The 144,179-nt window shown below is 43.5% G+C and overlaps 2 protein-coding genes across 9 annotated transcripts in view; both read left to right on the plus strand.

Moving 5' to 3' along the window:
• Positions 1-8,760: 8,760 nt before the first annotated feature.
• Positions 8,761-78,907, plus strand: CLMN (calmin). 6 transcript variants are annotated; one of them, XM_083501644.1, is made up of 13 exons: positions 8,761-9,916; positions 54,540-54,601; positions 55,536-55,631; positions 56,906-56,989; positions 62,115-62,207; positions 68,328-68,518; positions 69,942-70,135; positions 70,350-70,432; positions 71,135-72,403; positions 74,519-74,706; positions 76,395-76,455; positions 77,432-77,496; positions 78,704-78,907. In XM_083501644.1, exons 1-13 carry the CDS (start codon positions 9,835-9,837, stop codon positions 78,864-78,866), a joined length of 2,631 nt encoding a protein of 876 aa, XP_083357770.1. In that variant the 5' UTR covers positions 8,761-9,834; the 3' UTR covers positions 78,867-78,907. The 6 variants fall into 6 exon arrangements, 5 of the variants coding, with proteins under 5 accessions (XP_083357770.1, XP_083357772.1, XP_083357773.1 ...); XM_083501646.1 differs by lacking the exon at positions 8,761-9,916 and adding an exon at positions 44,668-44,821; XM_083501647.1 differs by lacking the exon at positions 8,761-9,916 and adding an exon at positions 44,677-44,839.
• An 18,864-nt stretch (positions 78,908-97,771) lies between these two features.
• The window catches only part of DICER1 (dicer 1, ribonuclease III), a 54,622-nt gene continuing 8,214 nt past the window's right edge, over positions 97,772-144,179 (plus strand). The window contains exons 1-26 of one of the 3 annotated variants that reach the window (XM_083500802.1): positions 97,772-98,127; positions 107,610-107,676; positions 108,875-108,970; positions 111,216-111,408; positions 113,137-113,299; positions 113,827-113,957; positions 115,281-115,415; positions 116,671-116,831; positions 117,122-117,290; positions 119,130-119,602; positions 121,572-121,704; positions 122,678-122,920; positions 123,930-124,084; positions 125,384-125,516; positions 126,257-126,332; positions 127,537-127,676; positions 128,761-128,940; positions 130,092-130,305; positions 131,123-131,276; positions 131,714-131,896; positions 132,640-132,745; positions 133,953-134,128; positions 135,287-136,067; positions 137,321-137,476; positions 142,280-143,162; positions 143,291-143,559. In XM_083500802.1, the coding sequence (XP_083356928.1) occupies positions 111,265-111,408; positions 113,137-113,299; positions 113,827-113,957; positions 115,281-115,415; positions 116,671-116,831; positions 117,122-117,290; positions 119,130-119,602; positions 121,572-121,704; positions 122,678-122,920; positions 123,930-124,084; positions 125,384-125,516; positions 126,257-126,332; positions 127,537-127,676; positions 128,761-128,940; positions 130,092-130,305; positions 131,123-131,276; positions 131,714-131,896; positions 132,640-132,745; positions 133,953-134,128; positions 135,287-136,067; positions 137,321-137,476; positions 142,280-143,162; positions 143,291-143,559 (5,358 nt within the window). In that variant the 5' untranslated portion in view covers positions 97,772-98,127; positions 107,610-107,676; positions 108,875-108,970; positions 111,216-111,264. Of the gene's footprint in view, positions 98,128-107,609; positions 107,677-108,874; positions 108,971-111,215; positions 111,409-113,136; positions 113,300-113,826; positions 113,958-115,280; positions 115,416-116,670; positions 116,832-117,121; positions 117,291-119,129; positions 119,603-121,571; positions 121,705-122,677; positions 122,921-123,929; positions 124,085-125,383; positions 125,517-126,256; positions 126,333-127,536; positions 127,677-128,760; positions 128,941-130,091; positions 130,306-131,122; positions 131,277-131,713; positions 131,897-132,639; positions 132,746-133,952; positions 134,129-135,286; positions 136,068-137,320; positions 137,477-142,279; positions 143,163-143,290; positions 143,560-144,179 lie in introns of those variants that run through there. The other 2 variants (XR_014525512.1, XM_083500803.1) reach the window with 2 other exon arrangements.

Below are 144,179 nucleotides of genomic sequence, written 5' to 3' on the forward strand. Positions count from 1 at the left end.
ACTTTGAGATCTTGTATAGAATGTCCTGGGAGACTGAAGTGTTCTCCTACTGGTTTCTCTGTTTTGTGATTCTTGATGTCAGATTTATGTCCGTTTATTCTTTGGCGTAAGGTTTGGCCTGTTTGTCCAATATAGAGAGCTGAAGGACACTGTTGGCATTTGATGGCATACACAATGTTAGACGATGAGCAATTAAATAGTCCCGAGATGGTATGTTTGCAGAAGGGATTCCAGCACATACTAGGAAATTCAGGTTTGTGCAACTAAAGTGGATTAAAATGAGGGATGGTGGGCCGGCCCATGGCTGAAAAAAGTTGCTGATCCCTGTCTCATGCTCTACTGACTGAGGCAAATTATTCATTTATTTATTTTTATTCCTCCAATTTGTACCCGCCCTCCATCGTGGTTTCCAACAAAGATGCAATCATACATAAGTACTACTAAATAGTAAAATTAGCAATAATGCAATAGCACGGCAACATTAAAATAAGGGAGTTTTTATCCTAAATGCCTGGGTGAATATGGTTTGTTTTACCTGCACAGAGAAACCCACCAGAATCTCTGTTGTATGAACATCCGACGGATGGGCATCCTGGTGGGGAGAGAGAGAACAAAGAAGCTGGCTAGAGGGAAAGCGCTGTGGAGAGAGGGATGGTTTTCATTCTTCCTTTTATTAATTAGATTTCTTAATTAATTAAATTACCTTCATCACAAGGTAAGTCATAGCAATGCAAAAACACAGTATTATTTAAAACAATTTACAACTAAAAGAATAGGGTGAGTCTAGGGATGGATGAATTCCTCGATTTAGTTTCTCTCAATTTTCTAGTCTTCAGTTCTCCACATTTCTGCATCAGATGGAGATCTTTTTTTAAAAAAAGCCCTTCTGCAAATTCACCATTATTTTAGTGCAAATTTCTCCTGATATGCACATTAATCTATGTTAGCCACACTTCCCCTTAATATGCGTATTATTTGGTTGGAGAGAGGTGCATCACCAAATCTGTAGAAGAGCTGATTTTTAAACTAAGCCATGCTTAGTTTTTCATATTGTTTCTGAAAGTGTGAATCTGGTAGGTTCACAATGAAATTCTCACTGAAGTTATCCACACTTCCTCTCATAGCAAAAACAAAAGTGGCAAACTTAATCCGTTCCGGAAGTCCGTTTGACTTCCGGAATGTTTGAAAACCAAGGCACCGCTTCTGATTGGTGCAGGCGCCCCGGAAACAATAGCCGACAACCGCATCAGACGTTTGGCTTCCGAAAATCATTCGAAAACCAGAACACTTACTTCCGGGTTTTCAGTGTTTGAAAACCAAGGCATTTGAGAACCAAGGTACCACTGTACGTTATAAAGAGGAGCCACTCCTGACACTTACAGCCACTTAAGGAACTGGAATAAGCCACAGCTCCTTTTCTGTAATCGTTCAGTCAAAACTGTGCTATTCAAACTTGCATAACTCAGTGATTACTTTGTTCCAGGCCTCATCTCAGCTTAGGGCATTGTCACACATGTCTTGAAAATCACTTTAATTATCACTGGTTGATAAAAGACGTTAAGCTTCAAATGCAATTGTATTGCATCCCCTGCCACATAATCCTAAATCCTGCTGGGGCACAGAAAGTAATGGATTTTAAAATCCATTATTATCATTATTATCGATTCAGGAATTGATTTTACATGAGCCTCAAGGCAATTTACAAAAATACCATAAAAAGTGCTAAAAATATTGGGTTTTTAAAAAAATACATGCTTTAAAAGCTATGCAAAATCAACAGCAAATGCAGAGAAACAAATGCAGAGAAACAAATACAGCCTGTCGAAACAGAAATGTGCTTAATTGTTTCTGGAAAGTACAGATAGCAGGCAACTTTTGTATCAAGGGATGAGGAGTACAGTGGTGCCTCGCAAGACAAAATTAATTCGTTCCGCAAGTTTTTTTATCTAGCGAATTTTTTGTCTTGCCAAGCACGGTGTCGGAAAAGTTTTGGAAAAGCTTCAAAAATCACCAAAAACCTCAAAAAAGGCTACCACACCGCGTTCTATGAGTTGTTCCTCGAAGTCAAGTCGCAACTGTATTAATGGTGTTAAGAAAAAGGAAACAAACTTGCAAGACGTTTTCGTCTTGCGAAGCAAGCCCATAGGGAAATTCATTTTGCGAAACAGCTCAAAAACCGCAAAACCCTTTCGTCTAGCGAGTTTTTTGTCTTGCGAGGCATTCGTCTTGCGGGGCACCACTGTACGTTAGTGGAGACAACCCTTTATTATTGCATTTATATCCCATCTGTGTCCTCACAAGAAGTTTCACCACAAGGCCACATACAAAATCAACCACACAACATGTAAGATAAGTAACTTGAAATCTACAATTACACCCTTTTAAAATCAGCAGTAAAAACATCACTGAAAACATAGCAGTTAATACATATGTAATAAAGAGCAGGTTGAAATACTGGCAGTCTTTTTAAAAGTCACCAATGAAGAAGCCGTAGGGACTTCATGTGGGTTCATATTCTATAAATAAAAATCCCACTACTGAAAAGGTCCTGTGCTGAAACAGTTCTCTACTCCAGAAAAGGGGACAAAAAGTTGAGGGTTCTAGAGAAATGACAAGCAAGCTGCTGCCACTGCCCTCCATCTTTTGCCACCTGAGGTAACCGCTGTTTAATGGTAGGGCCGGCACTGACTGATGGAGGAAAAGTGTGAAAGATGTAGTGGCTGAATCCTGACTTGTTTATTAGATCTTGTAGTAGTCACTACAGCACCATTGGGGGGTGAGAACTGACAATCCAGTTCACAGGATAGTTGTGAGAACAAAGTGTAACCAACTGTATGTGAGATGCTTGTTGGTCAGAAGAGAGAGATTTGGAATAAATATCAACGTATGTGAATGAGAAGTACTTGGGTGTATAGGCTTGTGGACTTAGACTTCTTGCCAATCCTAAATATGGTACGTTGAAGTATGATCCATCAATTTCAATAGAATCTGTTACACCTTTAGCATGCTTAGCATTGTGGCCAAAATTATCTAAATACTTTAATACACAGAAGAATCTAGTCTGTGAAAGTGCATGCCACAATAATTAGCACAATCCTATAAATGTATGTGCACTTCTTTACCCCTTTGAAGCCTGAGAAGTATATTCTTAGGACGCACTCTCATTTTGCAATTGTTTGTTGCTTTAATGCTGTATTTAAAATTGTTGTAACCTGCCCTGGGACCTTGGGGTGGTGGCCACGTAATGAATAATAAAATCCATTTTGCTAAGTAGGGTTTGTTCCCAGATAAGTGGATGTATATCTATGGCTGATTAAGGCGCAAGAGGACTGTGTTGCTTTTGCTGTGAATGTGTCTGTTCTTCTGGAATGTTTTCCATTTCTGTGGGAGATTCCCACCAAATGCCTTCTTGAATGGATCTATGATTTCCCTCCTCTTTTGGATGATACCCAAACCAGTGAAACGAATCAAGTATGGATGAGTACACAGAGTATAAATTAATTAAATGACATTTTAATTTTGAATAAGGGGAAGAGATGTAGCTCACTAGTAGAGCATCTATTTTGCATGCAAAAGGTCCCAAGTTTAATCTCAAGGTAGGGCTCTGAACGTCCCTTGACTGCCACTGTGAAGAGCCACTACCAGTGAGTGAAGGATGAAGTTAATGGACTATGCAGAAGAAGATAAATTAACAGGAAGGATTCGAAACTGGCGGATCCAGAAATTCACGGAAGACTGGAGTAAATTTACGGACTATTTGAAAAGTATTTGTGAAGACCAGACGTTTGTAGGTTTGCAAGAAGTTTTGTGAGGAGTATTATTGGAATTATTGCAAAAATGTTTAAGGGGAAGGATGATTTGTTAAAAGATTTAAAGGCAATATAAAGTTAAGAAATGCATAAAAAGTGGTTAAAACGGTGGATCATCAGAGGTGCTGATGGAAGTCAAAAAATATTGTATATGTGATAAGTTTTGTGGTACATTTTATAATTTATATGTTAAAATCAATAAAAATATTATATATATATATATATATATATATATATATATATGCAGGTTTTGGTGTCTTCGGGTGTCTTCCCGTGTAAGAGTTGGGGTGTCTAGGCGACGTTTCGACGAGGTCTCACTCGTCATCTTCAGGCTGGTGCTTTCGGCTTCTTGTTACTGGAACAGAGCAGGATCTCAGTGTTTGAGTTCCTATAAATACTGTTGAGGGGGTGTGGTGTATAGCCTCCAACGTTCTGGGCAGAGAGGAAGTTCCCAGGTTAGTGTGCCTTTTCTTCTTTTGTTCCTTAATTACTTGAGGGATATCTTGAGTGATTTCTTGAGTGATATTCTGAGTACCACTTAGGTGGGTCATTAAGTGTGGATTAGTTGCTAAAGCTTTCGTGTCTTGACCTCTTGAGCTTGTGAAGAGTTTTTCTGAGAAGATGGCTGTACTGCACTTAGTTGTGCTCTGGCTTGGCTTCGTGTATAGGGGCGAGCTGTGGTTTTGTGCCCTGTGCCAGCCAGATCTGTGTAGGGATTGCAGGGGGGTGCAGCATCCGGAGGTGCCACTATGGTTTGGCTACTGGATGGTGTCTGTAATTTATCTGTGGAGAGGGTCTGGGTTTGGGTCTGGTGTGGTTGATTGGTGATGGCGTTCTGTGTGCCTCTGGTTCTGGTGTCGGTTTTTGTGGGGAGGGCTAATTTCCAGATGTCTGGCAGGCGGGACGTGTCGTCACGCTTGTTCATGTTGTGAGGGTGTTTCTCTATCTCGATGGCTTCCATGATTATTCTCTTGTGGTGATGTTCCATGTTAAAGAGCAATTTGGAATCTGCAAAATTAATTTCGTGTCCTGTTTCTTTCATGTGTTGGAAAAGAGAGGAAGTTTCTCTCTTTTCCAACACATGAAAGAAACAGGACACGAAATTAATTTTGCAGATTCCAAATTGCTCTTTAACATGGAACATCACCACAAGAGAATAATCATGGAAGCCATCGAGATAGAGAAACACCCTCACAACATGAACAAGCGTGACGACACGTCCCGCCTGCCAGACATCTGGAAATTAGCCCTCCCCACAAAAACCGACACCAGAACCAGAGGCACACAGAACGCCATCACCAATCAACCACACCAGACCCAAACCCAGACCCTCTCCACAGATAAATTACAGACACCATCCAGTAGCCAAACCATAGTGGCACCTCCGGATGCTGCACCCCCCTGCAATCCCTACACAGATCTGGCTGGCACAGGGCACAAAACCACAGCTCGCCCCTATACACGAAGCCAAGCCAGAGCACAACTAAGTGCAGTACAGCCATCTTCTCAGAAAAACTCTTCACAAGCTCAAGAGGTCAAGACACGAAAGCTTTAGCAACTAATCCACACTTAATGACCCACCTAAGTGGTACTCAGAATATCACTCAAGAAATCACTCAAGATATCCCTCAAGTAATTAAGGAACAAAAGAAGAAAAGGCACACTAACCTGGGAACTTCCTCTCTGCCCAGAACGTTGGAGGCTATACACCACACCCCCTCAACAGTATTTATAGGAACTCAAACACTGAGATCCTGCTCTGTTCCAGTAACAAGAAGCCGAAAGCACCAGCCTGAAGATGACGAGTGAGACCTCGTCGAAACGTCGCCTAGACACCCCAACTCTTACACGGGAAGACACCCGAAGACACCAAAACCTGCATTCCTGTACCCGTGAAAATCTACGAAAGCAAATATATATATATATATATATATATATATATATATATATATATATATATAACAGTGAGTGCAAACAGAACTGAGATAGAGGGTCCAATAGCCTGGCACAGGTAGTTTCCTGTGTGCCTATGCATGCAAATCAATACATGTTTTTATAGTGGAAGAGGTATATGTGAGCCAACGCACGTCACAACTGGCTGGCACCCACAACTGTTGTTTGTTTTATACTTTGCTTTATGGGTATGATGCTGATACCGGAACCTACCCCGTCCACCCTATCTGATTGTTACTACTGATATTAAAAGTTGCTAGACCAGTTATGGAAACTTTGAGTTCTGGCTAAAACATGCCAAGTTCACAGAACAGAGATCCATTTGGAATCACAACAATCTAGGGATCTATAGAATACTAACCGTGCGTCCCGAGATTGCCGAGAGAGCCCTGTATGAGGGAAAGTGCTAATATGTGACTCAGCATGTTATCTGAACCACGATAGCAGCTATAATACTTTCAGCCAAGGCACACTGACCTTTCGCCAGCCTTGCCTGGAGATGCCACTGAACTCAGGAGTATTTGCAATACAAAGCAGATGCTCTACCACCGAGCTATAGTGATCCATTCTAATCTCAGTGGGTTTTACATCCAAGTCAACATGCATGTGGAGGATCGTGTTGTACGTATCTTTATTGCACTTGCCCATGTACTGAGCACACAGGCAAGATGGAAAAGCTATAAAGTGCATAATTAAATATTTATTTCAATTACTAGTGGCCATTATTTATTTAACAGCTCAGGAATTTTTTGGGGGGACGGGGTGTATCGTCATTTCTCTATGGGATAACCTCCTCCATATTTGCTTAAAGAAGGCAGTTGCATCAGGAGAGCAGCGCTCTTTCTCCACATCATAATTAGCATTTGTATGCATTTCTGGCAGCAAAAACGAAACAGGTCATTTTGAGGATTTTTTACCATCAGCTTCTGCTTCCACCCAAAGTTCACGATGATTTTTAAAGGGGTGAAGGAAGTAGAAAAATTAGCTGGCCAGTGGGGTAAAATCAGTTTTTGGAGCCCGACAGTATAATGGCACTAAGCCATACAGTTTGTTGCACGCAAGACACATCGAGTGCCGTGTTTCTCTGAACAGGGGGAGACGGCTTATGATGTGGAACCAACTCCCAGTCACCTCTGACATGACAAAGGCAGAGAAAGGCTGAGCAAAGTAGGAACTCACTATAGGGTACAGAGCCACTGACACATTTTTAAAAAAGAAGAAATGTATTTGCATAAAATTTGCATATGCTAAAGGTAAAGGTACCCCTGACTGTTAGGTCCAGTTGTGGACAACTCTAGGGTTGCCCGCTCATCTTGCTCTATAGGCCGAGGGAGCCGGCTTTTGTCCACAGACAGCTTCTGGGTCATGTGGCCAGCATGACTAAGCTGCTTCTGGCGAAGCAGAGCAGCACATGGAAACACCATTTACCTTCCCGCCGGAGTGGTACCTATTTATCTACTTGCAAATGCTAGCTGATATGTAAAGATGCAAATATTTTAAATACAGACAGAGTCTATGACCATGTGACTTGTGTGCCTGCTGTGGAACTTCTAACCATTAGTGGGCAACCTTAAGGACCCCTTTGCTCTCCCTTTTTGGGGTCCCTGGGACTGAACAGCCCTTCAGATTGAGGGCATCTTCTAGAAGAGGTTTGTCCTCCAACAGTTCTTCAAATCAAATGCCATTCTGTAAAGTAAGATACATGCTCACCCTGCTATTGTGGCTCCAGCTGAGGCTGATCTCAGCTCACCAAGGTACCTGCTTCTGTCATCTCCCAATACCCACCACGGTGTGCACTGTCTCACACAAATACTTATGGCTATCCTTGTTCTTCCAGCCATCTAGAGGTTTAGCTCCTTCTCCTTGATGACATAGAAAAGGAGGTCCAAAACTGAAAACTTTGGATCAGATCCAGAGATCTGGCAACATTAAAAAGCAAGAGGGGGAGCAGAATGTGTCACTTGCCCTCTGTGATGTTTATGGGCACCTAGGACCATCTTCCCAAGCTGTCCCAACAGCACTACTGGTGCTAGTAGGGAAGAATTTGCAAACCGGCCAAATTGCACTTTTGAATCCTGGTCAAGAAACACCATTTCCTTGTTGCTATCCGGAAGAAAGGCATTTGGGTTGCCTGCAATAAATTAAAATAAAAAAATTCCTTCCAGTAGCACCTTAAAGACCAACTAAGTTAGTTCTTGGTATGAGCTTTCGTGTGCATGCACACTTCTTCAGATACACATGTGCATGCACACGAAAGCTCATACCAAGAACTAACTTAGTTGGTCTTTAAGGTGCTACTGGAAGGAATTTTTTTTATTTTGACTATGGCAGACCAACACGGCTACCTATCTACTACTGCAATAAATTAAAGAGAGTTGTGCACAGTGCTTTTCTAAAAAGGGAAAAAAGGTGCCGGTAGCCCGGTACTGCGTACCCGTGAGTACCCCCAGGGGAGGAAAAGCACTGGTTTTGCATTCCTTAAAATAACAAGGCCATCATCCGGAGAGACCCTCCGGTTCAGAAGCGCCCCAAACGTGCGAGTCGCCTCCCAAATTAGGACCATTCGATCCCTGCGTAAATAATTTTTCCAACCTGCTCCCACGTGAAACATGAAATCGGCTGAGCACGTGCCCTATGCTAGACCACAAAGCTATTTATCGAGTATCGCATATTGAGAAACACTCAACTGGCAAACGGATCTGGAACCCATCCAGTGCTAAATGAGATGGTTGGAGGCGAGAAACTACTGTATACAAGAACCTGAAGAAAAGAGCTCTCTCTCTCTCTCTCCTGTTGCAGCTTGTTACTGGCAGACGGTAGGACCGGAAGAAGCCCTCGTATAAATTAACCAGTCTGCCCAAATTCTTCTTCTGGGCATTTAAAAACATTTGCATTGTTTATTTTTCCTTGAGTCCTGGATGCCCCCGGAATCTACAGGTTGGAGGGTTTTGCTCCTCCTCCCGTCCCTCCTGCGCTCTCTCTCTCTCCTTTTTCTCCTCCCTCTTTTTCTGCTCGGGTGATACGGATCTCCTCCCTCCCGCCCCCCTGCGCTGCTTTCCTTTCCTCTCCGCCACACACACACGGTTTGAAATCCCCAAGCAGGAATGCAGAGCTTGGTCTCATGTCTTCATTTTGCAAACGGGGGCTGCTGCTGCTGCTGCTCTTGCTACCGGCAGAGGGGACGGTCGCGCTAACCAGAATATCTGCTTGCTTTCCCCAGAGATTTGGAGACCCCCGTCCCCTCCCTCTTCTCCTTCCTTCCTTCCTTCCTGCCTCCCTCCCACCCACCAATTGGCAATAGGAAAAAAATGATTAATCAGATGGCGATTGTTGTTTTATCCTCTTGGCCAGAAAAAAAAGAGAGCAGAGGAGGCGAGGCTGACGTTGGCCTAGAGAGAGAGGCGTGTGAATGGGTGGCCGGCGCCAGCGTTACGCGTCTTGCTCTCCAGTAAACATTAACCAGGTGGTGTTTGTGTGCGCATTTCTGCGCGGCGGCTCTTTCCTCACTGAAACCAGCGGCTGCGTCGCCTCTGTGCGAAACGTCACAACATGCAACCGAGAATCCTCAGGCTTCACCTCCGTCCTTTAAAAACTTGAACCCACCGGGAAGGGGGTGGGAAGAGTTGGGGAGAGCGCGGGGCTTTCCTTCCCGTCCAGAAGAGGCTCCGGGTCCCTCTCCAGCCAGCCCCCTCCCCATACCTTCTGCACCCCTCTCCTCCGCGTACTGCCCTTTTCCTGTGCGTAAATGTGAGGTCTGGTGTTTTTTTTCGGACCCACCCTCCCTATACCCCTCCTGTGTCTGCTCAGTGGCTTTGAACGCCACCCCCCTCCCCAAACTCTTCTGGCCAAGCAGTTCCTGCTCCCTCCCATCGCTCCCCTGCCGGTTGCGCTCTCTTCTCTCTCTCTCTCCTCCTTCTCTTCCTCGTTTTGCTCTCCCTCTCTCCCCCCCATCCTGCCTCCGCCCGAGTGCGCTTTCGGAGAAGGGGGGAGAGAGAGAGAGAGCTCACGGAGAGGGGGTACCCCCGCTTTTGCAGCCGCGGCGTTTCCATCGCCACTTCTGCCTCGCTCCTTCATGGCTGGGAACGAATGGGACTGGTTTCAGCGGGAGGAGCTGATCGGACAGATCAGCGACATCAGAGTCCAAAATCTCCAAGGTAAAAGCAAACAAATAAAATACCTAGATTTTTATATTTGTGCCCCCCACCCCCACCCCGCACCCCAATCCTGCCCCTCCGTGTTTCGAGTTTGTGTGCGGCGTGCGCGTCCGCACCCGAAGAGCGCGCTCCCCTCCGGCTTTGGCTTCCAGATGGATTCGATTTGGGGATTTTAAACTCCGGTTCCTTCCTTCTCTCCCTCCCCCCCCCCAACTCCCGCGTCTTAATTCCGCCTGTTCATATGAGCACAGCTTCCCATTCGCTGGCTGCTTTGATCCGCTGTGCCTGTGAGACCAAAGAATACAAGAAAGTGTATGGGTGTTTATCTTAATGTGTGTAAACTTAAGGATAAAATAGCTGACGCTGGGGCACGAAGAGGAATTGGTGGTGGTGGGATGCTCTGTATGCAGGACTGGGGAATCGGAGGAGGCCAAAGATGTAATTTTAGGTGACTTGTTGAAGGTATCATTCTGCTTTTGCTGCTAATTTTTTGCTTGGAAATCATAGAAAGAGAGGCTTAGGCGTAGAAGGAGAAGCGGTTATGTGCATTAGCTTTGGTCTTTAACTTTAGGAAAAGTTGAAGCAATCAGCATTGCAGAGAACCTAAAAATGGGAAATACTGTATTTACATGAATCTAATGCACCACCGAATCTGACGCGCACCTCCATTTTCAGAACCTTGAAACCAAAAAAGTATTTGCTGGCGAATGTAAATGGGGCATCAAAGCTAATGTGTAACCTAATTTTCATGACGTAATTTAGCCAAAAAAGGTGTGCATTACATTTGAGTAAATATGGAAATGTGACGGTAGATCATGGTTCACTGGGAAACCACTGGGCCAATTTCTAGGCCCCCAAGGCCTGCTGGGATTGTTGCAAAGCATGCTGGAATTGATGGGCCCTGGTCTGAGCAAGCAAGGCACTTTTTTCAGCAATAATGTACTCTCAGGAGCGCATAGCACTGATTAGCCATTCCTTAACCTCCCCATGCGCCACGGCAACTAAGTTTAAGTGTGTGCATCTGAAGCAATATACAGTATACAGTGCTGCTGCCTTCATCTCTTCTCTCCCTCCACTTATACTTTGTGAAATGCCAGTCATATTGATGGTATTTTGTATAGATGGCAGTAGATCCTGGGTGTGTATTCTTGCATTGTACATTGATAGACCATGAAGATTTTAGTAAAAAAGAAAGAAAAAACTAGACAGGGCAAGGCCTACATCTAACCTAGTCCTGATTTAATGGACTCATAAGGCTGGATACTCTGATTTCATAGACATCCTTGCACTGTCCTTTCTTTCTCCTCCACAGCTTCTAAAGCCTATCACAAATACTCACATTTTCAGCGGATTAAGGGAATAAATGTGCTAAGTATATAATTTGGAGCATGGTTAAGCAAGGGCAGTGAAAATTTCCTGGGAAATTGTAATGGACTGTTTCCTATAATCTGCCCTTGCTTCCTCCTCCACATCAGGTAGCTTAAAAAATATTAATCTTTCATTGGATAAGTGGAAAAGTCCATTAAAATCGCACCTGACAGAAGACCCACGGTATCATTTAGAGCTGTGGTTGTCAACGTAGGGCACATGCCCCACAGCGGGGCAACTTGATTTTTTTTTGGGGGGGGGAAATTCGAGAATGAGTTATTAACAGTGAATGGCGTTTTAGGTTTCTTCCACGTGAATATGAGTCCACTTTTTGAATAATAAGAATTATATGTCACCGGGGGGTGGGGGGGTGGACATCAGGATTTTAGAGATGCTTAGGTGGGGCATGGCCAAAAGAGGTGGGGAACCACTGATCTAGAGGATAGCTAGGCAGCCATTTTTCTCTGGGAGAAAATTCCTTTTATTTATTTATTATTAATGTTGCAATACATATATGCAATCTTTACATAATGATACATATGCATTATATTTGTAAATTCACATATTCACATTTCATTATGTACCAACATTTATCCATTTCTTATTTCTTGCCCTGTGTCTTCCCTCCATCCGTGCGTGACTCCCTTGTTATTATTTTATAACTTTATTATTGAGATTGTATTTTTGTATCTTAATCATTAAGCATTCAATCTTATATATCTGCTTAGCTTAGCTTAGCTTAACTTTGTGAAATCAGTCTATTCCTTTGAGGGTAATCATCAGGAGCCAAAGCCAGCAACGGTTGGGGCTAGAGGACATATTGGACAGGCCACTCCTTCTCTTTCTCTCTGCCACCCATTTCTCTGTCTCTCTCTGTCTCTCCTTCCGTCCTTCTCTCCCTCTCTGTCTTCCTCTTCATACCTGGCCAGTAGGTTGCCAAGGGAGGGACAAGTCACTCTCGCCAGCGGTCCTGATCAGTTGCAGAGGCATTTTGAAACTGGGCCAAGGGCTGCATGAAATGAGGCCTAAGGCCACAGGTTGCCAAGCTTTTGATCTAGAGCCAACATGGCAACAGGAAGGGCTGTCCATGTTGTTATTCATGGGATATCCATGTTATTCATGGGATAGCTGTGGTACCTGGTCAACCCGCCCAAGAATGTGACATCGTTAGGATGGCTTTTACTCTTGGCGATGGGTAACTTTCAGAAATGGCATCCTTTGGAGCACACTATTGATGCTGAACTTAGTACGGACACCTGATCGGCATAGCCCACAGCAGCCCCGAACACCTGAGCTCAAGCAATCCACCAGCCTCTGCTTCTAGGATTACAGGCATTTGCCACTGCATTCTTCCTCTTAGGTCACTAAGTTTAAATCATGTTTTCCTGAACATGACTGCTTGAATACAGTGGTGCCCCGCAAGACGAATGCCTCGCAAGACGGAAAACTCGCTAGACGAAAGAGTTTTCCGTTTTGGAGGTGCTTCGCAAAACGAATTTCCTATGGGCTTGCTTCGCAAGACGACAATGTCTTGCGAGTTCCTTCTGTTTTTTTTTCTCCCCCCCCTTTTCCTAAGCCGCTAAACCGCTTATCAGCTGATCCGATCAGCAGATAAGCCGCTAAAAGCCGCTAATAGCGCTAATCCGCTAATCCTTCAATGGGCTTGCTTCGCAAGACGAAAAAACCGCTAGACGAAGAGAATCACAGAACGGATTCTTTTCGTCTTGCGAGGCACCACTGTATAGATAGCTAGGAAGAGCTAGAGACTATGGAAGCCATCTTTGCAAGTACAGTGGTACCTCGGGTTACATACGCTTCAGGTTACATAAGCTTCAGGTTACAGACTCTGCTAACACAGAAATAGTGCTTCAGGTTAAGAACTTTGCTTCAGGATGAGAACAGGAATTGTGCTCCAGCGGCACAGTGGCAGCAGGAGGCCCCATTAGCTAAAGTGGTGCTTCAGGTTAAGAACAGTTTCAGGTTAAGTACGGACCTCCAGAACAAATTAAGTACTTAACCCGAGGTACCACTGTATGGACTCTTAAGTGTGTGTTTGTGTGTATATGTTCATGAATGCCCTGGTTTCTGTATTGAGAGGCTGGGTTATCTTTATATTTGAAATAATAATAATAATAATAATAGTAGTTTATTATTTATACCCCGCCCATCTGGCTGAGTTTCCCCAGCCACTCTGGGCGGCTCCCAATCAGTGTTAAAAACAGTACAGCGTTACATATTAAAAACTTCCCTGAACAGGGCTGCCTTAAGATGTCTTCTGAATGTCAGGTAATTATTTATCTCTTTGACATCTGATGGGAGGGCGTTCCACAGGGCGGGCGCCACTACCGAGAAGGCCCTCTGTCTGGTTCCCTGTAGCCTCACTTCTCGCAATGAGGGAACCGCCAGAAGGCCCTCGGCGCTGGATCTCAGTGTCCGGGCTGAACGATGGGGGTGGAGACGCTCCTTCAGGTATACAGGACCGAGGCCGTTTAGGGCTTTAAAGGTCAGCACCAACACTTTGAATCGTGCTCGGAAACGTAAAAGAGAGGGAGGCTTCCTCAGACTTGCCTAGAACATTTTCTACAACTAATGCTTTCAGTGGCCTTACACATTATGAATTCCTCCAGACAATTTATATGTTTGTCAAGGGTTTGTTTTGGGGGGAGTGTAGAGAGTCTTTTGCTCAGCATTCCAGATCTGTGGTAGAACATCAAATAAGGCTTATTCTTTCACCGTTGGGAATTCAGACATTTCTGGGTCAAGGTTGTTCTGCAGTAGTAATTCTGCAAAGGACTGGACACAGAGTCCATGCTGCTGCTGGAAGGAAATGATCCTTCCAGTATGTATATCTCTCGAGTGTTACCATTGAGCTTATGTTTCTTAAGTGCCCATGCTCGCCAGAGTTTTCTGTGTCCCTAGCCCCCAGATCTGTGCCACGCCAGCTTTGCTTGAATTTCTTTACAGTTGTAATCCTCGCGTGGGCTTAGGCCTGAGTTGACATGTTTAGGTTTGAGTTTTAAAAGCAATAATTTGCCTGCTTTCATCATGCAAGGCTGAAGGACTGTAGCACATGCTTTTCCTCCAGAAGGTCCCAACTTCAGTCGCCAGCATCTCCAGGGAGGACTGGGAAAGAGTCCTCTCTGAAAAACCTGGAGAGCTATTGCCGGTTAATGAAGAATTAGATGGGCTACTGGCCCAGAGGCAATAGGCTGCTAGTCTTCCTCTTAAGATCAGTAGGAACTACGAGGAACTGGTTGCTAAGAGAAATACACTTAAATGTGACTTCCATGATCGCTTAGAGGCATGTGTATGAAGCAGTTTGGCTTTGATGCTCCTCCTCAAAATCTCTGTTCTAGGTACCTGACACAGCCATCCCCGAAGAAGTAATTTTAGAGTATTTCTCCCAGGCACTTTCTTGACAATCTGTTATTCAAAGGCTAGTATTTGTAACAATCTTGGTTCTTCTTCTTCTTCTCTTTCTTTAAAGGTCAAATATTGTGAGGTAGACAAAGCAACTTGAGAGCCTGTGATCTTTGCAGGGTTTGGGGGCTCTTTTAGTTCACTTTGAAAGTGAAGTTTAACCTTTGATTTGGAACTTTATTTTCAGATGTTTGCTTTTATGCTGTGCATTTTTGTGTTTTAATATCGTAAACCGCCCTGTGATCCTCAGATGAAGGGCAGTATAGAAATAATTGTTGTTGTTGTTGTTGTGTCTGGCCATAATTGAATGATCTTAAGCCATGATTTTGAGAGAGTGGAACTCATTTAGAAGTGTTGAGAAGCTTTGAGCTGCTACTTGCATCAGCCAGTGGACAGGGAAGATGGGACTTAGTCTAGCAGTGTCTGGAGGGCCCTAGGTCTTACTTCCCTGGGTTGGAATTTTATTCTGGCAGTGCTGGTCTAAAGGGGAGTCCAGCAGTAGGTTTATAGTGGTAGTTTTAGGATCAACTGCAAAGGTGTATACTGTGCTAGGAAAGAAATTTCACTGGGAAAACCAGCTTTGGTTTACAGCACTCTTGTCACAATAGACCAGAACTTGACTGGTGGTGGAAAAGGGTTTCCTTGCAATGGAACCTCGCTGGAGCAAATTAAGGGAGAAATGGCACATGGATTGTTCTGTCCGCAATGCCTATAGATCGGCTAATGCAAAAGCAAAGCTGTATTGACTTTCATTAGCTTTCATTCCGTATGGATGAGATATGTCCAGCAAAGTTTATGTTTGCTCATTCTCCAGTAAGCCTGAGTTGGCAGGGGCTGTGCCAACTCAAGTAACAGTAAAAGAGGAGCTGTGGTTATACAGGGATGGGAAAACAATTTGCTTAATGTAGCCTATCCCCATCTTTTTAATCAACAGTTGATGTTAAGCTGAAGTATAGCTGTACCTTGTATTAAAATAATAGGTTTGGGATTACATGCCATTATCATTAGGAGCAGGGAGCAAATGTTCTTAATACGACAGGAAAGCATGCAGAGAAAATTGCTGCAGTTGATGGGAAGCGACGTGGTTTCTGTTTTATAACAGACTTGTTTTCTACTAATACCAACCCTAAGCACACTTGGCTGAGAAGCAAGTTACATTGCACTCAGTGGGAATCGGTTTGGATCGTGTTGCCCATGAGCAAGTGACTTGAAACTGAAATCTTACGCATACTTACCTGAGAACAAGCTCTATTAAGTACAGTGCTCGGACTTATTCCTCAGTAAACGTACATAGGATTGCACTGTTTGCGTAGGACTGAGCTGCCACCTTTTTATAGTGTTTGTTGAAAAGTGCAGTCGACTTTTGTAGTTAAAGTCACAAATGAGAATCGAGCCAACTCCAAGGGGCTATGTGTGCTTGGGCACCCACAATAATGTAATTGTGGGGGGCAGGCACCCACAAAGTCAATAAGAAAAGCTGGCAGGCAGCAGTGGCGCTGCCTCCGAGAGAGAAGCAGTTCAGCTCTGCCCTCCGCAGCCAGCCAGCGAAGCACCCTTTTCCTCTGAGTCTGAGCTCCTCCTGTGGAAAAGGGTGCCTCGCTGGCTATGGAGAGGAGGAGGAAGAGCAGCCGCTGCCACCACTGCAAGGCAGACATGAAATGTCACATGCACACGCCTGCACGTCATGCGTGTGATGTGGCATGTGCTATGTACATGCGTGTGTATGTGACATGGCATGCCTGCATTGTGGTGGAGGGCACCCACGATTCTGAGGGTGGGATGGCGCCTCTGCAGCCTTGTCTGTAAGAGAGAGAGAGAGAGTGTGTGTACACAAACATAAACACACATATACCGGTATCTCAGTATGTGCTAGGAAGGTTGTGAGGTTCAGGCTACATGTGTTTCAAGCTCATCGTTGCTCCTTTCGAGGTTTCCTGACCACTGCCGTAGAATTTAAAAGGAAACATTTTTAACAACACTTAAAAGGCGGCTTCCAACAGAATATTAAAACCACAAGAAAACATCAAACATCAAAAAATTCCCTAAATAGGACTTCCTTCAGATGTCTTCTAAAAGTCAGATAGTTGTTTATTTCTTTGACATCTGATGGGAGGGCATTCCACAGGGCAGGCACTACTACCAAGAAGGCCCTCTGCCTGGTTCCCTGTAACCTCACTTCTCGCAGTGAGGGAACCGCCAGAAGACCCTCGGAGCTGGACCTCAGTGTCTGGGCTGAACAATGGGGGTGGTGATGCTCCTTCAGTGGAATAGATCCACACTGAAATTGACAAGCTAAATCCTTTGACTTCAGTGGGTCCATCTGACTAACGCTGTAGATCACGCATTCACACATATATTAAAGAGTACATACATGGTGTTTATCATTTGTCAAATAAAATCTAGGAAAGGAGGGCTATAATGTTGAAACAAATATTATGCTTTTATGGTTGTTATAGAGAGTCCCGCCTAGCATTCATGCTGTGGTCTTCCTGGTGCCAGATGAAGATCTTTTTACTCCTCCAGGGCCATTAGAAAAGTGTTTTACTATTCTTTATACCTTTTGTGCTGCTGTTTTCTCTGTCATAGGTTTTATACTGCACGGTTAGTTTTAGATTCCTTGTGTCTGTGTTTTATGGTTTTCATTATAGTGAACTGCAGAAATGTACTTCAGTAACTAAATAAATATTTGTGTGCACCTACTCTTTTGAAAGTTTTTCCCCCAAAGGGTAATATCTAATTAAGCCATTCTCGGAGTACACCCACTGAAATTAATGGTCTTGAGTCACTTAAGTCTATTGATTTTGATGGGTCTGCTTTTGAGTTGGACTACTATTGGTTATCATCAACCACCATGTGCTAAATTTTCTCCAGTTCCCTAGCGTTAAAATTCCTTTCATGTCTTAATACTGATGGCCAATTTGCACATTAACACATACTGTATTTTCCGCCCCATAGGACGCACCACCCTATAGGACGCACCTAGTTTTTTTTGGGGGGGGAAGAAAGGAAAAAAAAAATTCCCCCCCCCCAGGCACGGGGCTGGCGCAGGGGAAGCCTGAGCTTCCCCCGACCCCAGCCCCCAGAACAGCCTGCTATCCGCAAGCCTAGGGAGCCGTGCCGGTCTCCCCAGGCTTGTGGACAGCTGTGCGAAGCCCAGGCGCGCTCTTCAGTGTGGTGTAGTGGTTAAGAGCGGTAGTCACGTAATCTGGGAAACCGGGTTCGTGTCTCCGCTCCTCCACATGCAGCTGCTGGGTGACCTTGGGCCAGTCACACTTCTTTGAAGTCTCTCAGCCCCACTCACCTCACAGAGTGTTTGTTGTGGGGGAGGAAGGGAAAGGAGAATGTTAGCCGCTTTGAGACTCCTGAAGGGGAGTGAAAGGCGGGATATCAAATCCAAACTCTTCTTCTTCTTCTTCTTCTTCAGCGCGCCCGAGGCTTCGAAATGTAGGCAGCTCTGCGCAACCGTCCAGAGCCCGGCACGGCTTGGCGCCGGGCTCCGGAGGGTTGCGCAGAGCTTCCTGAATCCTGGAGAGCGAGAGCCTCTCGCTCTCCAGGCTTCAGTGAAAGCCTGTATTCGCCCCATAGGACGCACCCACATTTCCCCTTCATTTTTGGAGGGGAAAAAGTGCGTCCTACAGGGCGAAAAATACGGTACTTTCTTTTTCTTTCTTTAGTAGTCCCCCCCCCCCCCACTGCTGTTTTCACATTCCTATTCTGTGTGCAAAGCTTTTTTGCTCCGGCTAATAAACTACCCAGCCATTCCTTCAGCTTTCTGCCCAGTTTCTTGGCTCATTCAGTAGCACTCCCTGCGACATCTCCTGTTATAGAACATCTCCTGTATGTAATTGAGAGCATACCTAAATTGTTGTAATGTAAATATTAACACTGTCTCCAAATGTGTAAAAAAATAATAATCAAGCATTGTTAACACGGCATCACTAACATTTATCTGCATTATTATTATTATTATTATTATTATTATTATTATTATTATTATTAAAAATGTTTTTTAAAAAAGAAAAATAGACAATACCTTTGCAGTATAACCTTTTATAAAGTTTTCTTCAGTTGCTATGTTGGTTGAAATCATTCCACTGTGTAAGCGGAGAACTTCCTATTTGCTTACATATTTGTTTCATATCTATAATGTTCATCTACCAGCCCCTCTCCAGGGGTAAGCATAGAAAAAGTACAAAATGCAACCAGCAAATATTAAAAGCGGTATAAACCAACTACATACAGCTGCAAACAACTACATACAAAACCTAACAGAAATTTTGCTGCATCTGTATTTGCCACCATGAAGCGGACTTTGCTCTGCTCACCACCCTTAAATGTCTTTTTCTTTTTCTTTCTTTCAAAGCTTTGTGGTGGAATGCAAAGCATTTAATCTCCCTGTGCCTGGAGGCAGCAGCAGCAACACCTAACCAGCTAGCCACGTACAGGGATCCAACACGCACAGGAATTCAAGCAGCTGCCGTGGGCCCAAATGGCTGTCCCAATGGGCTCCCAGTTCCCAATAGGATGGGTAGATGGCTTTCCAAGCCAAGCATGTACATCTGGCAAACTCCAGTGCAGAGGACCAGTTCAATGCGCAGGAGTAGACTGTCCAAGTAGCAGGAAAATGGGAACACTTGAGTGTCTATATAATACAACTGTAGAAGCAAACAGAGATACCTTTCTGCTTCCAAGCAAGCTTTTGTTTGCATTTTACTGTACAGTACATTACTTGTCCCAGGACTCATGGGACTTTATAGGTGTGTTTGAATTAAGGGTTGGCATCTGGTTCTTGACTGTATGTTTATTTAACTGTTAAAAGTATTTATAACCCACCATTCTTCTAGATACCTGGGCAGGATACAATGCAATATATAGACAAATGATATAAATAAAAGGATAAAATGCTGTATGAGAATTCTGTTGCATCATCTCCATAGCCGAGAGTTTTAGCCAACTAACTTCTACCTAGAGTAGACGCACCCCAATTAATGGATCTAATTTCAACTCCGCTTTCCAATGGGTCTACTCTGGGTTTGATTAACATTGGATGCAGCTGGTTGTCTTTTAAGGCAAATTTACTGGTGCTTTTTGTCTCTTGTTTTTTCTCCCTGTGCATCATTGGTAAAATCTGTTCAGGGACTAATTGGAGCCTGACAAAAAGATGAAAAATGCAATTCTAGAAGATAAGCAGTGATTGACTATAGCCGAGTTATTGCTTTGGGATGACAAGGACTAACTAGTCAAATATATTATATTCTCATAGGCAACAGGCTGCATCTTCTGATGTAATGGACCTGGTGCAGCAGTCATCCAGTTAAAAATCCAATCTGTTTTTCCACCCAATGTGATGTATGATCTGAATGCACCAGTGAGGTTTTTGAAGTGGCACAGAGTGTTTGCCTTGCTCTTACTCTGAAGTCCAGGGGGAATTTTTAAATTGATTTTTAGAGAGGGCAGAGCTTTACAGCTCCATTTGCTATGGTGCCAAAGGCAATTTCGGCTGCCAAAGTGTGTTCACCAGCAGAGCTGCTAATTTTTAAAATAAATAATAATAATAAAAACCCCTGTTGTGAATATGATAGTCTAACATAGGCCTAAAGTCCTTTTATGACCTTGAGTGAGAACTTCTCAAACTCAGGGAATTCTTTTTGACCAAGTTGAAAAAAATCACATCTTGCTTGTTCCCAAATAGAATGCGAGAGGTTATGTTTAGAAAGCTTACTCGAAATGTTTGGATCTAAGTTTGTGAGCGGGGTGAAAGCCACTGACAAAAAGATGCACGTTGAAATTTATGGAATTACGTGGAATTGCTTTGCATAAACACTATTCTGTTCTGAATCCTTTGGTGAAAAGGAGCATAGTTCAGTGGCAGAGCCACTGCTTTGCATTCAGAAGGTCCCAGTTTCAATCCTAGCATCTCCAAATAGAACCCGAACATTGGAAGGGACCCATAAGGATCATCTAGCCCAACCCCTGCAATTCAGGAATCTTTTGCCCAACGTGGGGCTCAAACCCATGACCCTGAGATTAAGAGTCTCATGCTCTGCCAACTGAGCTATCCCTGGCTATAAAGTAGGGCTGGGAATGTCTCCTGTCTGAATCCCTGTAAATCCACTGCTAGTCAGAGTCAAAGGGTTTACACCAAATACACCGGTAGACTTGACTGTATAAAGGAGGCTCCTATAGCCTTACATTGTTGTTACAGCCAAATAATTATTTACCTGTATGACATGCACCTTTATAATGACTAGGTCATCATGCTTCCATTCTGTAAGCTATAGAATTCATAATTTGCTTTACAGTGGTACCTCGGTTTTTTAATGTCTCTGTTGATGAAAATTTCGGTTTTCGAACGCTGATGTAAACCCGAAAATAAATGCTTCGGTTTTCAAACACGCCTCGGAAGTCGAACATGCCACACGGCTTCCGCTGAGTGCAAGACCCTGAGGCCTAGCTGTCAGCTGCTGAGTTTTCAGTTTTCAAATGTTTCAGAACTTGAACCGTCTTCTGGAACCGATTATGTTTGAAAACCAAAGTACCACTGTATATTTTCATGGCACTGTAGTTTGACTTCTTTGATAAAGGACAGATCCTCTGACCTTAGCTTCATGGATATCAGAACTCTGTTAGTTCAGACACTCCTTGTCTTGAGATGCCCAAGACATTTTGGTGTCAGAGGCAGAAAATCTGAACCTCCCCGCCCCACCCAATGATGAAAATGAAATGCACCAAATAACTGCTTAAATTTTCTGTAAAGTCCTTAAAAAACATAGGCACATTATTAATCACGATATTTGGCAATTTACAACCTGTTAATGATAACGCCGGATGTGGATCAAGCGGCTTGCTTTTTCTCTCGGGGATCGTTTGATACAGGATCTGGATGGCCACATTGATGGCATTCTAAATGACCTTTTAGGACGAGAGGTTGGCTAGCAATTAATTGACAAAGCACACACCTTATGTGGTCTCTTCACTGCTAGTCTCCCACAGGTCTCTGGTTTAGTGAGGACTTGAGAGGCATGCATAAGGAAAGGTTTCACAGGTCTGGCCCTACTATCACATAGAGTGAGGCGTTTGCCTCAGGCAGCTGCCCTCAAAGGACAGCATAATGTTAACTGTTCATTAGGGTAGTACTCTGTTGTGTTATGATTGTTAACAGGGAGGGGGGAGAGACCCCTTGTGAGATTATCTGCCTCAGACACCAGAATGGCTTGGGGGTGTGTGGGGGGGTCAGTGTTCAAAACTCCCATTGTTCTAGGTGCATTTTGTGAGGGGGGATTGCAGGCAGTTTCTGAGCTCTGGGCACAATACTGCGCCTAAGATTTTGGATTAAAACTGCAGAGTGGAAGGAAAGGAGGACCATTTTCTGCCTCCCCACTTCCAGCTGCTCTCTGAAGACTAGAGAAGAGATCCTCTTAAGAATATTAGGGTGGGTAGGTGGGCAGGGGAAGGACTAGGCCATGTGAAAAATGAACATAATATTTTAGCTGCAGTTCATTCATTTTCAGCTTTGTATTCTTGTTATTTAAAAAAGCGTGCCTAGACATTCCGTTGTTGCGCCCGTAACCTAGGTTTAAGGTGCCATTTAGCTCCTAGCTTTCATATACCTCAGCTTCTAACACTTGGGGGGGGGGCATTACATTGTGCGCTCTCTCTCTCTCTCTCTCTCTCTCTCTGTCTCCCCCATTCTTCCATCTTTCTAGGGTTGTTCTCGTGTCTCATTCAGCAAGTGTATACAGTCTGTGTACAAAGTAATTGACCTGTACAGTGGACACTCAGGTTGCGAACGTGATCCATATGGGATGCACATTCGCAACCAACAGCGTTCGCAACCTGCAGCGGCGCGTCTGCGCGCACGCAGGTTGTGATTTGGTGCTTCTGCGCATGCACGATTTAGCGCTTCTGCTCATGCGTGACTGCCAAAACCTGGAAGTAACCCGTTCCGGTACTTCCATGTTTTGGTGGTCCGTAACCCAAAGAAACACAACCTGAAGCGTCTGTAACCTGAGGTATGACTGTATATCCGTGCAGTTATTCACATGGAAAGTTCAGTGAGTATAAACGGTGCTTTTTACCTAGAAAAATAGGTGCCGATACTCGCCATGAAATTGTTAAAGTAAGTGCCACGCTTTTTAACAACAAAAAGAGGTGCCGGTACTGCATAGCTTTGAGTACCCCCTGAAAAAGAAGCACTGAATATAAAGAGGCTGTATGCCTTTGTACACAACAGTTGAGTCATCAAGTGAGCACCTTTTCACACAAACACTTGTACACGTGTAGAGACAGCTTAGTGTTCCTTGCAACATGTGAACCAGCCTGTTTTAGATCCCCTCTTCCAACTCCCCCTCTGATCTGAACTAACTTACTTGCAGAATGTTGCGTGAAATTAGGCTGAGGGAACTACAGGTTCCCTGCTCCTGCCTTGAAATTATACCGTCTCTGCAGTTTATCTGGGCTCGTTTATAGCATTTCCAGAGACATCTGTTAACTGAAGGAACCTGCCACTCCTCATCCTTGGAATAAGTGGAGGAGGGAAAACATCAGCTTTGAAACAGGCACTGGCATCTGGGGCTTCATCCATGCAAAAATGATGATATTCTGTTCGTTGTCTTCTCTTCCAAACTCGGTTTTTTACCATGGTGCTGCCTTCCTGCCGACCGAGTGAGACATTAGACGCAGACGGTGCTTAAATCTGCAGGAGCAGCTTCTGTTTCAGATGGAGCAGTTAAGCTGTCTGAGAACTCACATCGGAAAAGGTGGGGTGCTGTTGTCCTGAAGGGGTGGGCAGACATGGTCCCACGACAGTTGCTGGTTGCTCCCTCCTTCCAGCTGCCAACTTGGGACATAAGGTGCCAAGAGAAAACAACATCTGTGGCAGCAGAACGTGGCTGAGAGGCCACATTTGGAGGCTATGCATGTATCGTACTTTTCCGTGTACAGTGGTACCTCAGGTTAAGAACTTAATTTGTTCTGGAGGTCCGCTCTTAACCTGAAACTGTTCTTAACTTGAGGTACCACTTTAGCTAATGGGGCCTCCCGCTGCCGCCACATAATTTCTGTTCTCATCCTGAAGCAAAGTTCTTAACCTGAAGCAATATTTCTGGGTTAGCGGAGTCTGTAACCTGAAGCGTATGTAACCTGAAGCGTCTGTAACCCGAGGTACCACTGTACAGTGGTACCTTTGGTTGCGAACGGGATCTGTTCCGGAGGCCCGTTCGCAACATGAAAAGCCCGCAACCTGATGTGCCGTATCTGCGCAGGTGTGCTGCGCGATTTGGCGCTTGTGCGCATGTGCAAGGCACGATTTAGCACTTGTGCGCATGTGCGAATGGTGAAACCCGAAAGTAACCCTTTCCGGTACTTCCGGGTCGTCGCGGGACACAACCTGAAAAAACGTAACATGAAGCAAACGTAACATGAGGTATGACTTTTATAAGGCAAGATTTTTTTACTCTAAAATTATGTTCAAAAACGTGCCTCGTCTTATACATGGATAGTGAGTGAATGGGGTGGATGGGTGATTGGCTGCAGCTGCAAGCAGGAGCTTGTCACCAACGATTGTTGGCTGCTAGAAGGGCTGCTCTGGATTGGCTGCTGCTTCTCTAATGGGGTTGGCGATTGGTTTCGGCATCAAACACTGCTGTGGATTGGCTGCCGCGATTGGTGGCTGCTGTTCTGGGACGCATGCGATTGCCAGCGGACAGCTTTTCTCAGTCGGGTAAAATATTTTTTGCTGGGGAAGGGTCTGTTCGCAATTGGCTGTCACTGTGGCAAGCGGGTGATTGCTGGGTGCCGGTGATTGTCAGCGTTGATGCTGCGTGTGAGTTATTTTTGGCAATTAGCCCTCCCCAAAAGCTGTAAAACTCTGGGCAATCCTCTGCAAAAAAGCGGAGCCATCTCTCCCCCACCCCCATTTTCTGAATTTTGAGTCCCCCAAAATTGGGGGCGTCTTATCCATGGAGGTGTTTTATAGACAGAAAAGTACAGGTATTTTCTTCCATTTACGTTTTGCTTTTCTTCCATAGTGGGACCTGAGGTGGCATGCCTGTAATTCCAAGGCAGTCAGCCATAGATTCAGGCCTGCTTAGCTTAAGCCATTATTATTATTATTATTATTATTATTATTATTATTATTATTATTATACCCCACCCATTTGAGTGGCTACCAGTGCATATACAGTGGTGCCTCGCAAGACGAAAAGAATCCGTTCTGTGATTCTCTTCGTTTAGCGGTTTTTTCGTCTTGCGAAGCAAGCCCATTGACGGATTAGCGCTATTAGCGGCTTTTAGTGGCTTATCTGCTGATCGGATCAGCTGATAAGCGGCTTAGCGGCTTAGAAAAGGGGGGGGAACCCGCAGGAACTCGCAAGGCATTGTCGTCTTGCGAAGCAAGCCCATAGGAAATTCGTTTTGCGAAGCACCTCCAAAACGGAAAACCCTTTCGTCTAGCGGGTTTTCCGTCTTGCGAGGCATCCGTCTTGCGGGGCACCACTGTAAAAACATAATAGCAGCAGCCAAAGCAGCAGCCATCCTGGTAGACCAGTTGCTGATCAGAGATATAAAGGCTGTGGTGACCAAACTACATGTTACGCTTGAGCTCCCTACTTAATACAGCAAGTAGTGTGACCCCGAGAGTAGCCTAGAATCTTCGCCTTCATTTATTTCATTTTTAATGGTCCAGCCGAATGTCTTTCATTAATACCTTTGAGCTATTTATGCTGTCGGTGACATCTCTGGAGCATTATCACTCAGAGCAGGAATGGTAATTAAAATAAATGAATTTGACAAGATCTGCAGGGTGCAAAGCTACATCATGAAGCTCTAGAACATTTAGTAAACTTCCCAACCAAGGAATGAGATTTGCATACTTGTGATCTGTAAACTACAAGGAGGAAGCTCCCACTGCCAGCCTTACAAGGGTTGTGCTAAAAACACACGCAGCTCAATAGAATTTGAGTTTTGGAAACACTCTGAAAGGGAAATATTGACGCTGGCAGTGAGTGTAATTTGCACATTTCACCGTGAACTGTGACATATACTGTATTTTTCGTGTATAACACGGCCCGTGTACAAGACGAGCCCTGTTTTGGGGGACTCCAAATTTAGAAAATGGGGGAGATTGCCAAGAGTTGTTAAGCTTTTTGGGGGAGGGTTGCCGAAATTCGTTCACCCACCAGACCAACGCTGACAATATCCGTGTATAAGACGACCACCAATTTCTTACATAATTTTTTAATTAAAAAAACCTCGTCTTATACACGGAAAAATACGGGGTCTGTGTGTGTGTGTGTGTGTGTGTGTGTGTGTGTGTGTGTAAACTAGTTGTGAACCCGGCGCTTTAATATAATCCATGTTTGAGGTTGTCAAAATTTACAGTGAGTTAAGACCATAAGAAAATTCCTGCACACTCCCTACTTGCAATTCGCGGCAACTGGTATTCAGAGGCACACTGCCTCCCACAGTGAAGGGAGAACACTGTGGTCGATAGCCATTGTTAGCCTCATCCTTACCAGCTAAACTGACTGAACTTCTTTTAACACAGCTCCTTCTCTATTATTTAATCCCTCTTTTTCAGCTAAATTCAGTAGAGACGGGTGACTCTTAACAATGGGAATTGCAGGGGAGGGGGGTGTACTCGATCATAATTGCTGGTGTGTTTCCTAGCAAGCAGCTGAAACACATCTCCTTGCTGCAATCTGCAGTTTTAAGGCCATGCTTCTTCACTTTTAAATCAAGCATATTTCCCCCCACAAAGCAATAGCTAGAGACTGTCTGCTGAAGAAGGGCTTGGGGAGGATTTATTTCTCCAAACAGATAGGACTTACAGCTTTGCAGTCGGGAACTGTCCGTGCAGAAACAGTAATCAGTCAGACTTAAAAGGCATTTAGTATTTGGAGGTGCTTTCTGTCTCGGTCTCTTCCTAAATTGATGGTATGATTAGGGGCCCCTTTAGACTTCATTTGTATTGAGAAGTCATCATGGTTTGTACTCGTGATGCTTTCAAGGCAGTCATACACAACTGAGCTTTCAATAACATTCGCACCTGCAAAAGTTTTGGAATGGACTTAACTGATTTGCTTGCAAGAAGCGCATGTCCCTTGGCTTCCTGCTTAAACCCTGTAACTTTTTGTTTTTTTCTGGACCATCTAGAGGGGCTGGGAGCTGGGGGCACTGTTATACAGTGGTTCCATTCCTTTCTCCTGGAACATGTCCAGAAAGTGGTGGTGGGGGATGACTGTTCAGACCCTGGGCTCTCACTTGTGGGCTGCCTCAGGGTTCTGTCCTCTTCCATGCTTTTCAACATCTACATTCAGCCACTGGGAGAGATCATCAGGAGGGTTGGGCTGGGTGTTCATCAGTATGCAGATGATACCCAGATCTACCTCTCTTTCAAATCAGAACCAGTGAAGGCAGTGAAGGTCCTGTGTGAGTGCCTGGAGGCGGCTGGAGGATGGATGGCAGCTAACAGATTGAGGTTGAATCCTGACAAGACAGAAGTACTGTTTTGGGGGGACAGGAGGCGGGCAGGTATGGAGGACTTCCTGGTCCTGAATGGGGTAACTGTGCCCCTGAAGGACCAGGTGCGCAGCCTGGGAGTCATTTTGGACTCACAGCTGTCCATGGAGGCACAGGTCAATTCTGTGTCCAGGGCAGCTGTTTACCAGTTCCATCTGGTATGCTGGCTGAGACCCTTTCTGCCTGCAGACTGTCTCACCAGAGTGGTGCATGCTCTAGTTATCTCCCACTTGGACTACTGCAATGTGCTCTAAGTGGATCTACCTTTGAAGGTGACCCAGAAACTACAACTAATCCAGAATGCGGCAGCTAGACTGGTGACTGGGAGCAGCTGCCGAGACCACATAACACCGGTCTTGAAAGACCTACATTGGCTCCGAGCACAATTCAAAGTGTTGGTGCTGACCTTTAAAGCCCCAAACAGCCTCGGTCCTGTATACCTGAAGGAGCATCTCCACCCCCATCGTTCTGCCCGGACACTGAGATCCAGTGCCGAGGGCCTTCTGGCGGTTCCCTCGCTCTGAGAAGCCAAGTTACAGGGAACCAGGCAGAGGGCCTTCTCAGTAGTGGCACCCGCCCTGTGGAACACCCTCCCACCAGAAGTCAAAGAGAAAAACAACTACCAGACTTTTAGAAGACATCTGAAGACAGCCCTGTTTAGGGAAGCTTTTAATGTTTAACAGACTATTGTATTTTAATATTTTGTTGGAAGCCTCCCAGATGGGCGGGGTATTAATAATAATAATAATAATTATTATTATTATTATTATTATTATTATTATTATTATTATTATTATTAATTCCACCTTGACAGCCAGCTTTAAATAAATAAATGTTAGCTCCTAAATCCTATTAAGGAAAGAGACCCTTGTGGCAGAAATCTTTTAATACTCAAATAACTCTGCAAACTTCTTCATTTCTTCCCAGTTCTTGAAAGTAGTTTTCATTTTTATAGGTACACAAAGTTGGAAGGTTGGGAAAGTACTTTTTGTTCCAGTTTCATTTTGACAAGTTTGATACAGGTTCTAAAAGTAACTATTCTCTTGTGCCCATGCCAAGGTCAGAGAAGGTTTTTGCTCGGTAGGCTTAATTTTCTCCTGTGGCAACCATTGTGTGCTTTTTTGTGTGTGTGTTTTTTGAAATATTGCATTCTGGCCTTATTAACTTGAAACATTATGCCTTTGTCAAAAGGATCAAAAGCAGCCAGAAATCTACTAGATGCATATAATTTGGAGACAAAAAAGGGGCTCCTTTGATCTGGATTGCTACTAGGAATGGGCACATGATGTACCTGGTCTGCTGGCAAGCGCATTATTGGCATAACATTCCTTGAAATCCTGATCCTGTAGCATAGGGTCAGCCAGTATGGTTACCCTCCATAGGTTGCTAGACTCTAACTTCCATCAGCCCCAGCTAGCACGGTCAGTGGTCAGGAATGATGGGAACTGTAGTCCAAGAACATCTGAAGCACAGGGTGGTGGCTACTCCTGCTTTAGTATGCACTGTTATTTAAAAAACCTAGAAAGAATGGACAGCTGCAATGGTGTTGCAACACCTAGTTAGTTATTGTGAAGAAACTGGAGTCAGGCATACATTAGCAATAAAACAATAAAGCACCTGATGAAGAAAGAAACAAAACAGCCCAGGTTTGGTGATTCCAGCAACACCTCCCCAATGGAGCAGTTGCGAGGACGGAAGGTCCCCACCATCCCAGCACTTTCTAAGATGCTTCCTCTCCCAGGTTCTTTCCAAGCAACCCGAGGTTCCTTCGTCCAGCCCAGGGGTCCCCAAATTAAGGCTCGCGGGCCAGATAAGGCCCGAGGGACTCGTTTATCCGGCCCGCAGCAACCCCCGCTGCCTGCTGCCGCCACCCGCTCTTACCAGCTCTGCGCTGCGTGGCTCTCCACTTCTGGGTCGGAGGAGCACCGGAAATAGCTTGTGCGCATGCACAAGCGTTATTTGTGCATGTGCAAGCGTTATTTCCGGTCGGAGGAGGCCCGTGCACATGCACACAAGCTATTTTTGGCGCTCCTCTGACCTGGAAGCATGCCAGAAATAGTGTGTGTGCACGCGCTCCACTGCCCTCCGGCCCACTGAGCAGTTGGCGCTGGAGACACTGGCCCGAGGCACAGTAAGTTTACTGACCCCTGGTCTAGCCTCTCTTTGGTCTCCTCTCTTCATTTCTCTGCATGTTCTAGGAGGGGAGCTGCTCATTGCAGCAGGAGGGGGAGACTCCCTGCATTCTTCAGCAGCATGCCTAATCTCTGTCTCCTAGCCCCCTTCCTTTCCTGCCTCTGATTCTGGACTGCTCTCTGGCCCAGCCTCTTCCTGCTCACTAAACCCTGTTGCCTCTTCAGTTTCCGACACCTCCTCCTCCCAGCCTGCTCCCTCTGACCACTTTTCGTCATCCCACCACCAATCCCCTGGCTCTGAACCTTCTTCCCCTGGGGGTTCCCTTTGGGGTTCCCCATCTGGTGCCTCCCACCACTCCTCTGCACCCAGACAGTCCATGACAGTTACTGTCATTTACCCAGGCATTTCTATGGGCCGTGGTCTTGTGTGGGACTCCAGGGACGTCAAGCCATCACCATTATGGAAGGGCTGTAGCTTGGTTGTAGAGCACCTGCCTTGCATGCAAATGTCCAAAATTCAACCGCCGGGTTCTCCAGGTCCAGTCAATCTGAGCTAGATGGAACAACTGGTCTGACTCAGTATAAGGCAGCTTCCTGTGTTTCCGCCATGTGCTCTTTGTGAGTTTCCAGAGACATTATATAGCTTGGTATGGTAATTCTTGTGATAATCCATAGACGCCAAGCCAATGAGTTCTATCAGTTGTCTCTATAGGGAAGCACAAAGTGGGAATTTTCCAGAGTGGAATGTGGTAAAAGAACAACACACCTGGCGTTATCAGAGGCGGTGTGCCTCTCGCTATCAGTTGCTGGGAATCACAAGTGGGAAAGTGTTGTGGTGCTCAGGTACTGCTTATGGGCTTCCCACAGGTGTCAGGTTGGCCACTGTGGGAACAGGATGCTGGACTTAGACTTAGAGAAGAAGAAGAGGAGTTTGGATTTGATATCCCGCCTTTCACTCCCTTTAAGGAGTCTCAAAGTGGCTAACAATCTCCTTTCCCTTCCTCCCCCACAACAAACACTCTGTGAGGTGAGTGGGGCTGAGAGACTTCAAAGAAGTGTGACTGGCCCAAGGTCACCCAGCAGCTGCATGTGGAGGAGCGGAGACGCGAACCCGGTTCCCCAGATAAGGAGACTACCGCTCTTAACCACTACACCACACTGGCTCTCTTAGATGGGTCTTTGGCCTGATCCAGCACAGCTATTCCTATGCCCTTGTGCAAAAGAAAGAGGAGGGTTTTGCTGTTGCATCCATCCAAATTGATTAATGCAATTTGAGGTCACAAGCAATCCTACCCTCAAAGCAAGCTCTCACCAGAGGAGGCTTATGCATAAGAGACACTTGGAACGCATGCAGATAAAAATAATATCTCATCCATGGTAATGGATGTTCGGATCAAAAGCAAAGGCAGATAATTAAACAAATTATGTCTGAGTACAGCAGATTGCTACCTTAGATGCCTTCAGGTTTGGGAGGGAGCTGTGTTTTTTTCCTTCTTTTTCTCCCTTCCACAGAACCAAACTTTAGAATTTAGAATGGTTTTTTTAAAATGCTGTAACTCTTTCCATTTCTAGAAAGCGTTTATTTACCTTTTGTATTAGTTCTGTCCTGATGTCAATTAGGCATTGGGCATTTTGGTCTCAGAAAGCATGCTATGGATGAGCAAAACTTGAATATGTCACATTTAAAAATATTATGGAGATGATCTGGAGAGCAGAAGTGCCACCTTTTTTTTTTTTTAAAAAAGGAAACCTACATTCTGATTATTGATAACTTTGTTTTATCAACCTGAGGAATCCTAAAACTGTTTTCAGCATCTCTTACCCTGACATTTGTATATAATTATTACAGTAGGATCACATACGTTCCAGGGTGAGGTGTGGGGCGGGAAGCACATAAAGTAAAAAATCATGGAATTGTAGAGTTTGTGGGGGGCGTGAGGGTCATCTAGTCCAACCCCCTACAATGCTGGAGTCTTTCACCCAACATGGGCCTCGAACTCCTAACCCTGAGATTAAGAGTCTCATGCTATCTGAGCTCTCCCACAACTGTCTGCATAAGACCTTTCCTACTTTTCCAAAGCTAAGTGACCCTTGCCCACAGGCAAGGCAGGTGAAGAGCTTTCTGAGCTCTGGAAACGTTCGCATGACGTCGCGAGATCTTGAACGGTCCTGCGAGATCGCGCAAAGCCTGGAAAGCAAGGCGGAGAGCTTAAAACCTCTTTTCGCTGATGGTCTGCTCCTACTTCCCCCCCCCCCACACTTTAAAAAAAGAATTTGGCCAAGCATGTGAAAGATGTGAGTAAGTAAAATCTGTGTGAGATGCAATCCTACTGTATTAATTTTGCATGCATGGAGAATTTAGGTGAAACTGAAGACCTAAAGCATCGCTGGCTCTGGGTTGCACCGAAACAAGTGTAGATACAACCAGCTTTTGTAATCAATGGAGGAACGATGAAGCAGCTTCCTCCCTGCCCCCCGCCCCCCGCTTTCCCTTTTTCTGTTATACATTAATTTAGCTAACTGGTCACCAGCATAAGACCAGCTGAATGAAGTTGGCAGGCTAATCTGTCCTGTATTTATTTTGAGACTTTTTTCTGACCTGTTTCAAGAATTTAGGGCAGGCTTCAATATAACCTGACATAGATGACATTGGGGAAAGGAGGGGGGTTGAACAATTAATATTGTCCTGGAAAAAGCTGACTTGCTAACATTTTAATCAGGGCTCTGCTCCAAAACCTATGGAGAAATGTACTCCCAACACCTGTAGAATGTGAGCTGCGTAACAACAGGAATTCTGGTGTAGGCTGCTGGGGTTAAGGTCCAGGTGACTACATGCTTGCACTGATGTGCCTGCAACCTGTGCTTCAGGTTTCCAGCCTCCTCTTGTTATTCATTCATTCATTCATTCAATTTCTGTACCTCCCTTTATCCAAAGATCCAGGAGAGCTGAACATAATGGACGCAATGTAATGATAAAAAAATAATACAGAGCATCAGAGCATAGTAATACACAGCACAATAATAATTATAATAACAAACTCCCCCCAGCCCAGCACATTGAACAGGCCATAGATCATATAATGGCCTGTGTAAAGAGGAATATTATTCAGCTGGCCGCAGAAAAGGCCCGTTCTCATGTTGCTACCATCTGAACCTCTGGGGGAGGGGGGACACAGAGAAGGGCCTTGGGTGGCAAGTGCAGGGTCCGGGTTGGTTTGTATGGAGAGGAGAGGTGTTCCTTAAGGTATGGAGGGGCTTTGGCCTTGTATACAAGCTTTGGCTCTGTGTACCTGAAGGAGCGTCTCCACCCCCATCACTCAGCCTGGACACTGAGTGCCTTCTGGCGGTTCTCTCACTGCGAGAAGTGAAGTTACATTGAACCAGACAGAGGGCCTTCTCGGAGTGGCACCCACCCTATGGAACACCCTCCCATCAGATGTCAAGGAAATAAACAACTATCTGAATTTTAGAAGACATCTGAAGGCAGCCCTGTATAGGGAAGTTTTTAATGTTTGATGTCTAATTGTGTTTTAATTTGTTGGAAGCTGCCCAGAGGGGCTGGAGTAACCCAGTCAGATAGGCGGCAAGTAAATAAGTAAATAAGTAGCTACCCCCTGGCAGCACAGATGAACAGTAGATGAATTGCCATCAGTACTGTGTCTTTGTGCAGGTACAAGGATGGCGCAAGACGTTTAGAGGTTTAGCTCAGTGGCAGAGCATCTCCTCTGCATGTCCAAGATTCAATGCTCAGCCTCTCTAGGTAGTGGCTGGGAAAGGCCCCTTGCCTGGAACTCCAGAGAGCTGCTGCCAGTCAGTGCTGTAAGCAACCCTGAGCTAGCTGGACCAATCATCTGACTCAGTACAGTGGTACCTCAGGTTACGTACTTAATTCGTTCCAGAGGTCCGTACTTAACCTGAAACTGTTCTTAACCTGAAGCACCACTTTAGCTAATGGGGCCTCCTGCTGCTGCCGCGCCGCCGGAGCACGATTTCTGTTCTCATCCTGAAGCAAAGTTCTTAACCTGAAGCACTATTTCTGGGTGCGTATGTAACCTGAAGCGTATGTAACCCGAGGTACCACTGTATAAGGCATTTAGTTAGGTCTTCTGCTTACCAACATGTGCCTCATTTGTAATTAACACAACCCTGTGTCAATTGTCCATACTGAAAAAATAAATAAAGGAAGGAATCTCTTCACAACCTTTAAAAATAGCAGACCAAGGCCTGGCAGAGAGAAAATTGTCCGGCAGAGCATAATACCTTAAGGCCACGCCGTGTCCCATTGCACATCTTCGAAAAGCCCGTAGCAGTGTGCAAAATATACAAAACCATCAGCTGCGCCTTCCCCATATATTATTAAAGCCCAAATTTTGCTGTTCGTTTTTACTATACTGGAGAGCAGCGAAGCCGGCTAAAAATATCAGCTGTAGCGTCTTTTTAAAAAATGTGGCCGTCAAGGAATAATGCATGAAATGTGTGCACCGTGGTGGACTTTAAAATCTTGTGTTTCGATGTATTATTTAAGGGCATCTCTGCACGTTTTGTCTGCCATTGCTAAACCGAGAGGCAGCTGCTTTTAGCTGTGCAACTTCAAGCCTTCCCATGGAGCACAAATCGTTCCCTGGAGGTGAGACTATAATTGATGGGTAATTTCAGCCTGTCCTTGGTTTAATTTGAGGAACAGATAGGAATTACTATTTAGAGCAGCTTTCCTCCAACCTGGTGCCCTCTAGATGTTGAGGAAGCCTATTTCAAGAGTAAAATACAGGCTATTCCAAAAGAAGTGATACCTTGGAGCCGGGATTGGGAACCTTGGTCCTGGGGACCAAATGCTGCTCTTTGGAGCTCTCTGGGTGGCCCTTGAGACTTTCTACAGGCCACACACACCCTACTAGAGTACGTGCCTTAGATGAAGAAAATTCTAAGTTCATTTCCTGGCATCTCCAGTTAAAAGGTTTCAGGGAGGGCTAGAGGCGGTCAGATTCGAGAGTGCTGTGCTAGCCTTCCTCATCCCGGTGTCCTCTAGATGTTATGGGACTCCAACTTGCATCAGCCCCAGGCAGCTTGGTCAACTGGTTCGGAGATGTTGGGAGTTGCAATCCACAACAAGTTGGAGGGCATTCAAGATGACCTCAACAGATTGGGGAACTGGGTCCAAGATAACAAAACAAACTTCAATAGGGACAAATTTAAGGTTTTGCACTTAGGCAGGAAGAACTAGCTGCACTAGTATAAGATGAGGGACACCTGGCTTGCCAATAGTACATGTGGAAAGGATCTAGGGGTCTTAGTAGACCACAAGCTTAACATGACTCAACAGTGTGATGATGATGCAGCAGCAAAAAAAAAGCTAACACTATTCTAGGCTGCATCAACAGTAGTCTAGTGTCCAAATCAAGGGAAGTAATAGTACCACTGTATTATGCCTTGGTCAGACCACACCTAGAATACTGTGTCCATTTCTGGGCACCACAATTTAAGGATATTGACAAGCTGGAATATGAGACCAAGATGATCAAGGGTCTGGAAACCAAGCCTTATGAGGAATGGTTGAAGGAGTTGGGTAAAAAAGAGATATGATAGCCGTCCTCCAATATCTCAAGGGCTGTCACATGGAAGATGGAGCAAGCTTGTTTTTTCCTGCTCTGGAGGGAGATTCCGACCAAATATCAGGAAGAACTTTCTGACAGTAAGAGCTGTTGGACAGTAGAACGGGCTCCTTTGGAAGATGGTGGACTCTCCTTCCTTGGAGGTTTTTAAGCAGAGGATGGATGCCGTAGTTGAGATTCCTGTATTTTAGGGGTTGGAGCAGATGATCCTTTGGGTCCCTTCCACCTCTACAATTCTATGATTCTATCAAATATGGAAAGGCTGGACTGGGTAGAATGGGCAGCCTGATGCAGTAGTATAAGGCAGTTTCATAGATTGGTTTCTGCCAAATTCAACCATCCTCTGTATTTTCCGCAAGTCTGTATGCTAGTGTTAAACTAAGTTTAGAGCTCTGCCTCAAATTAAGCCCCAAGGGGAACGTGGGTAGATGCACAGTGATTTATTTTTATTTTGTTTTTGGTGGTATATCTGACACAGGTCCTTGCAACAGGATTTGATATTTAGCAGAGAGATTAGGGAGAGGAGCTGGGCTACAAGCAAGCAGCACACAAGCAATTTGGAGCACAAATACGACTTTGACTGTGGCTTTGGACAGAGGACAGTGTGTGTGTCTCAAAAACTGATGGCTGCTCTTATCATAGCTCTAGGTAGTAACAGAGAAGCTACTTAAAGGAGCAAACCGAAAGAGGCTGGTTATTGAGGCGGTGAGAGAGAAGAACGCTGTGTTGCTTTGGTTTCAACAAAGGTGAACTTCCTCTGACAGTGCAGTCCTTTCTTAACCACTTAGAGTGCGCACTGTTGTCTACATCTGGATACACCTTGTGGTATCCATCGGTCTGGAAGCAGACTCAAAGCTTATTTATTCCAGCTTCCTTTGCACAGAGGCAGGAACCACTGTGCTGAAATGATCCCTCTGAAACTGGCCCATAAAATTGAAAAATGTAGCATGTTAAAAATTAATAGTAGACTCTAGGGAACCGTGTGGGGGCAAAGCAGCGAGGATTTAAGGTAAGCCAAAGTTCTTTTGTAGGGCAAACTGCACTTACAGACGGTGGTTTGGATGCAGCTTTAAATTAGATGCAACTTAGTTCCCATAGGACTTAAAAACAGGTAAAGGACCCCAGGATGGTTAAGTCCAGTCAAAGGCGACTATGGGGTGTGGCGCTCTTCTCGCTTTCAGGCCAAGGGAGCTGGTATTTGTCCACAGACAGCTTTCCGGGTCATGAGGCCAGCTAAACCGCTTCTGGCACAACGGAACACCATGATGGAAACCAGAGCGCACGGAAACACCATTTACCTTCCTGCTGCAGTGGTACCAATTTATCTGCTTGCACTGGTGTGCTTTCAGACTGCTAGGTTGGCAGGAGCTGGGACAGAGCAACAGGAGCTCACCCTGTCACAGGGATTTGAACCGCCAACCTTCTGATCGGCAAGCCCAAGAGGCTCAGAGGGTTAGACCACAGCGCCATAGGACTTAAGTGCAACTAGCTAACATCCAAACCCAACTCTACGTCTTGCATATTTGGTTGTCTTGGAAGGTCATCTGTGTTTGTTCCAGTGTTAGAAATTAATATACATATAAGCTAGGTGCCAAATGGCACCTTAAGCCTAAGTTACGTTCGTCACAACAGAATGTCTATTTCTCAGGCGGTTGGACTAGATGAGCCTTGGGACTCTTCCAGCGCTATGATCTCGACTACATTGCTTGACTGTAGCTTGCTCTTAAAACAATTCATTTGTCCCAGTATGCAAGAAGGAGACACACACACAGTGGAAATGGTATTAACTACAGTAATACCTCCGCAAATGTCCGCCTTGTCTAGTGTCCACCTTGTCTAGTGTCCATTCTGGCGAATGTCCGCGGCAAACCCGGAAGTACCGCAACGGGTTACTTCCAGGTTTGCCACATGCGCAGAAGCGGAAACTGTTCTGTGTGCATGCGCAGACGCGGTGCTTTGCCCTGCGTCCTTTTTGGCTAGCCAGGGCTCCAGAACTGATCCCGGCGGCAAAACGAGGTACGACTGTATGGAATAAGGCAGCGGGATCTGCTTCAGCAGTGTGTTTCATGAAGGGAATGTGCTGGAGAAGCAGTACCAGCAGGATGGAACCCTCCACTCATCAGCTAATGAGCAGAGGGTTCAGTCCCAGTGGCTGCAGGGACCTGGTTTAATAATAATAATAATAATAATAATAATAATAATAATAATAATAATAATACAGTGGTGCCTCGCAAGATGAAATTAATTCGTTCTGCAAGTTTTTTCGTCTTGCGAATTTTTCATCTTGCGAAGCACGATCAAGTCGCAACCGCACCTCTTCAAGCGGTTTTAAGAAAAAGGAAACAAACTTGCAAGACGTTTTCGTCTTGCGAAGCAAGCCCATAGGGAAATTCATCTTGCGAAGCAACTCAAAAAACGAAAAACTCTTTCGTCTTGCGAGTTTTTCGTCTTCCGAGGCATTCGTCTTGCGAGGTACCACTGTACCCTGCCTATCTGACTGGGTTGCACAAGCCACTCTGGGTAGCTTCCATGATAACATACAAACACAACTAAACATTGAACATAAAAAACTTTCTGATACAGAGCTGCCTTCAGTTGTCTTTGAAAAGTCAGGTAATTGGTCATCTCTTTGGCATCTGGTAGGAGGGCGTTCCACAGGGCAGGTGCTACTCCCAAGAAGGCCCTCTGCCTGGTTCCCTGTAACTTCACTTCTCACATTGAGGGAACTGCCAGAAGGACCCCTGAACAGGACATCAGTGTCTGGGCTGGACAATGGGAGTGGAGACGCTGCTTCAATATAGCGCATTCCCAGATAGCTACCTAGCCACATCTCTTCCCTACCCCGGTGCAGATTGCGCCATTTCCATTTCTAGATATTCACGGGTCCAGAATTTCAGAGGTTCAGCCAAGTTGCAGTGCACAGCTATTGGGAACAGCTAGGATCATGACTCAACAAGCTACACTGGTGAGTGGGAGAACCAGGTCATCTTAACCTCTGTGGTGAATCAGGTTCAACAGCATTCATTCATATCACGAGGCTGGTATCTATCTTGCATTCTTCTTCTCCCATTCCAAATTCAATTTTCCAAATGGGTGCTCAGGACTTCCATGTGATCAAATTATGTTTGTTATGGTTGGTTGTGGGGTTCTGAATTCCAAGCTGCTGCTGCTTTTCACAGCCATTTCATAGAATATAAACACAAGTTACACCTGCAGGTCACATACTTGGATTGCTCATCCCTATACAACAATGCAGGCCTAAATAAAACATGATGGAAAGTAATTTTAGTTTGAACAATCATCAGGTTCTCTCTCTCTCTCTGTCTTTAAATTATTTTTCTCCAATCTGTTAGTTGTAATAAAAGGCATTGGCTAAGAGTATAGGTAACATAGTGCCCTCTCAATGTTCTTGAATAATAATAATAATAATAATAATAATAATAATAATAATAATAATAATAATTTATTATTTGTATCCCGCCCATCTTACTGGGTTTCCCCAGCCACTCTGGGCGGCTTCCATAGAAACCAAAAATACACTAAAATATCACACATTAAGAACTTCCCTGAACAGGGCTGCCTTAAGATGTCTTCTGAATGTCAGGTAGTTGTTTATCACTTTGACATCTGCTGGGAGGGTGTTCCACAGGGCAGGCGCCACTACCGAGAAGGCCCTCTGCCTGGTTCCCTGAGGGAACCGCCAGAAGGCCCTCGGCGCTGGACCTCAGCGTCCGGGCAGAATGATGGGGGTGGAGACGCTCCTTCAGGTATACAACTCCCACAATCCCTAGCCATTGGATGTGTGGACTAGGGAAAGGTTACCAGATTTTTTTCAATGAATCTGGGAACACTTTTCAACTTCAATAGGAATGATAGGATTTTGTAAGGGGACTGATTTGTAAACTGTTCCCAGGAAACAGGGACGTCTGGTAACCTTAGAGTAGGGTTGATGGGATTTGTAGCCCAAGAACATCTGGAGGATGCTAGACTAGCTGGACCTGGGGCCTGATCCAGCAGGGTCATCTTATGTTACTGTATGCACTGTGCCCACATGTAGGTTCTGGTTCATGGAAAGGATGCTTCCTGCAAATTCACAGGCTGTGTTCCAAACTCCCACTATTCTAAGGCACATTTTGCGACAGGGAATTTCATTAGCGCAAGCAGTTTCTGAGCTCTGGGCCCACAGTACTACACCTAAGATTTTGGGTTAAAACTGCAGAGTGGAAGGAAAGGAGGACCTTTTTCTGCCTCCCCACTTCCAGGTATTTTCTGAAGACTGGAGAAGGGACCCTCCTAAGAATATGTCAGTTTCCGACACTGTTCCTGGGTCATATGCATGGAGGCCACTTTCAAAAATGGGCTGTCCGTTTGTAGTTCTTGCTGAAAGAATGAGTCATACTGAATATTTGGCATCATCTTTCAAAAGAGCGGATACCAGTTTTTGTTTCAAAATTGGTTCCATCTGACGGGGTTACAGCTGGATGGAATCTGAATGCTAATGTAGCTCGGGTTCAAATCCTGCCCTGTTGGACCAGGCCTTTTTTCTTCTAGGCATACCACCAAAAAAATAAAAATCATCTGTGATATAAATTGGTTTGGAATATACTGGACCCAGACTTTCCTGTGAAGGCAATTTCATCCTTAACAACTTGATTTTCTCTGGCTGTAATTCATACCTTGTGATCCGAATGAGAAGTCTCAGCAAGCAAGGCTTCGCTATGTAATGCTGTCAGCTTGCCAGCAGTCAGTTCTTCAGCAAAAGGGTTTTGGGTTTGCTATGGGTAGGAACTCTCTGCATATATTGACTTTTCCATAAGCAAGCTAGAAAGAACAAAAGGCAGGACCTGATTGATCTGGGCAGGTCTAATTTCAAGTTGAGAAAGGTTGTCAGGCTAGATTACTTGAAATCTCAGGAAGTGTTCCAGAGATCAGAGTTAAATTTTGGGTCTGGCTGTGTTTAGTTTATCTGTTCATATTACTGGAAAATGCATGGGCTGCACACACTTGTAACTTAAGACTTGACTGAACAGGCTAATTTTTGCACAGGGTAGTAGTCTTCACTTGCACTGAACCCCAACGCGGGAATAATAATACTAAAGTTTCACTCCGCTTCTGACACCGAGTTGGCCACATTTTTTTCTTTTCACCTAATTGATATCAAGAGCATGTTTGAGCATTTTATAGCTTGAGCCAGGCCCCAAAGGATAACAGTGTACATTATGGCTCTCTGAATCCAGTCCCATTGATTGGATTCTTGGGAATAGCTCACACATTGCACAAAGGCAACCACAGGTTTTCCACCCATCTGCATGCTGCGGATCATTGTAGCCAATCACGGTTTCCTGATAAATGTGTTTCTGTTGTGTACATTTGCACTGTGCATTTCTGGATGTTCACTTTAAAACCTCACAGATTGGGAAATGTGTGAAACGACCTTTTGTGGTTCGAGGACCCGATCCCCGCTTGGTGGAATAAAGACACGTTGACACAGAATATAAGGTTAATGGGCGAGAAAAGGCCACAACTTTATTGATTACAGCAAGTGAGAAGGTATTGGCTTAGGCATTGAACCACGGAAGATTTGACTCCACCCACTCGAAGAGGGGTGAGTCTGAAGAGGGGATTAACCACCAGTAGGGGGAGCCTGTTGATGCTAATAGAACTATAAGCTCTCCCCTGATGACTCCGAGGGTCGTGCCATGGCCCCCCGCCACACAGGCATCGGACAGGATTCACGACCACCGGATTCCTTTAACGGAATTTGAAGGGGTAGGCGATGACTACACCTTGCCCTTCCACACGCCAACAACACATTCCAATGCCTAACCGCCCAATACCAAGAAAGTTGTGACGATTGCTACGAGGTAGGCAAAAAAACTAAAAGGCCTAATGCCAGTTGGAAAAATTCCTACCAGGCCCTCTGGGCAACCTGGGCGACCAACCATAGGTCCATAGCAAGGTCAATAGAAAGCTAAGCCCTAACGGAGAGGTGGGTGGGTGACTCGCGACGTTAAGATGAGGAAATGGGCCGAATGGCTGGCACGGCTGCGTCTTGAGCAGCAAACCACGCCCCCACCAAGCCGCCCGACTGGGTGCTCAACCGGAAGGTGTGACGCGCCAGCCATGTGGATGGGGCAGGGGGCGTTATGCCCCCTGCATGACGCGGGAGTCGTCTCCCGCCCACATCACCTCCCCTCCGGAAGGAGGAGAGGCCTTGCAATTCTGTGGCATTCGGTGTCTACAGCCACAGTAAGTGCTGCCATCTTCCAGCAATTGGACCTCAACCCCAAAGGTCCATTCCCCCATTGTCTCCCGATACAGACAGATGTCAACAATTGCATTGGCTTTGCAGGGCTAAGGAAGTGTTCCCTTAAAAAACGAAAAGAAAAAAGGAGTGAGCGCTGAAAAGAGAATTGAGAAAATATTTAAATCCTGAAGGATTGGCGTTAATTCTTTTTCTTTGTTTTCTTTGAGATGATTCCAGACTTCTGCATGATGCCCTCTGCTCCCCCTGATGCTAATCTGTGAAGCATTTGAAAGCACTTGTGCATGTGCTACCTGCACTTACAGTCCTTGTGAGAACAATTAAGTGCATATGTGGAGAGCAGTTTTTCTTTTCTTTTCTTTTTGCACTCATCAGGAGTGCCTCCAAAGCGTAACACACTCGGTTTTTCTGAACTTGCGGCCCCCTCTTTCTTAATCAGTGTTTGCTGTGTTAAAAGGTAACATACATTTCCTGAGCAGTGAAGGAGCTTTGAGGGATGGGCCAATCTAAACATGCGAAAGCTGCCAAAGGCTGACTCCGAGAGCAGCTGTTCACATCCTGGCAGCGGTAATGTTATGAGGCTTCTGCTAGCACGTGGGTTGCATGCAGACATCATCCTTTCGGAATGGTGGAGATGGGCATGATTTATGCCTGCACTTCTGCTGTAGCTTGGAAAGCTCAGAGCAGCTTACGTGGGGCTCCCAGGTACCTCCCACTGAGACATTGATTTGGGTCCATAGGAGCTAGACTCCAACACCTATCTTCCCTGACTGCTGGCTGGGGCTGATGGGAGTTGTAGTCCTCTAACAGCTGGAGGACTACAGGTTCCTGGTTTAAGTAATACAGGCATAAAGGTAAAGGGACCCCTGACCGACTCTGGGGTTGCGGCACTCATCTCGCTTTATTGGCCAAGGTAGCCGGCGTACAGCTTCCGGGTCATGTGGCCAGCATGACTATGTCGCTTCTGGCGAACCAGAGCAGCACACAGAAACGCCGTTTACCTTCCCGCCGGTGCGGTACCTATTTATCTACTTGCACTTTGACGTGCTTTTGAACTGCTAGGTTGGCTGGAGCAGGGACCGAGCAATGGAAGCTGACCGCGTTGCGGGGATTCAAACCGCCAAATTTCTGATCGGCAAGTCCTAGGCTCTGGTTTAACCCACAGCGGGTTAAAGTAGCTTCGGGTTGAGCATTTTCAGGTTACGCTCCGCGGCGAGCCGGAAGTAACGGAACGTGTTACTTCCGGGTTTTGCTGCATGCGCAGACGCTCAAGATGACGTTGTGCTTGGACGTGGCAAATTGCAACCCGCAGACGCGGGTTGCGTTTGCTTCAGGATGCAAACGTGGCTCCGGAATGGATCCTGTTCGCATCCAGAGGTACCACTGTACAGCAATGCTTTACGCTTCCACCCCCTGATTAAACAGATACTTTGGGGTGTATGGGGTCTTAGGGGAGGGCTAGTGCCTCTGATGAGGGAAACATTGTCCTTCTTCTGGGGTAGTTTCTGTACCTTTGGTCCCCACCCTGCACTCAGTTCTCACCTGTGACTCATAGAAGAAGTCAGCATGTGACAGCTGTCACACCACAGGACTGGCTTTGACTAGCCGGCTAAACCAAGTGAGGGTAGCCAATGGGTCTCAAACTCTCGGTGAGTTAAGAACTTCCCCTGTATGTGAACGAGTGGACGAGACCAATAGTGGGTCCAATGGTCAAGAAGGCGGTTTCTGCACATGCTTTAGAGCAGGCATAGGCAGACTCGGCCCTCCAGATGTTTTGGACTACAACTCCCATCATCCCTAGCTAACAGGACCAGTGGTCAGGGATGATGAGAATTGTAGTCTCATAACATCTGGAGGGCCGAGTTTGCCTATGCCTGCTTTAGAGGGAAGTGAAGGGCAGACGGGGCTCGTCAACCTCAGAAGGTAGCCCATCTAGGAGATGGAAACTCTGATCCTAAATCTCTGCTGCCTTGCAGGATATCTTTGGGAGAAGAAAGGGCTAAGGAAAGAAAGGGCTACAGAAATCTGGAGGGGAGTCCCTAAGGCACCTTGTATGCCTCCTTCCGGCAACTCCTGCAGCCAAGCTGGTGCCAAATGTATTGCTCTGCTTTCTTTTGGACCACATCAGTGAGGCCGAGGGCATCCCAGGACCCCCATACTACACACTGCCCAGGCTTGCGCACCAGAAGGTCACTAATGCAGCAGTTTGGCTCCAATCCCAGAGGCGCACTCCATTGTCTCTTCAGATGCCAACAGCAACAGGGCTTTCTTTCCTTGTGTTTCAAGTCATAGGGAAGGGGAGTGGACCAGATTCCTTCTGCGAAAAGAGTGATGCCTGCAGGTAGCCTGGCTAATCCCGGGTGCATTAGGGACTGAAATATACTCGGAGTCGAGAGTGGATTTCATGCTCTTTATTCATCTCATAGTGGTGAGGAGAATAGAAGTTCCCCCAGAATGTCTGCTTTATATACATTATTTTACACAATGGGCCCCACGTGATTGGCTAATTCCGGGATTCACCTGTAGGCCAATCAGGTTGCGGATTCACTTCCACCTGGAGCTGGATTGGGTGGCTCCTGTGGACCAATCAGACTGCTGCATTCTAGACCCTATTGTTCTAGGACCAATCAGACTGCTGCATTCTGAATCCTATTCAACTCAGTACATAACAGGGACAGAGCTCTGTGGGCCTCTCACTTGCATTCTTAGGTTGATGGATCTAAAGAGTTGTGTCGTAGGAGCTTGGCTATTCCGAGAAATACTGTTTTAAAATTTGTTTGTATGCTAAACCAGCTTCATTAAAGCATGAAATGTTTGAGGCATGGATACGGAAGTGAACAGAGGCTTCATACCATCATGTAGGATCTGCTCAGAGACTGTGGTGCCATGTGATACATCCTTTTAATGAGTCTGTGTAGGGACCAAAATCTCGTTATCAAACATTTAGGCCACATGGTGATCTGCTGCTGCCTGGCAACATGATTCTTGAGCCCCTCATGGGGAAACCTAAGTTCAGATCAGTGTCACAGATTGAAGGGCTTGGATATTTTATTATGGCTCCTCTGATGCCTATCCAAGAGACACAGGAGGTGAGCAGTTGCCTTATCTGCCTCCAGTTTGAATGCCGCTTAGCGGGAAAGCATTTTTTGTTTAATTGCACAGAAATAGGACCTAAAACAGCCTTTGCCAGCGTGGTGCCCTCCAGATGTTTGGGACTACAACTCCCATTGTCCTGGCAATCATATAGCTGGGCTGATAATGGTTTAATTTCCTGAAATGGGAATGTTTGCTTATTTCAAATTGCTGTGTATTTTTAGCATGGGTTTTTTCCTTTGGCAGTAGCTCTCTCATGTGATTGGCTGACTGTGAATCACATGAGAGAGGCATTCCATTCTGTTGTGACTGTTATTCCAGTAACTGTCATTTTTTTACTGTTTTCTGTTCTCTCTCTGTGAGAGGAGAATGGCTGCTGAGAGAGGCTTCTCTGGATAGTGATGAGGACAGTGTGTGTTACTGTGATCTGTCTGAAGTGAAATAGACAAAGAGGAAGATCCCTGAAAGTTAATAGGAAGAGCTCTCTATAAGGAACAAAGTGAAAAAACATGGGATTGTAAATCGATTCTCCTCAGTTATATGCTTATGAATGTAAAGTTCTTTTGACTATAAAGAGTCTGGACATTGTATATCATCAATACACACATCCCTCCTGCCAGCCCTGACCAGCATGGCCAATGGGCAGGGATTTGAGGAGGCACCAGGTTGTCCTTGGATTTTTTAAGGGTTGGTTGCTATTTAAGATCCTTAATCCAGTTTTGGTGTTGTTTGCATTGCTATGGTTACGGTAGGCCACCTGGAACACTTTGAAGCCTTTAAGGTTTTACTTTTAAAAAGGCAAAAAGGAAGAATCCTGACCTAGTGTTTGAAGTAGCCACTTGCAACAGCGTCCAGCAACTGGGCAGGGAAGCTTTACAAGAGCTGATTCCCCTTCCTTTAGCCTACAAATGAGTCATGGATATATCTAGGCCTCATAAACATTTTTGTGGGTTGATAACTCATTTTGCAAAGCTGTCTTCCTCCTTCCCTCTCTGAGGCCAGTAGCAAAATCTTTTGTTGATGGGTGATGAGAAAAATGAAGCCCAACACGCATGCTGGTGTCGATGCCTAATAATTTTGATGTTCAATGGGTTATATAACACATCTTGATACCTTGCATCAGTTTTCCTGAACCTGGTGCCCTCTAAATATTTTTAGACTACACCTCCCATCCTTGATACCAATTTTTGGGGCTAAATACATATTGTCCTCTTCACCATATTGTAAAAAAAAAATATGACAATGGCTCACTGTGGAAAATTCTTTGCGCGTTTCACATGGGCTCAAGTTCCAGAATGTAGAAAGCTCAAGGAGATAAGTGCTGTAAATGATTTGTTTGTGATACAAGTGGGGATCCGTTTTCAGGAAATGTCTGTTCAAATACTCCTTAGACATTGCTGAAGCCTGGCGTAGTTAGAATGTTATCAAAGAGTTACCTTATTTTGTGGCTAGCAGGGAAGTTAAATTATTGTTGGGAAATTCCAGGCATTTTCAGTGGACCTGTGACCTTCAGTATGGGCTAATGGCCAAATGAACTCAAATATTGAAACCCACAAACTGTTAGACTCAGTGCAGACTTGACCATCTGACCTCTTTAAGGGTGGTGCAGGTTCTTAGTGGGCCATGACAACTCACTCTCCCTCCTGCTGTCATGTGCACAGTTGCCGCCCCCCCCCCCGCCTTTCTTGCATTGAATTTTTATTCAGCTAAGACCAGAAAACTGTGCTGTCCTTGTAGTCTATTTTGACCATATCCCATTTAGGTTGAGTGCCATATAGCTGTATATCCAGGACTGTTTTTTCAGCCGGAACTCACTGGAACTCAGTTATGGCACCTCTCAGGTGGGCGTCATTGCCATTACAAGAGAATAAGGGAGGTGTTCATGGTGAGATCTGGCACCTCTTTTTCTAGAAAAATATCTATCTATCTATCTATCTGAGTGGCAGATTTCTCCTATGGGAAAGTGCAATCATGTGCTAGCTTCTTTTAAAAACAACGTATTATTGCTTTCTCAATAAAGTGAACAAATAGTACAGGTACTCTTGTTTGAGTAGGAGCAGAAAAAAGTTTAAGGAGGAGGAAAATGGAGGAGAAGTATCCTGGATCTGACAGTAATTGTTTAGTCTGGTGGTTCCCAATTGGTAGCCCACCAACCCCAGGGGATCTGCATAACCCACCCAGGGGGGCTGTGGCGCCATTCACCTAACAAAAACTGCCAAAGAGATATAACATTTTTTGAAAGTAGCGAGTCCATGGTTTGACTTTTGAAAAACAAGGCAGTCCTCAGTACTTAGCGGATTGGGAACCACTGGTCTAGTTGGTGGAGAAATGTCTCCAGAAACCCGTTAGTTCACGAAGACTTCCTCCCCTCTGTCAATTCGTTGATAACTGAGAAAAAGGCAATCCATGTTGTTTAAAATGTGGCCTTCCTAGAGTTCCTACAGGCTTTACGAACTGCATAAATCATTTTTCCCAAGAGGGCTAATGTCCAGATACGAGTGCACCAAATGACCATAGTTAAGTCCAAATCAGTTTTCCAGCCTTTGGCAATCATCATTGCTCCAACTTCCTTCATTAAGCAAACTCCAGCGACCACAGATGTCCTTTTCAGTGGGGCTTGCACAGAAGACAACTGGCAGTTGATTGTATCCCCATATTATCAGTCAAAGAAACTGTAAAACCTGCCTTGTTTTTTGTTTTCCCCTGCCGATAAACATCAGTTTTTAGTATTAGGTCACGGGTAGCCAATGTGGTGCTTCCCATATGTTTGTAAGATCATAGAATTGTCCCACAATTCCCACCAGCCCCAGTCAGTATGACCCATAGTCAGGGGCGATGGGTATGGCAACATCTGGATGGTACCCCAGTGGCTACCTCCTTCTTAGCCCAGTCGTGTTTCTAGTCTTGGGGACACAGATTAATTGATCAGTGTGGCTGCCCACCAAAGTACAGCATGCATCTAAGGGGAAGGAAGGATCGTCCTAAAAAATAATAATAAATGAAAGAGAGGAAACCGATCAATCCAAAAGAGGACTAAGTGGGGGAATTGTTTGCATAAAATGTGCATGTGCTAATTTGTATCTGCATAGGTGCAAATTTAGAAAGATTTACTATAATGTGAATTAGAAGTACAGAAGTGGCGCTGTGGTCTAAACCACAGAGCCTAGGGCTTGCCGATCAGAAGGTTGGCGGTTCGAATCCCCGCAATGGGGTGAGCTCCCGTTGCTTGGTCCTTGCTTCTGCCAACCTAGCAGTTTGAAAGCATGTCAAAGTGCAAGTAGATAAATAGGTACTGCTCTGGCAAGAAGGTAAACGGTGTTTCCGTGTGCTGCTCTGGTTCGCCAGAAGCGGTCAGGGGTCCCTTTACCTTTTTACAACTTTCCATAGTGAGGAAGGCTGAAAACAGATGTAGTGTGTCCTGCCTAGTCTGGTGGTAACTTCCAGGCCCTTCTTGGTTGCTTCTCTTAGGGTTCTTTATCTTTAAACTGAACTAGGACTAATAGAGGATTGTCCTCTTTCAGCCCGTCAGACAGAGAACTGATTTATTTAAAGCTAAATTCTGCAATGAATATGGTGGTGGAATTGGTGAGTCAAAACAGTCTGCATAAGACATTGATTAGCATGGAATCATAGATTTGTAGAGTTGGAAGGGACCCATGGGTCATCTAGTCTAACCCCTTGCAATGCAGGAATCTCAGCTAAAGCTTCCATGACAGATGGGCATCCAACCTTTGCTTAAGAACCTCCAAGGAAGGAGAGTCCACAACATCCCAAGGGAGACTGTTCCATGGTCAAAGAGCTCTTACTGTCAGAAAGTTTTTTACATATGTTTAGTGGGAGTCTCCTCTCTTGTAACTTAAAGCCAAGATGATATGGGATTTTGCCCTAGCCTGTACAGTTAACAGTTACAGGACAATTTGTATTCTAAACCAAATAGTAATAGCAACTCAGTTTAGAAATACATTTTATGAACAATGATTCCTTTCCCTGGCAGGGGACATGGAATTTCACATGACTCCTGGGACAAATGTTAAGCTCCATCATGGACAGAACGTTTTGCTCTAGTTCTGACTTTCCTATCAAGGTTGAAGCAAATGAAGACATGGTGAATTGAAACAAACAACCACACACACACACACACACACACACACAAACACACACACAGAGACACAGTCAAGTCTTTCATCTCCTCCTCCTAAGGTGCAAAACCGGTTCAGCCTCGTGCAGCCTTGCCCATGTTCTCACAAACTAAGTTAGCAGGACTTTCAAACTGTTTGCCATATGTTTTTGTATAAACACAATGCTCTACAAGCAGATGATAGTTTGAGATCTGAACAGAGCCTTGTATGGGTGTTCGCGGCATGTAAGCAGTTAGGTGGAGGCGAAGGGCTGCTGAGCTCCACCCTGTCCCATGAAACGTATTTATTCTGTGTACAGCAAACCATGTGCTTGAGGGCAAGGATCTGAAGTAAGGATCCTTTTCTATGGAGGAGAGGGTTGTTCAACAGTGAAACGGTCTCCCTTGGGAGGCTGTGGTCTCTCCTTCCTTAGAGTTTTTAAAGCAGGGGTTAGATGGCCATGTATTATGGATGCTTTAGCTGAGATTGGGACGCAGGTGGCACTGTGGGTTAAACCACAGAGCCTAGAACTTGCCGTTCAGAAGGTCGGCGGTTCGAATCCTGGCAACGGGGTGAGCTCCCGTTGCTCATTCCCTCCTCCTGCCAACCTAGCACTTCGAAAGCCCATCAAAGTGCAAGTAAATAAAAAGGTACTGCTCCGGCGGGAAGGTAAACGGCATTTCCGTGTGCTGCTCTGGTTCACCAGAAGTGGCTTAATCATGCTGGCCACATGACCCGGAAGCTGTACGCCGGCTCCCTCAGCCAATAAAGCGAGATGAGCGCCGCAACCCCAGAGTCGGCCATGACTGGGCCTAATGGTTAGGGATCCCTTTATCTTTACCTTAGCTGAGATTCCTGCATTGCAGGGGGTTGGACTAGATGACTCTGGGGGTCCCTTCCAACTCTATAATTCTATGATTCTATTGTGGTTGCTAGCAAGACATGATGACTATGTTCTGTGCCCACAGTTGCGAGGTAGCAATTCTTCTGAATACCAGTTGCTGGAACCCTAGTGGTAAAACAGTGAAATTAACTAAATGACAAATTGCCCTTTTAATAGCAACCCCAAGCCTGCCATTCATTTCTTTAACTTATATCCTGCCCTTCTTCCCAGAGGAGCACAAGTTGGCAAACAGCAAGTGATAAAATAAAAAATAAAAACAATTCTGATACACGTGCAGACTGGGAAAGACCAAAAAGTTTGTTAAAAGAGGAAGGTGGGGTTGAGGTCTGCTTCATCCTACCCAATGGTAGGGCTGGTCCTTTGTGAATCTTACCGAGTAGTATTGGCCATGGATGAAATAGCAGTAAGTGTATGTTTCATTATGTAATTTGGTATAATTACCCATTCCGCTGTAACTTCATATTTCAGAATTCCAGGGCGCTTTTCACCATAATTAACAAGATAGAAGATAATCCCATCAAGAATGGCTGTATAACCCATTGCCAGAGAAAATTATAGCATAAACTCTGTTTTTCGAAGATAGGAATAGATTTTAAAATATGCGGTGTGTTCACAGTGGCCAAAAATAAAACTGAAATGGAACGACATCTGGATTTTTAAGGAAGTGGGAGTGGATGGGATTGCTGACGGTAGTTCGTAAAGTGTGCAACCAGATTTTCTGACACCCGTTTGTCTGAATGAGAAGAGATTCTGTTGAGATATGATAGGAGAGTGGAGAATAACAGGTGTGTGAAATACTTAAAAAAAGAAAAACACTGACAGTTCAACAATTCTGGAAAATACCTCTGACAAAGAGCCGAAAGAAATGCTAGGATACAGGTTTTTAAACTTCAGCGAGGTGTTTGTATAATTATTTGCTGGGATCAGAGCAGACGTGAAGGGAATTTAACCCTTTCTTCTTTAACTCAGTCTCTCTCCCACATCCCATCCCATAATATAAGAAGGAGCCTGCTGGATCCCATCAAAATCCAGCACCGTCTAGTCCTCCCAATGGAGTGTTTTCTACCCACCAAATGAAATCTCCACAGAATCCTGAAATAAAGGGAGGGGGAGAGAAGAAAGAGAATATCTGTGCGATTTTGCCACTACGAATGATTTGAAAATCGGAGTAGGTAAACTCATAACTTGAGCAATTTAAAGCTTGGCAACCTCCAGGAATAAAAGAACACAGGGTGAAGTTATTTTTCAATTAAATTAGGCTTTACTGTTCTAATCCAGTAAAACAAGAGGGACTATTTTTAGTAACTAACATCATTTTATTAAGTGGTAGCCAAATCCAATGCAAACTCATGAGGCCTTTTTGTCGTTTTTGTTTAAAGTACTACTCAATTGAAGAAGCAAATTCCCCGCCCCTTCTCAGATCCCTTGGGTAGTACAAAATGGTGGATGCTGGTCTTGCAAACAGCAGAAAAAGTTGTTGCATTTCCCACGACTAAAAAGAAAGAAAAATAAAATCTAGAACTCTACTGCACTCCTAAAGAACAGATGGACCAGTTTTAGAGGCCTTGCTTAAAAACTGGAAGAAGGCAATTGCCTAGCTGCCATGATCTGGTTAAACAAATCTCCCTTAAATGTGTGGTGTTGCACACCCTTAACGGCTTGGCCAGATGCAAGTCCACTCTGGAAGAAGCTGTGGATTCATCTGGCGAGCTCCAGAAGTTCTGACTTGAGCCAGAGATGATTCTGTTTAGCCTCAGTAATGTTCCCATAAAGCCAGTAACCATTGCACAGCCTTTTTCAGAACTATTAATACTCTGTCCTCTCTAATTCTGTTTGCTTTCACGGTCTTTCCACTATCTCCAAGGATTTGGATTGCACTGCCTGAATTTAGTATTCTCTAGTCACATCACAACCTTGAGAAGAGCCTCAAATGAACTGAGCCATTGTTAATTTCGTGTTGGTTGTGAAAAGTATGTATTTTAAAAGATGTTGAAGGGCAGAAACAACTGTAATATAAAAGGGACTCCCAGTCCCTCCAGCCCTCCCCCTGCCTGGCCTTCCTCCTACTATTGCAGTTTGATAGTTGGATGCACATTGTTGAGAGACAATGGAGTGTGCCTCCGGGGGTGAAGTCGTAATGGCTGTGTTAGCAGCACCAAAGTGACCTCCCTGGGGTGCAAGCCTGGGCAGTGTGTATGGGGGTCCTGGGCTGCCCACACAACAAGACCCCCCCCCTCGGTCCCGCTGATGTGGTCCAAAAGAAAGCAGAGCAATATGTTTGGCACCAGCTTGGCTGAAGGAGTTGCTGGAAAGAGGCATACAAGGTGCTATTCAACTGTCTTGTTGTTTAGTCGTGTCCGACTCTTTGTGACCCCATGGACCAGTGCACACCAGGCACTCCTGTCTTCCACCGCCTCCCGTAGCTTGGTCAAACTCATGTTGGTAGCTTTGAGAACACTGTCCAACCATCTTGTCCTCTGTCGTCCCCTTCTCCTTGTGCCCTCCATCTTTCCCAACATCAGGGTCTTTTCCAGGGAGTCTTCTCTTCTCATGAGGTGGCCAAAGTATTGGAGCCTCAGCTTCAGGATCTGTCCTTCCAGTGAGCACTCAGGGCTGGTTTCCTTAAGAATGGATAGGTTTGATCTTCTTGCAGTCCATGGGACTCTCAAGAGTCTCCTCCAGCACCATAATTCAAAAGCATCAGTTCTTTGATAATCAGCCTTCTTTATGGTCCAGCTCTCACTTCCATACATCACTACTGGGAAAACCATAGCTTTAACTATACAGACCTTTGTTGGCAAGGTGATGTCTCTGCTTTTTAAGATGCTGTCTAGGTTTGTCATTGCTTTTCTCCCAAGAAGCAGGCATCTTTTAATTTTGTGGCTGCTGTCATCATCTGCAGTGATCATGGAGCCCAAGAAAGTAAAATCTCTCACTGCCTCCATTTCTTCTCCTTCTATTTGCCAGGAGGTGATGGGCCCAGTGGCCATGATCTTAGTCTTAGGGACTCCAAATTTCTGTAGCGTTTACTCCTTAGCCCTTTCTTCTCCCAAAGATATCCTGCAAGGCAGCAGAGGTTTAGGATCAGAGTTTTCCTTCTCCTAGATGGGCTACCTTCCCAGGTTGATGAGCCCCATCTGCCCCTCACTTCCCTCTACAGCATGTGCAGAAACCACCTTCTTGACCATTGGTCCCACTACTGGTCTTGTCCACTCAATGTGCCAGAGCCTGGTTTAGCATGCTTTAGTCATCTTGTCCACATTGCTTGTAAAATTCATTTGCCACCTTGCTGCTTCTCTTTCGACACAAACCATCCTTGCCTTCTAAGCAAGATGGGCAGCTTTTAAGCCTTGCTTCCTGGGCTCCAGAATGCTTTTGCAAGAGCTCACGATCCCTGAAGATCTTGTGAGAGTGTCCCAGAGCCTGGTAAGCAAGGCAGATACCTTAAAAGCTCTTTCTGCACCAGAAAAACCTGGTGCAAAAGGAGCTCTTAAGCTTTCTGCTTTGCATGCAATTAATTTGCGGTATTTCAACTGGCCGGCTTTCGTTATAAAAAAAAAAGAAATAATATTTTTATTAATTTTACAACAACTAAACATCACATGAAAAAGAAAAACCATACATCAAAACCTTAAAACAACTATATAGACAATCCACATTGAATCCAAAACCTGGGACTACTAGAATCCCCTGACTTTGCTCCACCCCCCACCCCAAAGTTCCCTTGTTCTATGTTGTTCATGCATGTCCATAAATTCAACTGGCCGGCTTTCAAGTGCATAAGGTTGAAATTGCACAAGTTGTTTTTGTTGTTTTATTTTTATTTGCATTTTCAAGAACAGGAACAGAGAGCACAAATTATTTGCACGCAAGATGCAATCATACTTCATTCAAATCTGATCCAGTGATCTAGGGTGTTTGTGTGTGTAGGAATGATTTTTTTTTTATAACATATAACAGGTATTATATGGTGGCAGTAGTTTGCTCCCACAAGCAATCTAGCTACTGTGCTCTGCACTGACTGCAGCCTCCAGACCAACCTCAAGGGTAGCCCCAACACAACCCTTTCCTGTCCCGTACTGTTCATTTCCTCGCTACCCTGCTCTGATTTTTGTTAACTAGTTAATCTGTGTTGCAGCACCTGCATGCAAAGCTCAGTGGGTTATAGCCTGGGGCTGATAACTCCGTGGTTGCAGGTTCGATCTCCATATGGGACAGCTGCATATTCCTTCATTGCAAGGGGGACCTCAGGGTCCCTTCCAACTCTATGAATCTCAGACTGGGTTACTTTTGCTGCTGACTCAGTTTGCATCATCTTGCAGAGGCATACCATGGGAACATGACCTGGGTGCGCCGGGGCTCTAGAATGCCAATGAGCCATTGTCACGTCTTTACACACAAATGCTGAAGGGGTTCTGGAGTCCCGAGTGCACAGGGAGAACAAGCAACGACTGGTCTCGGTGTGCTGCTTCAAACTTGAGTTGAGAGTAAGAGTTAAGCCTAGTTTTGAAGTCAGCTGCCTGGTGATCATTTCTCCTCTTGAGTTGTCTTTATTGAGCCTGGAACTCTTGGAAGGTTAAAACTGAAACCAGACTGTTCTCTCTCTCTCTTTTACTGTTTATATTACTGAGTTCTAGCAAACATGACTTCTTTCTGGCATGGTGCCGTGGATTGGTGAACAGGCCTAGCCGTGTGTTGTATGTAATTATGAGATTTATAATCCTGTTACTGCTCTCTGGATGCCCAGAAAAAGCCAACACAGATTCAGTAAACCATATGTATGTGAGCAGACATCTTAAGACTTGGACAGATTTTTCTTTCTTCCTTTTTGACTGCTGCTTTTCACAAGGATAGGTGCACAAAGAACATGTTTAATTGGGTTTTTGGAAACGGTATTACTTTTATGGAGCCTCTGTGAGCCATGCAGATTGAAATGGTTCATATTGGGAGTCCTGCAATAGAAAAAGGCCAAGCAGCAAGAGACATGTGAATCAAATGTGGCTCAATGATGCTGGGAGCATCCTCTGGTGTTCTTTCGGCAAGTGTCCTTAATGTTGTTTTCGTAGATTGCATGACATATAAGTCCACAGTTGCACTGGAAGCCAAACCTTGCTTCTCCTAAGCAGATTCACTTTGTTAAATAGGCGCTTTCCCTTTTTAATAAACCCGAGTTTCTTTATATCTTTCCTTTCTAGTGGAAAGGGAAAATGTGCAGAAAAGGACTTTTACCCGTTGGATAAATCTACATTTGGAAAAGGTAAGCCTGCTGAACAAATTAGCCCATTCAAATATTATAGACACACCTGTCTATCTTGGCTTTTGACATTTTGGATGTATATTTTTGGGACCCACTTTTAAGTTGTTTAAAACTGTTTTGAATATAATGTTTTAATTGTTGTAACCTGCCCTGGGACCTTAGGATGAAGGTTGTATAAATAACAACAGCAATAACAAACCAACAATCATCTTTAAAAATTGCAGTTATTGAAAAGTGGATGAGAAAGGATAGGGATTTATATTATTCCTTAAATATTTATTATCTGATTATACATTTGCAGGTGGTCTGGATGACCATTGAGGTCCTTTCCAACTGAGTGCCTATCATGGACTCGTTGGACACAGAGAAGTGGTGGGAGGAACCAGCTGGGAAACCCCCAAAGGAAGAAGATTCAGAGCGTGGGGATTGGTGGTGGAACGATGATGAGTGGTCAGAGGGAGAAGACTGGGAGGAGGAGGTGTTGGAAGCTGAAGAGGTGACAGGGCTTAGTGAACAGGGAGAGTTTATGGCAGAGAGAAGTTCAGAATCAGAAGCCTCATCAGGCTAGTGGAAGGAGAGAGGTGAAGAGACAGAGATGAGTCATGGTGGTGAAGAGTCACGGGTGTCTCCACTTTCCCCATGATGCCCAGAACTAGAAGAAGCATGAAACGGGAGGAGCAAAAACAGGCATACAGGCATAGTCTCTGATTGCTTGTCCTGAAGAGGTGGAGACATAGACAACCGTGGGGAGGGGGGACCTTCAGTCTCGGCAACTGATTTCGTGGCGTAAGACCTCCTCTAAGTCTATGAAGACAGTGTTTGCAAATAACGAGTTGACTCCCAATTTTGAACTGTGTGGTTTACTGTTTAGCTCGCCCTGTGACAGAGCCAAAAGTCACCTTTCTCAATCCTGTACCCTTTTCTTTCTTCACAGTGCAGCCCCCCTCTGGAAGTGAAAGATTTGTTGGTTGATGTTAAAGATGGCAAAATTTTGATGGCTCTGCTGGAAGTTCTCTCTGGGCAAAATCTGGTAGGTGTAAACATTCGTTAACAGCCTCTGTCTGACATGATGTTGCCTGTTTTTACCAGGTCAGGAGGGCTGGATTTTGTAAGAGAGCTGTTTCTTCAGCCATGAAGTGGCTCAGATCGGACGCTTTATGTAGGAACTGGTGGCCCCACCCCTTTCTGGCTCTCAGCCAGGCCCTATTCTGGACAAGTGTCCCCTGTGGCTTCCCCTTCCATCTGTGTGGCCTTGTGTTCAGCTAGCTGGCCTCTTTGGTGGTTGCTTCAGCCGGGCTGTCCTGCTCCTATGGGGCTAGGGCAGAAATGGTGGGTCATTGACCTAGCCCAGGCAGTTGGTGCAGGGGGACGCCAGTGGAAGGGATGGGGTTTGGATCCAATGGCTCTTCATGGCCAATGACAGTGTGAGGTTTGCAGGTGGTGGGTGAGTCAAGTTCCTCTGCTCATCCTCTGAAGATACCTCCAGTCTGAGGTCCAGGCAGAGCTAAACACTCACAGTTACTGCTTTCCCAGCATTTGTGATAAAATTGAGCCTTTTCAACACCCAAGGACCACATCAGAAATATATCTTGAGGTGGGCAGCTGCAGCCAGTCTGTATATCCTAGTTGCATGTGGTTCATAGAAAGTACATGGACACAGCCAGTGTTGGCAGTTATAACTGCAGTCATAGAATCATGGAATTGCAGAGATGGAAGGGACCCGGGGGGGGGGGTCATCTAGTCCAACCCCCTGCAGTGCAAGAATTTCGACTGAAGCATTCATGACAGGTGGCCAGACAACCTCTGCTTAAAAACCTCCAAGGAAGTCTGTTCCACTGTTGAACTGCTGTTGCTGTCAGAAGGTTCTTCCTGATGTTGAGTCAGAATCTCCTTTCTTGTAACTTGAAGCCATTGGTTCGAGTCCTACCCTCCAGAGCAGGAGAAAACAAGCTTGCTCCATCTTCCATGTGACAAGATGGCTGTCATATATCCTCCCAGTTTTCCAGGCTAAACATAACCAACCTCCGCAACCATTCCTCATAAGGCTTGGTTTCCAGACCCTTGATCACCTCAGTCACTCTCCTCTGCAAACGTTCCAGCTTGTCTTACTGGTGTTTACTTCCTGGTAGATGTGCTCAGAATTAGCTCAGTAGAGTCTGCGCTGTCTGGCAATGTCTTTCCAGGGTTTCAGGCAGTAGGTTTGAACCTGGGACCTTCTGCATGCAAAGCAGATGCCACAGCCTTTCCCCCTTCAATAATGCATTTTAAAAAGCACTAACTGGCTTACTTCCCTCTTTTCTTTAGCTACATGAATACAAGCCCTCAACCCATCGTATTTTTCGACTGAACAATATCGCAAAAGCCCTTAAGTTTTTGGAGGACAGCAATGTAAGTAATTCGAAAGCTGTTGAATTGTTTTTCACTTCTCCCAGTGCAATATATCTCTCTCCAAAATGAGGAATGTGTAAGCTGAAGGAATTATGTTTTGTTTAAAGTTGTGTCTGAAAGGCTGCATACAGTATGCAGAAGGAGGGGTTCCTCTCAACGCAAATTATTATTTTAATGTCGTAATGTTCAACTGGATTAAAGGATCAAGAGGCCAATATTAAAAGAAAATAAAAGAAATGCCTGTGTTCGGCAACCTTTAAGCAGCTGGACTCAAGTTGCTCTGAAGGTTGGTGATTTGAGTCATCTGACTTTCCCTTCCCCCCCAAAAAAATGCTTTCAGCATCACAAGTTCTATATTTCTCTGCCCAATTTATAGCAAGAGATCATTTGAGCTTTGTGCAAAGAAAGATGGAAACTGTTACTCTAGAATTCTGCAAGGTCTGGGGTTGAACATTGTGTAACTATGTGGGGGGGGGATGCCACCCCACTCTAGTGATGCTATGCAGGCTGCCTTTGCATCAAGTGCAGAAGGAGGGATGTAGAAAGCGGCCTTATACTAAATCAGAAGATTGGTCCATCTCACTCAGCATTGTCAGAGGCTGCCCAGGATTGGGTTATCTCCCAGCACCAACTGGAGAAGCCAAGGATTGAACCTACAACCTTCTGCATGAAAGCATGTACCCTACCACTGAGCTGTGGCCTTTCCCCTAAGCATGACTCACACCCATTTTGGAGTCTTATGTGAAGGTGAGGAGATGGATACAGTTCCCTCTCAAGGCTGGGCGATGGGCAGCAAGGTATTGGCAGCCATGAGAACCGCATCAGCAAATAAGCACCTCTGCCATCGGTGCCAATTTGGGTGAGATCGCCTGAAATCAGCATACTCCCATCTGAAATCAGTGCTGGTGGTGGTGGTGGTGGCAGGAGTGACAGGGTGGCTCTTCCTGTTTCACCTCAAGCAATTAAACACCACCACTGTGTATACCAAGTCTGGCAGTTGGCCCAGCTAGCTCAGCGTTGTGATAGCCAACATAGTGCTTTCCATATGTTTTTGGACTACAGCTCCCATCATCCCCAGCAAGATGGCCAGAGATGATGGGAGTTGTGATTCAACAAGATCTGGAAGACACGTTGGCTGTCCCTGGCCTATACTGACAAGCAGAAGGTGTCGGGGATTGGACCCGCAAAGCAGATGCTCTGTCGCTTAGCTGTGGCCCTATAAATCACCACCCAGCCTCACAGCAGTGTCTCTGTTAGGCCGTTGTTGCTTTGCTCCCTTATCACTGGATTCTGCATGTGCTGCTGACATCACACTTCACACGCTCATGCTAGCCCTGTTGCCAGGGGCCTTGGTATGTCATAGTAAGGTGCCTTGCCTTGCTTTAAAAGCTTATGTAAGGTGAAACACTCCTTTAGGCACACACTGAACTTTTCAGAGGCCAGATGGACTGATTTGGTCTCTTGTGTCCAGCCCCTTCCAAGGGTCTTCACAATCTCATTCTTGTAAGTCATGCTTAGTTGGAAAGGATGTAGAAGAGCTATTCACGTATGGTGGTGAAAACCAGGGCCACCAGGTCTCGAATCCAAGGACTTGCAACAGCTGTGTGACTCAAGAGAAGTCCAGCACTGGCAAAATCTAAACAGCTTCCCATTTATAGGCTATTTTAAATTCCAACACAGGACCCACCTTGGGCAGTAGATAAGAAAAGTCAGGCTTGGTCTAACAATGAAGGTCTAACCCTTTCAGATTAATTTAAAGAAATATTATTATATGATGAACACATGAGCACGATTTGAACTATGAGCAACAGAAGGGATTAGAGGTTATGGTATTCTTGTTAAGGTTTAAGAGATAAAAGACAGTGCAGCAGAAGGAAAGAAACAGAAACACCATGGGAATGGGGCTGGGAAGTTGGGGGGGGGGAGTTTTTACTATGTATTGAAGTGTATGTATGAAGTTTTGGGAAACTTCAGAAAAAAACGAGAAGTCAGGCTTGGGACTGGAAGAGATGGGCCCCAAATTCCCCACAATAATTGCCCATCTTCAGCATGGGAATAAGAGTGATCCACCTCTTGTGGATGTTTCAGCAAGAACCAAACAAAGATATGGGTGGTTATATACTTTGCAAAAAAAGGGACGCGGGTGGCACTGTGGGTTAAACCACAGAGCCTAGGACTTGCCGATCAGAAGGTTGGCAGTTCGAATCCCCGCAACGGGGTGAGCTCCCGTTGCTCGGTCCCTGCTCCTGCCAACCTAGCAGTTCGAAAGCACGTCAAAGTGCAAGTAAGATAAATAGGTACTGCTCCGGCAGAAAGGTAAATGGCGTTTCCGTGCGCTGCTCTGGTTCGACAGAAGCAGCTTAGTTATGCTGGCCACATGACCTGGAAGCTGTACGCCAGCTCCCTCGGCCAATAAAGCGAGATGAGCGCCGCAACCCCAGAGTCGGTCACAACTGGACCTAATGGTCAGGGGCCCCTTTACCTTTACTTTATACTTTGCAAACTGTAAGTGCTACAGTGGGATAAAGATGTGCTTAAATAACCGCTCACCGGGCCTGGCGGTGGGCGAGGTTTGCGGCCCAGCGCACAAGTTTAAATGAACAGGGCTATTTTCAATGTGACTCTGTGTATTGGGGGCCGAGTGATTAAACATCCGGACATTAAAATGTACAAGCTGGAATTGTTTAGAGCTGACGACGTGCACCATTGGGAAATGAACACTGGTTGTGGGATGTGAAGCAGGGCCTTGAGGAATGAGGACATGAGTTGTGGTTTTCAGCTGTAGGTAGTCTTGGCGGTGAGGTGGCAATTTCATGGTCTTGGGTGGCAGTTTTAGGCCTTGGGCAGAATCCTTTAGTCCAACAATAGAGGAAGGGATGTTGCGGTGACTCACCCCTTTCTGCGGCGGCGATATCAGGGTTCCCTCTTAGAGGGGTCCTGAGGGGAGTCTCTGACCACAAGCGCTCAGCAGTGGGCCATAGAGCTTCCCTCAGCAGTGCAGGGAGGGGGCCAGCTGTGTAAATGCACGTTTTGCAGTGTCCTCCATATTCCCGATTGACCCTGTCTTGCCTCAGACCCCCAGCTGGGGGCTGAGAGGGATATACGCCCAATGCCTAAGCCAAGGTTTCCTACATTTGAAATTCAATAAAGTTGTGGCCATTTTAATCCCAAAATATGCTGTCATGTGTTTTCCTTGGTCTGAGGTCTGGCTCCCGGAAGTGGGTGGGACTGTGCCTGGACACGCAAACAACACCCCCCCCCAAAAAAAACCTCCAGCCTAAAATTTATCCATGCGCATCAAACATGGTGCTGACTCTCGTCATCTCTCACCATTGGCCATGTTGACTGCAACTGGCGAGATTTGTAGGCCGGAACATGTGAAGGCGCCATGTTGCTTAATCCTGCTCCAGCCCATGCGCTGCCTTTGTGGCCTTCCCTCTGAGGAATGATATGACGTTGGTGACATTTTACCGGGACTGAACCATTGTTGCAGTTGAGCCACGGGTTAAAAGGTTTCCCTCTTGATCTCAAGCCAGTTTAACCAAATTTGAAAAGTCAGGGCAGGGCAGGGCAATGTTGTTACCATTCCCTTGGCAATGGAGAGCCAGCAGTTTAAATATTAAACCACCATGAAAGAGGTGGGAAGGGACAGCCATGGTGTGTAGTTAATGCAGAACTTGAGAGGAATTGTGACAGGTGGGGAGAGGCTCAATATTCTTACTGTCAGCGTTTCAGAAAGGCCTGCGGCCCTGTATTGCAACAGAAGGGTTTAACACTATCATGGGCAGCCTGGGGATTTCTCTCTTTTCTGCTCTGCCATCCTGCTTGCAATGAATGAGCAAGAGAAGAGAGTGTGTCGTTTGAAGGAGAAACATAAGCTGGTCCTTGTCATATGGATTAAACCTCTCTGTGGGAACTCTGGGCCCGGTCATGGCTTCAAACCCAGAATCCTTGGTAACTTGATACGAATGTAGGAAGCTGCCTTTATACAGAGACCACTGGTCCATCTAGCTCAATATTGTCTGCACTGACCGACAGCAGTGCTTCAAGGGTTTCAGGCAGGGTTCTCTTCCAGCCCTACCTGAAAATGCCAGGGATTGAACCTGCGACCTTCTGAATGCAAAGCAGATGTTCTGCCACAGATCTACGGCCCTTCCCCAGATCGTGCTCAACAAGCATTTAAAAATGGAGAAGGCATCTGTAGTGATAGCTGAGCCTCCCAAGATAGTGGAGAGGTTTTTCTCTGCCCAGTTAGTATTAGAGTGGAATTCTGTTCCGCTTTCCTATCACCCCAGAAGCTCAGATGGCACCTTAGAGGAAGGGTCAGCAAACTTTTTGAGCAGGGGGCCGGTCCACTGTTCCTCAGACCTTGTGGGGAGCCGGCCTATATTTTTTGGGGGGGGAAATGAACAAATTCCTATGCCCCACAAATAACCCAGAGATGCATTTTAAATAAAAGCACACATTCTACTCATGTAAAAACGCGCTGATTCCCGGACCGTCCGTGGGCTGGATTTAGAAGGCGATTGGACTGGATCTGGCCCCCGGGCCTTAGTTTGCCTACCCATGCCTGCCCCTCCCCGAATCACACATGCTGCACGTCAGCAGGCTGTCTGCCAAGATGGACCTGATAAATCTGACTTCAGCAGAACAATGACAGCAGATTATGTAGCTGCAAATATGCATAATATAATCAAGTAAATACTTCATCACAAGGGCATTAAGAATAATGCAACTGAGGGTCAAACTAGTTACATGAGTGCATAGCAGCCATGTGGCTTCACCCTTCCTTCCTTCCTTCCTTCCTTCCTTCCTTCCTTCCTTCCTTCCTTCCTTCCTCTCTCTCTCTCTCTCTCTCCCTCCCCCCCATAAAGAAAGCAGTCCTCCCTTCAGTGAGCCGTTATCTTGCAACCATATTGCATGAACTAGATATACATAGAAGCAAGCAATCCAGCTTTATACATTGCAAGCCAAAACCTCACCCAGTATGAGTGCAAAATGCAACTCCCTGTTCCCTGGCCTTTAGATGTGACACATGTGCATTCTGTAATTAAAACTGCACTTGAGTGCATTTGTCTACCTGTTTTTAAACGTCTTTTAAAACCTGCAACCCCCTTTTCTGTAGGTGAAGCTGGTTAGCATTGATGCAGCTGAAATAGCAGATGGAAACTCTTCCATGGTCCTGGGCCTGATATGGAACATAATCCTGTTTTTTCAGGTAAGGAGCAAATGGTAATGTTGTTACATGTTGGCTTTTCCATTAAACCTTTCATCGGAATACAGATTTGTTATGTCTAAAGGCAAGGAATGAAACAGATTTGTTTCTCCCATGTACCTCGTTTTGTGTCGGGTCTTCATTTTTCTTGCATTAAAGACTCTTTAAATGTATGAACAAACCTGGATAAACCGAAATAGATGAGACACCTGGGTGTCACTACACTTTCCTCCCCCCACCTTGCAAACCCCTCAGTCCACTTCATTGCCCTTGCAAATGGATTTCTGCCTCAAAGTACTTGTCCAGCCTGCCTTGTGTGCACGTGGCTGCTGGCCAGAACCCAGATCAGAAGATCTTGTTTTCTATTTTTGTGCTGAAAACACTTGAATGCTGCTTTGTGCATTTTTAGCAACATGGGTCTTAAGACCTGAGTCCTGAAACGAGGCTTTAAAGCCCTTTAATATGCATTACTTGCACTACTTTCATGTACTAAGATGGAATCTGATACGGATTTCAATGATCTGGGAGCCTTGAAATGCCAAGAATTGAATGCAGCCAGTGAACTTGACCATTCTCAAAAGTCTGGTGCAGATGTAACCTAGTTCAATCTCTTTAATCATGGATAAGAGCAGACAATGGGCTAGTGTATTACCCCTCTACCTACCCACCCACGCCCACCTCTCCTTCCCTGGGCAAATTTTGAGGGAGGTGCAGTATGGAGGGTCCTTCATTGAGTCTGCAGCCATTACACACACACACAGAGAGAGAGAGAGAGAGAGAGAGAGAGAGAGAGACTTTCCCCCCTCTACACCAGCTTTACACCCAAATTAGGCTCCTCTCCAGGAAGCGCTTAGCTTAGGATCCAATAGATCCATAGCCAGCACAGTTCTGCTCTCACCCTAAGCCTGACATGTCTCATTTCAGGGTCCCCTTGTTGGCTACCATATCTTGCCCGCCCTCTGCAAGATCCTTTGCAGTAGGGTTGGGTGATAATCAGGTTTTCAGCATTGTGATATATCACCAGCTAAACATTGTGATATACTGATATATCACGATGTCTGAAATAAGGATGGAGCTATCTAGGGACACGGTTTCCCCCTCACCATGATTTCTGCCAGCACCTGATCTTGTGATTCGCTGCCCCCTGCCTCAGGCAGGGGAGAGCTTTGTCAGCAGAGTTAACAGGCACTACCGGGATCAATAGAAGCACTGGCTGGCTTCATAGTATTCCCCACATTGTGATTTTTGCATCTCTCTCTGTCTCTCTCTCTCTCTCTCTCTCTCTCTCTCTCACACACACACACACACACACACACACAATTGGCGATATATTGTCAGGTCAGTAGTTATGAATCCGATACGACAATGTGCACTTCAAATCGATTTGGGACAATAAATCGATATATTGCCTAGCCCTACTCTGCTGTGATTCTGCCCCCTGTTGGCAGAGCCAGGCAGAGGGCTAGTAAAAGGTAAAGGGACCCCTGACCATTAGGCCCAGTCGTGACCGACTCTGGGGTTGCGGCGCTCTTCTTGCTTTATTGGCCGAGGGAGCCAGCGTACAGCCGGGTCATGTGGCCAGCATGACTAAGCTGCTTCTGGCGAAGCACGCCCCAGTTGTGCCAGGCATGGCACCCCATTTTTCCCAAGCCACTTGATTCTCACTGTCCTCCTCTAACGCTGTTCCTGAGGGTAGTACGCAAGGATAATCTGAAAAAACTGGGCAGTCTAATTTGTGCAGTGAAATAGGGCTTTCAAAATCATCATTGGATGCAATCCTATACCCTTTCACAAAATCATCCCACTTCTTGTTCTTTTACTGTATTGCTGTTGCTTCTTTGGCGAGCACTCGTAGCCGAGTAAGATTGTCTTCCATGAAAACAGTCTTAACCGTGAGTCTGTAAGTGGTGGCCAATTCTGGATCCACATGTCTTTCCACAGTGGGGACATAGGTTTCCAGGTGGGAGTTGATCACAGTGAGGGTTTGCCAAGCGTGCCTTCCTCTTCGCTTGTTTCTCCTTTTCACCCTGAGTTTGTGCTTCTTCAAAGTCCATGGCTGCTATGGTAAAGGCTGTTCTCCAATTGGAGCGCTTGCAGGCCAGTGTTTCCCAGTTATAAGTGCTTATGCTACATTTTAAGAGATTTGCCCTGAGAACATCTTTAAACCTCTTTTGTTGTTCAGCAGTATTTCACTTTCAATTACTGAGCTGAGAATAGAGTAGTTGTTTTAGAAGATGGTAATCAGGTATCTAAACAACATGACCAGTCCAACGAAGTTGATGTTGAAGAATCATTGCTTCAACACTGGTGATCTTTGCTTCTTCTAGTACACTGACATTTGTTCGCCTGTCTTCCCAAGAGATGTGTAATTTTTTCCAGAGACATTGTTGATAGAATCTTTCGAGGAGTTGGAGATAGGGTTTATAAGTGGTCCATGGTTTGCAAACATACAGTAAGGTTGGTAGTACAATGGCTTTGTAAATGAGCATTTTGGTTTCTCTGTGAACGTCCTGGTCCTCAAACACTTGTTGCTTCAATCAGGAGAAAGTTGAGCTTGCAGAACTCAGGCGATGCTGGATTTTGGCATCAAAGTTGGCCCTTGTGGAAAGATAACTGCTCGGGTAGGAAAGGTGGTCGACATTTTCCAACGTTACACCATTAAGTTGAACCACTTCCCTGTTACTCAGGGAAGGTGTGGACTGTTGGATTATCATGCTCTACAGAATGGCCACAAGCAAGCACCTTGTTTCTTGTGCCTTGGGATCTGGATATCACCTTTTGAGAGCCTTCAGAATTTAAGGAAGGACACTGACATCTATGGGCCATTTCAGGAGACTGGTTACTGTAATTCCTAAACTAGACCTTGATGGCCTATGGGAGAGCCCATCAAAGTGTGCCAAGTTCCTCCTAGTATTTTTAAAGCTTTTAAAGTGTGAAATTGATTTCTGAAAACTCCTGGAATAGTTTTTTCCTGCTTAAAAGGCCAGAGATCAAACAACGAGTGCCCAAACCATTTAAAATAGACACATTGGAGGTTTTTAAACAGAGGTTGGATATCCATCTGTCATGGATGCTTTAGCTGAGATTCCTGCATAGCAGAGGGTTGAGCTAGATGACCCCTGGGGTCCCTTCCAACTCATAAGAGTCTATGATTCTTTGAAAAGCATTGACATGGTCCTGAGCTTCCTTGAAAAACTATGACATTTCCATGCAGGGGCATTGTTGGTGCAAACAGGTACAGTATAAAAGCACAGTACTAGTGAAGCCCTATTCATCTGCCGACCTCATTTGCCCAGAGACACTTGTTTCAGTTTTAATATCAGGCAAGGTAGAGGGCACAATCCACATACAGTACTTGGCCAAGAAAATCTTGGCATTCCACTGCTCAGGGTTACTTTGATGGCCAACCTTCCCCTTCCCTCTGAAAGTCTGTCTAACTTTGCACCTCTACTTACAAATTAACGTATGTCATTGTTTTTTTTACATTTGCATCATGGCCCTGTGCCTCAAGTCTTTTGAGGGCCTAGCAATGCCCTCTCCTCTGTGTAAAGCCTACCATCCCCTTTTAGGGAATCTGAAAGCTCCTAGAGAGTTTCAGGTGAAGAATCCAAATTTCAGATTTGGGTCAGAAGAAGAGGAATCGCAAGTGGAGAGAGTGCTGTTGTGCTCATGTCGTGTTTGTGGACTTCCCACAGACATCTGGTTGGCCACTGAGAAGACAGGGTGGGCCTCTGGTCTGATCCAGCAGGGCACTTCTTACATTCTGGATTCCAGTATCCTCCCAAATGGAACTGATGAAAACATGACGGTGGTGGTGGTAGTGGTGGTGATATTGATATATTTGCTTGGGCACCTGGAATTCCTCATCCCCAAACATCCTAGCGGATGTAGTCAGTCAACTAAACAAAATCCAGTTTGAACACTTAAAATCTTTTATTCCCCCTTCCCCCACAAGAAGGCCAAATCCAGTTGGCATCATGAGCATCTCTTATGTCACCCTCTTAGCCACACAATTCCCATCCAAAAATTTCCGACATTGCTTAACAAAGGCACAAAGTAGACATGATGATAATCACACAGCTGGTAGCTTGTGTGATTGTTCTTTGTTCAGTTAAATAACAACCACACTCATGGGCTATTGTGTGTGTATGTGTGTCCAGATTAGGACTGCAGCTGGTGATAGGTGGAGAGATGGGAATTTACCCTTTGCTGCCACCAGGGTCCCAATCCAAATTCAACTGACCCCCTGGCAGCTACTATTTACTAAACAAAGGACAATCATGCTTAATGCCAGCTGTGTCATTGTAGCCGCCTCTAGATTGACCCAGACTCTGTTTCTTTAAAGGTGAGCCAAGTTTTCAAAAACAGGAAAGCAGATCCTCCCAAGTCAGCAAACCCAGCAGGACAGCTTTCCTACCCCCAACTCTGCCCCTTAAATTGGAGAAGCTCTAGATGTTGCTGGACTCGTATCTCCCATCATCCTTGACCACTAGCCATGCTGGCTGAGGAGTCCAACCACCTCTGGAGGGCCACAGGGTCTCCACTCCTGCCCTATGTGCTCATACATAACCTGTATTTTAGTGTTTTGTCGAAAGCTGCCCAGAGTGGCTGGGGAAGCCCAGCCAGATGGGCGGGGTATAAATAATAAAATAATATTATTATTAAAGAATAGAATTGTAGAGTTGGAAGGAACCACTAGGATCATCTAGTCCAACCCCCTGAAATGCAGGAATCTTTTGCCTGATGTGGGGCTTGAACACACAACTGTGAGATTAAGCTTTACCAACTGAGCTATTAAGACAGCATAAGGCATGTCTATGACTGAACTCTTTAACTGCCCTTAAGAGATCAGGATGTGACGTCTGCATTCACCCAAAATGATTCTGGATTTTTTCTGTTATCTCATGCAAAGGAATTCCTAATACTGGTTTTGCTGATGGGGGTCTTCTGGCACCACAAGATCAAATGACTGAGAAGCAAGGATTCGCTCTTCTCTCCAGCACTATATGGTTCATTTACCCCAGTCTGCCCCATCCCCCAGCTGCCTATATGTTCCCGAAAACTCTGTTGTAGTTTTCTTCTCACCATTTGATCTCTCTCCACTGAGAGAATTGCTCCTCTGCATTCTAGCATTCTGTGTCTTCCATAGTTTATGGGAAAATCCATTTTGTCTATACAAGGAGCAAGGAACATCTTTGGCTCCAGGGGCGAGATCCTTATCAGGGTCAGCCTCATGGACTGCATTTGTCTGGTGGGCAAGGCTGCACCCATGACATCATAGTGATGCCGTGAGCAAGGTGATTTGAAGTCCCAAAGTCAGGACTTCCAAGCACCTTTCAAAGCAGTCGCTTTGGTGAACGTTAGCTGTGTGAGCGGTCTCCTGGCAACTCTCTGCAGCTTTAGCAAACTGCGGTTCCCAGGACTCTCTGAGGGAACCCCTGACTGTTGAAATAGCATAAGAGTGCTTAAAACGCACGGTACGGATGTGACCTTTCTTCTTGTGGTTCTTGTTGCTATACCAGAACATAAGAAGAGCCCTGCAGGATCAAATCCCAGGCCCATCTTAGCACTCCTGTTAACTGCAGTAACCAACCCAGAGGAGCTTAGGGGAATCGTGCAAGCAGGACATTGACATGAAATACGACCTTAAGACATGTGGGCCATATTCATTCCATTGCAGGATCCTTGCCTTTAGAGCAGGAATTGGGAGGTGGGGACCTGTGGCACTCCTGATACTGTGGGACTCCCACCTCCCCCCAGCCAGCATGGCCAATGGGCAAAGCTGACGGGAGCTAAAGTCCAGCCACATCCCTGATTTAGAAGTTGCTATGCATTTTTACTCCCTGTGTCTGGAATGCAGCGGCCGAGGCTGCTGGCTTGAGTCTTGCCGTGTGTCTCGCCGAGGGGTTTCATTCAGATAGCATGAAACCGGGCCCCAAGTCAACGCTGCCTTTCGCGCGGGGCTAGCTGGCATGACAGGGCTGTTTGTGAAGTTTGGAAGCGGCTGCTTGCCTGAAGAAATGAATAGGGTTGCTTGTCCTCAAGGCAGCATGACAGAATGATGGATTCTCTGCTCTGTTTTTCTGACCCTGGCTGCTGCCTTCCCCCCACCCCCCGCAACAGATTAAAGAACTCACAGGCAACCTCAATAGGAACTCCTCGTCTTCCAGCCTGTCGTCGGGACCCAGTGGCCCTGATTCAGACACCTCTCATCCCAACACGCCTAATGTCGAGAGAAGCATGTCTGTCTCAGTGAAGGATCAGCGAAAAGCAATCAAGACCCTTTTGAACTGGGTCCAAAGGAAAACAAGAAAGTAAGCCAACTTTTCTCCCTCCCCCCCTTAAAAGTCGCCGCAAATCCCACTGCCAATCAGATGAAAGATTTCCATTAGTTATCTGTGTGATGAAATGGATTGGATGCATTCAAAGTGGATTTGAGGGCAAGCAATAGAACAGGCTCTGTAATTTTGCCTGTATCAGCAAAGGAAGATCTTGGGCTATGCAGCTGGGTTTTCCCTGTCCTTCCTGTTTCACAGTTCTGTGTTTTGTGTCAGTAATAAGACCCTATTCCGACTCTTCTTTGCAGCATACGTTGCCTTGGGGTGATCCCAAGTGTAAAGATGTGCTCATGCCTGGCCCTTTCATTAGCTGACATGAGGCACAAGGCCATCTCCCAGCTAATGTAATAATAATGATAATGATGATGATGATGATAATAAAGTTTTATTTATACCCTGCCCTTCACGGTTTAAAAACCGGGCTCAGGGTGACTAACAGGAAATATAAAACACTGATTAAAATATGACTTAAAAACAGCATAAAATACAACATAAAATGCAGCATCAATATCAATAGATCTCAATAGACCAGGGGTAGGGAACCTTTTCGGCCTGGTGGGTCAGATCCCTCCCTATCCCCACCACTGTGGGACATCTTGACAGGTGAGTGGGACAACCCACCTGTGAAATCATCAGTGGCATCAGGTGACCGACAGGTGCGCTGTCCTGTCCACCTGTCAAAGTTTCTCGTGCTGCGCTTCCCAAATGCCCAGTGGTAAATGGGTTGTTGGATGCTTGGAAAATGATGTGCATGGGGCTTCGTCAGTACTAAGTACAGGGCTTGGCTGCATGATCAAGCTCCCCGCAGGGAACTTGCTTGTGAAAGCCGATCCAGCTGCCCGCCTGTTGATGCAAGGTGACTTCAGCCCTGCTTTCTACAGGGATCAATTCTGTGGTTCAGCTCACCTGCTCCAGATGCATCTTTTATCTGCTCCACATGTATAGGTGACCTCACGTGTGGGGCACGCGTGTGTGGTTTTGGGTGGGTGGCAGGGATAACCTCACGGCCAAACTGGGACGCATGCCACGCCAAATTTGGCTGGAGGTTCCCTACTCCTGGTGTAGACTATATTGAGCTAGATGGACCAATGGACTGCTTTGGTTGGTTTCCTACATTCCTTTGCTGACAGTTACCATTTGCCAGGCAAAAGCTCCCACTGTGGTCCTCTGAGGGTGGGCAGCAGGGCTAAGCAGCTGGATCTCTCTCACCCCATGATGGAGGAAAAGGCACCTGGTGTACAAAAACTCCCTCTTGTGAATGCTTAGAGTATGATGCATTTCCCTAAAGCTAGGAAGCCTTTGCACTGGAATAAATTTCTGTGTTATGAGAGTCTTGAACATGCCCATCTCCCTGTATGGATTTTCATACCACCTCTCTCCTTGGTACTCTCGCCTCCAGGTATGGGGTTGCTGTTCAGGACTTTACCAGCAGTTGGCGAAGTGGCCTTGCTTTCTTGGCGGTAATCAAAGCCATAGATTCGAGCTTGGTAGATATGAAGCAAGCTTTGGAGAAATCACCCCGGGAGAATTTAGAGGATGCATTCACTACAGCACATAACCACCTAGGTATTCCAAGACTTCTGGAGCCAGAAGGTAACTTGTTCATACCTAAATGTCTTCTGCAGGCTTTTGGGATTTACAGGCTGATCAGTGGGGCCTTGTGATCGTTACATTGTTTTATCTTTGTTTGTAAACCACTCTGATTTTTTTTTTCTACACTCCAGTGTCATATAATTTTTTAATGAAATCAATAAGTAAAAGGAAATAAATTTAGATTCATCACGAGACAATATGTGTGTCTCCCCAGACATCATGGTTGAGTCGCCCGACGATCAGTCCATTGTGACCTATGTGGCACAGTTTTTGGAACATTTCCCAGAGTTGGAAGGGGTACGTAGGTTCCTTCACTTCGCTTTTTGAATGTTTCTTTCCTGTAAATGTAGTTAGGTCACTCTCAGCGATAAGCACCTCCTCCACAGTTAGGAGGAAGTTGGGTGATTGTTTCCCTCACCTGGCCTCCTTTACTTCAGTTCAGTTGTATTTACTTCACTAGGTCAACCCAATTCCCAACAATATGGACAGTGGGCAGCAAGTGTGGGTGGCTTTCCTCTTGTCTCCCCACCCCCTAGATTGGAAATGGCAAGAATCAAAGAGACACTGTTGGGATCTTGACTCTGCATGAGCAGTTCCTGAACTGCACCTGAGAAACCTGGAAGTTGAGAGGGCTGCAGGTATATCATTAGATGTTCACCAACTAAACACTCCCATAACTCACGGTAGGCCGCCCAATGCATCTCTGCATAAGGTGGCTTGGTCACTTCTGACTATTGCAGAGACACAGCAGAAACACCCTCTGCCCTCAGAGGAGACCAGCCATTGCATGTCTGCATGTGAGTCACTGCTCTTGGTTTGCCTCCTTACGGTTGGGAAGCACGCAGCAACTCAGGCAGAGATGTCTTATTGTTTCCTATGATGATAGCAAGTCTTTGGTGGGCTGGTGGAAGCGTGGCTTAATTGTTCCGACAACTACCTTGCAAAAAGAAATATTATTTATCAAATGATGATGATGATGATTTATTTAATGTTGTATAGGAAGATTTTTCAGATCCAGATAAGGACTTTGCAGCTGAATCTCCTTTCCACATCAAAGGGACACCAGGGGAAGAAAATCAAGGGAAGGTTTTGATTTTGAATGAGAATGGGAAGCACACCTATACCAGTCACCTGGACAGAAGCCAGTCTTCACCTCCAAAAATCTATATTCCTGGTTCGCCCCTTAATCCAGAGAACCCAAGTTTTCATATGGCAAATGAGGAGATTAATGACAATCTGCAGCAGCAACTATCAGATCATTCAGAGACTTCCACAGAAGAACCTCAGAGGCCGAGCTCACTGCCAATAACAGAGCCTGTTGATTATCGGTCCAGTTCTGCTGCCGACATTCTTGCCAATAATGTAAACGGGTCTGAAGGGGATCAGCTGAGTATGTCCGATTCACCAACCCAGAGCGATGACCTTCTTCCGCCAAGTTCACCTCCGTATCACAAACATTCTGTTGAACCTGCTGACTCTTCGGGAGTCGATTCTGAAGAATTCAGCCAGAACAAGCCAGCCACTGAAACAAAAGAATCATCTGATGGAAAGCCTTGCTCATCCCCTCTACCTGAAAACGTACCGAAACATCTGACAACGGAGCTTGAACATCCAATTCCAGCTGCTGATGAGCAAGATAGCACAAAGAAATATATATTAGAATTGTTGAACAAGGAAATATCTAAGCTCCCAGAAAAATATGACCATGCAATGCAGTCTTCTTCCATAAAGGAAGGACATGCTACTCACCAGGAAACTGGTGGACCTGATTTCAACGATTATTCAGAAGAGTGTTACCCATTGGAACGTTTTTCTCCAGTTAGAAACACTCCCAAGAGCCTAGATATTACTAATGAAGACAGCTCGGTGGGTGAAATGATGGCAAACCCTTCCAAAATCTCCATAATCCCCCATGACCTCTTCTATTACCCCCATTATGACGTTCCCATATCGGACGTCTTGGATGCTTTTGCTACACCCGGCGCAGACCCTACCCTCTCGGAAAACAACAAGATCTGCGCTGAGCTTTTAGTAAACTGTTTGGCGGAGAAAGAGTTGCTTGACCAAAACGCTGAGAAGGATATTTCAAAGGCAGGCCTACACACGAGTAATGCAGCACCAACAGCCTTGGATGATAAAAGCCCGGAGAAGCAGAAAAAAGATGCTCGTGGTCACACCAAGGCTTCCCTTAACAAGGCTGCTGCAGAAGGGAAGAATGTGATACTCAAAGCAAACAGCGTGGATTCTGCTCACTCAGATGTCCCTGTGGTACGGTTGCTTTTTGCACTTACTTGTTTGCTTGTGCCAAATTCTTCCCTTGCACTGGATGCCATCTAAATTATTATAGAGAAGCTTACACCATAGTTCTTTTTCTGAGAGCTCTGGTGACTAGCAACTGCTTGGGTCTACCCCCCTGGTGTTGCACCTAGAAGTAGTCTTTAAATGCAGAGATGGAGAACCTGTGACCTTCCAGGTGCTGTTGGGACTCCAACTCCCATCAGCCCCAATTATTGCCATTGGTTGGGGCTGATGGGAGTTGTAGTCTGGCAACATCTGGAGAGGCCCAGGCTCCCCACCCCTGACTTAAATGCTTATATTTAAATATCTGGGATCAGGCCCATTGACTGGTCAAACACACACTAACCAAATTGGGTGGTTGCTGCTCCCATAGAGAGTCTTATTCCCATGAGAGTCAGGGAACTTGTCTTCCACCAATGTGACTTCTTCTTGGCAGAAGTAGTAGATGGTACTGCAGTTTAGATTGTGAGCCTCTGGAGCAATGCAGTATTTTCATGTGGTACACAACCCACTATGGGTTGTGTCCAACTAAATCCTACTCAAAGTAGACCCATTAAAATCAGTGGTCGTGACTAACTTAGGTCCATTGATTTCAATGACTCTACTCCGGGTAGGACTTAGTTGGATACAACCGTATGACCCGATTTGGTAGCCATTAAAATAAGGTGTAATATCAGCCTAAAATGATAGTTTAATTTGGACTCGCTTCTGTTTGGCTTGATGTATTGTCCTAAGAGGTTAGCTCTGTTTGGGGAAGTGAGATCTTCAAGTGGCAAGTCTCTCATTGTATGTACTGATCCTGCAGCTGTGTTCATAGATGTGTTTGTGTTTTGTTGGGTGTTAGAAAATCCCAAGGGTCATTTCACAAATAACACAATCCCAGATTTACCATGCAAGTGTACTCTCAACAGGGAGCTGTAGCCAATCCTGCCTTTTCTTGTGAGTTTGCCTCTACGGTGCCCTTGGTTTCAAACACCTATCTGTCACAATTGCACTATAGGTGCAACACCTATACCTAAACACCAAACGTAAGGTTGGACCCAGACCAACTTAGTTGCACTTCATTCCCTTTGACATCAGTGGAACATCAGTCAGAATTAATTTGCCCTGTTGATTTCAAGGAGGCCAAAGTTCAACTAAATTAGCCTCGATGCAAACCATGATGTGTGAAGCAGCCCTGAACCTGGATACTTGGTTGGTTTCATTTCTCCTTTGCTTTTCTTGAAAGTGTCCCAAGCATCATTTGGCAGTGACGCTGTATACATTTACTTGTTTAGGAAACAGCTGTCAAAATGAGAAGATCAGCTTAAGGATGGACAACATGTTCTGTCCACACATAACCCCACTTTGTTCAGCTTGTTTTGGTATCGGTAGAGCCCTACTTGCATTCTGGCGCACTAAAACACCCTCTGAGACAGAGGTCGTCAACATGGCAGCCCTCAGATGCTGTCAGACTCCAATTCCCAGCAGCCTCAGCCAGCCTAGCCAATGCGTAGCAATATTGGGAGTTGGAGTACAGCAACATCTGGCGCCAAATGAGTTGTGGAACCCAGTATGTGAAATTATCTGCCCCAGAAGAATAGATGGCTTTGTACTTCACAATTTTTCAATTGCCACCTGAGGATTTCTTTTTCCAACGAGATTTTAAGTTGATTGTTGTACAGAGTTCTTCTAGTTGGTCTAGGGTATCTCAGTGTTAAGATCGCTGCCTTTTGTATTTTCAGTGACTTTTCGTTTGATTGTTGCTTGTTAGCCACCTTTATTTTGTAGTGGTGGGGAGACAGGGCAGAAATCCTTCCCTCCACCCAGCTACCCACCTCTGTATCTATTTTATTTTGATGTTGTTTGCCAGCTTCCTGCCACTTTGGGGACCTCTATTTTGCTGGGTAGCAGGCAAAATAGAAATCCCTCTGTCTAAGCATGTGTGTGTCTAGTTAGCCTGCTAGCTAAACAAGCAAGTGGATGTAGTTTGCCAATATAAAGAAGAAAAAAGGAGCTTCAAAGATTAAATAGGCGGATCTTGATAAACTGGTACAAACTCTTGCTTTTAAAAACCTGAACTATCATCATTTTTATTTTTAACAGATAGTGGTAAACCAGTTTGATACTGCGGCTGAAGAAAGAAAACTGCCAGAAGAAAGGAGCAAAAAGAAAGAGAAAAGGAAGAACAAGTCAATTTTTCAAGGAGAAAACAACCCAAGTCCGAAAGCTGGCTCCACCCGGCTACTAGATAAGCTAGAGGAAGAATCCACAGACCATCAGGGGCTTTCAAGGTGCTTTCCGTTTGCTTCTTTGGTTCCTAAACACAAAACCTGTCTTGCCACTTTTTCTTGTCTGGTTTCCAGGCAAAGCTTATTTGCCTGCCACGTCTCATATTTTGCTGGCCTTCTTGGCTGCAGTCCTGGACAGCCATAGAACAGGCAGGGGAGGAAAAGTCCAGGCAGCCGGATGCATTTGGGAAGGGCGAGGTGCAGCCAAAATCTAAGCACTTCTGGGACCTGCTGGGTGATCAGCTCCCATAAGTGCCGAATTGTGTTTAAGCCCCATTGGCTTCAGTGGAAGAATTTAGCACAAACATGCTTCGGTTCTTAATGATGACTGATCTCCAAGCAGAATGAGCAAGTCGCTTCCCCCACCCACCTGCCCGCCCCTGAAATTGGCTCTGGAGTGTCAGGGGAACCCCCAGATCAGCACACAGGTGGAGAAAAGAGGGGCTCGTTTCATCTGGTAAACTGAAATACTTGCGCAGATGGAACAGTTAGATGAGCACTGACTGGCAGCAGCTCTCCGGGGTTTCAGACAAGGGCCATTCCCAGCCCTATCCAGACTTGTAAGGTTTGAACCTAGGACTTTTCTGTGTGCAAAGCAGATGCTGAGCTATGGGCCTTGACCCATCTCTGCAGTAGCACTCAGTGGGAGGCTATTAAATGTTGTCTGGATGAGTTGTGCATGTGGAGAGGGAGGGAGAGAGAGAGGGAGAGAGAGGGAGGGAGAAAGGAGACTTTGTGGGGGACTCACTGCTGAATATAGGATTCTGATCCTGTTCTTCCAGAATCATCATTTAGTACAATGAACCAAACTGGTTAAACCTTGTTAGCACAATGGGGAGTCTCAAGCAAGCTTTATGCATTCAAGTAACATTGTTTTATATGTATTTTTAATCTGTTGGAAGCCGCCCAGAGTGGCTGGGGAAACCTAGCAGGTGGGGTATAAGTAATAAATGATGATGATGATGATGATGATGGTTTTATATCTACCGTATTCACCCAAATATAACCTGCACCTTTAAAATTGGAGGAGGGAAAGAAAAAATACCCAAATATAAGCTGCTCCCTTCCTGGCCTTGGATGCAGATGGAGAAGTATGTGCAGGGCGGGCGCCACTTCACCACGCTCTAGGTGTTGTTTGCCCTACACTCCTGGCTGTATACCATAATGTTGCGAATATAAGCAGCACTTTTCACGGTGAGAATTTGGGGGGGGGGGTATTTTGAGCCAATATGGTATTCTCACTTTCAAGAATTTTTGTCCTAACTAGCAATTTCACTGGGCCACCTCAACACCATTTCCTTTTCCTGCTCTATAACCCCCAGGAAACTATTTTGGATTTTCCTCATTTCATCCCAGTTCATGCTTTATCCCTAGATGCAAACTTGGGAGTCTGGTCACTTTCTCTCCCAGAGCTATGGTTTCTCTACAGTGTTGCATATGAATTTGGGCTGGGATCGTTAATTAGATTGTAGTAAATGGGAATGCTGGTTGCAGTGGAGTTTGAGAACTTGGACCACGCAGGAGATAAATGTCTTTGGACGATACGGTGTTGTGCATAACTTGAAACTGGGGTGGAGAAGAATGTCTAGCAAGTGTTTTGTCTCTTTAGACCACACCTTGCAAAAGTGTTAGAGATGGGCTGTCTTTCCAATCAAGCTTCTCTTACATATTGATTCAATTAACCTTTTCAGGGTCAGCCACAGCGATCCCAATGTCGTTTCCCAAAGATATTTAGCAGAGTCGACCAGTAAGGTAAATATATGCATGTCTCTCTCTTTTGCATATTCATTCAAAACCAAGCTAGTACAAGATGGCTTTAAATACCGTATTTTTCGCTCTATAGAACGCACCCGACCATAGGACGCACCTTGTTTTAGAGGGGGAGAACAAGGGAAAAAAAATATGCCCCTCTCTGTGCAGCGCCCCTTCAGCGAAGTGGCAGGAGAAACGGAGCCCCTTCCATCTCTCCTCCCGCTTAGCTGAAGGGGCGCTGCGCCTTAGTTGAAGGGGCACCTACCCTTCAGCAAAAGGAAACCGAAGCCTCCGAAGGGGTATTGCTCAGAAGGATGGTGGGAATGGGTGATTGGCAGATAGGTGTGGTAAACCTGTTGACGACTCTTAATCACTGCAATTGGTCTTACAGGAAAAAGCAAAGGGTGAGATGATAAAACACGATAAAGCTATTTTTAGTAATACTCCTCCCCACCCTCTCAGTATATATAAGGGTCTGGTGACTTCTGTTTCAGTGTATCTGAAGAACTGTGCATGCAAACGAAAGCTCATACCAAGAACAAACTTAGTTGGTCTCTAAGGTGCTACTGGAAGGAATTTTTTTATTTTGTTTCGACTATGGCAGACCAACACGGCTACCTACCTTTAACTATTCAAATGATCAGTTACTGATTTAATGGCAAAAGATTTGAGCTCCATAACAGCTTACAACAATCCCAAATACTTAACCAGTTTAGGGTCTTAAGATCTGTGAAAGTTTGGGTACTGCGGTGTGTTTCATTTCTTGTTTTGTTCTCTGATGCTGGCTTATTGCTGTGTTTAAATTTCATGGTTTTCATTTTTTTAAAATGTAACCATTTCCCCTTGATTGTAAGTTGTCCAGAAGACTTTTATTACAGTGTGGGATATAAATACTGTAAATACACCTGTTATATCTTTTACTGTCCAGGCTATTTAATTATATTGTTGTGACTATTTGGATTTGATTATTTTCCAGGAACTTGGCAGCACTGATGTTCCAAAGAGCACGGCTACAAGTGAAATTGCTAGCTCCTCTTCCAGGTGGGCACTTACCCTTCTTTCATAAGTTGAGCCTCAGGGTGAAGACAGACACCAGCTTTGACTGCAAGCCTCAGTTTCGCAAAGGATAAGCTCCAGTCAGGAGCTGCAAGTGGAACTGTGTCTCTTTACCTACCATACACCTTACGTTATTTGGCATTAAGTATGGGGCAGGTGGGACGCAGGTGGCGCTGTGGGTTAAACCACAGAGCCTAGGGCTTGCCGATCAGAAGGTTGGAAGTACCTCGGGTTACATATGCTTCAGGTTACATATGCTTCAGGTTACAGACTCCGCTAACCCAGAAATAGTACCTCAGGTTAAGAACTTTGCTTCAGGATGAGAACAGAAATAGCGCAGCAGCAGCGGGACGCCCCATTAGCTAAAGTGGTGCTTCAGGTTAAGAACAGTTTCAGGTTAAGAACGGACCTCCGGAACGAATTAAGTACATAACCAGAGGTACCACTGTATTTATCTTCTATGCGAATGGCCTATGGCCCAAGCATTAAAAAAACTGACTCACTGACACTTGAAAGATCTGTGTGCCACCTTTTTCTGCCAAATGGCATTTCAGCATGACATAACGAAATTTCCATTATTTTTAAAAATGATTATCCTAATAGAGAATAGCCAGCCGAATTAATTAAAAAATCTGCCATTGGGGGGCTAAAAAAATTGATAATAGCAATTTAACTAATTCAGCAGGCTCTAAACTATACACAAGCCAAATGCAGTGAAGCAAACCAAATTCTGCGATGCATTAAACCAATGAAACTAGCTACTGAAAGCTCCAATAATCAGGATTTTCTTTTCCTTGGACCTGGAAGGGTAGTAATGAAGGTGTCCGGAGTAGAAGTGACTTAGTGGATGTGGTGGAGCCTGGCCCGTGAGTCGCTGCTGCTTAGTGAGAGGGAAAGTGGCAAGGAGGTCAGCACAGTGCAGTTCCATTGGCAGGAGCACTGGATTGACTCTGATGATGTGTTTGCACCACACCCGTCTCCCTGCTGCCTTGCCTCTCTCTCTCCTGGCAGGCAACAGCAACCCACCTGCTAGGAAGCTAGCATAATGTCCCCATCGCAGTGAGCTGCTTCTGGCCTGGTGGATCAAATTTGGAATTCCACAAGGCTCCCTCTCTGCAGTAGCTGCCCACCTTCAGCCAAGGTACTCTGAGATAGGCCTCCGGTGACTATCTTTCTTCCTATTCCTTTGCAGGAAGAGAAAAGACCTTGAAAAGAAAGACTCTTCTGACAAGGCCAGTGTGCCTACACCCTCTCCGCGGACAGACCAGCCTGAGCTGTTTTACTTCATTGTTTTCCTCTGGGTGCTGGTCTACTGCTTATTGCTCCTTCCACAGCTAGTTAGCAGCCCCCTTTGATCCCTGTGAGTGAGCCAGAATAATAAAAGATAGCGGCTTGATGTTCTTTGTTTGATGTGCCCCTAAATGCGTTTCTTCAGGAGGTAGAAATGTTAGCCCAAAGTACAGGACTCCACACACCCCTCCCCTGAATTCAGAGCTCGTTCTTTTACTCAGGTGGCTTGTTACATTATGAAGATTCAGCTCACCTGACTTGGTGTACATATAGTATATATTTATATAGATAGGTAGGTAGAGATTATATATATCAAGAGAGAATGAAGACGTTGGGATAATTACTTCATACTGGCAATTTTTGTATGTCTGTGCCTTGCTTTATAGGATGTTAAATTAAATGAATAATCTCTTAGGGGGGAAATCCTAGATTTAGAGAGTTCTAGTCTTCAAAAAGAATCATTCTTATACTTCGGATTTTATCTACAGCCATGAAATCTGCCAAAAATATATATGTGTGTATTTTTTGTGTTGCCTTTTCAGTAGAAATTTTTGATTGAAGAAAGTTGTCCTTCCTCCATAAACTGAAACAAGATGTAATTATTTTATTATCTAACATGTGCAGCTAGAGCCAGTCTAAGGCTGCAGTCCGGTACCCACTACTGAATTCATTGGACTTACTTCTGAGTAGACATGTATCGGATTGCACTATATAGTCTATGCTAGAAGAATCTGGAATAGCTCCAGAGAACTTTTTTAAGAAGTATGTGATATGGCTCAAGACCAGAATTTAACCAGCTTTGAGGTTAATGTATATGGGATTGTGAAGGAATGGCAGACAGTGATTCAGGTCAGGAACGGGGAACCTGCAGCTCTTCAGGTCTTCACTGTTGCTGTTTTTAGTCCTCAAACAATACTTAATTGACGTGATACACAACCTTTGCATTGTTTCCTTTTTAATCCAATGTCCTTTGTATTTAAATGAATGATGTGGTATAGTATCACAATCGTTGGCATCTGTCTGTTTCGGGAGACAATGGAGGAGTGCACCTTTGAAGGTGAAGTCAAACCATTGGAGAGTTACAGTGCTTGCTGTGGCTGTAGAGATGGCTACAGGAGAGACATGTTTTATTGCAGGCGGGGCAGATGAAGGCTTCTGGTTTTGCTGCTTCAGGTGTACCATGAATTAATTACATAATTATTTAAAATTTCACCACAGTGAACAGCAAGATGAACAATGTAGCTTTTGATGGAAGTTGAACTGCAGTGGTACAGAACCGGCGTGGCGTGCTATAGACATGGGGCAGAATAGAAATGGACGCCTGCTTACATCGCAAGAAACTCCAGTTCCCATCAGGCAGTGGCAAGGCATGATGGGAGTTGTAGTCCAGCAATTCCTGGAGGGCCACAGGCTCCCCTCAGCCTTGCTCTAGATAAAAATGAAGGAGGGACCCTGTTTATCATTTTTAGTGGAAATGTACGGAAGAAATGTTGTTATTTAGAACTGTATCAGTGTCATGAGGGTGGACAGGAAAGAAGATGAGCCATATACCTGAGGTGAGGTGAGAGACTGTGTTTTATTGACCAAGGTAGGAAAGTTGTTAGCCTCTGGTTGCCATACTAGAATCTGTAAAATGCTCAGTCCATGGTTCTCTCAGCATAATCCCGTAGCACCAGAGCTGCAGTGTCAGTGGCTGGCATTATTATATAGTGGATTCCAGTGTGTGTCTTGTACATGCTTCTTCCTCTACCTTCACACAACCGGAATTTGCTTCGTGTGTTGAGATGTCAACGAACGTGAACCAGAGTTGGGATGTCAACAAGCGTGAACAATGGGGTCTCAATAATGGTTAGGTTTCCCAGATAAAACTCATAATGTCCCAGTGGATGGCAAAAAGGACATAAGAAGTTGGATCAGACCTATATCCATTTTGTCCACCATTTGGTTTCCAAAAGCAGCTAAGCAGATCCTTTTGGAGAGCTCAGAAACGGAGCATGAAGGAACCTGCTGCCACGGGAGGCAGTGATGGCCACCAGCATGGATGGCTTTAAAAGAGGATTTGGCAAATTGATGGAGGACAAGTGTATCCATGACTACTTTCCGTGATGATGATGCTCCTCTACCTGCCCTGAAGCCCTGCTACTGGGAATCAAAGCTGGGCAGTGTGCTCATGTCCAGTTTGCAGGCTTCCCATTGAGGCATCCGGTTGACCACTGTGAGATCAGGATGCTGGGCTGGGTGGGCCATTGGCCTGATCCAGCAGGCTTGGCATGTTCTGAATACAGAGGGTAGAGTCTGTTGCACCTCTTTGAATGTAGGCCCAGTTCATGCAATGAGAAGATTGTTACCACACTCCCTGGATTCATGCAGCAGAATGAGGAAATAGAATAGCCTGTGCCACCTCAGACTGCAGGTGGGGAAAATACCATTTTTAAAAGCTCTCCTGTGTAGATAAATTGATAGATATATATAAAAGTTCCAAAGAATCAACAGCCTTTCTTTGTGGTGTCCTGTCTGTTGCTGGAGACAAGGAACACATAGAAATGATGTCTCCTGCCTGCAGTAAGAAATAATACCGTCAATTCAGCTTGCCCTGGGGAAGGTTTTAAAAGGCCATCCAGCCTGTTGACATCCCAAGCTCACCTTGTCCCAATTTCAAATTATTCAAGCCTCTTTGATGTCCCTGAATTGACCCAAACGCATGGCGGTTCTGCTGGGCTTTTCTCAGCCGCATTAACTCCATTACTATTGCCTCTGCTGCCGTCTGCATGTAACAGCGGCCAAACCTCTGGGGCTTTATTTCCGTGTCAGATTAACGTGGCAGGAAGAGGACCTTCTCCGTGTGACATGATTTTGGCTGTTTTGAATTGTGCACGTCCGTTTTGGCAAGCATCCTGATCACTGGGAGAAATCATTTGAAGGCAATCCTGCTGAATTTCCCCAAATGTGTCATAGCTGCATTTTTGTTTTGTAAAAAAGTCAAGTCATCTATGACGAGCAGCACGATACCTCAGAAAAGTGTTTCTTTTGCCGCTCGATGCTACTGATATTCTTCCAAAATGATTCCTCTGCCAGGAAAACAAAAGGGCTGCAAGGATGACTGTATTATTATTATTATTTCTCCCTTTTCACCCCAGTGCTTACTAACTAGCCATTCAAGCGGCAGAGCGCTCAGATTAAACCAGACGCAGTCTGCAGCTGCTGCCCTAAACATCATGCAGTTGATAGATCATGCGGGTTAGCAAAACAGAATTTGTCTCTTGAACAGTGCCGAGAAACCTTCCTGAATTTACGGGAAGTGGAGAATGCTGCGGGAGAAGCAAACAGTGGTGTGTTGTCTGCCCACTCAGTTTTCCCGTAGCTCTTAGTGTAATTTGGAGGATGCTGTTGTAGGAGGCTGAGAAATCCCATTTCTTAGCTTTTGCAGCACATAACTGCCCTGTTGCAGCTGCAGCCCTCCTGCCCATTAACAGCGCAATCCTCAGCATTTTCACTCGGTGGGGCTTGCTCCCATGTAACTCTGATTAGGACTGCAGGCCCAATCGTGCAACAAGGACAGCTAAAACCATCTAGTGCCGTCTAGTCAAATTCCGTCCCCTAAGCAGCATGAGAGACCTCATGGCTCTCTGCCAACGAACAGCTTATTGTTGGGCTTGCAGAGGCACAGCCAGTGATCCCAGCAAAAGCACAGGAGTTTGCAAGCACTGGCAATCAGGTGGTCCTTAGCATCTGCAAAGCTCTGTGCCTTTTCTGGCGCAGCTTGATTTCAGACCATACAGGCAAAGGAAAAGGGGTCACTTGATGTCACTCTGATGTTCAGTGATGGACACTTGTGCGGCTGCACCTACCGTATTTTTCATGCCATAAGACGCACCTAGTTTTTAGAGGAGGAAAACAAGAAAAAAAATATTCTGAACGAAACAGTGGGTGTATGATTTTTGTGGTTCATGCTGTGGCCACAGACATGATATATGATTTGACAGTGAATTTGGGGTAGCCCAATGCAAAAATCCTGAGGATCCATGTGGATCCATGCTTTGTAACCAGGTTTTTGTGCCGTTGCGGCCCCATGAAACAGTGGATGCGTTTTTGTGTGTGTGCAGGCTGTAGCCATGGACATGCTATGTGATCTGATGGTGAATTTGGGGTGACCCAATGCAAAAATCCCGAGGATCCATGTGCTTTTACCTCCCCCCTCCCAGGCAGCCTCCTTTATTGCTAGCGTCCCTTATCTCCCTCCTGATCGCTTGCCATTCAGCTGTTCAGCGGCTTCCTTTCAACACCCCCTTCCCTCTTGTTTGCCTGAGCGTCTTTTCCTTAGCTGGAGCTGTTTTTTGCTCCTCCTTTTCTTCTAATTTCTCTCCTCATTGCTTGTTTTAGTATTCCTGTGTCTCCTTGCAAGTTCGCTGTCTTTACCTCCCCATTCCCAGGCAGCCTCCTTTATCGCTAGTGTCCCTTATCTCCCTCCCAACTGCTTGCCGATCAGCTGCTCAGCAGCTTTGTTTCAACACCCCCTTTCTTCTTTCTAAAAAAACGCAAAACACAATCTGCTTTTCGACCCTGGGCAATTTGGCTCCAGGGGCCACACATTCGCTCCATAAGACGCACAGACTTTCCCCCTTACTTTTTAGGAGGAAAAAAGTGCATCTTATGGAGCAAAAAATACGGTACTTGTTGAGTTATCCTGCAGGAGGCAGGGGAGGTAAGGATGTAGCTTGCCAATCCAGATCCAGCTCCCCACGCCTGCATTAACATGAAAACACACAAGACCCTTCCAAAGGCAGCATCTGCTGCACCCGAGGGATCTTCAATAGATGCCTACCAACCTTTCTGTGCAGGCTTCCAAAAAAAAAAAGAGGTGCCACACTCTCCCTTGGCAGTCTGTTCCACTGCTGAACTGTTTAAGAAATGGGCTGCATTCAGCCACGTATTTAAATAACTAAAATTCTTCACTTAAAGCACCAAAGGAAGAAGCTTGCATTTCCAGAGGTGAAATCCTGAAACCCAGAACTTTCGTTTAAATATATACTGTATTCCAGTATTCTAGTCCTCAGGGTTGTAGAGAAAAATAGAGAACCTTATTTTTTAAAAAGGAAAAGAAGATCCTGAAGGCGCTTAACCAGAGTCAGTAAATGAATTGAAGCAAACCAATGTGATGTAGTGGTTCAGCACTCTTACCTAGGACCGGGGAGTTGCAGGTTCAAATCCCCACTCAGACGCGAAGCTCACAGGAGGATAAAGCGGGGCAGCAATCATGTGTGTTGCCTTGAGCTCCTTGGAGGAAAGATGGGATATAAATGTAATAAACACACAAAGCAACAAAACTTCCTTTATGAACTTACACTACTGCACACCAGTATTTTTTTCTGGGGTGCATAGTGCAGTTCATTTATTTAGGCTGCAGTCCTATACACACTTTTTTGTGGCAGAAATCCTTGACAGATCTTCTGAGTAAATATGCAAAGGATTGTGCTGTGATTTGAACTCTTTGCAAACTACTGGCAACCTTTGGCTTATTCAGGTTTTGTTCTGTGGCGCGTTGGCATTTTGAGCGGGGACAATCTGAACATGGTGTTACTAAGACAGAAGGATTTGTTTTTAAAAGCACAGAAATAAGCAAGCACATTATGTACTCCTGGTATGTTTTCCTGGTCACTTCTATACACTGAATGTTTGCACTTAGTCTCCAAAAGTATTTTTTTAAGAATGAATAAATAAAATGTTTTATGTATAGTTGGAACAAACAGCAAAGGGGACGTGGGTTGCCCCCGCCCCAACCACTGATCTGTAGTTATATTAAAAGGAGAGTGCAATAGTGAACAGCTTGAAACTTTATTTTCTAATGCCTCTGATTTTCAAATAAATAGATGGATTTTCTGTACTAAATTGGTTTGTTTGCCTACTTTCCTCTTCAAAATCTATGTTAACCTCTGCATATTTAGGAAGTCAGAACAGCTATTCATACTGTTTTTGTCACAAGCTGAAATAATTTGGTTATTATTATTATTATTATTAGAGTTTATATAGTGCCCTATACCCAGAGGTCGCAGAAAAGATTTGAGAAGCGGCAGACAGGTACTAGGGCTTCCAAGCAACATCTTAATCCATGGTTGGGGAGCCAATTTTCCTTCAGATATTTGTTGGGCTACAATTCTCATATTTCCTGACCATTTTTCAGGATGATTGGGGCTGCTGGGAGCTGGAGTCCTACAAATATCAGGACCCCTAACCCTCTCTTAGTCCCTGCATGCAACCACAGGACTTCCCAAAGCGCGTGGTCCAGGAGTTTCGTTCTGGTGGTCTGTGGAAGTTAAAGAGAAAGAAGGCTTTTTTCTTCCCCAGGTGAATAAACTTTGGCTTGTGCAGGATAGAGATAGATCCCAAGTTGGGGAAAGAGAGACAAGACACTTGAAGAGGAGCAGAGGGAAACTCAAAAAGCATACACAGCATATCATGATTCCTAAACAGACAGAGAAATCGTTGAGTGGTCCACCAAGATCCTCCGCAATTTTCAAATGGTCTTGGGGCAGGGAGATGTTTGGGAACCACTGCCATTCTGTAACTAAGAATAATAAGTTTAACAAAAATAAACACAGACCCTCCCCCAACTACATCTTTCCCCTCACCTGTCTTCTGTTGTCTCCCATGGGTTGAACTGTAGATTGTAAGTTCCTTGGGGCAGAGGGCTTGTCCTCTTACACATTATAAAGTGCCATGTATGCTGGTACTGGCATTATACAAATAACAATATCGGGAAGAATTGCATGTTTTAATTACTTAAGCCACGGCATCCTTAAGAAGCTCTTGCCAGCCTCTCCAGGGATGATCAGTGGGACGTGGGTGGAGCAGGGCTCTGGAGTTGCACGATTCCTCCGGCACTTATGAGTTTATGGGGAACATCTGTGGCATGGGTGCCTTGTCCAGTATATCTGAAGGAGCGTCTCCACCCCCATCGTTCTACCCGGACACTGAGGTCCAGCACCGAGGGCCTTCTGGCGGTTCCCTCACTGCGAGAAGCCAAGTTACAGGGAACCAGGCAGAGGGCCTTCTCGGTAGTGGCGCCTTCCCTGTGGAACACCCTCCCACCAGATGTCAAAGAGAACAACAACTACCAGGCTTTTAGAAGACATCTGAAGGCAGCCCTGTTTCGGGAAGCTTTTAATGTTTGATGTATTATAGTATTTTAATATTCTTTTGGAAGCCACCCAGAGTGGCTGGGGAAGCCCAGCCAGATGGGCGGGGTATAAATAATAAATTATTATTGTTATTATTATTGTGTGTCTGTGGGGAGGAAGGCAGGAAGGCCAAAAGTAGGGGGAGCCAGAGCCAATGATAGGTGGAGCCACCGAATTCTTCTTTGGTCCCCATCCCTCCCTGCTGAATTCTGCAAAGGCAACCCTAAGAAGGTGTCAGAAGCTGACAGCCATGCCAGCCCCAGGACAGGTTTTCAGTAAGGAGGTTGGGGCTGCCTGAGGACAGACTGAACATGGCAGGGCAGTGCCCTGTTTGCCCTATTGGGCCAGCTTCCCCTGCATGGAGGCTGCCTGAATGAGTGAGAACCTGGAAACTCAGCATTCTCACTTTGTGCCCTGAAGAAGTTTGCTGCAAATACACCAAGGAGACAGTGAAAGAGGGGTGACGTGAAACTGGGCCAAAGGCACAGCCCCACTGTACATGTGTCCCCACTTCCTATGTTTCCATAAATGTTCCTGAAGAGGGCTGGTACCTTGCTCCAATTTAGCCATCAATTCATCATTTAAAAAAAATAAAATTGCAAGGCATTTATAAACGATGACAACTTAGTCTTTTGATTCGACTTTTCCTTGTATGGAAGTCACACTTATTGGGTCAATCATGAAGGAAAGGGTTCCTGCAATTTCTCCTTCTCATAGAGGGAAAGTTGCTTCTTAGAGGAATTCCCAACTTTGGTCATCTCTATTATCTCCGTACCCCACAAACTCTCCATCGGCATGCTTCAGTTCCGGTCTGATTGACAGGACTGGAAGACCCCGCAGGCCAAATCTGGCTCATAGCAGCTGGTCTATTAATTTCCATACCCGACATTTGATACGTTACAGACTTGCCGCCAAAAATCAGTCCAGCGACACCAAATTTAATATGTCCATTTCAGACACCCTCCCTATGTCCGTGCATCCCCTCTCAACAACAATAGACTTGGTTTCTTCCCCTCCATCCCACCCCAATCTAGCCTCCCATTTCCCACTCAACAGCCTCACCGTTTTCAGCATACTATTCCATAGAACCAGCTAGTGTTCATTAACCTTCCATGACATCACAGCAGCTCAGCAAATAGCCAAAGGTGCTCAGAATTTATTTTCATGGTAAAGGCTAAATGGCATGTTTATGGAGGTGGTATGTTTTTAATGCTTCCCTGTGTAAAATAAATCTACATTTTAAAAACTAGCATACCTGTGACAGTCTCCCTGGCAGTCTAACTTTTGATGCTGGCAGGGGACTTTTAATGGGAGTCAGCATCTTAATAATTGGTCCACCATCTGCTTTCTCAACTGGTGCACTCTAGAAAGGGCAATTTTCAAGCTGCATTCTTGTAATGCTGCTGCTGCTGGAAAGACTTGGTGAAAAAGCTTCATCCTATTGTTAAGATTCAGATCACCAATGCAGAACAGTTTATTTTTAAACATCCAACTATTATACCAGCCATTACGTTCCTTTACAAGCTAGCCTACCATCATGTCCTCCTCCTCGCATCCTTCTAATTAACAGTGTGATAAAATTGGCCCCTCAGAGTGCTTATTTCCTGCTAGGTCTTGTTCTCATAAGCAGCAGGTGAAAGCAGTCTGTGTGTACTGTACTACTTCAGCAAAAATAAATCCCTTACGTAGAAAACGTGTCAGGCTAGCACCTGCCTTCTCCCTCACATTCTAATCTTGAAAATTTATCCCTTCCGTGTGGAGCAAAATTCTATTCTATCCCCACAATCGAGTAGGAAGGTTACTGTTTCATTATGCTGTCTCGTGACATCTGTGGCTTATAGAGTTACCAAACTGAAATACCCAAATGGACAAACATCTTGGGAGCTGTGCAAGAGAAACTCCCTCCCTTTACAGTGGTACAAGCAACGCCAAGTTTTGCCAAGCAATGCCCAAGATTCCAGGGGTTTGGGCCCTCTTCCACGGTTTGTGTTCCTTTGGGGAAATGAAGGTGCGGCAGAAAAGTTAGTGACTTTTAAGATACAGTGGTGCCCCGCAAGACGAACGCCTCGCAAGACAAAAAACTCGCTAGACGAAAGGTTTTTTCATTCGCTATTTGCCTCGCAAGACGACTTCCCCTATGGGCTTGCTTCGCAAGACGAAAACGTCTTGCGACTTTGTTAAACCGTTTAAACTGTGCTTCGCAAGAAGAAAAATTCGCTAGACAGCAAAAATTGCGGAACGAATTAATTTCGTCTTGCGGGGCACCACTGTATGTGGTTTATGCACATATATGCAAACTGAGTGTAGGTGGGGGGAGTGCAGAAGTTACTTGCAGACAGAGGCACCCCTGCCCTCCCTCTCTACCTGCCAAGATGGTTCTGACCTTTGTTGTGCTTTCTTGTTCTCAGCATACCCTTCTGGCAAGCAACTCCTCCCCTGCTATCCCAAGCCTTGTTTTTTAGAGCCACATTTTTCCTGCAGCACAGTCTGCCAGGGTCCAAAGATTTCTCTGTGATGTTGGTCATCAACACATTCTGTCATACTAATGTCTCTATCCCAGGTGAGGCCCTGGCTTGTAAAGGAAGCTTAGCTTGTATTCTGCAATGGCCTGGAACCTTCTCTTCAATATTCCAAATATTAACTAGATCCTGACATTCATTCATTTATTAGGGGTTTTTGGGGGGAGGGGGATCCTCCCCACAAATTTATAACAATACAGACTACAGTGGGATTCATGATTAGACTGAGGAGGAAAATTGTACAACTGGCTCTACCAGTGTTTCCCAAATTTGAGTCTCCAGCTGGACTAAAACTCCCATCATCCCTAGCTAGGAAGACCAGTGGTCAGGAATGATGGGAATTGTAGTCCAAAAGCAGCTGGAAACCCAAGTTTAGGAATCACTGCTCTACCCCATATCCAGCCCTGGATTCAGGGAGGTGCAAGCTGTGCCCCCCCCCCCGGGGCACTGAGCCAAGAGGGCACAAAATTGAGAAGATCCATACTTGAAAATATGGGGGCACCAAATTTTGGGCTCACACATTACGAAAAATAACCAAAGCCTGCCCCTGCCCTACTATCAGATGGTTGACTCAGTCCTTCCCCTAACAGGTAGACATTTGGAACCTTCCAATTGAGCAGCTGATGATGCCTAGTGGTTCCTTGCAGAAGGGCCTTAGTTCAGTGCATTGTAAAGTGCAAAAGATCCTGGGTTCAGTTCCTAACATCTTCAAGTTGGACTGGGAGGAAAACCTTGCCTGAAACCCTGCAGAGCCTTTGGCAGTCAGTGTAGACTTTGGGGTAGCCAACATTAGGGCATCAAGATCTTGTTGGACACTCAACCTCCATCACTCTTGACCAGCAGTCTAGTGACACCTGGAGGGGAGGAACCCCATTGGCTGCCCCATGTAGATGATACTCAACTAGATGGAACAATGGTTTGACTCAACCTAAGACAGCATCCTGCGCTCCTAATTCTCAGGCACCTCTGTCCCGTGGAGTCCCATCTGTGATGCATACCTGTCCATGCTCAATGTGCAGACATTGGGCGAAGGAAGGATTGACTGACCACGCAATATGAAGGGTTTGGAGTCAGCAGCATTGCTGTGTGAGTCAGAGCAGGGTATACTGGGCTAGATTTTCTCACCTGCTTTTAAGGCAGCTTGCTACGTTCCTTACCTTCTGCACACAAAGTTGTCCTGTCATTGATTCCTCGTAGACGTTAGATGCCCTTTCCTTTGATTTTATTTCCCTCTCCAATCAGCCCACGCTAACAAGAGGCACGGCTCGCTCTTTCAGGGGATAAAGCTCCTGCTGTATTTGGTTAATGTTCTGCGACCTTTTAATCTTTTACAGACTTCTCGATGCAGCTCAATGCTAGAATTGATTTTACTCTTCTTTTTCGGGAAGGAGTTCCTGAAGCGGATATCTAGGGCCCGTAAATTCAGGCTGGCATTGTAAAAACCAACGTTACAAATTGGGAGGCACTGACCTTTTGCAAAAGCGACAGGAGAGTGAGAGAAGGACAACAAGAACAAGATATACAAAAAGCAACCTGCACCTAGTTGCCGCGTTACACTCAGAACTCAGTGTCACCGCCAAATTGAGCCTGCAAGCCAGAACAAGCCCAATTAAAATTAATGAACCAAAGAGCCTGTACCTTAGAGAGAGCCTTCTCTCTTCCACATTTGAGATATAAGTGCACACACCTCCAATCATTTTATATAATTAAAAATTCCCAGTTTACAGATGGTAATCATGAGGTCTTCAGAGGCCTTTAGTGTGGCCAACGGGGGTGTCCTACCTCCAATTCCCGCCCCCCAACTGTTAGGTGAGCTGGGAGGGAGTGTGGTTGAGATCTTGGCTATGTCCTGGAAGACCTGCTCCCTGCCTTGCTGGCCTTCCCCACCTGATCTGAGAGGACTGACTCCAGCTACAAAAGCTGAGGCTGCTGAACACACTCTTGGGCTGGGGGCAATGTTTAAGGGAGGGGGTTGTTGTCGTTATTGACATTCATTTTTTTTTTTGTATTTTTTTTTAGATCTTATTATGATTTATATGGTAATGGTTCAATTTTGTTGTCTACTTTTGATGTTGTATTTATTGTTTATGACTACTTTTACTATGTTTGTAATTATGTGATTCCCCCCCCCCTTCATGTTGTAAGTTGCCTTGAGCATGGATTTAACTATGGAAAGGTGGCATACAAATAAATTTATGTATGTATTGTGATGATGGGGTGAAGAGTCATGTCTGTAAAAATGAACACTCCACTCCCCATAAGTGTATGTGGAGAGAGAGAAAGAAAGAGAAAAAGAGAATAGCCTAGGCCCCAACCACCCCTGGTTCTAGTCACGCCTACTCAGTGCTTGCTTGCTTGACTGATTGATTGATTGATTGAAGTTTGATTGATTGACATGAAGTTGCTACAATAAGTGCCACACTTTTAACATGGGGGGGAGGTGGGGGTCTGCATACTCTTGAGTACTCCCAGAAAAAGCACAGCCTAGTGATAAGCCTCCATTGGGGAAATAATGAGGCCACACTTAGTAGTAGTAGTAGTAGTATTAAATTAAATTTGCATACCACCCTTCATCCATAGATCTCAGGGTAGCTCACAAGATAAAAACAAAATACATAACAAAAACAAGAAAGAGCCAAACCAATAACCCCCTCCCTCCCACAACACATTTAAAAAGGTTGTTATGTACTGAGTTGAATAGGAGCCAAACTGAAGCAGTCTGATTGGCCCCAGAACAATAGGATCCAAATTGCAGCAGTCTGATTGGTCCTAGAACAATAGGATTCAGAATGCAGCAGTCAAATTGGTCCTAGAACAATGCAGCAGTATGATTGGTTGGCAGGAACCACCCAATCATGCTCCAGATATAAGTGAATCCACAACCTGATTGGCTTACAGTAGAATTCCAGAATTAACCAATCAGGTGCAGCCCATTGTGTAAATAATGTATATAAAGCAGATACTGTGAGGGGACTTTCATTCATTCCTCCTCACCACTATGAGCTGAATAAAGAGCATGAAATCACTTTGCGACTCTGAGTATATTTCAAAGGTATAGGATGTTAATCACTGGTTGAAGAAGAACATTTTTGCTTGGCGCCTAAAGTATTATTAGATTCTGTAAGAAGCACAGAAGTTTTCCATCCCTATAGTTTTCTAACACGATCCCTGCTGTAATAGTGAATTTACCTGTTCTGAACTGTTTTTCAGGTTGAGAAATGTGCCCTGTGTTCTGGCAAGGCCTACCACATCAAACCTTCCCAACACCTTGAAGGCAAAAAACAGTGGTATCTTGGTTGTCGAACAGCTTAGTTGTCGAACAAATCAGCTCCCAAACGCCAAAAACACGGAAGTAAGTGTTCCAGTTTTTGAACGTTTTTTGGAAGCCCGCGGCGTCCGCTTGAGTGCTAGACGCTCCTACAGCCAATCGGAAGGCGCACCTTGGTTTTTGAACGGTTTCAGGAGTCAAACAGCCTCCCAGAACGGATTAAGTTTGAGCCAAGGTACCACTGTATAGTGGGAAATTAAAATGGCAGTTCAGAGTCAGCAACCAGGTGCTGCTGATGTGACCCACTCTCACTTGGTTAAAGCACTGGGATGGAGGAAGAAGAAGAAGAAGAGTTTGGATTTGATATCCCGCCTTTCATTCCCCTTCAGGAGTCTCAAAGCGGCTAACATTCTCCTTTCCCTTCCTCCCCCACAACAAACACTCTGTGAGGTGAGTGGGGCTGAGAGACTTCAAAGAAGTGTGACTGGCCCAAGGTCACCCAGCAGCTGCATGTGGAGGAGCGGAGACGTGAACCCGGTTCCCCAGATTACGAGACTACCGCTCTTAACCACTACACCACACTGGCACACAGAGGTAGTCTCTGTCCAGGGCCTCTTCAAACCCGCGTCCTTCTGCAATGAGGCAGGAGGAATAGAGGAGCACCCTTCAAGAATCCTCATCTCCCTATCACGTCTTTTATCATGGGTCTATAAATCCTCCATGTTGGCCTTTATCTGAACTTCCTGCACATCATGATAAACCACCTCCTTTGATGGTAGCCTGCAAAGCACTTGCATGGGTTAGTCTTGGGGTTTGTGTGAGTTCCCCCACTCTTCCCACCTTGCTGCTATATTTTACTTTAAAAATACACTGAAGAATTCAAAATTTGCCTGACCTAAGCAGACGCACGGCCTCACATGTTCTGACCAACTCCCACGGCGTACAGCAGAACAGCTGCTCCCCTTCCTTCCGTCTCCTCACAGGACATAATTCTTCTTCCAGCCACGGAGAGCAGAACGATGCCCCTGGAATGAACCACAGATACTTTACAGCTTTAGCGATTAGTACCCGAGCAGCGCTGAAGAAGCGGGTGTAATTTCGGAAACGGGCGAAGAATGGCTTTGGTAGTCCCACCTGGTACAGCTCAAAGTGCTAGATGAATGCAAAAAAAAAAATAAAAAAAAAATAAAAGTCTTCCAGCATTTTATCTGCAAACAGAACAGTTGGTACATCTGTGGCTCAGATGTAGGGAACACAGAGGCTCCTTTCTGGTGCAGCACTGATTAGAGCACATTTGCATCGGGACTTTGGAGTCTTCCAATGTTCCCGTATTGGAAGAACATCCATCAGCCCCGTCCAACATGGTCAATGGATGGTGGGAGTTGTGCTCCCACAGCATGTGGAGGGCATCAGCTTGTGGGCAGGCTGCAGGATTCTTGTGAGACAGCAGGAGCTTCCTTTGAGGTCTGTGAGCCTGGTTACTTTTTCCCATCTCCCCTCATTAAGTGTGAGTTACACTTGACCCACCAGGGCAAGCACAAGCCTCGAGCCATAATTTGAGACCTACCTGTCCCTTCGGCACACCTCCATTTTTGCAGCCCCAACCAGTAGCAACAGGAGGTTGACCTCATGGTGGGCTGAATTCTACTTGGTAGGTTGATGTGCAGGCCTTTCCCCGTATAAACCATCCTGTACATCATCTGAGGCCCTTATTTGTGTGCCACCTCCATGTGAGGTTCAGAGGGTGGCAACACGAGAATGGGTCATCTCGATAGTGGCTCCCCAATTGTGGAATGCTCTCTCCTGGCGCCTTCATTATATACATATTTAGGTGCCAGGCGAAAACACTCCTCTTCAATCAGGCCTTTGGCTGATTAATATTCTACGGCCTTTTCAATGTGTCTGTGGGAAGGGCGGATATTGTTTGGCTGTTTTGTTTTAAATTATTTACTTGTTTTGTGCTGTATTTTATTCTATGAACTGTCCTGAGATCTTATGATGAAGGGTGGTATATAAATTGAATAAATAAATAAAATAAATAAATACTAGTAATACTACATACACCCTTTCCTAGAACATGTCCCTTCTTTTTGATTTGCAGAACATACATTCTTAAATAACCAGCATTCTGCTCAGATAGGAAAGGAGATGTAATGAAACCAACACTGTTTAGCAACATGGAAACAGTGGTTATTCATAGCCTTTACCCAATCCTCGTTCTTAGGGCTGCGGGAAACTGCCCTATACCGAGTGAGACCACTTGTTCATCTAGCTCACCATTGTCTACACCAAGGGTGAGGAACTGCAGGTCTCCAGGTCTGGGTGGAATCTTCTACACACATATTAAAAATGCTGTGAAAATGCTTTTAAAAACAAAGTTTTGAAAACTACATTGAATTTGACATAGCTCACTGTTGCTATCTAGTGTCACATTTGTATATTGCACTTTACAACACATTTGCAGCTGTATAGCTGAGTCCCTGGTTTAGTTTCAAAGCCCCCTAGTCCCAGCCAGCATGGCCAGTGGTCATGGATGATGAAAGTTGTAGGTAAAACAAGTGGAGGGGCACAGATCTCCCAGCCCTTATCTCAGGCATGGGGAACATTTGACCCTCCAGATACTGCTAGACTACAACTCCCACCATCCCTGACCATTGGCCATGCCGGCTGGAATTGATGGAAGTGATGCAGCATCCTCTGGTCCAAAGGTTCCCCACCTCTGCCTTGCTATACTGGCTGGCAGTGGCTCAGGTGTCAGGCAGGAGTCTTCCTCAGCCCTACTGGAAGATGCTGGGGAGTAAAACAAAGACCCTTTGTGGGCAAGGTATGTGATCTGCCATTAAGCTATAATGGCCCTTCCCCAAGTGATTATTCTTGTTCTTCTGTCTGTCTATATAGAAAGCTTGCTCTTTTATAACCTCTCCTTTATCCAAACAAGATTACTGCAATAACGTATATGAAGTGCTCTGAACACTGTAAACATCATATAAATGCTAAATAGTACTATAATCCTTTAAAATTGCATGGGTTTTTTTTTAAGGAGATTGGACGATGTACTTCAAATGGCTCTTTAATAGAAAATAAATTTAGCTTAGAAGCTTTCCACTGCAACAAGCACATTGCTAGCCCCTTACTGTTTCCTATGTAAGCCATTGGTTGATATCAAATAATGTGAAAAATATAAATGCACAATTTAACAGTATCATTCTTTCCTTTACTAGGTAGTAACTCTTGCCGCTGAGTAATTGAGATTTTAATGTTTACATGTGGCTCTTTTAACAGAAATATGGGCGTATGGAATCTAAATTTTTTTTTTTTTTACACTCTGGAGTTCTAAGGCATTTATGTTCCCTTGGATGAGACACTGGAATTTTAGAGGCCTCAGGACAGCTGAAGATGAGACTTGACACTCATCTCATGAACCGAAGGAAGGGAACGCTAACTACACAGTATATAGTATGGTAGTTGGAAGCAGCTGTCAAATCCTTTTCAACCCCCTCAAATGATCTTTAGTCCACGTATCTTCTAAGTTGCCACTGATAGAGCCCCTTCCCCACATCTAAACATTTTTTCTGCAGACTTCTGCTGGGGTTCTAAATTGTGGACAGGGCCTACACAAATAAAACACACTTTCAAGTGCTTGATCTTTTCATTAATTTCTTGATTCCATCATTATGTTTTGTTTCCCCAGTGCTGAGTATTTTGCTGGAGTCTGTTCTGGTCTGTTTCATTATGTAAATTCCTTTTCTGCTTTAAGCTTCAAAAACAAAACAAATCTACAAGGATAGATGCCACATGCCACATATACAGCCCGCAATCTGAAACAAAATCACTTTGACCCACTTAACAACTGATTAGGCATATGTGGAAATCAGGATACTAGGAAATTATTGATGCTCATAAGATAGGGGCACTCCATTTTACAGTAGAATTTCAGACAAAAAAGAAAGGAATGATTAAGCTCCTGCCTTGACCTGTCACTTTTAAGTGGGTTTGGCTGCAGTTTAAAATTTGTACAGAGAGGGGCTTGCACCATAAGGCTTTGAAGAGAAGAGACTCTGCTTTGCAAGTAAATATAATTAGAATCAGGGTACTGGTCCCTTAGGGGCTCAGTAGGTAAAATTATGGGTACTGTCCTGTGTGCATTTGCTTGGGAGTCTGCCCCATTGACTATAATGGGATCCGGATTCTTAGAATTGTAGAATTGGAAGTGACTCCCAAGTGTCAGCTAGTTCAACCCCCTGGTATGCAGTAATAACCTGTATTTGAATAAGCATGCTTAAGATCTGCAAACAATAACACACTGAAGATCCCGGGCCCCAGGGAAATTAGACTGGCCTTGACCAGAGCCAGGGCCTTTTCGGCTGTGGCCCCAGCCTGGTGGAACGCTCTCCCACAAGAGACTGGGGCCCAGCAGGATTTGATCTCTTTCTGGAGGGCCTGCAAGACGGAGCTGTTCCAACAGGCCTTTGGCCAGGGTGCAGTCTGACCTTTTTCCTTTGTATAAGGACAAGCATGAAGGAGGCCTCCCAGCCTGTTCACAGGTCCTTATATGAAAACAGTGAAAACAGTTGGTCCTGGCAAGTATTAAGTGCTCTCAGTCTTAACCTGATAACTGCCATTTGTCCAGATTTTAATTTGTCTGAATTAATTTTAAGATGTATTTTAATTAATTGATGCCTGTTTTTATGTATACTGTGTTATTTATATGATGTTAGCTGCTCTGAGCCCGGCCCTGGCCAGGGATGGTGGGGTACAAATAAAATTTATTATTATATTATTATTAAGCATGTCAACATACCTTCATATAATGAAGGGCATTTGTAAGAATGAGATGTACACACCCATTGTAGGTAGCTATGCTGCTTCATTAGTGAAAAACAGAAAGCTAGAGTAAATGTTATAATTCCTTTATCAACCAAAATTCATAGTTATTAGCCACAATAACAATTTTCTACCTCCACAATTGGAGGCAGTATGCCTCTGAATGCTGCTTGGCAGGAATCACATATATGGAAAGCACTGTTGCACTAAGGTCTGGCTTTCAAGCTTCCCAAGCTAAGTGGGAGAGGACATCCCAGATAGAAGGAGAATTTCTATCTCCATCCAATCTCAAAGGCTGGAAGAAATATTTAAAAGTACCTTGTGGGGATGGGGGAGATGTATTTCCATTTAGGGCGTCCTTTTAAAAATGGGCTGGGGTTATGGGTTTGTTTTTTATGGTTTTTTGCTGCTTTTTAAATTTTTATGCTGTGAACCTAGGTTATGGGCGCAACAACGGAATGTTGAGGCGTGCTTTTTTATATAACTAGAATACAAAGCTGAAAATGAATGAACTGCAGATAAATGTTATGTTATATTTCCCAAATGCTCTGGTCCTTCCCCTGCCCGCCCCCCTAATATTTTTAAGAGGGTCTCTTCTCCATTCTTCAGAGAGTAGCTGTAGGTGGGGAAGCAGAAAAAGCTCCCCCTTTTCTTCCACTCTGCAGTTTCAAATCCAAAATCTTAGGTGCAAAATGCACCTTGGAACAATGGCAGTTTCGAACGCTGACTAGAACTCATGGTTCTAGTCAGAACTAAGAACTAACTTAGTTGGTCTTTAAGGTGCTACAGGAAGGATTTTTTTTATTTTGACTATGGCAGACCAACACGGCTACCCATCTGTAACTAGAACTCATGGGACATCCATGCAAGTCAAGCTGAATGCTGGCAGATTCAGGGCAGAGCACATAGTCAACCTACAGCAATGCTTCCCAATAACTGCTGCTGGAAGCCACAGGGTCCTGCTTGCGGGTTCCCCACCACGGGCGGATCGACTGACCCAGAAGGGCTTCCCTTGCGCTCCCCTCACTAAGCGAGCGCTCTGGCAACCCGGCGCCGCAGCCATCAGCGCACGCGAGCCTCTGCCCAAGCGAAGCCCCGCCCCCTAGCCGTTTACGCTGCCTCCCGCCACCCGATTGGTCCGCCCCTCCACCTTTCACCTCTCACCCGGCCCTCCTCTCCAATCGCGCCCGCCGTTTCATCGGCGCAAATTCAGGCGAGTGTGGTTTCTCTCCTTCTCTCTCTCTCTCCTGTGCGCTGGTCTACGCATAGCGAAGGCGGCGGCGAGTCCCGGATTCTCGGAACGCTTCTGCGCCAGCAGCGCAGAGTCGGGCCCTATAGGCGGAGGAGGGTGGAGCTCCTTTTGCGTAGGCAGGGGCGGGGAGGAGGCTTGTCCTAACCGGGCCCAGGTGAATGGAGGAGCCTGACAGTTAAAAGAGGCGGAGGCGGCGAAATGGCGGCGGCGGCGGGGGAAGGAGCGGCAGCGGCATAATGAGGCGACGCCTGTAACCGGGGCAGCTCCAGGCTGGGTCCCGCCTGGCAGGTAGGAGGCTCCACCCGGCCCTTCTCCTTCCCTCACAACCCGCTCGCCTCCTTCGCTTGGCTGCTCCTCAACGGGCCTGCCCTGGAGCCCAGCACTTGCCGGGGGGGGGGCTTCCCTTTCTTTCTCCCCTCAGCGGAGCTGTGGGCCGCCGCAGGGTGGGAGGAGGAGGAGGAAGGGCGCCTTTGTCTTCCTCTCAGCCTCGCATTCTCCCTCCCGGTGTCTGTCTATGTCTCGCCCAGGCGGCGCGGTCGGGGCCTCCGCTCAGCTTAATCCGCCTCCTTTCCGTTTCCCTAAAGGGGGTGGGCGGCCGTGTCGCCTTTATTTCGCTTTATTTCCTCCTCCCCACGCGCAGCAAGCTTCCTCCCGCTGCTCTTTGTCTCCCCGGGGATATCCCGCTTTCTTCAGTTTGGCGAACTCCCAGGGGGGAAGAGGGGTTCAGAATTCCAACGTTTTCTCTATTTATTTTTTGATCAAATGCTCTTCCCTCTCCGGCCACCCGCCCATGAATCTGAAATGCATCCCCCTTAAGGCTGCGTTCCTTCTCAAGAGTAGATCCACTGGTATTAACGGGGCCCATGGGAGCCATGTGCGCTGAGCGTGATGAACGTTGGATGCAGCTCATAAGTTTCACCCAGCAGTTCCGAGAAGGCACCCGTGCTGCTGGCACATTTCTGTCTTAAACACCCGCAGTAATGCCAAATAAAACATCCTGTGTCTTTGTTTTAAAAAGAATGGTGGTGCTCGATAAAGCATTTGCTTCCTGTGGAGACAAGTCTCGTTGGGGTCTGTGAGACTCTTTTCTCTCTCTCCATTTTCTTTTTAAAAAATGAGGTATGGATCAGGCTGTGGAGGGGAGGGATGTTCAGCGTCCATGTGCTCCTACAGGTATAATTCATGAGGCTGCCACACTTTGCATTAAGAGAGCAGCTAGATGTGCTTCCTTGTCTCCCACCCCAGCCAATTGTGTGGGCCATAGGGCAGCAGCAGCAGCAGAAATGGGCTTTCGCAGGCATGTTCTTCTTTTTTCCTCCCAGTTCCTTGTCCTACTTCATCCATTGTCCTTTAGGATTACCAGAACACAATGTCCCAAGAAATAAGGGGTCTCACTATAACACTGTGGGCTTACAGGGGTTTGAATTGAAGTGACTGCCATTGATCCATGTCAACGAGGCTAGAATAAATAAGAGATGTCTGGTAACCTCGATTTTTCCTGTGCACGCTGCTGCCTCACGTCTGTTCCGGCTGTCTGTCTCTGCCATTGTTGGGATAACAGGAGGGTTCTTTCTTTTATACACACACACACACACTTTAAATTAACTCAGTTTTCTTGGAATAAATATATTTTCCCTTCTCATCCCTCTGTTTGCAACTGAGCAAAAGATGTGAATTTTATTCACTGCTGCTTCTAATGTTTCCCTCGTGGCTCCATGAGTAGATTGGAATTGTAACTTCATAGTAAGGGCAAGGTGGTGGTGGGGATTTGTTTACTGTATCAATCAAGCTTTAAGTAACACCAAATAATAAACTGGATGTTTTACTGTGGTAGAGTAATCTTTTGAAAGGCATGATTTTTAAAGCAGAATTCCCTTGATGTATTGTAGCAAATTTTCTACTCTTGATGAGTGTAAGGAGACACTAATCACATGATGCAGAGGTAGTATTTTATATTCTGTATAATCTTGGCCCATTACAGTCTCAGTAATGGGAAGAAGCTAGCTCTCTTCATGCTCATTATATTTGGGCTGTGCGTTCGATAGTTTGCTATGGAACAGTGATCCTACAGTTTATCCAGTAACATTTCATGAGGTTCTTTGTTCATCCAAGCAACAATAAAGCAATTTTGCCCCTTGGTAACACTCTACAAGTATTATCCTGATTCACTGCTAATTGTATGTTATGCATTCTCTTCAATATACAGTACCAGCTATCACCTTTAAAGAACTTAAGGGATAAGTGAAATTTCACAGCTTTAACAAAAGTGCCCATTGCTACTGCTGGGGAAGAGAAATTGATTCTTCAGGGGGTTGGACTAGATGATCCTCAGGGTCCCTTCCAACTCTACAGTTCTGATTCCCGTTAACTACAGTTTCTGACACTTGTTGCTGCTTCAAGACCTTTGTCTTTTCACCCTTTGCCTGATAAGAATCTCTGCACCATTATTTCTGCTGCTGCCACCCTGTATTCTTTTCCCATGGGGAAAAGAAGCTTGATTGGTGAGGCAATTTTGGGAAGGCAAAATTACTAGCAGAGAAAGGGTTAATTAATCCCCTTCTTTTTTCCTAACTGCAATTTCAAATGCCATGTTTGTTACAAAGGAAAGGAAAAAGTTGCAGGCAACTCTGTAAAGCAGTCATGGGGAACAGATGATCCTCCAGAAGTTGTTTGATTTCATCTTCCATCATCCTTGACTATTGACCATGCCAAGTGAAACTGATGGAAATGAGTCTGACAATATATTCAGGGCCACAGGTTCACCACTCTTGATGTTATGTGTAATTTGTCCCTCAGAGTACAGTGGTACCTCCGGTTACATACGCTTCAGGTTACAGACTCCGCTAACCCAGAAATAGTTCTTCAGGTTAAGAACTTTGCTTCAGGATCAGAACAGAAGTTGTGCTTCGGCGGCAGCAGGAGGCCCCATTAGCTAAAGTGGTGCTTCAGGTTAAGAGCAGTTTCAGGTTAAGAACAGACCTCCAGAACGAATGAAGTACTTAACCTGAGGTACTACTGTACAATTCTACACCTTGAAGGGCAAGTTGTGAAGGTTGGAAGAGGTTCTAAAGCTTCTTTTTGAGGAAACTATCCAGAAGCCTACTTTCTATGCTGATATAATGCCCTGTCACTGGAACTGGCAACCCCATAAGAGCCATAGTATTTGAATGTAAACTGCAGAGAAGTGGATGTAATTGCTAGTGCTATGAATTGGTGGAGGTGGACAGGTGCTGTCAGGACTACAGTCAGAACTATCTATCAGGACTGATTGTATCCTCCCCAAATTGAAATAAGCCTTTTAGCATTTACTGAAAATATATTAAATGGAAGCTGATTCTTCAACAAGTCAAACTCTAAAACCATCAGAGATCACTTATGACACTGCCGCAATGTTAAGAATGCCAAAAGAATAATTGCTGAGCTGACTTCACAACCAGAAATGATTAATCCTTTTAACTATTTCTTTGAACTCTGGTTTCTCTTCAGATCGTATAATTTTTTCACCTTTTATTAACTGTGTACCTTACTTAGAAAGTTTGGGTATGAGAGTCAAATAATTTTTTTATTTTAAAAATCTGTATTCTACTTTTCTTCTGGAAGGAACTCAAGGCGACTCACAATGAAATAGGATATCTACTAGAAATTCAGTTACAACAAAAAGTATACCTGACACCAGAGAGCTTCAATATTCTAAGGGCTAGAACACTTGACCCATCTTATGACTATTATTTATTAAATTCATACCCTGCCCTTCCTTTGAATGAGCCCATAAATTATTTTGTGCTTTGAGCTACTTCCTGTGTATCAGAGCCCCTAGCTAGATTGGGGTATTTATGGAAAATTACCTGAAATCTTGAGACTTTTATAACATTAGGGATTCTGACCATCTTCTTGTTCTAGGTATTGTGCAAGTTTTTCTTCCTTGCTGTTAAGTTATCGCTTATCCAAACCTTATTTTTATGCAGCACAGGGGATTCCACAATACTTTGGGCAATATATCCAACATCACTAGAATAATCAATATCCTGATATCTAAATAGCAGTTCTAATGCAACCTAGAACTACTTGTCTTCATGCTAATATTTTTAATATTACTTCCTTCGAGGGCATGTGCCCTCAGCCTTTTCACATGTTTCATCCAAAAAATTGATCATCCTTCCGGTTACGTTCTAATTTATAGGTATTATTCAATTCTCTCCTGCCTATGTCTTTATCTGAAAGGTTGATGAGATGAGGTGAGGCTGAACTGTTCAAACTTTGCCCTCACCTGCCATTCTCGACTGGAGGCAACTTCAGTTGGCCATCCCTTTCTCTGTAAGAGTGGCTCCTACTGCTCTGGGGAATCATGTGCAGCAGTTTCCCTGTCCATGCATTCAGTTTCCTCTCCAGCTTAGGAAATGCATGAATATACCTGCTTCTCTGTCTGTATAGTCCCTTGCTGAATCGGGCACATGTTGCAAAGGATATCATTAAAAAAATAGTAATGCCTCAGAATGGCTTATTAGACTTGATACAATTCTTTCTGATTGTTGATGCACCTAGCCAAGAAGTATTGGCAGCAGTAGTAACTTGGTGAACATTACCATAGTCCTGTGATTAGTTTTAACTGTTTTTAATACTAAATTTTAAATAGTTGTAACCTGCACTGAGTCTTGGTGGTGAAGGGCAGGTAATAAATGTAATAATAAATGTAATCATTTATATAATAATCATACTGTCAAAGCAGGCATTTTTTTTAAAAAAAGGGCAGGGATGGGGAACATGTGGCCCTCCATATGTTGCTGGTCTACACCCCCATCATCTTGGGCCATTGGTCATGTTGGCTGTGACTGATGGAAGTCCAACAGCATATGGAGGGTCACAGGCTCCCCATTCCTCTTTCAAGGGGAAGTTAGAAATTCCACAAGATTGATCCTGTCGCAAAGTGGACAGATCAATAAATTACGGTGGTGGTTTTAGAAGATGCTTTTATCTGAAGCAAAACAATGGATGTCATGACAAGTTCATGAACTCTGGTGGTTGCAATCTAGAACCCAAGAGATATATTGGAGAGAAGCAGAGAGCTAGTCATTGTTTCCAAATTAGGAGTATTATTCACATGCTTCTAACCTTAGCTGAAACTACTTGAGTGGGTGATGGCAATGCAAAATTGGTATTCTGCATCCTGTATTTGGTTTCTGATAGTTTAGCTGTAAGTGGGCCCAGCTAAACTAAATCTGTGAGAGTGAGCTCGCCCTCTTCAATCATATGTAACCTTTACAGGGCAAGAGCCATTTAATACATTTCTTTTCTGATCTTGCTTAATTAGGCATGTGTAATAAACCTCCATCCAGTAATTGGAAGTGCTACAACAAACTTTCTGTATTCAAAGAAATTGTTTAACAGCCCATAAGAGCACAGCTAGGAGTGCTTGAGAGGTATATAAAGTGAACGATGTGATTGCAGCTGGAACCTAACAACACACATTTTCTTGAAACGAGGCTCTGGACTATAACTATTACATCAGTTCGAGCCAGGTTGGTAAAGGTTGCTTTAAATGTTACAGTTGAAACAAAAGTCTTCCCCTGTACCTTGAAAATTAACAACAGAATGGCGTGGCACCAAATATGCTAAACGTTGCTTTCACACATAAATGTATATAATTATATAGAAATAATATAATTAATGCACTGGCAAAATTTCTGTAGGAAAGAAAATGTGGGAAAATAAACTTTAAAGCACATTTCCTTCAAATTGGCGCAAGGAAATGAACAGAGGTCTGAAGTCAGTGGCAACCATTTGGATAGATCTCCTGGATATGGAAAAAGGCTTCCACATGTAGACTGACCATCCTTTCATGCAAGAAGTTTTCATGACTTATGCTCTTAAGGAGCATGCTGAACTCAGTTTTCAAATGTATATGTATATGTTAAGGAGTTTAACAATAAAGTAGAGTGTTTTGAAAACTGAAGTAATATTTTTATTGTCAACATCAAATTAAACATGTATTAACAATTTCTGCTAAAAATGTGTGTTATCAATGTGTCACTTATGTGAATTGTGTATGAGTTCATGCTTATCAAAATAAGAAATAAAGTGTTGCTGACCTTAGTCAGCAACCTAGTGGCGACTAGACTGTTTTGGCATTTCTATCCTCGTTTCTAGCACTTCACCGTTTTATCTCAGGGAATGAATGGCCGAGACGCCGTTGCTGCCCTGATACAACCAGTAGAATGGGAAATGGTGACAATATCTTTAGTCTTCAGACAAGATATGATTATAGCTCCTTTACGGTAAACTTTTGAAGTACCTTATAAAATTGGGAGCCTTATGAGAATTACTCTAGTGACCCATGTGCTATATGTATGTTTATTTCAGGCCTCAACAGTGGATATTGTTTCCCCTGTACAAGAAGATAATTTATAAGTTGCCTTTGGCCTCCAGAAGTTGCTAGATTTTCTCACATTAGCTGCCTAAGTGAGTTCACTCAGGGGAATTCTTCAACATCCAGATTGCAGTTGATACAAGGTTCTCCAGGTGTATGCAGAAGACTCTTGGTTTGAGCAGGAAACATCCATGAGCTGTAACTGGCTTGATCTCTTGGAGGTTGTTCTGGAGCTGGAAGCTTTCCAATTGGTGTAGGGGAGGGGTACTGTGTTTGGGGGGGGAGCTTCCTAAGTTTCAAGACCCATGCCATTCTACAGGTCTGGGACATTTAAGCCCATGTTTAAGAAAATTAGCTAGGGCTGATGATGTCTGCATAGAAAGTGCTTGTTTAAAGGGCTTCCTTGGTGAGAAATGTGGCAGAGCCATTCCTTAATGAGTTGAACACACATTTCCTTTGAATAGTTTGGCAGTTTGCCAGCTCCAACTCAGTAGTGTAGAAAAGAGAAGTATATGATTTACATTTATGCAAATCTTGTGTCTGGAAACCACACATAGGCAGCTGCTACGCTCCCATGAAGTAAAAAATGGTTGAGGCTCTGAAAAGACCCCAGCTCTACCATTTGCCTCTAGTGTTGTTATGGAAAAGGAAGCTTATATCAGTGAGTCCTAAGTTTATAAAGTATGGAAAAAACTGACTCTGCAGACCTGACTGAAAGATTAGTCTCAGTTTGGTTTATCACCTTTTTTTTTCTTAAGTGAATGATTTAACAGTTGGAGAGAAAGTGTTAAAGGTATTTCTAGATAGTTTTTGTGTTCAAAATCTCATATTTCGCATTATTATTTGAAAGTAATTGCATCCTGAAAAATCCGGTGCATTTTTTAAAAAAAGCTTTTAATGTTAAACTTTGATAGCTTTGGAATTCTAAAATTTAAGTAGTTTTCATTATACTTCAAACTAAGGAGTTGCCAAATTTCAGTGTCTGCATTTTAAAAGACCAGCACTAAGAAGCAATATGGAGCCTTTAACTTGTACAATATTCTTAGAGCATAGGACTTAGTATTATTGGGCATGTATGCTAGGATTAAACTAGCAGTTGCACAAATAAAAACACATTTATATGACACACATGGCTTTGTACGTACTGTGGTCACACAATCTCCTTGCATAAAGAACTAAAATGGAAAACAGCATGCTCCGTACTTAGCAGATATTCCTTTTCCTTACATTGGATCTTTATCTGTAAAGTAAATTTACTGGTGAGTGGTGCTGCTTTAGGACCAGGAGTATTGCTGCTGTGAGGCTATGCTTCCTGGCAAATGGTATATGACTTTGACCATCAAACAGAAGCTGGCTGGCTGGCTGCCTGCCTGCCTGCCTGCTGCAACAGGCCTTTTGTCCAGAGGAGAGCACCAACACAATCGACATGGTAATATGATTTAAGCTTGCACTTTCCTACTAGAACTTGGCTCAGTCTTTTGCATGAAGCCTGTCTAGCAGTATGTTAGCTTAGGAACTGAAAGGGCCTGCTGCACCGAGGGCAGCAGTATCCAGTTTATATTTTTCTGTCAGCTACACTTCTGTTTACACCACTTTTGAGGAAAACTAATGGCCTCCATCTTAATCTTAAATATTTTGGCGATTGAAGTGATGAGTTACCAGTGTCAAGGTGGGATAGACCAATGAAATGTTTCTGTTCAGACAAATGTTCTGATTGTAATGAAAGGCAGCATTACCTTTTATCTTGCCAGGGAAGACTAAATTCTGTTTTAATTCAGTGAAATTTTACAGGATTGAAAGCAACCGCAGAGTTTCTGTGGAAAAAGGAAGCAGGTTTGTGTTCATTGGCATAACCATACCTATTTATTACAGAAACATTGGGCAGAAACTACAGCCGAGATTCCTGTGGTTTCACCATGGTTTTAGCAAGGGCAGCCATCTGCTGCAAACTTTTCAAGGTCTGGTATCTTTACTTGGTTTGCAGTGTGGAATAATCAGTTGTCCCACACAATCAGCATGGGATTAATCAGGATGGCAAATCTGTGGTCCTGCAGATATGGTTGGACTGTCATTTCCACTGTGGCTGGAGATGATGGGAGCTGGAGTCAAACAACATCTGGAGGGCCACAGGTTCCCCATCCTGCTTTAGCGGGAAATAAATTTATGAGGAAAGAAGATGGTGTAGTCTTATGAGGAAAGAAGATGGTGTAGTCCTATGAGGAAAGAAGATGGTGTAGTCTGACACAAAATAGTGTGTTATGCTGTGTGCTGAATTTCTGTCGCATATTGGGGATATGTTCATTGCAGAAGGACCATCTAAATTGTAATGGTGTTCCATGCCACTCCTTGATCTGGGTTACAGCTGAGATAGGAAAATTAACAGTTCTGGCTGGATATTTTGTTTTGGTATTTTCCCAATGTGAACCTGAATACCGACACCCCAAAGCTGCTGTTGATAATAGCCTCAATATTCTTCACTGATAGTGAACTGCTTTTTCAACTCCTGTGGATGAATTTTGTCTTGCTCTTTGCTAAATAGGCTGTTTTTGGACTACACAGACTAGAAGCATGCTGTTAAGAATTTGATTTCACTTGGCTAAAATGCATGGGAAATAGAACAGTTAAACTGAAAAGCCTATTAACATTTAATTTTTAAAACCAATAAGTGTCCATTGATTTCTGTACCGTTCTCATAGTGAAGTGGGAAAAGGGTTGTTGATACATTGCCTTGTTTTACATGAAGACACACAAATGGGCAATGAGGACACACAAATGGGCAATGGTTATCTGTTTCGCCATTTTTCTCAGTATGTATAATAAATAATGTGGTAGTTGTGTTTGAAATTTGCAATAAAATGGATGCCAGTCACTTCTGCCCTATAACATAGGGCTGTTTTCAACTAATGAATCCCGTCAGTGGAATCCCTGCACAAGGAACTCGGCTTGCGTATCAGGGCTCCCCCCCCCCCGTGCCCCCCAAATGGCTTTGGTGGGTCAGGAGAAACCCCAGAACAGCAGATAGTGTGAAGTGGGGAAGACAGTAGGAATCGTTCTGTCTGGCAGAAGGATTGCCTTAGCACAACTTCGAATTCCTCCAAAGTGAATATTAAGTTTCCCTAAGATTTCATTTTCATAGTGAAAGAAAGTGAAGTAGAACCAGTTGTAAACCTAATTGATGTTAGTGAACAATTGTTTTAACAGGTAAAGTAGAAAATAAGCTAATATGTTCAGGCCCTTAATCTTTCAGACACTCACTGTCTGCATCCTTGGCCAAAAAGGACTTTTGAAGGGTAATGTGCTGTTCTCCAGAGCTAAACATTAAAATGCAAGGATGAAGAGTATTGCATGGTGTGGTTGGGTTTTATTAGAGTTTTTGAAAATGTGCTGTCTTTTTATTGCCTTCTAGGATATCTAGGTTTGAAACAAAGTTACAGGCTTGGAAACTCTGGATAAGCTCAATATCAAGATTCAAGGTAGAAAAATGCTAACTTGTGCTCCTTAATGCTATGGTGCTCCTTAACTTTTAAATGCTACTTGGGCTAGAAGTTTACTCATTAAGATTGTTTCCTTTTATTCTGACTTTGTTTTAACTTTTAAAAATGACCTGCTATCAGCATACTATTTCCCTTTCAGAACAGTTCATTAGGAGTAGGAAATTGTCTTTCATTCAGTACATAAAATGTAAAACTTTGACTCTATATTGTGGTTACCAAATCCTTGATGATTTTTACCAGTATGGATTTATTTATTTTTACGTTCAAAATGTAATGTTGCATAATGATCTTATTAAATTCTCAAGGATAATTATTTAAAAATGGCATCCATATTTTAGAAAATGATTATATGTATCTTCTACAATGGCTGGGAACCTTGCTGCTTTAGTCATTTTGATAAGTATAAATATACACGTTCTTACTCAACCTGTAGAAAGAGTAGAAGCCATTATCCCTGCTGCTTCATATGTAAAAAGGACTCTTTCTTAAAACTAATATTTGTCTTTATTTAATGAAGAATTATTATGCTGGTTTATTGTTGTATATTGGCCATGTTCACCATTTTTGTATAACTCAATTTATTAACATTATAAAATAAAACTTGAAGAGTTTATCCTTTTAATAACAATATTTTTCATTTTTACTGGGGTGGTGGAGGAAATATTCATTCAGGAACTTCTGTTATCCCAGCTTCTAGATACAAGGGATTTGTGGTATAACACAGGGCTTACCATGATAATTTTCTTTACTTAGCTTTAAAGCTCTCAAATCTAGCAAAAACTGTTTAGGGTCAATATGGTCACTTAATGCATTATTTCTTCCCCTTCCTGCATATGTGGCTCCTTGTACAGGAGTTCCTTTGGGTCTTTCCATCCTCTTCATTGACAGCCCTCTCAAAAACTGACATTTTCGGTTGCAGGGAGGGCTGGCACATCCAAAGATGGATTGAACTAACTTTTTTCTCTCCACCCCTTCTTGTTTTTAATAACACTTTATTTCAAATTTAATAACACAGTTTATGTACATCAGTTATCTGAGTATCATAAATTGATTGTTCTAAAGAGAAACTACAAATAGAAATCCACTTTTGACTGAAATCTTGAATGGAATCTTATTCTTAATATGTGTAAAAGTATTTTAGCTCTTCGCTAACAATTTTCTTATATTGATTGAGCAGGAGCTGAGCAGCAATGTGGTTAGCCTCGAAGCAGATATAATGGTGTCAAAATGCAGTTCAGAGAACATATACTTAGAGGGCACAGAAACTAATATGGTAAGTCTGTATCTAATTCAATCAGAAATCACTATCTTTTTAAATAGTCTACATAATTCTGGCATTTCTTTGGAAGAAAACTTCAAATCACATTGCTCAATTTCTCTTACGACTATTGGGAGGAATTCACCATTGGGGTCTTCTGATCGTTCCATCAGCACAAACATTTCAGCTTGCCATCGGAACCAGAGGCGTCGCTCAACAGCAGTAGCGAGTAGACCCCCATCGCACCTGTGCCTCCATCCCCTCAAGCTTCCAAACCCTTTTACTGGATCATTTGCCTTTGGGGAGATACACCGGGGTGCCGCTGGGTCCCCAGCACCCAAAACTTCCTTTTGGGGTTTTTTTCCGGAGCTCACAGCACCTTTGTGAAGCTCCAATCTCCTGTTGAGCTCGGATTTCCCCGGAGAGGTTAAATCCGCGTACGAAATGGCCCATGCAGCACCCATATTTTTTTGGAATTGCTGTATATTGCTAATAATTCTAAAACAAAACTTTTTGGGTTTCTGAAAAAGCAATCTATATTGTGTTAAATTGAGGAGTTTAGTTTTGAAACTTTATATACGACTTATTATTAAAGTGGTGATAGTACTTTTTGTGGTTATGTTTATTGGTTCATAGCTTTTTCAATATCTAGGTTTTCTTTTCTGTACAGGAAACTGGTATAATTAAGCACTTGCAACATACTTGTTTGGAGTTAATGCCCCCTTAAAATAAAATCAAAACCAGTATAAAGAGAATTGAACTAATGCAAAGCACAAAATATATGTATGACTTTATATTGAGCTTAGTCCATGAACTCTATTCTTGTGGCAGCTGGAAGTTAATATCACTATTTACCAGTGTGTGGCCTATATCTTAACAATGGTTAAGGGATCAGGTAGGGTAAAGCAATTGCAAACTATCTTCCCCTGTCAAGCATTATTTCTCTCAATACCTTCACATAGAATTTGCACTCTAGGCAGAGATTGGATAAGGTGGTGATGTGGCTTATCCTGCAATTTCACCAATGCAGGTAGAGGTGATACCTATTTTGATCTTGTTTGTGGACATTTCTATTTAAAATAAGTTCTCAAATCACTTCACAATTGTTTAGTTATTGTTTGACATTAATAATAGTAACTACTTATAGCAGCGGTTCCCAATCAGCTAAGTACTGTGGACCCCCTGTTTTTCAAAAACCAAGTCGTGGAACCATAACTTTTGAAAATGTTGATATCTCTGTGGTGGTTTTTGTTATGTTAATTTTGCCACACACCTCCTGGGTGGATAATGCAGAGCCTCTGAGGTCCGCAGACCACCAGTTGGGAACCACTGGCTTATAGCATTAGTATCTTTTCAAAGTGCAATTAAATGGAGGCTATCCCCCACACCGCCCATAGCAATCTACAGTGAGAACATAGTGGAATAATTGCTGTTAAGTGCTATAGGTTGATAGAACATTCCAGTTTAATTTGGAGAATAGCAAGGACAGGTATAACTCAGGATTACAAGTATTTTCATCATCTGAGTTCCTCTTCATTTAACTGCACTGAATGAGCATATTATAGGGAAAGTGGGTACTGCCTTGTTTGCTGGGTATATCTGTGGTGCTTTCCATTACTTGTTTGGTCTCAATTTTCCAACTGTGGCATGTGGAAATAAACTTTCAATTATTTACGGATTTTTAAAAACGTTATATGATATTCTTTGGTGTACTGCACAAGACCATAAGGAGGTAGGTATGCAAAATTCAAGTTGAAAGTCCATGAAATATAGTTGAGTTAGTCCTTAAGTGATTAACATAATCTATCCAGGATGGAGAGCTCATATAATGTAGTGGTGAAAGAGCAATGATCTGGAAGGTTGCCAGTTTAATCTTATATTTGTTACTAACTCCCTAAGTTACTTTAGGCAAGCCACTTTAGGCATTACCTAGTGCCCATTTGCACTACTTACATAGCTGTTGTGAGTATTTACATAGCACTTGCAGTGAGATATGATTTATATGACTCGTTTTGAACATTGAGAACACTATGCAAATACTCCTTTTATTCTATTATTATTACTATTGATAGCATTGCTGCATGCATTCGGCTGAATTTTATCATACTGGAATATTGCCTGTAGTTTGTCTTTGAAGATTCCATGGGCATATTTAAAAACGTAAAACCTGAGTTGAAAAGTCATACTGTAAAAGTTTTAATTTTTATTCTGTAAGATATGATTAGTAACTGGTTTCAATGCTCTCCCCCCCCCCCCACAGTAAGCTGTGTTGGAACAAAAATGCAATGAAAGAAACACTGGATGAATGAATGAAAAGCCCTGCTTTGCAGTTCCTCAGCATGGCAGGACTACAACTCATGACCCCTGCTTCCTCACCAATGGGTCCTTTTTTTGGACTTCCATGGCAACAAGAAGCAATTCATGATAATATTTACACACCAAGAAAATACCAGGTACTAATGACAATGTTAATATTTGTTAAGCAAAATGAAATCTGGCTGCTTCCTGGAGACTGACTATGAGGCTGGTATCCGTCTTACATGCATTTCCATTAGAATGAACCACAGTGAAAAGAGACCCTTTTCTCTTCGCTAGCACTAGAAGCAAAAGGGACGCAGGTGGCGCTGTGGGTAAAAGCCTCAGCGCCTAGGGCTTGCCGATCGAAAGGTCGGCGGTTCGAATCCCTGCGGCGGGGTGCGCTCCCGCCGTTCGGTCCCAGCGCCTGCCAACCTAGCAGTTCGAAAGCACCTCCAGGTGCAAGTAGATAAATAGGGACCGCTTACCAGCGGGAAGGTAAACGGCGTTTCCGTGTGCGGCTCTGGCTCGCCAGAGCAGCGATGTCACGCTGGCCACGTGACCCGGAAGTGTCTTCGGACAGCGCTGGCCCACGGCCTCTTGAGTGAGATGGGCGCACAACCCTAGAGTCTGGCAAGACTGGCCCGTACGGGCAGGGGTACCTTTACCTTTACTAACACTAGAAGCAGTGAAGATATCAGCACTAGTGTCTTTGGCTTACTGAGATAATTTATTATAGCGCCAGCAATTAGCTTGTCACACTTGAGGGATATTTGACTAAACAGAAGAGTATTTGATTAAAGTGCTCATAGTCTTACCATGAAGTTGCTACTTTGATGAAGATTAAATAAATAAGAGTGAATAAAAATATGTGAGGAAACATCCGTGACAATAAGCAGTCTTCCTCTGTGCATAAATGGAACTACTTTCTTTTCTATTATCATTATTATTTGTCACCTGTGTCTTGCCTTTGTCATGGGCTGAATGATTCCAGCTGCTCAGCCCCTCCCCTGCCTGAGAGGACTTCTTCTGGTCTCTACTTCCTAGTAGACAGGAACTATGTGGAAACACCAAGAAAAAACAAAGATGAGCGCAGGAAATGCCACTTGTATAACCCTGCCATCATATGATGTTTCTGTTCTGATATCAGACTTAATTATGATTTTTATTTTGGAAGTCTTAAAACAACTTTGAGAGCCTCTAAGGCAGGCGTTCCCAAACTTGGCCCTCCAGATGTTTTGGGACTACAACTCCCATCATCCCTAGCTTACAGGACCAGTGGTCAGGGATGATGAGGATATATGGGGATATAAAGCGGAACATAAGCATTCTAAATAAATAAGAGCTCAGTAAAACTTCCAGAACTGCATGTTTCAAGAACACTGCTCTGCATTTTAAAGTGATTCTGGCAAATTACAACTTTTATGAAAAATTCACACAACGTCAGTTGTTTTAAAGGTTTGAATACTAAATATTTTAGAGCTGATTTAGGTAAGCCATTTGTTGCTCATACTGAAGTCTTTGTGTAACTACTCCTGTAAGCTCATCCATGCAACAAAGTTATATTAGAAGAGGATTTCAGGGGATAAGGATCTTAAGGTCCTGTTGAAAACTTTACATGACAGTTTGCTGTACTGCAACTATTCCATGTGTAAAGCGTTCACAGAAAAATTCCAAAAGGTATATCACAGGGTGGAAGGAGAAATGTCAGATAGACTTTTAGATGTTTTAGGTATGCAGTTCATTGACTTTCTTTGGCTGATACATCAGAGAGACATCTGTGTCTTGAATTGTCTTTCATTGAGTCAGCTGAAACCTGTCTACATGTAATTTTAAGGATTCTTTTTTTAAAAAATAAATAAAACATTTTGTATTTTCCAATACAGGTTGAACTGCTGGAAGCAGCTCTGGATCATAATACAATAGTCTGTTTAAACACTGGCTCAGGGAAGACTTTTATTGCAGTACTACTCATTAAAGAACTGTCTTATCAGATCAGGGGAGATTTTAACAAAAATGGGAAAAGAACAGTATTCTTGGTCAACTCTGGTAAGGAAGTAATACACATTTTTGTACGGGACATAATTGATAAGGATTGGATAAGTGTTCAAACTGTACCATAAAATTAGTGGGCAATACTATAGCATTTTCAAATTAAGTAGTACCATAATTTTATAATGTTAATTTTGTATTAAGGTGTTATGGTGCTATACTACAGTTAACACTATATTACAGGAATGTTAATTCTGGTCCTAACCAGTTTCTTTAATTAAAAGAAAGCATGGCCACCTAGCACTAATTAAAAGCTTGTTTAACACCCCCCATGCCAAACCTTTTTTTTGAAAGTAAAATGTTTTGTTGGGTAAAAATAGAAGAATTACAGAGAAAATAAAGATGACAATGATTGGTTGACTGCATTTTATGGATGCCCTGTAAAATGTGAGTGAATGAAGCATGACAATCACACACTAAATGCTTGCTATGGAATCACCCCTATGATTGCATGTACACAGTTGGAATCCCATTTCAAAGTAGTTGCTTTGCTGCCTAAATTCCACTTTTTCTTCCCTATACAGCAAACCAAGTTGCTCAGCAAGTGTCAACTGTTAGGACGCATTCAGATCTCAAAGTGGGAGAGTATTCAAGTTTGGAAATAATTGAAGCATGGACAAAAGAGAAATGGAACCAAGAATTTGCTAAGTATCAGGTAAGGCAAATTAATATACCATGTTGTTGTTGTTGTTTAGTCATTTAGTCGTGTCCAACTTTTCCACTGCCTCCTGCAGTTTGGTCAAACTTATGCTGGTAGCTTCGAGAACACTGTCCAACCATCTCGTCCTCTGTCGTCCCCTTCGCCTTGTGCCCTCCATCTTTCCCAACATCAGGGTCTTTTCCGGGGAGTCTTCTCTTCTCATGAGGTGGCCAAAGTACTGGAGCCTCAGCTTCAGGATCTGTCCTTCCAGTGAGCACTCAGGGCTGATTTCCTTCAGAATGAATAGGTTTGATCTTCTTGCAGTCCATAGGACTCTCAAGAGTCTCCTCCAGCACCATAGTTCAAAAGCATCAATTCTTCGACGATCAGCCTTCTTTATGGTCTAGCTCTCACTTCCATACATCACTACAGGGAAAACCATAGCTTTAATATACCATAAGCCCCTGCAAATTATAAACCAGTGTCATAGTTTAAGGTTTTATTGTTTTTAGGATGATTTGCAAAGTCTCCACCCTCCTCGTTCTGCCCGGACACTGAGGTCCAGCACTGAGGGCCTTCTGGCGGTTCCCTCGCTGCAAGAAGCCAAGTTACAGGGAACCAGGCAGAGGGCCTTCTCAGTAGTGGCACCTGCCCTGTGGAATGCCCTCCCCCCAGATGTCAAAAAGAAAAACAACTACCAGACTTTTAGAAGACATCTGAAGGCAGCCCTGTTTAGGGAATCTTTTAATGTTTAACAGACCACTGTATTTTAATATTTTGTTGGACACTGCCCAGAGTGGCTGGGGAAACCCAGCCAGATGGTCGGGGTATAAAATGCTATGGAGGTTATCTGTAGGCATTTCATACCTATATTCCAGTACTACCCCAGCCCACTAAAAGATGAGCACAACAGTAGAGACTACTTAACCACTAAAAACCTGGGTAGATTAAAATGTTTAGCATGGCTCCTAAAAACCAGTACCAGATGTGTTTTCCTGGGGAGAGCATTCCACAGATGGGGAGTCACTACTGAGCAGCATGTTCAAAAGATTTATACCCCACTCTTTAGCCAGAAAAGCTCCTGGAGAGGCTCACAAGTCTAGTTTGGTCCTTAGAGTAGATGGAAATGGAATATTTTATTTCAGTTGAGTGGCCTTTGGGCAGAATTAAAATGCACTTCACTTAATGTTGTCTCAGGTACAAGTGAATGGTCAATTGTTTGTTTTAACCTACATTTTGTATAGAGGGAAGAATGAATGCTTAATTTTTATTAATGCTGACTAAAAATCTTATAAAATAACATTCAGTTTTTTTTTCTTCCATCTCTTCATATTTCAGGTTCTGGTGATGACCTGTCGTGTCGCTTTGAATATTTTAAAAAATGACCATTTATCCCTGTCAAACATTAATCTTCTTATTTTTGATGAGTGCCATCTTGCAATTCAGGATCACCCCTATCGAGAAATTATGCAGGTAGGTTGTGACCCGTCTATATAGCTTTAACTACTGACAAAACAAATAAGTAGGCAAACTGAAGAGTTTGCATATTACGCATTAATATTTAACTTACCTTGGCATTTATTAATTTTTATCCGTTTTTGGACTGGCCTTCAGATTACTCTCTAAATTGGGGATATCCACCTCCCCCTTGCTTCTAGAATAAATGAACAGACCATAATAGGCAGCACTGGTTGAAGTGTGTGCTTTCCTGTCGCCTTGACTTGCATTCCTACCCCCATGTGGGCACTGTTGCTCACTCAGTGTGCACCAAGCTTCCTTCTCTGTATTTCTCTCATTCTCGTGCCAGCTGCTTTCCCTTGAGGAAATAGTTCTCCCACTTGCCAAGGATTGGGGTGGAGGGATTGCATGTCTTTGCTCATCAGATGCTGCAAAGTGACTGGGAAAAGAAAGGAACGGAGCCAGTGCAGACAGAATGGTCAATAATAAACTATTTTTGTCCTCAGTGTGCAAGGATAGTTGTGCCTCTTACATTTCGAAGTTCTCTTCAGTCACCGCCAACTAATGGTTAACAGAGCCAGAAGCCTGCTCTAAGTTTTGGGAGGCTAATGAAGGTGGAAATGGCCTGATTAAACATGTTCCATCAAGGAGGTCTAAAAGTGGAGCACTAGATGCTGTTTTAAATGTTGGCAGGCTTCCTTGAAACTATCCAGTGAACGAGTTGGCAGAAAATTTGTGGTGACCTCTCATTGCCAAATGTTAAATCAGAAACATCAGGAAAGCTTAATAAGTAGCCATTACATTGCACAAATCAATGAACCTGGCCTTGCACCTGGTTCTGCAGAGTTCTTGGGCTTCCTCCTTTGGAAGCATACAGTTGAGGGATTGAAGCTACATTAATTTTCTCTTATTTAGGATCACATGACCTATAGGACTTCAAAACTGTTATCCTACTCCACTAACTTGAAAAGTTGTTGTTTAAAACAAAAGTCCTGTTACTTTTAAATATCAAAATATTAGAAGGATCAATTCCAGTTCTGGGGTCACCAGGTTTATGTGTGTGAGGCATGAACTCTTTTTTTATCCCCCCTGCAGGAGTTCAGTAAGCCTCTTCTCTTATTCATTTTGCTCCTCTAGGATTTGTGTCATGCTGGAAAAGAAGGTGCAGAACGTCACTATTCGCCACTGGGTTCCTTTTCTTGATTTGGATCCCCCCCACCCTACTTAAGAGCAAACTTAACCTTGCAGGTTATTCTGGTTTATTTTTCAGCTTTGTGAGAGTTGTCCATCATGCCCCCGAATTTTAGGATTAACAGCTTCCATTTTAAATGGGAAATGTGATCCAGCAGAGTTGGAAGAGAAGATTCAGAAATTGGAGAACATTCTAAAGAGTAGTGCGGAAACTGCAACTGATTTAGTGGTTTTGGACAGGTACATTTTGTTATTTTTGAATTTTGTGTTGAATACCATTCATAAAAAAGCACGTTGGAAGAGGTGACTTGATATCTATATGCTTGGTGTGCTGCTGTTGTTGTTTTAAATAAAAATTAATCTAAACACTCAACGGCATTCTTTAAACCTATTTCAATAAAGTAAGGCCAGGTTGAAGTTGCATTTTGCTGTGCAGCCCATATAGCTTTTTAGAATTACCAAATCTGTAATTGTGCCATTTAAATAGCAGTTTAAAATGTGGCTGACAAGCTTGTTTGTTTGTGTTAAAGGTATACTTCTCAGCCTTGTGAGATTGTGGTAGATTGTGGACCATATGCTGACAAAAGTGGGCTCTATGAAAGGTTGTTAACGGAGCTGGATGATGCACTTCACTTTCTGAATGATTGCAACATATCTGTAATGTGTAGAGAGAGAGATTCTACCTTAATTTCTAAACAGGTATGGGCACATGATTTATCATTGTTCCTGCATTGCTTAACTGCAGTTTGGTCTAGCCTCTTAATAGAAATATTTACTGCTTTCTTCCAGAAATACTGCCACTTTAAATTATTCATACTCATTATTAAGACAATCAGTTTGGCAAGGTAGCATACATTTTCAGCTACTTCTCCAGAATATCAGTCTTTAGTACTTCAGCCAAGTATGGGAAAGAAAGTGCACTTCAAATAATGACCAAGTGGTAGGCAGGGGACTGAGGTCATTCTTGATGCTAATTTGCTCAGTACCACAAAATTTTACATGTCTCAGAATCTGTCCCTTGTTTTACCTAGTCTGAGATGATTTTATGACATCTGAACAAATATACAGTAGAAACTTTCCAAGATTTTCCCTACAAGCAGCTTGTACTTGAGCGAGAAAAAGTAGTTCAGACTGTGATCTGTTTCAGTCATGAACTTGCTTTATGAACTTGTGTATTTCTAATCTGCACACCTTCCTGGGTGTTCCAATTCCCTCCCTCACAGCCTTTTTCATGGTAACTATAGTTTTCCTTGGCATATTGAAACAGTGTGACACAATGAGTTTCGTGATCTGTTATGGAGGCATACTATAGTTTGCAGTAATGATAATTTGTGCAGTTTGGACATCAAGACAAATTACGGTTAGCGCATAATATCCTTAGATCATGCTGCAGGTGTACTGATTTGTTTTATCCCACTTCACCCCCATGGTGTTTCCACAATATTGCTTACGAAACTAACAAAATTGTGAAAGCTATATTTAATTAGCAAAGTGAAAACACAGTGGAACAAATTTCAGAATCTCCTGATGAACCCTCCTTCGTGTGTCTTACCTAGAACTGCAGGTTCTTCACAAAGTATGGTAACAAGTATTGATGCACAATTGATGCTAAACCTTTAGCATTCAGAATCTGGTCATCTATCAAACCAGACCAATGTGTGATTTAAAAAAAACAAAATCCCAGGAAAATGTAGCTATGTAGTTCATTTCCTTCCTTTGTTGCCTTCTGAAATGATACTTATCTGGAACAGTAATCCCTTTACAGTGGTACCTTGGGTTAAGTACTTAATTTGTTCCGGAGGTCCGTTCTTAACCTGAAACTGTTCTTAACCTGAAGCACCACTTTAGCTAATGGCCCCTCCTGCTGCCGCTGCGCCGCCAGAGAATGATTTCTGTTCTCATCCTGAAGCAAAGTTCTTAACCTGAGGTACTATTTCTGGGTTAGTGGAGTCTGTAACCTGAAGCGTATGTAACCCGAGGTACCACTGTACATATCATTAGTTTATCTACAAAGAAGCAAATGTGCATTGCAGTTCTCCCCCCACCCTTTAAATCAGATGTCGGCAACCTAAGGCTCATGGGCTAGTTCCAGCCCATGAGTTTCCTGGTGTGGGGATTCCATGCTTTTTTTTTTATGACGCCATTTTTTTTCTCGCCATGGGGACCGACTTCTGGGTCGGAAGAGTGCTGGAAATAGCATGTGTGCGTTTGCACAGGCGCTTCTTTGTCCTGGAAGTGCACCGGAAATAGCGAGTGCGCACTTGCACAGGTCTCCTCACCCGGAGGAGTGCCAATATACGTTATTTCCGGCTCACTTCCAGGACGGAGGAGCACCTGTGCACATGCGCACACGCTGGAAATAGCTTGGGCATGGGCATGGATGCTCCAGCCCACCGAGAGGTTTGCCGGGGAGTGGACCGGACCGGCCTCAAAAAAAAATCGCCAACCCCTGCTCTAAATAATGGTTTGCAGGCTCAGTGTAAGCTGTGTCGACTGCTACAGTGCCATACCAAACTGATGAATTTAATTTGTTTGCAGATACTGTCAGACTGCCGAGCAGTGTTGCTTGTTCTGGGACCCTGGTGTGCTGATAAAGTAGCTGGGATGATGGTGAGAGAGCTACAGAAGTACATAAAGCATGAGCAAGAGGAGCTGCACAGGAAATTTTTATTGTTTACAGATACTTTCCTAAGGAAAATACATGCACTCTGTGAAGAGCACTTCTCACCTGCCTCACTTGACCTGAAATTTGTAACCCCAAAAGTAATAAAACTGCTTGAAATTTTGCGTAAATACAAGCCCTATGAACGGCAACAGTTTGAAAGTGTTGAGTGGTATAATAATCGGAATCAGGATAATTATGTGTCCTGGAGTGATTCTGAGGATGAGGACGAAGATGAAGAAATAGAGGAGAAAGAGAAAACAGAAACTAATTTTCCTTCTCCCTTTACTAATATTTTATGTGGAATTATTTTTGTGGAAAGAAGATACACAGCAGTTGTTTTGAACAGGTATGATTTCTTTTTTTAAAAAAAATAAAAAATAATGAATTACAAAAGAGCTAATTGAACGCTAATCCGGAATTATTATAGAAGAAATATGTCCAAATGCTCATGAAGCCTGCTAGTTTTTGCAAATATTTGCAAACCACACTTCATAAGAAGAAGAAAAAGATGGTCTATATAGCCACAACATAATGTAAAAACCCTTAAGAATTAGCAAAAGCAACTTCTAAATTTATTTAAATGATTTAAATGTTGTAAGGCTATGTGGAATATGCAGTTATCAACTGTTTAAAAGCTTAGGATAATTTTTTAATAGAATTCAGAAGGTTTTTTTACCACAAATACCAGGCACATAAGCAAAGGTGATAATATACGGAGTAATAAGAGAAAGGCACTAATGTATGTATGTATGTATATAGAGATAAAACAACTTCCACTTTTCTGTTTAAAAGTATCCTGACTAGTTTTGTGTATTGCCACAATTCATGTCCTCTTCATAAACAGAAAAACTAAAGCCTTGTTAACAGAAACAAATTTAATTTGGGCTGCTTTATGGTATACAAGATATGTAACAAAGCAACAACTAAAACAGTAAATAAATAATGAACAGATTACTTCTACTTACAATGAAGTTTTATGAAGTCAAACTAAATTATTAGTTGGGCGGGAAAGTTACAGGGAAAATGATACTGCGTAAAAATTTATTTGCATATAGTACTCCTTAAAAACTGGGTTTATTGAAATGAGGGAGGAAAGGAGTCAATTGGAAGTGTTCATTATGATTTAAAAGAATTTTACTTAAGATATTTGTATTTCATAAGACTGAACTTTTCTTTCATTTTTGAACCAAAGGCCACTGCAGGGGGGAAAAAGAGCAGTAGAAAATTCCACACTCTCTCTCTATATATGGGGGGAGGTAGGAATGACAAACTTTTCATTTAGTAGCTCTGTTTTAGCAATCGCTTCTTATAAAATGCTTCTCAAGATATGAGGATTCCGTATTATATACATGCATACATGCCATCTTTATAGACATACAAAGCCATCTGATAGCAAACCATGTGACCGTATGTGTTCTGGTACAGTGGTACCTCGGGTTAAATATGCTTCAGTTTACAGACTCTGTTAACCCAGAAATAGTGCTTCAGGTTAAGCACTTTGCTTCAGGATGAGAACAGAAATTGTGTTCCGGCGGCGCGGCAGCTGCAGGAGGCCCCATTAGCTAAAGTGGTGCTTCAGGTTAAGAACAGTTTCAGGTTAAGTACGGACCTCCGGAATGAATTAAGTACTCACCCTGAGGTACCACTGTACTTCCCAATGAGGGATAAAATTAGTTGCTGGCAGAGAGAGCAAGAAAGGAAAACACTTGTAATTTCCTTGATTTCTCTGCCAAAGAAAAGAGAAGCACTGCTGTGAGTGAATATATGGCAGCAGTCTCCTTCACAGAAATGTAGGGCAGGGCAAGGTCTGGCCATGGCTACTTGTAGAGGCTGTTAGAACCACAGGCCACTTAAAGCATGATGGATTTTAAATCTTCCCTTGTCAAGTGGGTAATGTGTAAATTAAGCCAGTGGAAGCTTATCATCAGAATGACTAAATCCAGGAACAGGTTTCCAAGAGAATAGGAATTTCCTATGGATTGCTTTTCTCAGAAATAAGAACCTTGGTTTTGCTGCATGGTGGGGTTATGTGACGATCAGTCCCTACTAAATTGGCACTCACTATTGGGACTTGTTAGATACAATATTTTCTCTTCTAGACTGGGACCATTAAGAATACATGAACTAAATGTTCTTGATGTTCTTTTATTCTTCAAAAGTAAGGCTGTCTTTCTCTGTGTCGGGTATAGAACCACTGGAGGAATTTATTTTAAGAATTTTAAATGCAAATGCCACCTTGATATCAAGAAGATGATTAGCTTACATTTTCTCAACTATTTTCTCAACTACTTCCAAAATGTGTATAATGTGTTTAGGTTGATAAAAGAAGCTGGCAAACAAGACCCAGAGCTGGCTTACATCAGCAGCAATTTTATAACTGGACATGGCATTGGAAAGAATCAGCCCCGTAGTAAACAGATGGAAGTAGAATTCCGAAAGCAGGAAGAGGTAACTTTAATGAAAATAATTGTACAAAAATGCTGTATAGTTGCTTAACCTTTAGAACCTTTGCAAAGTCCAGAGATTCTGCATCTTACAAATTCTGCATAGTTCTTATAGATCAGTATGTAGAAGCACATGAGTTTCTGAAGCAAACCTGAATTTTAAAACAAAAATGACAAACAGCTGGCTGAAATTGTACTGCTTATGAGCTAAGGTTTATGTTGAATACTACAGAATGAAAAATTTTATTCCTGGTTTAAAACTTTAGCTATTTTTCAAAATGTTACTTTGATATCAGATTTGTAGTCTCTGTGAAGGTAATGTAAATGCCCTGTTTCTGAAATACTGATAGTTTTAGTTCTTTTTGTGTGAGTGACACACACAAAATGAAATGTAAAGAAAAATGCAACTTTTAAAACAAAATCATATTTTTTTCTAAAAGCAGCGATAAAATTTAACAGACTGGGTCCCTCCTCCCCAGAAAAATGTAACGGGCTTTAGTTTTACACTTTGGCAAAAGTGTGCCAGCCTGCTTTCAAAGGTGAATAATACCTGTTTTTAAGAAGGAATAGAACAGACAACATCATGGAATTCTTTAGTGTCCGCCACCCCCCTAACACCAAAGTTGCTGTGTGATCTGATTTCCATTGTCTGCATCAAAGACTTCAAAACCAGTGGGTTTCTATCAAAGGCTTCCGTGGTGATAAAAATAGTGGTTTGCTTCTAGGGCTGTTACAATATTTACCTTGTTAGTATGAAGAAGAGCTGAAAGTATTCAAATCCCACTTTTTTCTAGTAAGCTGTTTTTCTAATTACAAAATTATTTTTCTGGCTAAAACCTGTCTTTGCTAACTGATGGCTTGTGAACAAATTTGCACACTTGATTATTGAATTCTGAAGTATGTATTAAACTTTTGTCAAGCTGATGATTTAATAACTGATTGGTCTTAGATATGTATCTTCTTGGTTGCTTTTGTAGGTACTTAGAAAATTTCGAGCACACGAGACCAACTTACTAATTGCAACTAGCATTGTAGAAGAGGGTGTTGACATACCAAAATGCAATTTGGTGGTTCGTTTTGATTTGCCCACAGAATATCGTTCCTATGTGCAGTCCAAAGGAAGGGCCAGGGCACCTATCTCGAATTACATCATGCTAGCAGATTCAGACAAAATCAAATGTTTTGAAGAAGATCTTAAAACATACAAGGCAATTGAGAAGGTATGTGGCAAAAGAGAATGAGTAACAAATAAAAATTGCTAGACACTCAAGCAGCAATAAAAATGGGGGAAAGGGTGCTTGGCCCCAATCAAAACACTGTTCTTAGAAGAAATATGGTGAACCTGGGCTGAAGAAGACTTAAGGGCTGGAGACTTGAGAATCCAAGCTTAATTGAAAATTATGCCTTGAAAAATGATAGGAGGAAGTGACTAGGGCAGAAGGTTTGAATATCAATTGTTTGGATGGGTTGGAAAAGCTGCAGGAAGGGGCCTAGTGAGTAAAGTGTGAGGGGTGGGTTAAATAAAAATTCAGTCCCTGGGTGCCTCAGGGTCTGAAAAAGGATCTGGCCAGCCTTTCCCCCCAGGCCTACTACATAGCAGATGAGTAAAAGGATGGAAGACTCCCCCCCCTTTCCTTAATTTAGACAAATATTCCAGGTATGAACATTCATTTGAGACTTCCACCTCCATTTCTGTTTTCACTACACCCTGTAACAGGTTGCAAATTTCCCACAAAATGTACTGTTGGCCAATACTGATTCAGCCCCTTCCATTTGTGATTCCCAGGGCAAGTGCCCTCTTTAAAGGGGGTGGGGGTAGCTAAAAGTGGCAAATCAGTTATTGGAGCTAGTCAGTAGCTTTTGTATACAGTATGAGGAGGTTGTAACATAGGCTAGGGCTTAGCCGCAGCTGCTTAATACAGCTCTAGGTAGTTTCTCTCTTCATTCCCCCACATTCTTATACTGAATTATTTAAGCGTCTGGGGAAAAATCATTGCAGTTTTGAAAGGTTTAGTCTGCCGTCTTGATTCAAAATCATGTCTAATTGTATAGACAGAATCCAGCTTCTTGATATTGGAAACCAATTGATATTGCAAAATTTAGCTATATTTTAAGAGGTGTCGAAATGCATGGAGAACAGGAAAAAAATAGACATTAAACTTTGCAAAATACATAGATCAGTTCTGAGTTGCATAGAATTATCATCACTGTCATATGTATATTTTAAAGATCCTGAGGAACAAATGCTCGAAGTCTGTGGATACTAGTGAAACCGAAAATGAACCCATTATAGATGACGATGATATATTCCCACCATATGTGCTAAGACCAGAAGACGGCGGTCCAAGAGTCACAATAAACACTGCTATTGGGCACATTAATAGGTATGAAATTTATTGGTGTTTCAATTTTGACATAATTTGCTGAAGAATCTGCTTATGTTTTAAATCCCCCTATAAGGATCAATAAGTATTGTTCCGTGAACTTGAAATTGTTCCTCTTAGGGAAGCAACTAATCATACCAGTTACCCTGCTCTAATGCTATGTTATCTTCCACTTAGACAGCAACCCAAAACCCCTTTGTGCTGGGTTGGAGTTAGAGCGAAGCACTAGTGGGTGGAAGTTCTGCTGGCAGGATCCTTTCTGGCTGCAGACAGTGGACAGACCTCAAATTTGATTAATCACTGCTTTTCACCCACCTTACCCATGCATGGTGCTCCCTTACTCTTAAAGGTAAAGGGGCCCCTGACCATTAGGTCCAGTCGTGGCCGACTCTGAGGTTGCGGCACTTATCTCGCTTTATTGGCTGAGGGAGCCGGCGTACAGCTTCCGGGTCATGTGGCCAACATGACTAAGCCGCTTCTGGCGAACCAGAGCAGCACACGGAAATGCCGTTTACGGAAATGCTGGAGTGGTACCTATTTATCTACTTGCACTTTCACATGCTTTCGAACTGCTAGGTTGGCAGGAGCAAGGACCAAGCAATGGGAGCTCACCCCGTCGCGGGGATTCAAACCGTGACCTTCTGATCGGCAAGTCCTAGGCTCTGTGGTTTAACCCACAGCGCCACCTGCGTCCCCCCCTTACTCTTAGGACACTGTTTATTTCTGTAACACTTTCTGGTGTACAAATGTTCTACTAAATCTCATTTTTAACTGAAATTTTAAGCAGAGAATCCAGTTTACCTAAGCTTTAACAACTGAATTAATCATTCTCACTGTATATTAGAACTTCTCTGCCCTTAAGCTCAATTTGTTCCCGCTCGATGGCTGTCAGATAGTTATTACTGTTCATTCCTTAACAGCCTTGACTTTTAACATATTGGCTCCTCCTTCCCCATTCATTTCTAGTATCTGATTTTAAAAATTTCCACTAAATCCCTGACCTTTCCTTGTTTAGCAAGGAGTTCTGAGGGGGCTTATAAGTACACTCAGCCTTCACATGACCAGGAACCTTTCTGATTATGAGGCAGTTTGCAACTGTGTTCAGCTGAACATTCAGGTTTCCTGTAGACTTTTCAAAAAGATCAGAGGTGGAGCAGCTGCAGGGATGTTGGAAGCAGGGCTAGCATGTGATGCTCACTTTCCGCTTCCCAGAGTAAGCCCAATGCATTATTTTAAATTCTTCAGTGGCATGGCTCTTTCCTAGAATAACTTAATTATCTTTAATCTTGTGTTACATAGGTACTGTGCTAGACTGCCAAGTGACCCGTTTACTCATCTAGCTCCCAAGTGTAAAACTAGAGAACTCCCTGATAACACATTTTATTCAACTCTTTATCTACCTATCAATTCTCCTCTACGAGCATCAATAGTTGTAAGTATTTCAGTTTATTTAGGTTACTTTATGCTTGGAATATGTTCAAAGTTCTACTTTTTTCCATTGGCACTGGTTTAAGATAACGCTTTGCTGTAGTGCTTGTTTTGCAGCCCTGTTCTGCTTGGCAGCTTGATCCCATGGATTTGCCATAAGCTCGATAATTGGTGCAAGCAGTGAATTATGCTGCATCAGCTAAAACTATCAAATGGGGCACAGTTGACTGTTCTAAACACTGTAGAGCATAGAGCCCAAAATAGGAAGTGAGAAAAGATAATCTTAATCTTTTTCATCATCCTGACTAGACTAGCATATTAAGACATGAATGAACTCATTGGAAATTGCATAGGAAGTGCCTCATTGAGCTGGGTCCAGGCCCAGTTTCTGTTAGCAGCTGTCTCAGCACAGAGCTTTTGGAATCTAAAGGAAAATACATTATTCCTTCATGTTCTGTGTTCACTAATCATCTGTGGTTTGGTATTTATTATACAGTAAGATCCCATGTATCTTATTTGCTGCTGCATGAGAAAAAATTAACAACTTGTGCTGGTAATCAAATTTTTATCTATTCTATTTACGGTCATGTGTTTTTAATGTGATTTTATTATTATTTAAGGTGTCCTTTGCATAGGAGCTGTTCGTGTGTGTGTGTGTGTGTGTGTGTGCGCGCACACACACACACACACGAGTATGAGAACATATGCTTCCTTTAATACAATTGGTTCAAATTTTATTTCTAGGGTCCTCCAATGAATTGTACAAGATTGGCAGAGAGAGTTGTTGCTCTTATTTGCTGTGAAAAATTGCATAAGATTGGTAAGCATATTTGAAAGCGAGGAACATTTATTTAGTCATGAAAAACCTAAAGGATACAATTTTGTACTTTTTTATTGATATGCTTGTCAACGCCTACATATTTGCTGCCAAAAACATTTCATGCAACTGTGGAAAGCACAACAGAAATTTGGGAACACTTCCTCCAGATATATATATATTTGATTATATAACTGATACATCATTGGCTGCAGGGAAATAGGATTTGGAGCCAAAAACATGTGAGTGGAAGGCCACTCATACAATGCCAGTTTCCCACCTCCTCCTTTATGCAGCCTCCATGTGCCCACCCCTAATTCGTGAGGGTCACTTGTAAGGTATTTCAGCTTGATTTCCCCCAATTCTTTCCACAAGTTGAAACTCCTCTCTTCTCGCCCCCGCTGTTATGGAAGCTCTTCAGATCCTCTGCAGCATTTTTGTTGTTGTAGTAAATATTTTTTATTGATTTTTATAGATGTCGTTACATTTTTAATATATACAACTAAACATAATTATAACTCTCCTACCCCACCCCATTTTTGCCAGCTGTTGCAGCTTTTTTGAGACTATTGGGGTTATCGTCAAGAGGAGAGGCCATGCCATTGGCTTGAGTGGAAAACCAACTTCACAAGTCTGGATCCCAGGCAATATGTTTGGGAATAATGCAAACGTGTATTGGAAATAAAGCCCAATGAACTTGGTGGGACTTCCTTCTGAGTAAACATGAATAGGATCATGCTGAATATATTACTTTTAGATGCTAAGTGTTATAGATTGGTCTCTAAACAATAGCATTTAACAAAAATAGTGTAGCATCTGAGAACGTTTAAAAGTTTTTCGTCTGTTATTTAAATTTAGGCAGCTTTCACCAAGCCATTGGTGCAGGAAATTAAGTTCCCTGTCACTTCCAACAAAGGATTATTTTTAATTCTTTTGCATGTACTTGGAAAGGTTTTTAAAAAAGCAACCAAAAAACGACATTGCCTTAAACAACTGAGGAATTTAAGACCTTTCATTGGCAAAGAATATAAGGTGCATGTGGATTGACTGCTGATGCTTTGTTACTGAGTTCACTGAAATGTCACAGTTCCTCAACATTTTTATCATAGGTCTTATAAAAGTTCCCCCGGCCCCGAAGGGATATATATTTCCACATTTTATGAAATAAAATTGGATTTATAACTTGTTCTTTATCAATTCATTTTAGGTGAACTGGATGATCACTTGATGCCTGTTGGGAAAGAGACAGTGAAATATGAGGAGGAACTTGATTTGCATGATGAAGAAGAAACCAGTGTTCCAGGAAGGCCAGGCTCTACAAAACGAAGGCAATGCTACCCTAAAGCTGTTAGTATAGTTCTGTGCCCTCACTATGTGTGACTGTGCTGTGGTGTTGAACCATGTTTACTTAAGATTCTTCTAAGTTGCATAGCAGAGGCAGGATATGAATAGACTAACCCCAAGGTCCTACAGGAATGTTTTGCAAACAATAATTCCCATATGTTTGGGGAAAGGAGTCTTGATACTCTACCACGGAGTAATGGATACTATGATCACATAGGCTAAGACAGACTTTTTCCATTCAGATCTGGGGGGGTGGCGGGTGGAGAAGGAGATTGAGGGAGGAAATACTGTATAAAGTTTTATGTTGTGGACGCTAATCTGACATTGTGGAAAATTAATACTTTTTGCTTCATTTAAGAATGTATAGTACTTTTTTATATTTAAACGACAGCAGAGTAAAGAAAGGCAGGCTGCTACTTCAGGTTTTTGCTTGTGTGATACAAGACATGGTTGATGGCACATGTTGCAACATTCTTACTTAAGCCAAGTAGATGTAGGACTAATTAGTGCCAGTGTGAAAGTCCTCAGAAAGCCAGAGAATGAAGCTCTGACTTCTGGTGTGCAAAATAGGTGCTCTAGCACTACGCTACAGTCCTACCCATAAGTTTTATGGTGTAGTAAAGTCACTTAGCCTTTAACTCTTAACAATTCCATCTTTTAAACGGTTGCTTAATGAACTACTTTATTACAAGAACAAATGTATTCATACACTGCTTTTTATGCCCCCGTGTGCAGCCAGAGTCCTTGCAATGATTCACCAGCTTATTGGATCATGTGCATTTTGTAGGCTATGAATTATTTGTTCCATACTGCTGCACTCTATTTGCAGATTTATTATTTTACTGTTGTTGTGGCAGAACACTTGTAAGGGTAGAAATTATGCACATTGTGGAGCAGAGATTCTGATCTTCTTGTTTTGCTTACACTCAGAATGCACACTGAAATGTATTCCTTTATCCTGATGTCTTTTCCATTTTAAACTACTTGTGTACAAAGATAAATTTATAAGTAAAAAAATAAGCACAAAAGTAATTCATAAGAGAACTTTTTATTTTAAAAATAAATTCAATTTATCCTATACCTATAGATTCCAGAATGTTTGACGGATAGTTATCCCAAACCTGACCAACCCTGTTACCTTTATGTAATTGGAATGGTATTAACTACCCCTCTACCTGATGAGCTCAACTTCAGGCGGCGAAAGCTATATCCTCCTGAAGATACTGCAAGATGTTTTGGAATACTGACAGCCAAACCTATACCTCAGGTAGTAAACTTGTGCTTGTAGTCTTATCTAGTCTGCTTTGAGATGTTGCAGATTTGGAAGCAGGCTATTGTGCCACATCACTCATTCATATTCATGAAACAAACTTAAATAATTTCATTTTAGCTCAGTACAAAGAGTTGCCTCAGTCATTCCAGTATAATTTATCCTTTCAAAGCAGTAGCTCAGGGCTTTTTGGTATCTGTGGCTTTCCATGTCGCAATCCAGTGGCTTTTGTATCTTATAAAAATGACTTGGAAACAGACAGTGGTAGATTTATTAAAGGTAAAGAACCCCTGGATGGTTAAGTCCAGTCAAAGGCGACTGGGGTGCGGCACTCATCTTGCTTTTCAGACCAAGGGAGCCAGTATTTGTCCACAGACAGTTTTCCAGGTCATGTGGCCAGCGTGACTAAACCTTTTTTGGCAGAACAGGACACCATGATGAGTGGCAGAGTGCACGGAAACGCTGTTTACCTTCCCTCTGCAGTGGTACCTATTTATCTACTTGCACTGGTGTGCTTTCAAACTGCTAGGTTGGCAGAAACTGGGACAGAGCAACCGGAGCTCATCCCATTGCACAGATTCAAGCTGCTGATCTTCTGATTGGTTTAGACCACTGAGCCATTCACATCCCAGGCGGTGGATTTATAGGCATGCTCGACTGAGCCTCCCCGCCCCCAACTTATTTAGTTTATATTGTTAGCTGAGAGGATACCTTTGAAACATGACTACAAGCAATTAATGGTGCTTAATGAATTTTGGTATTTTAGCTTGTTGCATTATTTCCACTCTTCATTTCTCCTACTTCATGATTAAAGTCAGTGGAGGCTGGTCCATTAGGTACCCAGGGCTTAGCCCTACCAAGTGATATGCCAAGCAATTAAAAAAAGTTTTCCCCAAAATCTCAAAGCCACACATACCCTTCCATAATCCATTTGAATTTAGAGATTCTTGGAAAGACATTTCTGTCCATCAGTTCTCTTCACCACTCAGCCAGTCTCAATCCAGAAGTATTACTGTGGTTATGAGATTCCAGCCATTTGTCTTCAGGTAGAAAAACTATGCATAAATAGTTGCACATTAGCATTTTGGCCAGTTCTTTGTTGGAACAATCTCATGTTGACTTGTCTTTCCCCCCCTTTCTTCACTCAGATTCCTCACTTTCCTGTGTATACCCGCTCGGGAGAAGTGACCATATCTATTGAGCTAAAGAAATCAGGATTCACTTTGTCTTTACAAATGCTTGAGTTGATCACAAGACTTCACCAGTACATTTTCTCTCACATTCTTCGGCTTGAGAAACCTGCACTAGAATTCAGACCTACCGATGCTGATTCAGCCTATTGTGTTCTACCTCTTAATGTTGGTGAGGAGAAGACTGTTGTAAATATTAATTTGCTATTATCATTATTGCCATTATTATTATTATTATGCATCCCAGAAGGTCCAGTGGAAATTTAAAAATCATTATTAAAAACAGTTAAAACAAATTATACTTTGTGGGTGGGTCTTGAAAACACACACCTTAGGTATCAAAGGGCAGGGTAAAGAAGTATTTTTTGAGAGTTCGTTGAAAGCTGTATAGCGAAGGTGCCAGGCACACCTCTATGGGTAGGGAATTCCACAACCTGGGAGTTTTTTATATACAATGGGTTGGATCCATCTGCATGCAGAAGGGGTTTTCTGCTTAAGTGAGGGGCATTGTACAAGAAAAATGAAATAAATCCAGCTTTGTTCTTCCACTTGCACTTAAAAACAGGATATTTAGAACTGTTGTAGAAGCTACCCCTTACATCACTTCAGGCACTCCTGTGCAGAATATGTTTGCATTGGCTAATTTCTATTCTTCTTTGTATCCAGTGAATTGTTCTGTTTATTTTAGATTCACAGTTTGAGAAAAGGGTAATGGTTATAGTTAGAATTGCTTGGTGCTCTCTTGCTTAGAATAGCTTGGTGCTCTCTTAGAAGTTGTGGGCTGCAGAATGCCCTCCAGATGCTGTGGATTACAACTATAGTTCAGCAAGAGTCCTGTGATACTAACAGATCTATTGCAGCATTAAGACTTAGTAGGTTTTGCTACAATAGGTAAATGGATGATGATTGGGAATGTACACAAGGGGGTTTGTTTTTTTAAAAAAAATCTGTTTTGACAGCTAAAACAAATACATTTTCTTTCTTTCAAGTTGATGGCTCCAGCACTTTGGACATTGATTTTAAATTTATGGAAGATATTGAAAAATCTGAAGCACGTACAGGCATTCCCAGTACACAGTATACAAAAGAGACACCTTTTATTTTCAAATTAGAAGATTACCAGGATGCAGTTATCATTCCAAGGTGATTATACTGTGTGTGTGTGTGAGAGAGAGAGAGACCAGTATTTGTCAGCTGCTAATATTTCATAGATATAAACATGGTTAAAGATGCTTAACCCTGGCTTACAGGAGCTCACCTCCTGATATGCAGGAGAGTCTACAAGTAAAAAATAATATGGTTAATGAAATAAAAAAATAAAATTAAAACCAATAAAATTATCATTGGCACAGATTACTGGATGTGCCCAGAGTAGCCCTTTGTGTCCTGGCCAGTGCTTAACTATTTTGATAAATCCAGTCATTCCACTCAGCATTAATGGAAATAACTTATATTTTATTTTGGACTTGCTTGTGGTTGTATAGTAGGACTTCTTTTCTGATGTATAACTTCAGGTCATGTTAGGGAACCTGTTCAGCAGAACATTTGACATTGCAACCCAAATATCTGCTTCTGTCTAGGTATCGAAATTTTGATCAGCCTCATCGATTTTATGTTGCTGATGTCTACACAGATCTTACTCCACTGAGCAAATTTCCTTCCCCAGAATATGAAACTTTTGCTGAATATTATAAAACCAAGTATAACCTTGACCTGACCAATCTCAACCAGCCATTGCTGGATGTGGACCACACATCTTCAAGGTAAAGAGGGTTTTGATAGCTTAAAATAGTTCTAATTTGTATTGTTTCAATATAGTCAACATGGGATCTCTCAAGGTTTGCAGAAGTGGAAAAAATTGGCTGCAGAATGCCGTAAGTTTGAGAGAGGGTGGGGAGAGAGAGATATGGGAAGGGGAAGAATAGAATGTAATGCTTGGAATCCAGAACAGCTGCTCTCCGTGCTGCAATATTTTGCTGCAGGCCCCACTTGTTAAATAGAGTTGAAATTACCATATTTTTCGCTCTATAAGATGCACCAGACCACAAGACGCACCTAGTTTTGGGAGGAGGAAAACAAGAAAAAAAATATTCTGAATCTCAGAAGCCAGAACAGTAAGAGGGATCGCTGCGCAGTGAAAGCAGCAATCCCTCTTGCTGTTCTGGCTTCTGGGATAGCTGCGCAGCCTGCATTCACTCCATAAGACGGACACACATTTCCCCTTTTTAGGAGGGAAAAAATGAGTCTTATAGAGCAAAAAATACGGTAGTTTTTATCTGAAATGCATTTGGTGGTTCCTGCTCAGGAGAAATATCTGGGGAATTTCAAGGGAAACAAAAATAATTTCTCTAAGTCTGGTAACATATCTAATATTATTTTCCCACATCCCTGGTTTTAACATCTTTTAATCAAGCTTTTCCTCATTTTTCCTTGCACCACCTTCCAGGGTGAAATGCAAAGTTATACTGCATGTTTTAAAGAACAGCCCTTCCCATTTTCTCTTTAGACTTAATCTTTTGACTCCTCGTCATCTGAATCAGAAGGGGAAAGCTCTTCCACTGAGTAGTGCTGAGAAGAGGAAAGCTAAGTGGGAAAGTCTACAGAACAAACAGGTAATGACAAATTTCCTATTTTATGGTGTTCAGCACCTCTTTAGTACCCTAAAATGGGCTGACTAACCACTTTTGGTCTGAGGACGGTATTCACTTTTGCCCCAACCCTCTGGAGGCTGCACCTCACGCTCGCTTTTGCACGTCCCCCCCTCCAAGGTATGCACTCCTCCACTTACAGATAGGTAGCCGTGTTGGTCTGCCATAGTCAAAATAAAAAAATTCCTTCCAGTAGCACCTTAAAGACTAACTAAGTTAGTCAAAATAAAAAAATTCCTTCCAGTAGCACCTTAAAGACCAACTAAGTTAGTGCATGCACACTTCTTCAGATGCACTGAAACAGAAGTTGCCAGATCCTTCTATATAGTGAGAAGGTGGGGAGGGGTATTACTCAGACGGGTGGTGGGAATGGGAGAATCACAAAACAGAGAAACCAGTAGGAGAACACTTCAATCTCCCAGGACATTCTATACAAGATCTCAAAGTAGCTGTTTTACTACAAAGGAATTTCAGAAATAGACTGGAAAGAGAAGCTGCTGAATTGCAACTCATTACCAAACTTAAAACCATGGAGAGACCTGGCCTGAATAGAGACATTGGATTCTTATCTCATTATACATGACTAAGCCATTTCTCACCTTCTCACCCCTTGCCTTTTCCTGTAAGACCTATTACAGTCGTTAAGAGTCGTCAACAGGCTCATCTCAGCTATCTGCCAATTTCCCATTCCCACCACCCTTCTGAGTAATACCCCTCCCCACCTTCTCACTATATAGAAGGATCTGGCTACTTCTGTTTCAGTGTATCTGAAGAAGTGTGCATGCACACGAAAGCTCATACCAAGAACTAACTTAGTTGGTCTTTAAGGTGCTACTGGAAGGAATTTTTTTATTTTTACTCCTCCACTTAGATTGTCTGAAGAGAGGCTGTTTCCCACTCCAAACTCATCAAATGTTCGATCTGATGAGTGGAGGGTAGGGTGGGAATCTGCAACTCTATCAAGGTGTTGGGCTTTTATCCTTCCCAGTGCTGTATTTTCTCCCTTTTTTCCTTTCCCTTTTGGCTGCTGTTGCCAAAATTAGTTTGGTCTTGGGGAAGGGAAGGGGGTAGAAATAAAACCTTGGTGGGAAATCAGGCCCGTAAACTGTGGGTTGCCACCTGTGCTCTGAAATATCGAGAGACTAAAGGCAAATTTTATTCTTTCTTAAAGATTCTGGTTCCAGAACTCTGTGCTATCCATCCTATTCCAGCATCGCTGTGGAGAAAAGCAGTTTGCCTCCCCAGCATTCTTTATCGTCTTCACTGCCTTTTGACAGCTGAGGAACTCAGATCCCAAACCGCCATTGATGCTGGTGTAGGAGTTAAGTCACTTCCTTCAGATTTCAGGTATTGGAATACTGTAGTTAATCTCTATAAAGTTATGTTGTATAGTAGTCTGACATTTTGCCATTGCTATGTCCTCTGGTAGCTTCTCATTTGCCAAAGGTGTGCCTTCCATATGTAGAAACCATCTTCTGCTCATGGAAGGGCTATTTATACACCTCACACCTAATATGTTGTGCAATAATTGAAGCTAAATTCAAACATAATGCTCTTGATGTGCAAGCATGATATATATTATATAGCATGCCTCTTATAGCATTATGCAGACTCTTCCTCTGTAGTTGTGTCTTTGAAGGATTTTTATCCCATGCATCCACCAAAAAAGTCTTCCAGAGCAGCTTACCAGGATCAATAAAAAGACTATTCCTAATCCCAGACTTTATCATTCATCTAAAAGGCATGGCAGAAGGAAAAGGAATTGGGTCGCAGAGAACTAATTTAGGCACTTAGTTTCAGAGTTCTTATAGTAGCATGTGGCTCACGTATTTGTAGAACAGTGCAAGCAACTATATTGTTCCGCTTCTGGTTCTTTGTATTTTATAACCAGCATCTATCAAAAAATATAGATATCAAACTGTTACACTATGCCCACTGCCCAGCATAATGAAGTGTTACAGCGGGATCAGGAGTGCCAACTTGAATAAAAAAATGGGGTGGGGGGGAGGTAAGCCCCGCCCCACATAATCACAAGATGCAGCATACACACACCATTTGAATCACAATGCCCATCAATTTTGCGGGGGTCTGCCCTCCTCAAATATTTTATGGGGGGGTCATTAGTCCCTAGAAGTTGGCTCCTATGAGTGGGATCTTCCTCTTTTGCTACTAGGAGTGGCTCAATTCCTGTTCAGGAGCTGACTTGGAATGAGTTCCCAAAGCAGTTTTCAGTTTGGGCTATTTGGGTGTGTGATTGTTGTAGGTAGATGGAAAGCACCAACGTTGTGGCCCTGTGCCTTATTTATTTAGCTAACAAAATTTATATACTGCTTGATTGTCATAAAACCTCTAAACTGTTTACAAGAACAGTTAACATTATCAGTAAAAACAAAATCAATTAAAATGCTTTCAGATAATTAACATTTACAGTAAAAAATAATAATCACATCAGCATCTATCTACATGTATGTGTACACATGATTAATCAGTTAATTTATTTTACAGATATCCTAACCTGGACTTTGGGTGGAAGAAGTCTATTGACAGCAAATCCTTCATCTCTGCTTCTAGCTCTTCTGTAGCAGAGAATGAAAATTATTTTAAGCACAGCGCAATTGTAGTCCCTGAAAATGCTGCATATCAAGGTGCTAATAAAACCTCTTCTGCAGATAAGCATGACCAAATGTCTGTGAGCAACAGAACATTGATTGAGTCACCTAGTAAACTCCAAAATGACGTCTCGGTAGAACTGGCAACAGTTAATGGTGTTTCTTACAATAAAAATCTTGCCAACGGCAATTTTGACTTAGCTAGCCGAGACTTTTGCCAAGGAAATCAGCTAAATTACTCCAGGCAGGAAATACCTGTACAACCAACTACCTCGTATCCTATTCAGAATTTATACAACAGTGAGAACCAGCTCAAGCCCAGCAATGAATGTACTCTACTGAGTAATAAATATCTTGATGGAAATGCTAACAAATCTACCTCAGATGGATGTCCCAGAATGGCCCTGAACACCAGTGCTTCAGATGCTTGTGATCTTTCAAAGGAAAGAATGGATTCTGTAACAAGCCCTTCCAAGGGATACTCCTCAAAAACCCTTGGCCCAAACCCTGGTCTCATTCTTCAGGCTTTGACTCTCTCAAATGCTAGCGATGGATTTAATCTGGAGCGTCTTGAAATGCTTGGTGATTCATTTCTAAAGCATGCCATCACTACATATTTGTTTTGCACTTACCCTGATGCTCATGAGGGACGCCTGTCGTATATGAGAAGCAAAAAAGTGAGTAATACTTCCATGATCCTTAACTGTTCCAAAAATAATAAGTCCACATACAGGATGGAAATGGATGGGTATGCCAGTAGCACTGTAATGCACAGATTTCTTAAGAACTTCAGCCACTGGATTTATTTGTTTGTTAGCATGATTTAAGTATTTTTGTGGTTTTATAAACCACCCTGTGATCCTGGGATGAAGGGCAGGATAGAAATATGCTGTGTGGAAGGACCATAACTCAATGGAAGAACACCTTTTTTCATGCAAAAATTCCTACATTTCAATCCCTAGCATTTCTACCTTGGGAGAGACAAAAACCTGGAGATCAGCTGCCAGTCAGTGTAGACAGTATTTAACTGGATAGACCCAGTGGTCTGACTCCACAAGGCAGCTTTTGAATGTATATAACCAATGCTAGTATAAATTAATAGGGATTTCTAAAGGCAAGCAGCTTTATCATCACTGAGAAGGGACGGCTGAATATATCTGACTAGGGGCAGCTGACCTTTCCCCACACCTGAACAACTCTCCCTCCCTTTAAACTTCCCCCACCCCACCCCTTGTTGCTCACCCCAATCTGCAGAAGCACTTCACACAGTGATTTGCATGATTAGGGATTGCCCAAGTTCTTAGATTAGAACTAGAGAGGGAAATAGACTTTTATCTATCGCTTTCTCCACACCATACATAATTTCACACACCTCAGTTGTGTCCCTTACTCTCCTTCTTTTCCCTAAGCTAAAAATCCCCAGATGCTGTAAACCCTCATGGGTAAATTGCTCCAGCCCCTTGATCGTTTTGGCTGCCCTTTCCTCAACCTTTCCCATTTCTACAATATCCTTGTTCACCAAGAGTTTTTCTTTTTTATTCGAGTGTGAAACATGATAGCTTACTGTTCCTGATTTCAATAAAAGATACAATGCAAATATTAGGAGCATGGGATTTTGTCTTATATTATGTCACCCTAAACTTAAGAGCAGCTTTGTTTTGTCCTAATTCCTTGTCCTTCACACGGACTGTATATTAATTTTTTTTTGGATAAACCACGAATAGTAGGTAACAGCCCATATCTGAGCATAGTTAGATAACAATTATGGAGGGGGGGTGTGTGTATTTAAATGCTGTGGTTTTGAGATATATGGGGGAATTTACCACAAAATTAAGCTTATAAATGGAAGTTTTAAATCAAAGTTTGTGTTTACTGTGTTCTCAGAATTATTGATTGCCTATAGATTATAATAAATTCTTTTTCTTTAAAGGTCAGCAATTGTAACTTGTATCGTCTTGGAAAAAAGAAAGGGCTTCCTAGTCGCATGGTGGTATCTATTTTTGACCCACCTGTCAACTGGCTTCCTCCTGGTTACATAGTAAACCAAGACAAGAGTAATACAGACAAATGGGAAAAAGATGAAATGGTAAGCCTTTGTTGAAGTACATGTAAAATGGAATGTCTTGGTGTATAAGTATATCATTACAAGTGAAACAGGCAAATGGGGTTTCTGCTTCTTATCATACTTCAGCAGAATATCACCTACTACATCTTTGTGTTTAACTCCTCTTAAACCACTGCTTTAATTAATAAAAATAGGGAGCAAAGTGATGTTGGAGTACTAACAAAGGGCAATTTGTGGAAATTGGTTCACTAATAAAGTGGAAAAGAACAGAAATACTTGCAGTGAAAATATACTGTCAATATTTCCCTTGGCGTGCTGTTAGGAAACTCCTAATGTCCCTCAGGGACATTTATCTCTTTGCTATGAATGAACATGAATACTCATGAAAAATAAGGGTTTTTTAAAAATCTAGATGGCCTTTTTACCTTGGTGCTAGCACCTATTATGGAAATTGATAAATAATGTGTTTTCAGCAATTCTAGCCTCATGTGACCAAAAGAGCAAGATTGTCTGGGTTAAAGATGTGTGTATGCAGCTTTTACTATGTCTCACGGCAGAGGGTTGTCTTTTAAGAACCCCTCTCTGCCCCATGCACTTGCTGCAGTGTCAAACACAAGGTGGTTCAGATGTAGCCCCCACCATGGTTTGGTGTTACGTGAACTACCAGTCAGTATCCTCAGATTCACATGCTTTTCCCCTCCTCTCAGGAGCAGTAATTATCTGCTTCTACAGATATATAAATATGCATGGAAATATTTGTAAGACTGCATGTACAGATTTGCATGTTGTTTACTGGACCTAAGCAATCCTCTTCTCCTTCCAAGAGGGGATGTAAGGAAAGCTGTGAGTTTACATTTATCTTTTCTTATGCTTGGTTCATATGCGACTTGCATTATATTGTGGCTGGTGTGTTTATCCCAGGGAGTACAAAAGTAAAGGTTTTACTTGTAGTGCTTTCAGTGTGGGGTGTCATCTTGCTGGCATTTTGCAATGGGACTGTTAGCTCGTTAACATTCATTAAATCTTCATTAAGGATCAAAAACATAGATCTGAACTAATATTTGTCTTGCTTTGCCAAAACTGTCACTGCCTAGTGGGAATTGGGAATTACTGGGGTTCTGAAGCCGTCGCTCAGTTTACTGGAAACACTGACACAGATAGTGTTTGGACACAGTCCAGATGTGTCTAGTACTATGAATTGTTTCACTGTTGAGTAAAGAATATTGACTGGTAAAAATAATCAGATGTCAAATTGCTAGAAAGATTGCTAGACTTCTACTGATTCATTGGTGATATAACTTCCTGAATAATAGCCTTGTTTGTATTTTATTATTTCTTTTTCAATATTCATATAAAACAGCTCAATAGGGGGGGACTACAGTGGTCCTTTGCTTTATGATTAGCTTTCCTCCATAAAAAAATCATATTTTGATTCGAAAAAGCAAATAATGCTTTATTTGAGCTCATCAGTTTTCTGAAATTCATATTTTGACTACAGAGCCACCAGAGGGCACACTGAAATACTGTTAATGTTTGCACTGTGAAATATTTATTGTAGAGTAAAACGTTTCAAGTATCCTCACTTCAAACAGTATTATTTTATTATGCTCTTGAAATGGAATGGTTTTAATGATATAACTTGTGCACATAACATGTAATATAGTTTGTATGTTATAATCTCTTAGCAGCACATGAGCTGTTATAGAAAGGGAAGGTACACAAATTGAGAGGGGGACATGAAGGTGAGGAATGTTTCTGCCAACACCATGAAACACTTGAAGGTATACGGATAAGACAAGCACTAGCACACAGGGAATCCATTACACTCTAGCTGTATAGATTGAATGCACTGATTGTGGGAATTCCTCAGGAAAAAAGGGAAGAAGCTGTTTTGTCCGTCTGAGTCTTGTTCACCCACTCTGCAATAATAATAAAAAATCTGGGAATTTTGAGATAGCCAAATCAGAACTGTATTTCTGTGTGTGTGTGTGTGTGTGTGTGTGTGTGAGAGAGAGAGAGAGAGAGAGAGAGAGAGAGAGAGAGAGAGAGATGTCATCTTGGCCAATGGTAAGGGGTGATGGTAGTTGTAGTCCAACAATATCAGGCTATGCTTGGTATATTTCAAATGTGACTATGCTAAAATTGATCCCTAACATTATTATTTTCCTTGTCACTATTTTCTACATTGGCATCTTCTTCATCCATCAAGACGTAGCATCTCTTTCATAGTCACAGCCTTTTAAGGTCCTGTCAGTTGATGTTTTTGCTGCAAGATGGGAGTCATTCTACACTTACATTAAACTTGATCGTCTTTATTGTTTGGAAGAGCTCTTTGGAACTCTTCAGTTTTCACCTCCTGAATAGTTTGGTGTCATCCACAAACTTGACCATCTCAGCACTCACACGACTCCTCATTGCTAATGAGCATGTTAAAATAACACTAACCCTAGTAAAGATCATTGCAATAATCCACTGATTCCCACCATTGTGAAAATGTTCTTTAACCACTTACTGATCCATAAGAAAACTTGTCCTCTTGCCTCACTATTGCAGTCACCATAGGAGCCTGAGGTGAGGGTTCCTGATGCCCAACTGAGCCATTCCCAGTGCTCTTCCTGCCCGTGGATGAGAGGGGAGAGCAGCGGGAATCCTTTGCCCTCTACCGAGGGTGGAGAGGGCTCCCCGTCCCTGGTGCTCTTCCCACTCGGGAAGCCAGCGCCGGGCTGGGGGATCCTTTAACTGCTCGGCTGAAGGGGGCAGCAACCGCATACTCCTCAGCCGACCAGTTAAAAGATGCAGAGGGAGGAACAAGTTGTATCAGCGCCTCACCAATGCAGCTTTTTTCTCCCTCTACGCAGTATGAGGGCAGATATATCGCTGGTGAAACCACCACTGCTCCTGTCCTGAGTCCCTCTGCTAGCAACGCTCGCTGGAAGAAGTTGCTAGCAGAGGGACTTAGGAGCAGTGGCAGTTTCACCAGTGATATACTACTCAGTGAAGCTGATATCGTGGTCTGCTCCTCATACCAGTCCTGGCGCTGTGGTCTAAAGCACTGAGCCTCTTTGGGTTCGCCGATCAAAAGGTCAGTGGTTTGAATCCCGGCAACCGAGTGAGCTCCCGTTGCTCTGTCCCAGCTCCTGCCAACCAGTGCATATAGATAAATAGGTACTGCTGTGGCTGGAAGGTAAACGGTGTTTCCCTGCGCTCTGGTTTCCGTCATGGTGTTTCATGTTGGTTTTTCTTTATCTTAAAGTGGCCAAGGATGCTACGCAGGAACGGGGTTGGTTAATTGAAGCTCACAGGTGTATGTTTGCAGTTTGACGTACTTAGCTGCACACCTGTGGTCTCTTGACTTTTTGCCTAATTAGAAAGGGGAGTTACTTTCTGCACCGGATGCAGGAAGGGATGTGATAGGTTAATTGATTATTTAAGTTGATCAAATGTTTTGTAAGCTGCTGGTGAGGACTGGTGAAGACTTGCAGCTTTTGAGTGTTGTTTTCGAAAATAAAAATAAGCAAAGATATTGCAGACAGCCTTTTATTTCTATGCTCCAGTCGCTGCGCACACTGTGTTGACAAAAAAGTCCAATATTCCTTTGCGCCAGTAGCAGTTTAGTCATGCTAGCCACATGACCCGGAAAGCTGTCTGTGGACAAACACCGGCTCCCTCGCCCTGAAAGTGAGATGAGCGCTGCAACCCCATATTCGCCTTTGTCTGGACTTAACTGTCCAGGGGTCCTTTATCTTTACCTTTTATTGATATGTTGCCTAGGCCTATTGCTCAGGTCACCTAACCATCCAAAGCAGATTTGGGAGGCGCAAAAGGGACTGCAGGGGTGTGAAAACCCGGTGTTCAATTGTCCATTCATATTACTGGTGCACAGGCACAATTGGATGTCCCTCATTGTCTCTTCTTGCTCTATTGTAAAAACGAGAGAGCGTTGGAAAGGAAATGGCTTGATTGTATCAATGTGGCTTGTTTCTGCTTGGATGTATTTCAGTCTTAGCTTCGTTTACTTTGCAGATTTGAATACAGTATCATTCTTGTCCTAAATCATAATTGAAAAACAATGTGTTGGCAGAATATCCAAAATGTTATGTATTAAAACTAAAAAAATCAAAAATTGTTGTGATCCCCCCGCCCCAAATATAATACGTATCTGAAAGCTAAAACTTTCTTTAAACCTATGGCATTTACCAAGCTATCAAATTCCTAGCATGATGTTTCAGTACTATCCGAGTAATTGTTTACATCAGTGTCAACCCCTGCTTAAAATATTTGGTCTACAGCTCTTGCATCTGTTTATAGATATAATTTAACAATAGTCTAAACTGGTTTCATTCATGCTGAGCAAATCGGCTTCTCACTGATTTGCAAAAAGCTCTATTTACTAAAGTGAGAAATCGACATTTTTCTGCTTAAGCACAATATAATTGCAGTAGTCCAAGATAATAGAGATTTCTGTTTTCTCTGTAGTTTTGCTGTGCCACATTCTGAGACAAACTTTCCAAAAAGGACTGAAACCACTGTTGAACAGTGTCTCCCAATGCCTAGCATTGTTTCTAGGTGGTTCAGGCATCTGTAGTTCTTGGACAGCATAAATAATAATGTATTTAGATCTAATGTAGGAGAGAGAGAGAGAGAGAGAGAGAGAGAGAGAGAGAGAGAGAAAGAAAGAAAGAAAGAAAGAAAGAAAGAAAGAAAGAAAGAAAGAAAGAAAAGCATAGTTAATACTGTCCATAACCATTTTATTGTGATGCTGTGGAATTATTTTTGTAATTAAACTAAGTGGCCCTTCCTGTTTTATTTTTTTCCTACTTTCAGGCAAAAGAGGGATTGATGTCTAATGGAAAACTTGATGATGATTATGATGATGACGATGACGACGACTTAATGTGGCGAGTACCCAAGGAGGAAGCTGACTTTGAGGATGACTTTATGGAATATGATCAGGAGCATATCAAATTCATTGACAATATGTTAATGGGTTCTGGAGCATTTGTGAAGAAAATATCCCTTTCCCCATTTTCACCCACTGATAACAGTTATGAATGGAAAGCACCCAAAAAATCAACCTTGACTAATGTCCAGTTTGCATCAGATTTTGATGATTTTGATTACAGCTCCTGGGATGCAATGTGCTATCTAGACCCTAGCAAGGCTGTTGAAGAGGATGACTTTGTTGTGGGTTTCTGGAATCCATCAGAGGAAAATTGTGGTATTGATGCCGGAAAACAGTCCATCTCCTATGACTTACATACAGAACAATGCATTGCTGACAAAAGCATTGCAGACTGTGTGGAAGCCCTTCTGGGCTGCTATCTGACCAGCTGCGGTGAAAGAGCTGCCCAGCTTTTCCTCTGTTCACTGGGGCTAAAAGTGCTTCCGGTTATTAAGAAAACTGATTGGGAGAGTGCTCTGTATTCCTACAGAGAGCATTTTAACCACCAGCAGAAACATTCTTCAGCAATCTGTGTTTCTGCCTCTCTAGCCAATCAAGAGTCTTCTCTGTATAAGGACTTGATGTATGGCTGTTTAAAGATTCCTCCAAGATGTATGTTTGATCATCCAGATGCTGAGCGAACCTTACATCACCTTATATCTGGCTTTGAAAACTTCGAGAAGAAAATTAGCTACAGTTTTAAGAATAAGGCTTATCTACTTCAGGCATTTACTCATGCCTCCTATCATTACAACACCATTACTGGTAAGTCATGTGAAAAATCCCCTTTTTGCATTAAGCTTACGTGCCTGAAGAGATGCAGATTATTTGGGAGGATTGTTAATTATATTGCTATCTATTTCTTGCCAATCCCTCAACCCTTGTGTGTTAAGATTGTTACCAGCGGTTGGAATTCCTGGGAGATGCAATTTTGGACTACCTCATAACCAAGCACCTTTACGAAGACCCACGGCAGCACTCTCCTGGAGTTCTAACAGACCTGCGATCTGCTCTTGTTAACAACACCATCTTTGCCTCATTGGCTGTAAAGTATGACTACCACAAATACTTCAAAGCTGTCTCTCCCGAGCTGTTTCATGTTATTGATGACTTTGTGCAGTTTCAGATGGAAAAAAATGAAATGCAAGGAATGGATTCCGAGGTTAGTGGTGCCGAAAAATCATTTGTGTGTGTTGAAGCTCATTTTAGTGTGAGTTTATATTGAAGAATTTAAACATCTAGCACAACATGGCAAGATCAAGTAGAGGCTTTCTACTGAATAGGACATTGTGAATAGCAACTAGTTATTGGATTCTGGCTGCATTCTAAATTTCATCCTTGTCTGTGCCGCATACAAGCAAGGACTTTTGTCACACTACTTCAGAATTATTGTGAACTACTGACCCTATGACCAGGGCTGTGTGTTGCATTTGTATTTATTTTTTAAATTAAACTTTGTAGCCAAGTAATTCAAATTCTGTGCCAATAAAAACAGTGTTCTGAGACCAGTATAAATTACTTAAATGGAGCATATTTACACCATTTCTCTTTTGCATAATGCTACAATTTTGCATATAATTCTTGGAGGTTTATTTAGTTGGGAGTGGGGGACACTGAAGCCTGTTCCCAGTCACTGATATCTTAGTCACCCTCTTGCTTCTCAGACTTCAACAGGCATCACTCAAACATTTATTCACAGCTGTAAGAACAGAAAAAGAAGGCTGATCTCAAGGAACTTGAATAGCACACAGGAGGAGGACTAGATATCGAAGCTAGCTTAAT

This window comes from Podarcis liolepis, assembly GCF_965112155.1.
Source record: "Podarcis liolepis genome assembly, chromosome: 1".
Taxonomy (NCBI): domain Eukaryota; kingdom Metazoa; phylum Chordata; class Lepidosauria; order Squamata; family Lacertidae; genus Podarcis; species Podarcis liolepis.

Coding starts and splice junctions, on each gene's coding strand:
- CLMN (XM_083501644.1), top strand. CDS start 9,835: ATGGCTGGGAACGAATGGGACTGGTTTCAGCGGGAGGAGCTGATCGGA. Junction 70,136..70,349: donor AAGACTTCTGGAGCCAGAAG/GTAACTTGTTCA, acceptor GTGTCTCCCCAG/ACATCATGGTTGAGTCGCCC. Junction 76,456..77,431: donor TAGCAGAGTCGACCAGTAAG/GTAAATATATGC, acceptor ATTATTTTCCAG/GAACTTGGCAGCACTGATGT.